This window comes from Pan paniscus, chromosome 11 (assembly GCF_029289425.2).
Source record: "Pan paniscus chromosome 11, NHGRI_mPanPan1-v2.0_pri, whole genome shotgun sequence".
Classification (NCBI taxonomy): domain Eukaryota; kingdom Metazoa; phylum Chordata; class Mammalia; order Primates; family Hominidae; genus Pan; species Pan paniscus.
The window spans coordinates 124,461,355-124,604,133 of record NC_073260.2 but is presented as its reverse complement, the minus strand read 5'-3'; the positions used below and the strand labels follow the sequence as shown (position 1 = coordinate 124,604,133).

Here is a 142,779-nt window from a genome sequence, read left to right as displayed (position 1 = left end):
ATTTTTTGAGACGGAATCTCTTTCTTCCGCCCAGGCTGGAGTGCAGTGGTGCGATCTTGGCTCGCTGCAACCTCCGTCTCCTGGGTTCAAGGGATTTCTGGCTAATTTTTGTATTTTTAGTAGAAACAGGGTTTCACCATGTTGGCCAGGCTGGTCTCGAACTCCTGACCTCAAATGATCCATCCACCTTGGCCTCCCAAAATGCGGGGATTACAGGCGTGAGCCACCGCTCTTGGCCAGCCCTCAATAAATATTTATTTTCTAGGTGAAATGGGGAATCTAACTATGCTACATGGTAATGAGGCAGCTGACTTTCTTGGAAGCAGAAGACCTAATTCTAGATGTGGTGACATAAAAGCAATAAAGGAAGGACCTCTATAAATCACTCGTGGAGCTGAGCCTCAGCTCTCAAAGTGTTAGATTAGAACTAGGGATGGCAAAATCCTGTTACAGGCACAACAACTCACCTCCTCCCTTCCATGCCCACTAGACTCTCTAATGAAGCGTGGCTGTCTCTCTCTGGAAAAAACTACAGAATTCTTCCCACCCAGTGCTCCTAGCAGCCACAACCAAAGGGTCAGAGGTGACCCTTACAATGAACCCAATTTGCCATCCCTCAATTAGATGTTTAAGATTCCTTTCCACTTTAATATCCTGTGGTGCAAATCTAAGCAAGCCTGCTTGTTTGGCCACATGGAGGTACATGTTCCTGCAAAATCAACCCCAAGAAATCCTATTGCTCACAGGTAAGCAGGTAACCCCTGCTTCCATAGCAGAGGCAGTCACTAGTAGTACTTGCTTCAATTGGGACAAATATTTTTCATCCGGAAACTAATTCAAGTCTACCTTTTTCAGACTCCTTCGAAGGCTGCTAGAATTGGTCCCTTGAGTAAGCTGAGTGTTGTGGTGCCCCTCAGTTCCCATGCCATAGAAGCTCGAACCTCATTCATTAATACACTAGCCCTAAGGCTTGAAACCAGTCTGGCCTGGCTTGGAGCCTTTAGATCACTCTCTAGCTTCTGGCCAATAAGAATGAGCTTCTAGGCCAGGCATGGCGGCTCACGCCTGTAATCCCAGCACTTTGGGAGGCCGAGGCAAGTGGATCACTTGCATCCAGGAGTTCAAGACCAGTCTAGGCGACATAGTGAAACCCCATCTCTACAAAAAAATACAAAAAATTCACCGGGCGTGGTGGCACGGGCCTGTAGTCTCAACTATTCAGGAGGCTGAAGTGGGAGGATCGCTTGTGTGGGGAGGTCAAGGCTGCAATAAGCTGTGATGACACCACTGTACTCCAGCCTGCATGACAGACTAAGGCTGGAGTGCAGTCTCCAAAAACAAAACAAAACAAAACAAGACAAAACCAAAAACCTGCAGCCTGCACCACTCCTACTGGTAGGCTTGCTCTGATATCAGCACTTCAAGCAGGTGATAACACTATGAGGTTTATTTTTAATTGCTAGGTGTGGTGGTTGTATTTCCTCAGAGTAAAAATGCACTTCCTTCCTCCCTTTGAAGTGAGATGTGGACCTGTGATTTGATCTGGCCAAGAAAGTGTGACCGAAAATGACCTGGACACTTCCAATGGGAGCTTTAAAAGCCAGTGCACAATTTATCACTGATCCTTGTTCTGCTTCAGTCATCGTAGAAGCCCAGGTCAGGATGGAACTCCCACCAGCCTGGATTGCTGATTAAGGATGCTCCATGTTAGAGCAAAAATATAAGTTGTTTTAAACCACAGAAATTTGGAGGTGGTTTCTTATTGCAACATAACTAGTCTCTATTGACTGATATTCCATGGTGTAAGATTACTCATGGGATTTTTCTAGCTCAGAGTTTCTCAATTTTGGTAGGATTGACGTTTGGGGTTAGTTATTGCTTTCTTGTGGGGACCATCCTGTGCATTGCAGGATGTTAAGTGGCCTCCCTAGCCTTTACCCACTAGACACCAGCAGCACCCCATCCCAAGTTGTGACCATCAAAAATCCCTCAACAGTATGATTCTACTTATTTGAGGTACCTAGAGTAGTCAAAATCATGGAGACAGAAAGTCAAATGATGGTTGTCAGGGGCTGGGAGAAGAGGGAAATGGCGAGTTAGTGTTTAATGGGTACAGAGTTGCAGTTTTGCAAAATGAAAAGAGTTCTATGGATGGATGATGGTGATGGTTGCACATCAGTGTGAAGGTGCTTAGTGCCACTGAACTATACACATGAAAATGGTTCAAATGGCTAATTTTATGTTTGTGCTTTGCCACAATTTTTGAAAATGGAAAAAAAAATGTCTCCAGACATTGCCAATGTCCCCTGGAAAGCAAAATCGCCCCTGGTTGAGAACTAGTGTTCTAGCGGTAGTGCAACACATTCAATTGTAAAATATGTGTAAAAACGTGGGCTTAGGGCTCAGCCCTGCTTTTTGCCATTGAGGGTTAGAATCTCATCTCTCCTAAAATATTTTTTATCCACTCAGATTTTAGGCCAGGATCAACAGGACAATTGAACGGTTTGATCTAGAAAAAGCCCCTGTCTATGGACCCAAAGCTGGTGTGATATGAATACACTCTGTAAAAACTCTTACACTGTTTTAAGCTTTACATCTGATAAACAGAGCACAGTAGAGACTCCACTTGGGATAATTTTTCCTGAAACCTACTTGTTTTTCATGCTGTTTCTGCAGTTAAGGTGCCTGGTCTTGAAATGTGTTGAAGCAAAAGAATGGGAAGAGCCAAGGGACACATCAGGGAGTTTCCAAATGACAGAACTGCAAACCTGCAGGGCAGTCCTCTGCTGAGGAAGAGGTAGCTTACACTCTGAATGCATCTTGAGGAGTATTCTCCATACCTGAGGAATAAATTAAGGCTAACAAGGGGGCCTAAATGGTGATTGGCTCTGCTCTTGACCAATTGAATTCCATGCTCGGGCTGAGGCAGCAGAGGGCTTCTTACACCCACCTCCACCACCATCACCCTGCCTAAGTCATCTCAGAGAATCCTCTATCTCAGTATTGGGCCTACATTCTTATGCTTCAGCCCTTTTCCATAATGACCCCTCCAGATTGCCACACTCTAGAACCACTACAGAGGGTGGCGTTACTGCTGTATGGACACTTCATCTCAAAGTGAGGGGCCAGCTCACGTGATTTGCAGGGTTCCTTTCTCTGGCCTTCTAAAACATTCTCCAGGTTGAGGCTGAAACTGCTCCCCCAAAGCCCCATAATAGGCATGAACAGATTATCCTCCTCTTCTTGGTTCTCATGGCTAGAATCCTTAACCAATCCTCTCCCCACAAAGTAGGGTTGATTTCACAAGCTGTTATTTCAGCTGCTCGTTCTGCCATCTGCTCTTGAGTTGCTTGGTGAACACCACCAGCGGGCTTGGAGCTGCACTGTCACGCTTCACCCCAATCAGCTTCTGGCCCCCCACACTCAAACACATCTGCATCGGCACACCCCTCCCACGCCCCAGTTCTGCCCACAGTGGATCCATCCATCTGCGCTCCAGGCCCCAGCCCCTTGGGAGCTTGAGCTATCAATTACTTGCACTTAGTTCAGAATCTTTAGCCACTCCATGTTCATGGTTATTTCATTTATTCAATGTAGTAACATGTTTAAACCTCTCCCGTCCTGGAAAAAAAAAAAAAGTCCTACGTTTAACCCTATCTCCCTCTTTAGCTTAAAGTCATCTGTAATCTTCCTTGCCATTTATTTACTCCATGGCCCAGGTTGAACAGTATCCACACACCCCCAAAAATTCATGTTCTCCCTAGGAATCTTAGAATGTGACTTTATTTGGAAATAGGGTTGTTGCAGATGTAATTAGTTAGGAGTGGACCCTTAATCCACTATGACTGGTGTCGGTGTCCTTAGAAGAAGAACAGAGGGAACGCAGAGGCACACACAGAGAGGAGGCCATGTGATGATGGGGGCGGAAACTGGGGTGATGCATCTACAAGCCAAGGAATGTCAGGGCTTGCAGGAAACCCCAGAAGCGAATGGAAAGGCATGGAGCAGATTCTTCCTAGCATCTTCAGAGAGAGCATGGTGCTGCCAACACCTCATTTTGAACTTCTAGCTTCCAAAACTGTGAGAGAAAAAATTTCTGTTGTTTTAACAAGACACCCAGTTTCTGGTATTTTGTGACAGCAGACCTAGAAACTGAATATACCCTTTAAACCACCACCGTCTTCCTTTTGGTTCCAAGATTCTTTCGTGTATGACCTGCGAGAGCCAAATCCAGTCTTTATTTGGCCTCTCTGGAGCACGTGCAACTCATTTATTCCTTATTGATGCTTCTCCCCCACATCCTTCTCGGCCTCCTTCATTGCTTCCTAATCTCACAGCCAGCTACCGCATACTGGAGTCCCTGGGTTCATCACCACCTTTTCCCACTCTGTTCATGCTCCACTGCAATCTCATCCAAATACCAGCTCTCCTCCCACCCCCATGCTGATGATTCCCCAAGCCCTCTGGCCTAAGCCTCTCTCCTGAGATCTACTTTGAGTTCCCCACTGGCTCCTGGACATTTCCACCTAGAACTTGTACAAGCACTTCAAAAACTACATGGCTAAAATGGAAGTCATGGTCTAGAAGCCTCCTTCCCAAATAAACCTGCTTTTCCTCCTGTAACCTGCATGTCAATGAGAGGCTTCACGTTCACACAGGGGCATAAGCCAGACACCTGGCATCTTCTTGGGCTTCTCCTCTGCACCCTTGGCCGTGGTCACTGAAGCCAAAGGATTCTGCCCATAAGGGTTTGGGGAATGTATCCTCTGCATCCCTGCTGCAGCTGCTTCAGCTCAGCCTCTTACCACCTCTTGTGGCTAGCAGAGACCTCCACTACACCAGACTTTCATGCTGCTCTGGGAGCACTTTCTTATACCACCTTGTTTTAAGCCATTCCCCTGCTTTGAATGCTTCAGGGTTTCCTGGCCACCTGCAGGATGCTGTCCTTAGCATTCCTCCACTTGGAATAACAACGCCTCGTAGCATCTGGCTTTCAGGAGTTTAGAGTGGAGGGGCTCTGCATTCAACTCCAGGACCTACCACATACTTGGTGCGTGGCCCTGGACAACATAATTACTCTCTCTGTGCCTCAGATTCCTCACCTGAAAATGGGGATAATAATAGTACCTACCTCATAGGGTTGTTGTAAAGATTAAATGAGTGAATATGTTCAGAGTACCCGGAACTGTGTCCAGCATGTCGTAAGTGGGCACTAAATATTAACTGCTATTGCTGTTAAGTATTACCTTTCCCCACTCATTTCTGTACAGCTTCCCATGTGCGTTGTTTTCCAGCCGATCAGAACACTCTTCCATCTTAGAAGAAAAAAAAAGAAGCCCCACCTGTGTTCCCCTGGCTCTTGGCCTTGACACACACTGTCTGGAACACCTTTCCCACCACCTCTCCTCCCATGCTCCCTATGAACATACTTTGATTCATCTTTTCTAACCTAAGTACCCTCCCCTGTAGTCAAGCATGCTCTTCATTGAGCCTTCGTAAGGCCCTTGTGCTCACCTCTATTGCAGCACAGATCACACTGCATTATAAAGGACCATCTCCTGTCTCTCTGTCCATCTTTCAGAGTTTGCTGTATTGAACTTAGTGATGTCAGCACGTGGCACTCAGCTAGACAAAGAAAGCAGGCTCAATAAAGGCTGGTAGAATTAAGTAAAGAATTGTATAAAGGCATTAAATAAAGATGGGGTACAAATATGTCCCAGGCTGCCTGGGATAGTCCTGGTTTAGGCCATAGTCCTGATATAATTACTAACAACACCTTCTTTCACTGTCAAAAATAACTCCTTTGGACAATACATTATAAGGTCACTCTAGGTATTAGAGCTGTGATTCTCACCCCATCAGGCCCAATTTTCTCTTTGCTTAACAGCTATTTTAGAATACCCTATGCACTATCTTCAAATGGGATTGATAGGCAATAGAAACTGCCAATAACAGAATTTCAAAAAAACCAATGTAATACCCTAAATACAATGCTAAATGGAAAATGAAGGAGATTTTTTAAAAAGTAGCTTAAACTAAAATTATGTGTGCAGTATGTGGATGTGTAAATGCTTAGGTCTTACACTTCTGGCCAAGATGGAGTAACAGAGACCAAAATTACTTTCTGACCTAAAACAACAAAAATATTGGACAAAATATATGAAACTATGGCCCTCAAGCAACAAAGGGAATCAATCACTGGAATCAAGCATCAAAAGGCAGTGATCCTCAAGAAATGAGAAACGAATGAGGCTAGCCCCACAACTGACTTCCCAAACACCTTAGAAAACTTTCCAGGCCACAGCACAGGAAGAAAGAATGCAGATGGAGCTCAGAGATCTTCCTGAGTTGAGAGGACAGAACTATGAGTCTGGGAAGGCCAATGTGGCTAGAATTCATAGGGCAGAATATTGAGGAGGAGAGGGCTGTACAGAGACAGAGCTCTGGAAATCTGAAGATAATACTTACCCTCCTTGACTGTTTAACAGAGTAGTGATCAGAGTATGCAGGTATGAAAATCACCTGAGAGGGTGGACCCAGGGGCTCGTACCTGCAATCCCAGCACTTTGGGAGGGTGAGGTGGGTGGATAACGAGGTCAAGAGACAGAGACCATCCTGGCAAACATGGTGAAACCCCATCTCTACTAAAAATACAAAAATTAGCTGGGTGTGGTGACACACACCTCTAGTCCCAGCTACACAGGAGGATGAGGCAGGAGGATCTCTTGAACCTGGGAGGCAGTGGTTGCAGTCACCCGAGATCCAGCAAAGCATGGGCAACAGAGCAAGACTCAGTCTCAAAAAAAAAAAGAAAGAAAAAAGAAAACTGCATGAGAATGGAAAAAGAATCATCCACAAAGAGAGCCAGCCCCTATTCCCGCATGGCTCTTGGGACCCCGATCGCAAGGTGGGGAGGCACCTCGCGAGGCATGGTCTCAGAGCCAGCCCCTCTTCCCCACTGGCTCTTAGGACCCCCATCGCAGTGGGGGGAGGAACCCAAGTGAGGCGGGGTCTCAGAGCCAGCCCCTCTTCCCCCACTGGCCCTTAGGAACCCCATCGCAGGGGGGGGAGGCAGCCCCAGCGAGGCGGGGTCTCAGAGCCAGCCCCTCTTCCCCCACTGGCCTTTAGGACCCCCGTCGCAGGGAGAGGAGGCACCCCTCACGAGGCGGGGACTGAGAGCCAGCCCCTCTAAGCCTTCTGGCTCTTAGGACCCCCATCGCGGGGGGGGAGGCACCCCCCGCGAGGCGGGGTCTCAGAGCCAGCCCCTCTTCTGCTCCTGGCTCTAAGGACCCCCATCACAGGGGGGGGAGGCACCCCCCGCGAGGCGGGTACAGAGAGCCAGCCCCTCTTCCCCCACTGGAACTTAGGACCCCCATCGCAGGGGGGGGAGGCACCCCCAGCGAGGCGGGGTCTCAGAGCCAGCCCCTCTTCCCCCACTGGCCTTTAGGAACCCCGTCGCAGGGAGAGGAGGCACCCCTCACGAGGCGGGGACTGAGAGCCAGCCCCTCTAAGCCTTCTGGCTCTTAGGACCCCCATCGCGGGGGGGGAGGCACCCCCCGCGAGGCGGGTACAGAGAGCCAGCCCCTCTTCTGCTCCTGGCTCTAAGGACCCCCATCACAGGGGGGGGAGGCACCCCCCGCGAGGCGGGTACAGAGAGCCAGCCCCTCTTCTGCTCCTGGCTCTAAGGACCCCCATCACAAGGGGGGGAGGCACCCCCCGCGAGGCGGGTACAGAGAGCCAGCCCCTCTTCCCCCACTGGCTCTTAGGAACCCCATCGCAGGGGGGGGAGGCACCCCCCGCGAGGCGGGGTCTCAGAGCCAGCCCCTCTTCCCCCACTGGCCCTTAGGACCCCCATCGCAGGGGTGGAGGCACCCCCCGCGAGGCGGGGTCTCAGAGCCAGCCCCTCTTCCCCCACTGGCTCTTAGGACCCCCATCGAAGGGGGGGGAGGCACCCCCAGCGAGGCGGGGTCTCAGAGCCAGCCCCTCTTCCCCCACTGGCTCTTAGGAACCCCTTCGCGGGGGGGGAGGCACCCCCCACGAGGCGGGGTCTCAGAGCCAGCCCCTCTTCCCCCACTGGCTCTTAGGAACCCCATCGCAGGGGGGGGAGGCACCCCCGCGAGGCGGGGTCTCAGAGCCAGCCCCTCTTCCCCCACTGGCTCTTAGGAACCCCATCGCAGGGGGGGGAGGCACCCCCCGCGAGGCGGGGTCTCAGAGCCAGCCCCTCTTCCCCCACTGGCTCTTAGGACCCCCATCGCAGTGGGGGGATGCACCCCTGGCGAGGCGCGGACTTAGAGCCAGCCGCTCTTCCCCCCCTGGCTCTTGGGACCCCCATCGCAGGGGGGGAGGCACCCCCTCGTGGCGGGGACTGAGAGCCAGCCCCTCTTCCCTCCATTTCTCTTAGGACCCCCATCGCAGCGGGAGAGGCAACCCCCGCGAGGCGGGGACTGAGAGCCAGCCGCTCTTTCCCCCCTGGCTCTTAGGACCCCCATCGCAGGGAGGGGAGGCACCCCCCGCGAGGCGGTGACTGAGAGCCAGCCCTTCTTCCTCGCCCAACTCTGAGGATCCCCATCACACGGGGGAGGCACACCCCGCGAGGCGGGGACTGAGAGCCAGTCCCTCTTCCCCCCCTGGCTTATGACCCCCATCGAGGATTCTAAGATCCTTAGGACTGACCTGGAGGGCTGTGGGTATTAGGTGTCCAAGAAGAAAACTCAGATCTGCCGACGACCGCAGGTAGCTTACTTGGGATTTACTATTCGACAGGTGTCCGAAAGCAGCCCGGGATCCGAAAGAAAGCAGGTCATTTGCAATCTTCCGGAGCCTAAGGGCAGAAGGCTGGTGAGAGAATTCCTAGGAGCTGTGGGGTTTTGTAGACTGCGGAGCCCAACTTTGCAGTATTAGCCACGCCTTTGTATGACGTCACAAAGGGGGCGGGGACCGGCAACATTTGGAATGGGGATTCCAACAACAGCAAGTCTTTCATGACTTAAAGGAAAAACTTCTGAAAGCCCCAGCCCAGGGGCTAGCGGATCTCACAAAGCCTTTTCCCCTGTATGCGTCAGAGAAAAGATGGCAGCTGGACTTTAAACCCAAACTGTGGGGCCCTGGCTGAGGCCGGTGGCCTACCTCTCTAAACAGCTAGACAGGGTTTCTAAAGGATGGCCCCCCTGTTTGAGGGCCTTGGCAGCAACTGCCCTGCTAGTACAAGAAGCAAATCAGCTGACTCTTGGGTAAAACCAGAACATAAAGGCCCCCCAAGCTGTGGTGACTGAAAGCCAGCCCCTCTTCCCCTCCTGGCTCTTAGGACCCCCATCGCAGGAAGGGGAGGCACTCCCCGCGAGGCGGGGACTGAGAGCCAGCCCCTCTTCCCCCACTGGCTCTTAGGACCCCCGTCGCAGGGGGAGGAGGCACCCCCAGCGAGGCGGGGTCTCAGAGCCAGCCCCTCTTCCCCCACTGGCCCTTAGGACCCCCATCGCAGTGGGGGGAGGCACCCCAGCGAGGGGTGGTCTCAGAGCCAGCCCCTCTTCCCCCACTGGCCTTTAGGACCCCCGTCGCAGGGAGAGGAGGCACCCCCCACGAGGCGGGGACTGAGAGCCAGCCCCTCTAAGCCTTCTGGCTCTTAGGACCCCCATCGCGGGGGGGGAGGCACCCCCCGCGAGGCGGGTACAGAGAGCCAGCCCCTCTTCTGCTCCTGGCTCTAAGGACCCCCATCACAGGGGGGGGAGGCACCCCCCGCGAGGCGGGTACAGAGAGCCAGCCCCTCTTCCCCCACTGGCCCTTAGGAACCCCATCGCAGGGGGGGAGGCACCCCCCGCGAGGCGGAGTCTCAGAGCCAGCCCCTCTTCCCCCACTGGCCCTTAGGACCCCCATCGTAGGGGGGGAGGCACCCCCCGCGAGGCGGGGTCTCAGAGCCAGCCCCTCTTCCCCCACTGGCTCTTAGGAACCCCTTCGCAGGGGGGGGAGGCACCCCCCGCGAGGCGGGGTCTCAGAGCCAGCCCCTCTTCCCCCACTGGCTCTTAGGAACCCCATCGCAGGGGGGGGAGGCACCCCCCGCGAGGCGGGGTCTCAGAGCCAGCCCCTCTTCCCCCACTGGCTCTTAGGAACCCCATCGCAGGGGGGGGAGGCACCCCCCGCGAGGCGGGGTCTCAGAGCCAGCCCCTCTTCCCCCACTGGCCCTTAGGACCCCCATCGCAGGGGTGGAGGCACCCCCCGCGAGGCGGGGTCTCAGAGCCAGCCCCTCTTCCCCCACTGGCTCTTAGGACCCCCATCGAAGGGGGGGGAGGCACCCCCAGCGAGGCGGGGTCTCAGAGCCAGCCCCTCTTCCCCCACTGGCTCTTAGGAACCCCTTCGCGGGGGGGGAGGCACCCCCCACGAGGCGGGGTCTCAGAGCCAGCCCCTCTTCCCCCACTGGCTCTTAGGAACCCCATCGCAGGGGGGGGAGGCACCCCCCGCGAGGCGGGGTCTCAGAGCCAGCCCCTCTTCCCCCACTGGCTCTTAGGAACCCCATCGCAGGGGGGGGAGGCACCCCCCGCGAGGCGGGGTCTCAGAGCCAGCCCCTCTTCCCCCACTGGCTCTTAGGACCCCCATCGCAGTGGGGGGAGGCACCCCCGCGAGGCGGGGACTGAGAGCCAGCCCCTCTTCCCCCGCTGGCTCTGAGGATCCTCCGTGGACTCACAGCCTCTTTACCATATTGTGACTAATATCATCTCCCCCTCTGGAGATTACGAACTCTTTCACAGACGGGTGTACACCCTCGGTGTACAGAGGGTGTACACCCGTCTGTATTGGGAGTAATATCATCCTCTTCCTCCCTGAATATGAAGAACAGTATCACAGGGGTGTTTCTACTCCCTGCGATATCGCGTGTCATATCCTCCTCTCCCACGTTGCAATTAGAAGGAATATCAGTGGGGGCGTGTCCACCTGTAGGGAAAAGAAAGAGAGATCAGACTGTCACTGTGTCCATGTAGAAAGGAAAGACCTAAGAGACTCCATTTTGAAAAAGACCTGTCCTTTAAACAATTGCTTTGCTGAGATGTTGTTAATTTGTAGCTTTGCCCTAGCCGCTTGGCCCCAGCCACTTTGACCCAACCTGGAGCTCACAAAAACATGTGTTGTATAAAATCAAAGTTCAAGGGATGCAGGGCTGTGCAGGACGTGCCTTGTTAACGAAATGTTTACCAGCAGTATACTTGGTAAAAGTCATCGCCAGTCTCTAGTCTCAATAAACCGGGGACACAATGCACTGTGGAAAGCCGCAGGGACCTCTGCCCTTGAAAGCAGGGTATTGTCCAAGCTCTCTCCCCATCTGATAGTCTGAAATATAGCCTCATGGGATGAGAAAGACCTGACTGTCCCCCAGCCCGACACCCGTAATGGGTCTGTGCTGAGGTGGATTAGTAAAAGAGGAAAGCCTCTTGCAGCTGAGTTGGAGGAAGGCCACTATCTCCTGCTTGCCCCTGGGAACTGAATGTCTCGGTGTAAAACCCGATTGTACATTCGTTCAACTCTGAGATAGGAGAAAAGCTGCCCTGTGGCGGGAGGCGAGACATGTTTGCAGTAACACTGCCTTGTTCTTCTTTACTCCACTGAGATGTTTGGGTGCAGAGAAACAAATCTGGCTTACGTGCACGTCCAGTCATAGTACCTTCCCTTGAACCTAATTATGACATAGATTCCTTTGCTCACGTGTCTTCTGCTGACTCTCTCCTTATCATCACCCTGCTCTCCTACTACATTCCTTTCTGCTAAAATCATGAAAATCATAATCAGTAACAACTGAGGGAACTCAGAGGCTGGTGCCGGTGCAGGTCCTTGGTGTGCTGAGCGCCGGTCCCCTGGACCCACTGTTGTATCTTTACACTTTGTCTCTGTGTCTTATTTCTTTTCTCAGTCTCTCGTCCCACCCAACTAGAAATACTCACAGGTGTGGAGGGGCAGTCCACCACTTCATCCACCTTCTGTCATATTGAAAGTAACATCATCTTCTTCCCTCCAGGATCGTGGGAATAATATCCCTGGGGGGTTTCCACTTTCTGCCATGTATGTAGTCATATCACCCCCTCCGCCGTGGAATATCATTAAGGAACATCTCACACGGGGCTGTATACTTCCTCCGATATTGGGAGTGACATCAACCTCTCGGTCTCTGAATATGAGGAAGAAAATCACAGGGCGGGTGTACACCTCGTGCTCTACGATGGGGAGTCATATCTGTCTGTTATGGGGAGTAATATCATCCTCTCCCTTTCAGGATACTAATAACAGTTTAACAGGCTGGGTGAACACAGCCTGCGATGCTGAAATTATTATCATCCTCTCCCCCTCTTCCTCCCCTGGCTCTTAGGATGCCCATCTCAGCGGAGCGAGCCACCCCCCGCGAGGCGGGGACTGAGCCAGCCCCTGTTCCCCCCCTGGCCCCTAGGATCCGTATCGCGAGGGGGGGAGGCACCCCCCGCGCGGCGGGGACTGGGAGCCAACCCCTCTTCCCTGCCTGGCTCTTAGGACCCCCATCGCAGGGTAGCAAGGCACGCCCCGCGAGGCGGGGACTGAGAGTCAGCCCTTCTTCCCCCCCTGGCTCTTAGGAACCCCATCGCAGTGGGGGGATGCACCCTTGGCGAGGCGCGGACTTAGAGCCAGCCGCTCTGCTCCCCCTGGCTCTTGGGACCCCCATCGCAGGGGGGGAGGCACCCCCTCGTGGCGGGGACTGAGAGCCAGCCCCTCTTCCCTCCATTTCTCTTAGGACCCCCATCGCAGGGGGGGAGGCACCCCCCGCGAGGCGGGGACTGAGAGCCAGCCGCTCTTTCCCCCCCCGGCTTATGACCCCCATCGAGGATTCTAAGATCCTTAGGACTGACCTGGAGGGCTGTGGGTATTAGGTGGCCAAGAAGAAAACTCAGATCTGCCGACGACCGCAGGTAGCTTACTTGGGATTTACTATTCGACAGGTGTCCGAAAGCAGCCCGGGATCCGAAAGAAAGCAGGTCATTTGCAATCTTCCGGAGCCTAAGGGCAGAAGGCTGGTGAGAGAATTCCTAGGAGCTGTGGGGTTTTGTAGACTGCGGAGCCCAACTTTGCAGTCTTAGCCACGCCTTTGTATGACGTCACAAAGGGGGGCGGGGACCGGCAACTTTTGGAATGGGGATTCCAACAACAGCAAGTCTTTCATGACTTAAAGGAAAAACTTCTGAAAGCCCCAGCCCAGGGGCTAGCGGATCTCACAAAGCCTTTTCCACTGTATGCGTCAGAGAAAAGATGGCAGCTGGACTTTAAACCCAAACTGTGGGGCCCTGGCTGAGGCCGGTGGCCTACCTCTCTAAACAGCTAGACAGGGTTTCTAAAGGATGGCCCCCCTGTTTGAGGGCCTTGGCAGCAACTGCCCTGCTAGTACAAGAAGCAAATCAGCTGACTCTTGGGTAAAACCAGAACATAAAGGCCCCCCAAGCTGTGGTGACTGAAAGCCAGCCCCTCTTCCCCACCTGGCTCTTAGGACCCCCATCGCAGGAAGGGGAGGCACTCCCCGCGAGGCGGGGACTGAGAGCCAGCCCCTCTTCCCCCCCTGGCTCTTAGGACCCCCGTCGCAGGGGGAGGAGGCACCCCCAGCGAGGCGGGGTCTCAGAGCCAGCCCCTCTTCAACCACTGGCCCTTAGGACCCCCATCGCAGTGGGGGGAGGCACCCCCCACGAGGCGGGGACTCAGAGCCAGCCCCTCTAAGCCTTCTGGCTCTTCGGAGCCCCATCGAGGGGGGGGAGGCACCCCCCGCGAGGCGGGTACAGAGAGCCAGGCCCTCTTCTGCTCCTGGCTCTAAGGACCCCCATCACAGGGGGGTGAGGCACCCCCCGCGAGGCGGGTACAGAGAGCCAGCCCCTCTTCCCCACTGGCCCTTAGGACCCCCATCGCAGGGGGGGGAGGCAACCCCCGCGAGGCGGGGTCTCAGAGCCAGCCCCTCTTCCCCCACTGGCCCTTAGGACCCCCATCGCAGGGGGGGGAGGCACCCCCCGTGAGGCGGGGTCTCACAGCCAGCCCCTCTTCCCCCGCTGGCCCTTAGGACCCCCGTCGCAGGGGGGGGAGGCACCCCCCGTGAGGCGGGGTCTCAGAGCCAGCCCCTCTTCCCCCACTGGCCCTTAGGACCCCCGTCGCAGGGGGGGGAGGCACCCCCCGCGAGGCGGGGTCTCAGAGCCAGCCCCTCTTCCCCCGCTGGCTCTTAGGACCCCCGTCGCAGGGGGGGAGGCACCCCCCGCGAGGCGGGGTCTCAGAGCCAGCCCCTCTTCCCCCACTGGCCCTTAGGACCCCCATCGCAGGGGGGGGAGGCACCCCCCGCGAGGCGGGGTCTCAGAGCCAGCCCCTCTTCCCCCACTGGCTCTTAGGACCCCCATCGCAGTGGGGGGAAGCACCCCCGCGAGGCGGGGACTGAGAGCCAGCCCCTCTTCCCCCGCTGGCTCTGAGGATCCTCCGTGGACTCACAGCCTCTTTACCATATTGTGACTAATATCATCTCCCCCTCTGGAGATTAAGAACTCTTTCACAGACGGGTGTACACCCTCGGTGTACAGAGGGTGTACACCCGTCTGTATTGGGAGTAATATCATCCTCTTCCTCCCTGAATATGAAGAACAGTATCACAGGGGTGTTTCTACTCCCTGCGATATCGCGTGTCATATCCTCCTCTCCCACGTTGCAATTAGAAGGAATATCAGTGGGGGCGTGTCCACCTGTAGGGAAAAGAAAGAGAGATCAGACTGTCACTGTGTCCATGTAGAAAGGAAAGACATAAGAGACTCCATTTTGAAAAAGACCTGTCCTTTAAACAATTGCTTTGCTGAGATGTTGTTAATTTGTAGCTTTGCCCTAGCCGCTTGGCCCCAGCCACTTTGACCCAACCTGGAGCTCACAAAAACATGTGTTGTATAAAATCAAAGTTCAAGGGATGTAGGGCTGTGCAGGACGTGCCTTGTTAACGAAATGTTTACCAGCAGTATACTTGGTAAAAGTCATCGCCATTCTCTAGTCTCAATAAACCGGGGACACAATGCACTGTGGAAAGCCGCAGGGACCTCTGCCCTTGAAAGCAGGGTATGGTCCAAGCTCTCTCCCCATCTGATAGTCTGAAATATAGCCTCATGGGATGAGAAAGACCTGACCGTCCCCCAGCCCCACACCCGTAATGGGTCCGTGCTGAGGTGGATTAGTGAAAGAGGAAAGCCTCTTGCAGCTGAGATGGAGGAAGGCCACTATCTCCTGCTTGCCCCTGGGAACTGAATGTCTCGGTGTAAAACCCGATTGTACATTCGTTCAACTCTGAGATAGGAGAAAAGCTGCCCTGTGGCGGGAGGCGAGACATGTTTGCAGTAACACTGCCTTGTTCTTCTTTACTCCACTGAGATGTTTGGGTGCAGAGAAACAAATCTGGCTTACGTGCACGTCCAGTCACAGTACCTTCCCTTGAACCTAATTATGACATGGATTCTTTTGCTCACATGTCTTCTGCTGACTCTCTCCTTATCATCACCCTGCTCTCCTACTACATTCCTTTCTGCTAAAATCATGAAAATCATAATCAATAACAACTGAGGGAACTCAGAGGCTGGTGCCGGTGCAGGTCCTTGGTGTGCTGAGCGCCGGTCCCCTGGACCCACTGTTGTATCTTTACACTTTGTCTCTGTGTCTTATTTCTTTTCTCAGTCTCTCGTCCCACCCAACTAGAAATACTCACAGGTGTGGAGGGGCAGTCCACCACTTCATCCACCTTCTGTCATATTGAAAGTAACATCATCTTCTTCCCTCCAGGATCGTGGGAATAATATCCCTGGGGGGTTTCCACTTTCTGCCATGTATGTAGTCATATCACCCCCTCCGCCGTGGAATATCATTAAGGAACATCTCACACGGGGCTGTATACTTCCTCCGATATTGGGAGTGACATCAACCTCTCGGTCTCTGAATATGAGGAAGAAAATCACAGGGCGGGTGTACACCTCGTGCTCTACGATGGGGAGTCATATCTGTCTGTTATGGGGAGTAATATCATCCTCTCCCTTTCAGGATACTAATAACAGTTTAACAGGCTGGGTGAACACAGCCTGCGATGCTGAAATTATTATCATCCTCTCCCCCTCTTCCTCCCCTGGCTCTTAGGATGCCCATCTCAGCGGAGCGAGCCACCCCCCGCGAGGCGGGGACTGAGCCAGCCCCTGTTCCCCCCCTGGCCCTTAGGATCCGTATCGCGAGGGGGGGAGGCACCCCCCGCGCGGCGGGGACTGAGAGCCAGCCCCTCTTCCCCCCACGGCTCTTAGGACCCCCATCGCTGTGGGGGGGAGGCACCCCCCGCGCGGCGGGGACTGGGAGCCAACCCCTCTTCCCTGCCTGGCTCTTAGGACCCCCATCGCAGGGTAGCAAGGCACGCCCCGCGAGGCGGGGACTGAGAGTCAGCCCTTCTTCCCCCCCTGGCTCTTAGGAACCCCATCGCAGTGGGGGGATGCACCCTTGGCGAGGCGCGGACTTAGAGCCAGCCGCTCTGCCCCCCCGGCTCTTGGGACCCCCATCGCAGGGGGGGAGGCACCCCCTCGTGGCGGAGACTGAGAGCCAGCCCCTCTTCCCTCCATTTCTCTTAGGACCCCCATCGCAGGGGGGGAGGCACCCCCCGCGAGGCGGGGACTGAGAGCCAGCCGCTCTTTCCCCCCTGGCTCTTAGGACCCCCATCGCAGGGAGGGGAGGCACCCCCCGCGAGGCGGTGACTGACAGCCAGCCCTTCTTCCTCGCCCAACTCTCAGGATCCCCATCACACGGGGGAGGCACACCCCGTGAGGCGGGGACTGAGAGCCAGTCCCTCTTCCCCCACTGGCTTATGACCCCCATCGAGGATTCTAAGATCCTTAGGACTGACCTGGAGGGATGTGGGTATTAGGTGTCCAAGAAGAAAACTCAGATCTGCTGACGACCGCAGGTAGCTTACTTGGGATTTACTATTCGACAGGTGTCCGAAAGCAGCCCGGGATCCGAAAGAAAGCAGGTCATTTGCAATCTTCCGGAGCCTAAGGGCAGAAGGCTGGTGAGAGAATTCCTAGGAGCTGTGGGGTTTTGTAGACTGCGGAGCCCAACTTTGCAGTCTTAGCCACGCCTTTGTATGACGTCACAAAGGGGGGCGGGGACCGGCAACTTTTGGAATGGGGATTCCAACAACAGCAAGTCTTTCATGACTTAAAGGAAAAACTTCTGAAAGCCCCAGCCCAGGGGCTAGTGGATCTCACAAAGCCTTTTCCACTGTATGCGTCAGAGAAAAGATGGCAGCTGGACTTTAAACCCACACTGTGGGGCCCTGGCTGAGGCCGGTGGCCTACCTCTCTAAACAGCTAGACAGGGTTTCTAAAGGATGGCCCCCCTGTTTGAGGGCCTTGGCAGCAACTGCCCTGCTAGTACAAGAAGCAAATCAGCTGACTCTTGGGTAAAACCAGAACATAAAGGCCCCCCAAGCTGTGGTGACTGAAAGCCAGCCCCTCTTCCCCACCTGGCTCTTAGGACCCCCATCGCAGGAAGGGGAGGCACTCCCCGCGAGGCGGGGACTGAGAGCCAGCCCCTCTTCCCCCCCTGGCTCTTAGGACCCCCGTCGCAGGGGGAGGAGGCACCCCCAGCGAGGCGGGATCTCAGAGCCAGCCCCTCTTCAACCACTGGCCCTTAGGACCCCCATCGCAGTGGGGGGAGGCACCCCAGCGAGGCGTGGTCTCAGAGCCAGACCCTCTTCCCCCACTGGCCTTTAGGAACCCCGTCGCAGGGAGAGGAGGCACCCCCCACGAGGCGGGGACTCAGAGCCAGCCCCTCTAAGCCTTCTGGCTCTTCGGACCCCCATCGCGGGGGGGGAGGCACCCCCCGCGAGGCGGGTACAGAGAGCCAGCCCCTCTTCCCCACTGGCCCTTAGGACCCCCATCGCAGGGGGGGGAGGCAACCCCCACGAGGCGGGGTCTCAGAGCCAGCCCCTCTTCCCCCACTGGCCCTTAGGACCCCCATCGCAGGGGGGGAGGCACCCCCCGTGAGGCGGGGTCTCAGAGCCAGCCCCTCTTCCCCCACTGGCCCTTAGGACCCCCGTCGCAGGGCGGGGAGGCACCCCCCGTGAGGCGGGGTCTCAGAGCCAGCCCCTCTTCCCCCGCTGGCCCTTAGGACCCCCGTCGCAGGGGGGGGAGGCACCCCCCGCGAGGCGGGGCCTCAGAGCCAGCCCCTCTTCCCCCGCTGGCTCTTAGGACCCCCGTCGCAGGGGGGGGAGGCACCCCCCGCGAGGCGGGGTCTCAGAGCCAGCCCCTCTTCCCCCGCTGGCTCTTAGGACCCCCGTCGCAGGGGGGGGAGGCACCCCCCGTGAGGCGGGGTCTCAGAGCCAGCCCCTCTTCCCCCACTGGCCCTTAGGACCCCCATCGCAGGGGGGGGAGGCACCCCCCGCGAGGCGGGGTCTCAGAGCCAGCCCCTCTTCCCCCACTGGCTCTTAGGACCCCCATCGCAGTGGGGGGAGGCACCCCCGCGAGGCGGGGACTGAGAGCCAGCCCCTCTTCCCCCGCTGGCTCTGAGGATCCTCCGTGGACTCACAGCCTCTTTACCATATTGTGAGTAATATCATCTCCCCCTCTGGAGATTAAGAACTCTTTCACAGACGGGTGTACACCCTCGGTGTACAGAGGGTGTACACCCGTCTGTATTGGGAGTAATATCATCCTCTTCCTCCCTGAATATGAAGAACAGTATCACAGGGGTGTTTCTACTCCCTGCGATATCGCGTGTCATATCCTCCTCTCCCACGTTGCAATTAGAAGGAATATCAGTGGGGGCGTGTCCACCTGTAGGGAAAAGAAAGAGAGATCAGACTGTCACTGTGTCCATGTAGAAAGGAAAGACATAAGAGACTCCATTTTGAAAAAGACCTGTCCTTTAAACAATTGCTTTGCTGAGATGTTGTTAATTTGTAGCTTTGCCCTAGCCGCTTGGCCCCAGCCACTTTGACCCAACCTGGAGCTCACAAAAACATGTGTTGTATAAAATCAAAGTTCAAGGGATGTAGGGCTGTGCAGGACGTGCCTTGTTAACGAAATGTTTACCAGCAGTACACTTGGTAAAAGTCATCGCCATTCTCTAGTCTCAATAAACCGGGGACACAATGCACTGTGGAAAGCCGCAGGGACCTCTGCCCTTGAAAGCAGGGTATGGTCCAAGCTCTCTCCCCATCTGATAGTCTGAAATATAGCCTCATGGGATGAGAAAGACCTGACTGTCCCCCAGCCCGACACCCGTAATGGGTCTGTGCTGAGGTGGATTAGTAAAAGAGGAAAGCCTCTTGCAGCTGAGATGGAGGAAGGCCACTGTCTCCTGCTTGCCCCTGGGAACTGAATGTCTCGGTGTACAACCCGATTGTACATTCGTTCAACTCTGAGATAGGAGAAAAGCTGCCCTGTGGCGGGAGGCCAGACATGTTTGCAGTAACACTGCCTTGTTCTTCTTTACTCCACTGAGATGTTTGGGTGCAGAGAAACAAATCTGGCTTACGTGCACGTCCAGTCATAGTACCTTCCCTTGAACCTAATTATGACATGGATTCTTTTGCTCACATGTCTTCTGCTGACTCTCTCCTTATCATCACCCTGCTCTCCTACTACATTCCTTTCTGCTAAAATCATGAAAATCATAATCAGTAAAAACTGAGGGAACTCAGAGGCTGGTGCCGGTGCAGGTCCTTGGTGTGCTGAGCGCCGGTCCCCTGGACCCACTGTTGTATCTTTACACTTTCTCTCTGTGTCTTATTTCTTTTCTCAGTCTCTCGTCCCACCCAACTAGAAATACTCACAGGTGTGGAGGGGCAGTCCACCACTTCATCCACCTTCTGTCATATTGAAAGTAACATCATCTTCTTCCCTCCAGGATCGTGGGAATAATATCCCTGGGGGGTTTCCACTTTCTGCCATGTATGTAGTCATATCACCCCCTCCGCCGTGGAATATCATTAAGGAACATCTCACATGGGGCTGTATACTTCCTCCGATATTGGGAGTGACATCAACCTCTCGGTCTCTGAATATGAGGAAGAAAATCACAGGGCGGGTGTACACCTCGTGCTCTACGATGGGGAGTCATATCTGTCTGTTATGGGGAGTAATATCATCCTCTCCCTTTCAGGATACTAATAACAATTTAACAGGCTGGGTGAACACAGCCTGCGATGCTGAAATTATCATCCTCTCCCCCTCTTTCTCCCCTGGCTCTTAGGATGCCCATCTCAGCGGAGCGAGCCACCCCCCGCGAGGCGGGGACTGAGCCAGCCCCTCTTCCCCCCTGGCTCTTAGGACCCCCATCGCAGTGGGGGGATGCACCCCTGGCGAGGCGCGGACTTAGAGCCAGCCGCTCTTCCCCCCCTGGCTCTTGGGACCCCCATCGCAGGGGGGGAGGCACCCCCTCGTGGCGGGGACTGAGAGCCAGCCCCTCTTCCCTCCATTTCTCTTAGGACCCCCATCGCAGGGGGGGAGGCACCCCCCGCGAGGCGGGGACTGAGGGCCAGCCGCTCTTTCCCCCCTGGCTCTTAGGACCCCCATCGCAGGGAGAGGAGGCACCCCCCGCGAGGCGGTGACTGAGAGCCAGCCCTTCTTCCTCGCCCAACTCTGAGGATCCCCATCACACGGGGGAGGCACACCCCGCGAGGCGGGGACTGAGAGCCAGTCCCTCTTGCCCCCCTGGCTTATGACCCCCATCGAGGATTCTAAGACCCTTAGGACCGACCTGGAGGGCTGTGGGTATTAGGTGTCCAAGAAGAAAACTCAGATCTGCCGACGACCGCAGGTAGCTTACTTGGGATTTACTATTCGACAGGTGTCCGAAAGCAGCCCGGGATCCGAAAGAAAGCAGGTCATTTGCAATCTTCCGGAGCCTAAGGGCAGAAGGCTGGTGAGAGAATTCCTAGGAGCTGTGGGGTTTTGTAGACTGCGGAGCCCAACTTTGCAGTATTAGCCACGCCTTTGTATGACGTCACAAAGGGGGCGGGGACCGGGAACATTTGGAATGGGGATTCCAACAACAGCAAGTCTTTCATGACTTAAAGGAAAAACTTCTGAAAGCCCCAGCCCAGGGGCTAGCGGATCTCACAAAGCCTTTTCCACTGTATGCGTCAGAGAAAAGATGGCAGCTGGACTTTAAACCCAAACTGTGGGGCCATGGCTGAGGCCGGTGGCCTACCTCTCTAAACAGCTAGACAGGGTTTCTAAAGGATGGCCCCCCTGTTTGAGGGCCTTGGCAGCAACTGCCCTGCTAGTACAAGAAGCAAATCAGCTGACTCTTGGGAAAAACCAGAACATAAAGGCCCCCCAAGCTGTGGTGACTGAAAGCCAGCCCCTCTTCCCCTCCTGGCTCTTAGGACCCCCATCGCAGGAAGGGGAGGCACTCCCCGAGAGGCGGGCACTGAGAGCCAGCCCCTCACCCCCCCTGGCTCTTAGGACCCACATCGCAGGGGGAGGAGGCACCTCCAGTGAGGCGGGGTCTCAGAGCCAGCCCCTGTTCCCCCACTGGCCCTTAGGACCCCCATCGCAGGGGGGGAGGCACCCCCCACGAGGCGGAGACTGAGAGCCAGCCCCTCTAAGCCTTCTGGCTCTTAGGACCCCCATCACGGGGGGGGGAGGCACCCCCCGCGAGGCGGGTACAGAGAGCCAGCCCCTCTAAGCCTTCTGGCTCTTAGGACCCCCATCACGGGGGGGGGGAGGCACCCCCCGCGAGGCGGGTACAGAGAGCCAGCCCCTCTAAGCCTTCTGGCTCTTAGGACCCCCATCACGGGCGGGGGAGGCACCCCCCGCGAGGCGGGTATAGAGAGCCAGCCCCTCTAAGACTTCTGGCTCTTAGGACCCCCATCACGGGGGGGGAGGCACCCCCCGCGAGGCGGGTATAGAGAGCCAGCCCCTCTTCTGCTCCTGGCTCTTAGGACCCCCATCACAGAGGGGGAGGCACCCCCCAAGCGGGTACAGAGAGCAAGCCCCTCTACCTCCACTGGCCCTTAGGAACCCCATCACAGGGGGGGAGGCACCCCCCGAGAAGCGGGCACTGAGACCCAGCCCCTCATCCCCCCCTGGCTCTTAGGACCCACATCGCAGGGGGAGGAGGCACCTCCAGTGAGGCGGGGTCTCAGAGCCAGCCCCTCTTCCCCCACTGGCCCTTAGGAACCCCATCGCAGGGGGGGAGGCACCCCCCACGAGGCGGAGACTGAGAGCCAGCCCCTCTAAGCCTTCTGGCTCTTAGGACCCCCATCACGGGGGGTGGAGGCACCCCCCGCGAGGCGGGTACAGAGAGCCAGCCCCTCTAAGCCTTCTGGCTCTTAGGACCCCCATCACGGGGGGGGGAGGCACCCCCCGCGAGGCGGGTATAGAGAGCCAGCCCCTCTTCTGCTCCTGGCTCTTAGGACCCCCATCACAGGGGGGGAGGCACCCCCCGCAAGGCGGGTACAGAGAGCCAGCCCCTCTTCCCCCACTGGCCCTTAGGAACCCCATCACAGGGGGGGAGGCACCCCCCGTGAGGCGGGTTCTCAGAGCAAGCCCCTCTTCCCCCACTGGCCCTTAGGACCCCCATCGCATGGGGGGGAGGCACCCCACACGAGGCGGGGTCTCAGAGCCAGCCCCTCTTCCCCCACTGGCCCTTAGGACCCCCATCGCAGGGGGGGAGGCACCCCCAGCGAGGCGGGGTCTCAGAGCCAGCCCCTCTTCCCCCACTGGCTCTTAGGACCCCCATCGCAGTGGGGGGAGGCACCCCCAGCGAGGCGGGGTCTCAGAGCCAGCCCCTCTTCCCCCGCTGGCTCTGAGGATCCTCCGTGGACTCACAGCCTCTTTACCATATTGTGAGTAATATCATCTCCCCCTCTGGAGATTACGAACTCTTTCACAGACGGGTGTACACCCTCGGTGTACAGAGGGTGTACACTCGTCTGTATTGGGAGTAATATCATCCTCTTCCTCCCTGAATATGAAGAACAGTGTCACAGGGGTGTTTCTGCTCCCTGCGATATCCCGTCTCATATCCTCCTCTCCCACGTTGCAATTAGAAGGAATATCAGTGGGGGCGTGTCCACCTGTAGGGAAAAGAGAGAGAGATCAGACTGTCACTGTGTCCATGTAGAAAGGAAAGACATAAGAGACTCCATTTTGAAAAAGACCTGTCCTTTAAACAATTGCTTTGCTGAGATGTTGTTAATTTGTAGCTTTGCCCTAGCCGCTTGGCCCCAGCCACTTTGACCCAACCTGGAGCTCACAAAAACATGTGTTGTATAAAATCAAAGTTTAAGGGATGTAGGGCTGTGCAGGACGTGCCTTGTTAACAAAATGTTTACCAGCAGTATACTTGGTAAAAGTCATCGCCATTCTCTAGTCTCAATAAACCGGGGACACAATGCACTGTGGAAAGCCGCAGGGACCTCTGCCCTTGAAAGCAGGGTATTGTCCAAGCTTTCTCCCCATGTGATAGTCTGAAATATAGCCTCATGGGATGAGAAAGACCTGACCGTCCCCCAGCCCGACACCCGTAATGGGTCCGTGCTGAGGTGGATTAGTGAAAGAGGAAAGCCTCTTGCAGCTGAGATGGAGGAAGGCCACTATCTCCTGCTTGCCCCTGGGAACTGAATGTCTCGGTGTAAAACCCGATTGTACATTCGTTCAACTCTGAGATAGGAGAAAAGCTGCCCTGTGGCGGGAGGCGAGACATGTTTGCAGTAACACTGCCTTGTTCTTCTTTACTCCACTGAGATGTTTGGGTGCAGAGAAACAAATCTGGCTTACGTGCACGTCCAGTCATAGTACCTTCCCTTGAACCTAATTATGACATGGATTCTTTTGCTCACATGTCTTCTGCTGACTCTCTCCTTATCATCACCCTGCTCTCCTACTACATTCCTTTCTGCTAAAATCATGAAAATCATAATCAGTAAAAACTGAGGGAACTCAGAGGCTGGTGCCGGTGCAGGTCCTTGGTGTGCTGAGCGCCGGTCCCCTGGACCCACTGTTGTATCTTTACACTTTCTCTCTGTGTCTTATTTCTTTTCTCAGTCTCTCGTCCCACCCAACTAGAAATACTCACAGGTGTGGAGGGGCAGTCCACCACTTCATCCACCTTCTGTCATATTGAAAGTAACATCATCTTCTTCCCTCCAGGATCGTGGGAATAATATCCCTGGGGGGTTTCCACTTTCTGCCATGTATGTAGTCATATCACCCCCTCCGCCGTGGAATATCATTAAGGAACATCTCACACGGGGCTGTATACTTCCTCCGATATTGGGAGTGACATCAACCTCTCGGTCTCTGAATATGAGGAAGAAAATCACAGGGCGGGTGTACACCTCGTGCTCTACGATGGGGAGTCATATCTGTCTGTTATGGGGAGTAATATCATCCTCTCCCTTTCAGGATACTAATAACAATTTAACAGGCTGGGTGAACACAGCCTGCGATGCTGAAATTATCATCCTCTCCCCCTCTTTCTCCCCTGGCTCTTAGGATGCCCATCTCAGCGGAGCGAGCCACCCCCCGCGAGGCGGGGACTGAGCCAGCCCCTCTTCCCCCCTGGCTCTTAGGACCCCCATCGCAGTGGGGGGATGCACCCCTGGCGAGGCGCGGACTTAGAGCCAGCCGCTCTTCCCCCCCTGGCTCTTGGGACCCCCATCGCAGGGGGGGAGGCACCCCCTCGTGGCGGGGACTGAGAGCCAGCCCCTCTTCCCTCCATTTCTCTTAGGACCCCCATCGCAGGGGGGGAGGCACCCCCCGCGAGGCGGGGACTGAGGGCCAGCCGCTCTTTCCCCCCTGGCTCTTAGGACCCCCATCGCAGGGAGAGGAGGCACCCCCCGCGAGGCGGTGACTGAGAGCCAGCCCTTCTTCCTCGCCCAACTCTGAGGATCCCCATCACACGGGGGAGGCACACCCCGCGAGGCGGGGACTGAGAGCCAGTCCCTCTTGCCCCCCTGGCTTATGACCCCCATCGAGGATTCTAAGACCCTTAGGACCGACCTGGAGGGCTGTGGGTATTAGGTGTCCAAGAAGAAAACTCAGATCTGCCGACGACCGCAGGTAGCTTACTTGGGATTTACTATTCAACAGGTGTCCGAAAGCAGCCCGGGATCCGAAAGAAAGCAGGTCATTTGCAATCTTCCGGAGCCTAAGGGCAGAAGGCTGGTGAGAGAATTCCTAGGAGCTGTGGGGTTTTGTAGACTGCGGAGCCCAACTTTGCAGTATTAGCCACGCCTTTGTATGACGTCACAAAGGGGGCGGGGACCGGGAACATTTGGAATGGGGATTCCAACAACAGCAAGTCTTTCATGACTTAAAGGAAAAACTTCTGAAAGCCCCAGCCCAGGGGCTAGCGGATCTCACAAAGCCTTTTCCACTGTATGCGTCAGAGAAAAGATGGCAGCTGGACTTTAAACCCAAACTGTGGGGCCCTGGCTGAGGCCGGTGGCCTACCTCTCTAAACAGCTAGACAGGGTTTCTAAAGGATGGCCCCCCTGTTTGAGGGCCTTGGCAGCAACTGCCCTGCTAGTACAAGAAGCAAATCAGCTGACTCTTGGGAAAAACCAGAACATAAAGGCCCCCCAAGCTGTGGTGACTGAAAGCCAGCCCCTCTTCCCCTCCTGGCTCTTAGGACCCCCATCGCAGGAAGGGGAGGCACTCCCCGAGAGGCGGGCACTGACAGCCAGCCCCTCATCCCCCCCTGGCTCTTAGGACCCACATCGCAGGGGGAGGAGGCACCTCCAGTGAGGCGGGGTCTCAGAGCCAGCCCCTGTTCCCCCACTGGCCCTTAGGACCCCCATCGCAGGGGGGGAGGCACCCCCCACGAGGCGGAGACTGAGAGCCAGCCCCTCTAAGCCTTCTGGCTCTTAGGACCCCCATCACGGGGGGGGAGGCACCCCCCGCGAGGCGGGTACAGAGAGCCAGCCCCTCTAAGCCTTCTGGCTCTTAGGACCCCCATCACGGGGGGGGAGGCACCCCCCGCGAGGCGGGTACAGAGAGCCAGCCCCTCTAAGCCTTCTGGCTCTTAGGACCCCCATCACGGGCGGGGGAGGCACCCCCCGCGAGGCGGGTAGAGAGAGCCAGCCCCTCTAAGCCTTCTGGCTCTTAGGACCCCCATCACGGGGGGGGAGGCACCCCCCGCGAGGCGGGTACAGAGAGCCAGCCCCTCTAAGCCTTCTGGCTCTTAGGACCCCCATCACGGGGGGGGGAGGCACCCCCCACGAGGCGGGTACAGAGAGCCAGCCCCTCTAAGCCTTCTGGCTCTTAGGACCCCCATCACGGGGGGGGAGGCACCCCCCGCGAGGCGGGTATAGAGAGCCAGCCCCTCTTCTGCTCCTGGCTCTTAGGACCCCCATCACAGAGGGGGAGGCACCCCCCAAGCGGGTACAGAGAGCAAGCCCCTCTACCTCCACTGGCCCTTAGGAACCCCATCACAGGGGGGGAGGCACCCCCCGAGAGGCGGGCACTGAGACCCAGCCCCTCATCCCCCCCTGGCTCTTAGGACCCACATCGCAGGGGGAGGAGGCACCTCCAGTGAGGCGGGGTCTCAGAGCCAGCCCCTCTTCCCCCACTGGCCCTTAGGAACCCCATCGCAGGGGGGGAGGCACCCCCCACGAGGCGGAGACTGAGAGCCAGCCCCTCTAAGCCTTCTGGCTCTTAGGACCCCCATCACGGGGGGTGGAGGCACCCCCCGCGAGGCGGGTACAGAGAGCCAGCCCCTCTAAGCCTTCTGGCTCTTAGGACCCCCATCACGGGGGGGGGAGGCACCCCCCGCGAGGCGGGTATAGAGAGCCAGCCCCTCTTCTGCTCCTGGCTCTTAGGACCCCCATCACAGGGGGGGAGGCACCCCCCGCAAGGCGGGTACAGAGAGCCAGCCCCTCTTCCCCCACTGGCCCTTAGGAACCCCATCACAGGGGGGGAGGCACCCCCCGTGAGGCGGGTTCTCAGAGCAAGCCCCTCTTCCCCCACTGGCCCTTAGGACCCCCATCGCATGGGGGGGAGGCACCCCACACGAGGCGGGGTCTCAGAGCCAGCCCCTCTTCCCCCACTGGCCCTTAGGACCCCCATCGCAGGGGGGGAGGCACCCCCAGCGAGGCGGGGTCTCAGAGCCAGCCCCTCTTCCCCCACTGGCTCTTAGGACCCCCATCGCAGTGGGGGGAGGCACCCCCAGCGAGGCGGGGTCTCAGAGCCAGCCCCTCTTCCCCCGCTGGCTCTGAGGATCCTCCGTGGACTCACAGCCTCTTTACCATATTGTGAGTAATATCATCTCCCCCTCTGGAGATTACGAACTCTTTCACAGACGGGTGTACACCCTCGGTGTACAGAGGGTGTACACTCGTCTGTATTGGGAGTAATATCATCCTCTTCCTCCCTGAATATGAAGAACAGTGTCACAGGGGTGTTTCTGCTCCCTGCGATATCGCGTGTCATATCCTCCTCTCCCACGTTGCAATTAGAAGGAATATCAGTGGGGGCGTGTCCACCTGTAGGGAAAAGAGAGAGAGATCAGACTGTCACTGTGTCCATGTAGAAAGGAAAGACATAAGAGACTCCATTTTGAAAAAGACCTGTCCTTTAAACAATTGCTTTGCTGAGATGTTGTTAATTTGTAGCTTTGCCCTAGCCGCTTGGCCCCAGCCACTTTGACCCAACCTGGAGCTCACAAAAACATGTGTTGTATAAAATCAAAGTTTAAGGGATGTAGGGCTGTGCAGGACGTGCCTTGTTAACAAAATGTTTACCAGCAGTATACTTGGTAAAAGTCATCGCCATTCTCTAGTCTCAATAAACCGGGGACACAATGCACTGTGGAAAGCCGCAGGGACCTCTGCCCTTGAAAGCAGGGTATTGTCCAAGCTTTCTCCCCATGTGATAGTCTGAAATATAGCCTCATGGGATGAGAAAGACCTGACCGTCCCCCAGCCCGACACCCGTAATGGGTCCGTGCTGAGGTGGATTAGTGAAAGAGGAAAGCCTCTTGCAGCTGAGATGGAGGAAGGCCACTATCTCCTGCTTGCCCCTGGGAACTGAATGTCTCGGTGTAAAACCCGATTGTACATTCGTTCAACTCTGAGATAGGAGAAAAGCTGCCCTGTGGCGGGAGGCGAGACATGTTTGCAGTAACACTGCCTTGTTCTTCTTTACTCCACTGAGATGTTTGGGTGCAGAGAAACAAATCTGGCTTACGTGCACGTCCAGTCACAGTACCTTCCCTTGAACCTAATTATGACATGGATTCTTTTGCTCACATGTCTTCTGCTGACTCTCTCCTTATCATCACCCTGCTCTCCGACTACATTCCTTTCTGCTAAAATCATGAAAATCATAATCAGTAAAAACTGAGGGAACTCAGAGGCTGGTGCCGGTGCAGGTCCTTGGTGTGCTGAGCGCCGGTCCCCTGGACCCACTGTTGTATCTTTACACTTTCTCTCTGTGTCTTATTTCTTTTCTCAGTCTCTCGTCCCACCCAACTAGAAATACTCACAGGTGTGGAGGGGCAGTCCACCACTTCATCCACCTTCTGTCATATTGAAAGTAACATCATCTTCTTCCCTCCAGGATCGTGGGAATAATATCCCTGGGGGGTTTCCACTTTCTGCCATGTATGTAGTCATATCACCCCCTCCGCCGTGGAATATCATTAAGGAACATCTCACACGGGGCTGTATACTTCCTCCGATATTGGGAGTGACATCAACCTCTCGGTCTCTGAATATGAGGAAGAAAATCACAGGGCGGGTGTACACCTCGTGCTCTACGATGGGGAGTCATATCTGTCTGTTATGGGGAGTAATATCATCCTCTCCCTTTCAGGATACTAATAACAATTTAACAGGCTGGGTGAACACAGCCTGCGATGCTGAAATTATCATCCTCTCCCCCTCTTTCTCCCCTGGCTCTTAGGATGCCCATCTCAGCGGAGCGAGCCACCCCCCGCGAGGTGGGGACTGAGCCAGCCCCTCTTCCCCCCTGGCTCTTAGGACCCCCATCGCAGTGGGGGGATGCACCCCTGGCGAGGCGCGGACTTAGAGCCAGCCGCTCTTCCCCCCCTGGCTCTTGGGACCCCCATCGCAGGGGGGGAGGCACCCCCTCGTGGCGGGGACTGAGAGCCAGCCCCTCTTCCCTCCATTTCTCTTAGGACCCCCATCGCAGGAGGGGAGGCACCCCCCGCGAGGCGGGGACTGAGGGCCAGCCGCTCTTTCCCCCCTGGCTCTTAGGACCCCCATCGCAGGGAGGGGAGGCACCCCCCGCAAGGCGGTGACTGAGAGCCAGCCCTTCTTCCTCGCCCAACTCTGAGGATCCCCATCACACGGGGGAGGCACACCCCGCGAGGCGGGGACTGAGAGCCAGTCCCTCTTGCCCCCCTGGCTTATGACCCCCATCGAGGATTCTAAGACCCTTAGGACCGACCTGGAGGGCTGTGGGTATTAGGTGTCCAAGAAGAAAACTCAGATCTGCCGACGACCGCAGGTAGCTTACTTGGGATTTACTATTCGACAGGTGTCCGAAAGCAGCCCGGGATCCGAAAGAAAGCAGGTCATTTGCAATCTTCCGGAGCCTAAGGGCAGAAGGCTGGTGAGAGAATTCCTAGGAGCTGTGGGGTTTTGTAGACTGCGGAGCCCAACTTTGCAGTATTAGCCACGCCTTTGTATGACGTCACAAAGGGGGCGGGGACCGGGAACATTTGGAATGGGGATTCCAACAACAGCAAGTCTTTCATGACTTAAAGGAAAAACTTCTGAAAGCCCCAGCCCAGGGGCTAGCGGATCTCACAAAGCCTTTTCCACTGTATGCGTCAGAGAAAAGATGGCAGCTGGACTTTAAACCCAAACTGTGGGGCCATGGCTGAGGCCGGTGGCCTACCTCTCTAAACAGCTAGACAGGGTTTCTAAAGGATGGCCCCCCTGTTTGAGGGCCTTGGCAGCAACTGCCCTGCTAGTACAAGAAGCAAATCAGCTGACTCTTGGGAAAAACCAGAACATAAAGGCCCCCCAAGCTGTGGTGACTGAAAGCCAGCCCCTCTTCCCCTCCTGGCTCTTAGGACCCCCATCGCAGGAAGGGGAGGCACTCCCCGAGAGGCGGGCACTGAGAGCCAGCCCCTCATCCCCCCCTGGCTCTTAGGACCCACATCGCAGGGGGAGGAGGCACCTCCAGTGAGGCGGGGTCTCAGAGCCAGCCCCTGTTCCCCCACTGGCCCTTAGGACCCCCATCGCAGGGGGGGAGGCACCCCCCACGAGGCGGAGACTGAGAGCCAGCCCCTCTAAGCCTTCTGGCTCTTAGGACCCCCATCACTGGGGGGGGAGGCACCCCCCGCGAGGCGGGTACAGAGAGCCAGCCCCTCTAAGCCTTCTGGCTCTTAGGACCCCCATCACGGGGGGGGGGAGGCACCCCCCGCGAGGCGGGTACAGAGAGCCAGCCCCTCTAAGCCTTCTGGCTCTTAGGACCCCCATCACGGCGGGGGGAGGCACCCCCCGCGAGGCGGGTAGAGAGAGCCAGCCCCTCTAAGCCTTCTGGCTCTTAGGACCCCCATCACGGGGGTGGGAGGCACCTCCCGCGAGGCGGGTACAGAGAGCCAGCCCCTCTAAGCCTTCTGGCTCTTAGGACCCCCATCACGGGGTGGGGAGGCACCCCCCGCGATGCGGGTACAAAGAGCCAGCCCCTCTAAGCCTTCTGGCTCTTAGGACCCCCATCACGGGGCAGAGGCACCCCCTGCAAGGCGGGTACAGAGAGCCAGCCCCTCTTCCCCCACTGGCCCTTAGGAACCCCATCACAGGGGGGGAGGCACCCCCCGTGAGGCAGGTTCTCAGAGCCAGCCCCTCTTCCCCCACTGGCCCTTAGGACCCCCATCGCAGGGGGGGGAGGCACCCCCCATGAGGCGGGGTCTCAGAGCCAGCCCCTCTTCCCCCACTGGCCCTTAGGACCCCCATCGCAGGGGGGGGAGGCACCCCCAGCGAGGCGGGGTCTCAGAGCCAGCCCCGCTTCCCCCACTGGCCTTTAGGACCCCCATCGCAGTGGGGGGAGGCACCCCCAGCGAGGCGGGGTCTCAGAGCCAGCCCCTCTTCCCCCGCTGGCTCTGAGGATCCTCCGTGGACTCACAGCCTCTTTACCATATTGTGAGTAATATCATCTCCCCCTCTGGAGATTACGAACTCTTTCACAGACGGGTGTACACCCTCTGTGTACAGAGGGTGTACACCCGTCTGTATTGGGAGTAATATCATCCTCTTCCTCCCTGAATATGAAGAACAGTATCACAGGGGTGTTTCTGCTCCCTGCGATATCGCGTGTCATATCCTCCTCTCCCACGTTGCAATTAGAAGGAATATCAGTGGGGGCGTGTCCACCTGTAGGGAAAAGAGAGAGAGATCAGACTGTCACTGTGTCCATGTAGAAAGGAAAGACATAAGAGACTCCATTTTGAAAAAGACCTGTCCTTTAAACAATTGCTTTGCTGAGATGTTGTTAATTTGTAGCTTTGCCCTAGCCGCTTGGCCCCAGCCACTTTGACCCAACCTGGAGCTCACAAAAACATGTGTTGTATAAAATCAAAGTTTAAGGGATGTAGGGCTGTGCAGGACGTGCCTTGTTAACAAAATGTTTACCAGCAGTATACTTGGTAAAAGTCATCGCCATTCTCTAGTCTCAATAAACCGGGGACACAATGCACTGTGGAAAGCCACAGGGACCTCTGCCCTTGAAAGCAGGGTATGGTCCAAGCTCTCTCCCCATCTGATAGTCTGAAATATAGCCTCATGGGATGTGAAAGACCTGACCGTCCCCCAGCCCGACACCCATAATGGGTCTGTGCTGAGGTGGATTAGTAAAAGAGGAAAGCCTCTTGCAGCTGAGATGGAGGAAGGCCACTGTCTCCTGCTTGCCCCTGGGAACTGAATGTCTCGGTGTAAAACCCGATTGTACATTCGTTCAACTCTGAGATAGGAGAAAAGCTGCCCTGTGGCGGGAGGCGAGACATGTTTGCAGTAACACTGCCTTGTTCTTCTTTACTCCACTGAGATGTTTGGGTGCAGAGAAACAAATCTGGCTTACGTGCACGTCCAGTCATAGTACCTTCCCTTGAACCTAATTATGACATGGATTCTTTTGCTCACATGTCTTCTGCTGACTCTCTCCTTATCATCACCCTGCTCTCCTACTACATTCCTTTCTGCTAAAATCATGAAAATCATAATCAATAACAACTGAGGGAACTCAGAGGCTGGTGCCGGTGCAGGTCCTTGGTGTGCTGAGCGCCGGTCCCCTGGACCCACTGTTGTATCTTTACACTTTGTCTCTGTGTCTTATTTCTTTTCTCAGTCTCTCGTCCCACCCAACTAGAAATACTCACAGGTGTGGAGGGGCAGTCCACCACTTCATCCACCTTCTGTCATATTGAAAGTAACATCATCTTCTTCCCTCCAGGATCGTGGGAATAATATCCCTGGGGGGTTTCCACTTTCTGCCATGTATGTAGTCATATCACCCCCTCCGCCGTGGAATATCATTAAGGAACATCTCACACGGGGGTGTATACTTCCTCCGATATTGGGAGTGACATCAACCTCTCGGTCTCTGAATATGAGGAAGAAAATCACAGGGCGGGTGTACACCTCGTGCTCTACGATGGGGAGTCATATCTGTCTGTTATGGGGAGTAATATCATCCTCTCCCTTTCAGGATACTAATATCAGTTTAACAGGCTGGGTGAACACAGCCTGCGATGCTGAAATTATCATCATCCTCTCCCCCTCTTCCTCCCCTGGCTCTTAGGATGCCCATCTCAGCGGAGCGAGCCACCCCCCGCGAGGCGGGGACTGAGCCAACCCCTGTTCCCCCCCGGCTCTTAGGATCCGTATCGCGAGGGGGGGGAGGCTCCCCGGACTGAAAGCCAGCCCCTCTTCCCCCCATGGCTCTTAGGACCCCCATCGCTGTGGGGGGGAGGCACCCCCGGCGCGGCGGGGACTGGGAGCCAACTCCTCTTCCCTGCCTGGCTCTTAAGACCCCCATCGCAGGGTAGCATGGCTCTCCCCGCGAGGCGGGGACTGAGATCCAGACCCTCTTACCCCCGAGACTCTTAGGACCCCCATCGCAGGATGGGGAGGCACCCCCTGCGAGGCGGGGACTGAGGGCCAGCCGCTCTTTCCCCCCTGGCTCTTAGGACCCCCATCGCAGGGAGGGGAGGCACCCCCCGCGAGGCGGTGACTGAGATCCAGACCCTCTTACCCCGGAGACTCTTAGGACCCCCATCGCAGGAGGGGGAGGCACCCCCCGCGAGGCGTGTACTGAGAGCCAGCCGCTCTTTTGCCCCTGGCTCTCAGGACCCCCATCGCAGGAGGGCGAGGCACCCCCCGCGAGGAGGGGACTGAGAGCCAGCCGCTCTTTCCCCCCTGGCTCTTAGGAGCCCCATCGCAGGGAGGGGAGGCACCCCCCGCAAGCGGGGGACTGAGAAACAGCCCCTCTTCCTCCTGGGCCCTTAGGACCCCCATCGCAGGGGGAGGAGGCACCCCCGGCGAGGCGGGGACTGAGAGCCAACCCCTCTTCCCCCTCTGGCTGTGAGGACCCCCATCGCAGGGGGGAAGGCACCCCCCGCGAGGCGGGGACTGAGAGCCAGCCCCTCTAAGCCTTCTGGCTCTTAGGACCCCCATCACAGGGCAGGGAGGCACCCCGCGCGAGGCGGGTACAGAAAGCCAGCCCCTCTTCCGCTCCTGGCTCTTAGGACCCCCATCGAAAGGGGGGGAGGCACCCCCCGCGAGGCGGGGACTGAGAGCCAGCCCCTCTTCCCCCCCGGCTCTTAGGACCCCCATCGCAGGGGGAGGAGGCACCCCCAGCGAGGCGGGGTCTCAGAGCCAGCCCCTCTTCCCCCACTGGCCCTTAGGTCCCCCATCGCAGTGGGGGGAGGCACCCCCAGTGAGGCGTGGTCTCAGAGCCAGCCCCTCTTCCCCCACTGGCCCTTAGGTCCCCCGTCGCAGGGGGAGGAGGCACCCCCCGCGAGGCGGTGACTGAGAGCCAGCCCTTCTTCCTCGCCCAACTCTGAGGATCCCCATCACACGGGGGAGGCACACCCTGCGAGGCGGGGACTGAGAGCCAGTCCCTCTTCCTCCCGTGGCTTAGGACCCCCATCGCGGATTCTAAGATCCTTAGGACCGACCTGGAGGGCTGTGGCTATTAGCTGTCCAAGAAGAAAACTCAGATCTGCCGACGACCGCAGGTAGCTTATTTGGGATTTACTATTCGACAGGTGTGCGAAAGCAGCCCGGGATCCGAAAGAAAGCAGGTCATTTGCAATCTTCCGGAGCCTAAGGGCAGAAGGCTGGTGAGAGAATTCCTAGGAGCTGTGGGGTTTTGTAGACTGCGGAGCCCAACTTTGCAGTATTAGCCATGCCTTTGTATGATGTCACAAAGGGGGCGGGGACCGGGAACTTTTGGAATGGGGATTCCAACAACAGCAAGTCTTTCATGACTTAAAGGAAAAACTTCTGAAAGCCCCAGCCGACGGGGTACCCGATCTCACAAAGCCTTTTCCACTGTATGCGTCAGAGAAAAGATGGCAGCTGGACTTTAAACCCAAACTGTGGGGCCCTGGCTGAGACCGGTGGCCTACCTCTCTAAACAGCTAGACAGGGTTTCTAAAGGATGGCCCCCCTTTTTGAGGGCCTTCGCAGCAACTGCCCTGCTAGAACCAGATGCAAATAAGCTTACTCTTGGGCAAAACCAGAACAGAAAGGCCCCCCATGCTGTGGTGACTGAGAGCCAGCCCCGCTTCCCCCCCTGGCTCTTAGGACCCCCATCGCAAGGGTGCGAGGCACTCCCCGCGAGGCGGGGACAGAGAGCCAGCCCCACTTCCCCCCCTTGCTCTTAGGACCCCCATCGCAGCGGGGGGAAGGACCACCCGTGAGGCAGGGACTGAGAGCCAGCCCCTCTTCACCCCCTGGCTTTTAGGACCCCCATTGCAGCACGGGGAGGCATCCCCCGCCAGCCGGGGACTGAGAGCCAGCCCCTCTTCCCCCCCTGGCTATTAGGACACCTATCGCAGGGGGGGAGAGGCACCCCTGGCGAGGTGGGGACTGAGAGCCAGCCCCTCTTCCCTTCCTTGCTCTAAGGACCCCCATCGCAGGGGAGGTAGCCACCCCCCGCGAGGCGGGGAATGAGAGCCTGCCCCTCTTACCCCCCTGGCTCTTTGGATCCCCATCGCCTGGGGGGAAGGCACCCCCGCGAGGCTGGGACTGAGAACCAGCCCCTCATCCCCCACTGGCTCTTAGGACCCCATCCCGGAGCGGGGAGGCACCCCCGCGAGACAGGGACTGACAGCCAGCTCCTTTCCCCCCCTGGCTCTTAGGACCCCCATCGCAGGGGGAGGAGGCACCCCCCACAAGGCGGGGACTGAGAGGCAGCCCCTCTTCCCCCGTGGCTCTTAGGACCCCCATCGCCGGGACCCCCCTTGATGCAGGGTGTAAGAGCCAGCCCCTCTTCCCCCCCTGGCTCTTAGGACCCCCATCGCAGCGGGGGGAAGGACCACCCGCAAGGCAGTGACTGAGAGCCAGCCCCTCATCCCCCACTGGCTCTTAGGACCCCCATCGCAAGGGGGTGAGACACCCCCCACGATGCGGGGAGTAATTGCCAGCCCCTCTTCCCTCCCTGGTTTTTAGGATCCGCGGTGGACTCACAGCCTGTTTACGGTATTCGGAGTGATATCATCTCCCCCTCTGGAAATTATAAACTATTTCACAGATGGGGGTACACCCTCGGTGTGCAGAGGGTGTACAGCCGTCTGTTTTGGGAGTAATATCATTGTCTTCCTCCCTGAATATTAAGAACAGTATCATAGCTGTGTTTCTACTGCAGGTGTGATTGGGCGTCACATCCTCCTCTCCCACACTGAAATTAGAACCGATATCAGTGGGGGCGTGCACATTTTCTGTGATATTTAAAGTGACATCATCCTCTTCCCTCCAGGATCATGAGAACAATATCCCTGGGGGGGTACACTTTCTGCGATATTGGGAGTAATATCTCCCCCTCCGCCTTGGAATATTATTAAGGACCATCTCACACGGGGGTGTACACTTCCTGCCATATTGGGAGTAATATCGACCTCTCGGCCTCTGAATATTAGGAACAATATCACAGGGTGGGTGTACACCTCCTGCTCTGTTATGGGGAGTAATATCTATCTATTACGGGGAGTAATATCATCCTCTCCCTTTCAGGATGTTAATAACAATATCACAGGGTGGGTGATCACAGCCTGCGATACTGGAATTATTATCATCCTCTCCCCCTCGGGATACCAGGAACAATGTCACAGAAGAGGTGTACACTCCCTGCGATTTTGGAAGTAATATCCTACGCTTCTTCCGTGAATATTAGGAGCAATATCACCGGGTGGCTGTACATTCATTGCTATGTTGGGAGTCATGTCATACTCTACTCCCTGGATATTAGGATCAGTGTCACAGGGTGAGTGTACACCTACTGAGATATTAAAACTAATATCATGCTCTCCATCCCTGGATATTAGGAACAATATCTCGGGTAGGTGTACACCCCCTGCGGTATTAGGAGAAATAATATGATTAATTATTAAGCATCAATCTTAATAATATTAATTGTTAAACATCAGTCTTAATAATTATCAATGGTAATATTAATTAATAGTATAACGTTATTAATCATTAATGATTATTTTAAATGTACGATTGCATGATTAAAATTATCTGTATTAATGTCATTTTTCAATATTAGTTATTAATCTTAATATTGTTTTATTACCAACATCACTTATGACTGATTTATGTAACATTGATTAATATCATTATTTTATTATTAATAGTGATATTGTTATTATTAATAGTAATTGTTAATATTTTTAATCCGTATTAACTTTTACTATCTCTATTGCAATAATTAATATCGATGATTACTATTAATTAATATATTTATTAATATTAATAATTAATATAACTGTTCCCGATATCTGTGGGGGAGAGGATATTACTCCCGATGTCGCTGAAAGTGTACACCCCTCTATGATGTTTCTCCTAATTGCCAGGGCGTAGAGGATGACATGATTGAAAATATCGCTGCGGGTGTACCTCCGTTCAGTCATCTTGTTCCTAATGTCCTGGGTGGGAGCGGATGATATGACTCCCAATATCGCAGGGGGCGTAGACCTCCCCCGTGATACTGTCCCTAACGTCCAAAGGTGGAGAGGATGATATTTCTTCCAATTTCGCAGGGGGTGTACACCACCCCTATGATATTGATCCTAATATCCAGGGGGCGAGAGGATGATCTTAGTCTCACTATTGCAGGAGGTGTACACTCCCTAGGGATATTGTTCCTAATATTCAGGGATGGAGAGGAAGATCTCACTCCCAATATAGCAGGGAGTGGACACCCCTTCTGTGACATTGTTCCTAATAGCCAGCGGGGCAGAGGAAGATATTACCCCCAATATCGCAGGGGGTGTGCGCCCCCTTGTGACATTGTTCCTTATATCCTGGGAGGGAGAGGATGATACTGGTGGCAACGTCGCAGCGGCTGTACGCACCCACTGTGATATTGTTTCTTATATTCAGGGGGAGAAGATGATATGACTCCCAATATCGCAGGGGTTGTGCACACCTCCTGCGACATTGTTCCTAATAACCCGAAGGGGAGAGCCAAATATTACTGTCAATATCGCAGGGGGTGTACACCTCTTTGGTAATATTGTTCTTAATATCCATGATGGGAGAGGATGATATTACTCCCAATATCGTAACAAGTGTACAGCCGCCTGTGATATAGTTCCTAATATCTAGGTGGAGAGAGGATGATATTACTGCCCACATCGCATGAGCTGTAAAACCCCTTCCATATTTTGCCTACAATCCCGAGGGGAGAGGATGATACTACTCCCAATATCGAAGAAGGTGTACACCCCCCTGGGACATTATTCCCAATATCCACGTTGGGAGATGATGACATTATGCCCAGTATCGCAGGGAATGTACACCCACCCGGGGATATTGTTCCTTATATAGAGAGGGGGAGGGGATGATATTACTCCCAATATCGCAGGGGCTGTACACCCCTCCTGTGATATTGTTCTTAATATCCTAGGAAAGAGAGGGTGATACTACACCCAATATCTCAGGGGGTGTACACCCACCTCCTTCAGATATTGTTCTTAATGTACTCCACCTCCCCCGACCAGGGATATTGTTCCTCATATCCAGGGGAAGAGAGGCTAACATTATGCCCAATATCGCAGGGGGTGTACACACCCTCTGTGATGTTGTTCCTGGTATCCAAAGGTAGAGACGATGATATTACTGGCCATATCGCAGAGGGTGTACGCCCTTCTGTGATATTGTTTTTGATATTCAATGGGGGGAGAGGATTACATTAATCCCAACATGGCAGAAGGTGTAGAGACCCCGTGATATAGTTCCTAACGTACAGGGAGAAGAGAATAACATTACTCTCAATATCGCAGGGAGCGTAACCCCCACGCCCCCCGTATATTGTTCCTAATATGCAGCGGGGTAGAGGCTGATATTACTCCCAATATCGCAGAAGGTGCACACACACCTGTGATATACTTCCTAATATCCAGCGGGAAAAGGCTGATATTACTCTGGATCTCGCAGTGGGTGTACACCCCCAAGCCCCCCGGGGTATTGTTCCTAATATCTAGGTGGGAAGACGGTGATATTGCTGACAATATCGAAGGGGTGTACAACTCTTCTGTGATGTGGCTCCTGATATCCAGGGGGTGAGTGGATGATATTACTCTCAATAAAGTAGGAACTGTACACCACCCTGTGATTTTGTCCTCAATAACCACATGGGGAGAGGTGATATTACTCCCAATATTAGAAGGGGTGTACACCTCGTCTGTGATATTTTTTCTTGTATCCAGGAAAGGACAAGATGATATTACGACCAGTATCGAAGACATGTACAGCCCCATGGGATATTGTTCTAAATATACAGCTTGAAAAAGGATCCGATGACTCCCAATATAAGAAGGGGTGCACACCCCGCCTGTGATATGAATCGTAAAATCTAGAAGAAGAGTGAATGACATTGCTTTCAAAAACACACGGGGTGTACACCCCGTCTCTGATGTTGTTCCTATCATGTAAAGGAAGAGATGATGATATTACTCCCAATACCGCAGAAGGTATATACCCCCTGTGATACTGTGCGTCACAACTAGTGGGGGAGAGCATGATATTACTTCAAATATGACAGCGGCTTTACACCCCATCTGTGACATTACTCCTAATTTCCAGTAGCAAAAGTAGGATGTGCCTCCGAATAGGCCTGTGATATTTCCCCGACTATTTAGGGAAACACAGGATGATATGACCCCAAATCCCGCAAAAAGTGTACACCCAGTGTGTGATATGGTCCGTACATGCGGAGGTGCAGAGGATATTAGTTTTCATATCGCAGGCTGTGTACACACACTCTGTGAAGTTGTTCCTAATAGCAGGAAAAAAGAGAATGCTCACAATGGACACAGGTCACATCGCAGGGGGTGAGGCACCTCCCGCGGTATGGGGAGTAAGGGCCACCCCCTTTCCCCCCCAGCTATTTATTATGATCCACATTGCAGGGGTGTGAGGCACCCCCTGAGATATGGGGAGTAAGAGCCACCCCCTTTCCCCCCCCCCGGCTATTTATTACGATCCACATGTCAGGGGGGTGAGGCACCCTCCGCGATATGGGGAGTAACAGCCACCCCTTCTCCCCCCCCTCGCTATTATGATCCACCTCGCAGTGGGGTGAGGCACCCCCCGCGATATGGGGAGTAAGAGCCACCTCCTCTCCCCCCCGAGTTATTACGATCCACGGTGGACTCACAGCCTGTTTACTATATTGGGGGTAATATCTCCCCCTCTGGAAATTATGTGCTGTTTGACAGATGGGTGTACACCCTCGGTGTGCAGAGGTTGTACACCCGTCTGTATTGGGAGTAATATCCTCTTCCACCCTGAATATTAAGAACCGTATCACAGCTGTGTTTCTACTCCCTGTGATATTGGGTGTCATATCCTCCTCTCCCACACTGAAATTAGAAACAATATCAGTGAGGGCGTGTACACCTTCTGTCATATTTAAACTAATATCATCCTCTTCTCTCCAGGATCATGGGAACAACATCCCTGGGGGGGTGTACACTTTCTGCGATAAATGTAGTAATATCAACCCCTCTGCCTTGGAATATTATTAAACCATCTCACACGGGGGTGTACACTTCCTGCGATATTGAGAGTAATATCGACCTCTCTGCCTCTGAATATTAGGAACAGTATCACACGGTGGGTGTACACCTCCTGCTCTGTTATGGGGAGTAATATCTATCTATTACGGGGAGTAATATCATCCTCTCCCTTTCAGGATATTTATAACAATATCACAGGGTGAGTGAACACAGCCTGCGATACTTTAATTATCATCATCCTCTCCCCCGCGGGATACCAGGAACAATGTCACAGAAGAGGTGTACACTCCCTGCGATATTGGGAGTAATATCCTACGCTTCTTCCGTGAATATTAGGAGCAATATCACCGGGTGGCTGTACATTCATTGCTATGTTGGGAGTCATGTCATACTCTACTCCCTGGATATTAGGATCAGTGTCACAGGGTGAGTGTACACCTACTGAGATATTAAAACTAATATCATGCTCTCCATCCCTGGACATTAGGAACAATATCTCGGGTAGGTGTACACCCCCTGCGGTATTAGGAGAAATAATACGATTAATTATTAAGCATCAATCTTAATAATATTATTGTTAAACATGTCTTAATAATTATCAATGGTAATATTAATTAATAGTATAACGTTATTAATCATTAATGATTATTTTAAATATGTTTATGCATGATTAAAATTAATTATTAGTATTGTCATTTTTCAATATTAGTTATTAATCTTAATTGTTTTATTACCAACATCACGTATTGATTTAATTAAGTAACATTAATTACCGATATCATTATGTTATTATTGTGAGGTTGCTATTAATTATTAATAGTAACCATTAATATTTTTAATCCGTATTAACTTTTACTATCTTTAAAGTAATTATTTATATCGATGATTTCTATTAATTGTTATATTTATGAATATTAATACTTAATATAATTGTTCCCGATATCCGAGGGGTAGAGGATGTTACTCCCAATATCACAGAAAGTGTACACCCCTCTATGATGTTATTCCTAATTGCCAGGGAGTAGAGGATGACATTATGAAAAATATCGCAGTGGGTATACATCCCTTCGGTCATCTTTTTTCCTAATATCCTGGGTGGGAGAGGATGATATGACTCCCAATATCGCAGGGGGCGTAGACTTCCCCCGTGATATTGTCCCTATCATCCAAAGGTGGAGAGGATGATATTTCTTCCAGTTTCGCAGGGGATGTACACCACCCCTGTGATACTGATCCTAATATCCAGGGGGCGAGAGGATGATGTTAGTCTCAATATTGCAGGAGGTGTACACTCCCTAGGGATATTGTTCCTAATATCCGGGGACAGAGAGGATGATCTCACTCCCAATATAGCAGGGAGTGGACACCCCTTCTGTGACACTGTTCCTAATAGCCAGCGGGGGAGGGGAAGATATTACCCCCAATATCGCAGGGGGTGTACACCCCTTGTGACATTGTTCCTTATATCCTGTGAGGGAGAGGATGATACCCGTGGCAATGTCGCAGCGGCTGTACACACCCACTGTGATATTGTTCCGAATATCTCGAGGGGGAGAAAATGATATTACTCCCAATATCCCAGGGGGTGTACATCCTCCTGTGACATTGTTCCTTATATTCAGGGGGAGAAGACGATATTACTCCCAATATCACAGGGGTTGTACACACCTCCTGCGATATTGTTCCTAATATCCCGAAGGGGAGAGCCAAATATTACTGTCAGTATCGCAGGGGGTGTACACCTCCTTTGGAATATTGTTCTTAATATCCATGATGGGAGAGGATGATATTACTCCCAATATCGTAACAAGTGTACAGCCGCCTGTGATATAGTTCCTAATATCTAGGTGGAGAGAGGATGATATTACTGCCCATATCGCATGAGTTGTAAAACCCCTTCCATATTTTGCCTACAATCCCGAGGGGAGAGGACGATACTACTCCCAATATCGAAGAAGGTGTACACCCCCCTGTGACATTATTCCCAATATCCACGTTGGGAGATGATGACATTACGCCCAATATCGCAGGGGATGTACACCCACCCCGGGATATTGTTCCTTATATCGAGAGGGGGGTAGGGTGATATTATTCACAATATCGCAGGGGCTGTACACCCCTCCTGTGATATTGTTCTTAATATCCTAGGAAAGAGAGGATGATACTACACCCAATATCTCACGGGGTGTACACCCACCTCCTTCAGATATTGTTCTTAATGTACTCCACCTCCCCCGACCAGGGATATTGTTCCTCATATCCAGGGGAAGAGAGGCTAACATTATGCCCAATATCGCAGGGGGTGTACACACCCTCTGTGATGTTGTTCCTAGTATCCAAAGGTAGAGACGATGATATTACTGGCCATATCGCAGGGGGTGTACACCCCTCTTGTGATACTGTTCTTAATATTTAGAGAGGGAGACAATGATAGCACTGTCCATATTGCTGGGGTCACAACACCCCCGTGACGTTGTTTTTAATATTCAGTTTGGGAGAGGATGATAATAATTTCAATATAACAGGGGACACCCCCCGCCCCGTGATGTTGTCCCTAACGTCCAAGGGAAGATAAATGATATGACTCACAATATGTCAAGGGGTGTACATCCCCTGTATAATATTCTTCCTAATATCCAGGGGGGATTAGAATGATATTACTCCCAATATCACAGGGGGTGTACGTGACCCCTTTTATATTGTTTCTAATAACTAGGGAGGGAGAGGATGATATTACTCCCAATATTGTAGGGGTGTACACCCCTCCCGTGACATTGTTTTTAATATTTAGGTAGGGAGTGGATGATATTACTCTCAATATCTCAGAGGGTTTACACTCTTCCTGGGATACGGTTTCTAATATTAAGTGGGAGAGAGGATGATATTATTCCCATTATCGCAGGGGGTGTACATGTCCTGTTATTTTGTTCCTAATATCCAGGTTGGGAGAGGATGATATTACTGCCTATATCGTAGGAGTTGTACACCCCATCAGTGATATTATTCCTCATATTCAGGGGAAAAGAGAATGACATTACTCCCAATAGCGCAGGAGGTGTACACACCCCTTTTGATATTGTTCCTAATACGCAGTGGAGGAGACGATGATATTACGGCCATATCGCGAGGGGTGTACACCTCCTCTGTGATATTGTTTTTCATATCCAGGGGTTAGAGGATGACGTTACTCCCATGATCGTAGTGGGTGTACACCAATTCTGTGGTATTGTTCTTAATATCCAGGGAGGGAGAGGATGATATTACTGTCACTATCGCAAGGGGTAGACACTCCTTCTTTGATATGGTTCCTAATATCCAGGGGGGAGAGTATATTAATCCCAAAATCGCTGTGGGTATACACCCCTTTTTGATATTGTTCGTAGTATGCCGGGGGAGAGTCTATGATATTACTGCCCATATCACAGGGTGTGTACACCAGAACTGCTATATTGTTTCTTATTTCCAGCAATGAAGAAGTTGATATTACTCCCAAAATGGAATGGGCTGTAAACCCCCCATAAGATATTGTTCCTAATATCCAGGGGGAAAAGGATGATATTACTTTCAATGTTGCAGCAGGTGTATAATCTGCCTGTTATATTGTTCCTAATATCTGGGGTGGGGGCGGCGGGGTGAGAACGATATTACTCGCAATATCTCAGAGGGTGTACACTGCCCCTGTGATATTGTTCTAAATATCCACTGGGGTAGAAAATTATATTATTCCCAATATCGCAGGTGGTGTAAATGCCCCCCGATATTTTTTCTAATATCCAGGTGAGGTAGGATGATATTACTCCCAATATCACAAGCGGTGTACACACCTTTGATATTTTTCCTACTATTTACTTGTGGAGAGGATGATATTACTCCCAGTATCGAAAGAAGTGTCCAAGCCCCCTGTGATATTGTTCCTAATATCCAGATTAAAAGAGGATGACATTACCCCCAATATCACAGGGGGTTGGCTGTACACTCCGCCTGTGATATTATTTCTAATATCCAGGGGAAGAGAGAATAATATTACTCCCAATATCGCAGGGGCTGTACACACCTTGTGATATCGTTCCTAATATCAATGAGGGGAGGAGATGATATTACCACAAATATCAGAAGAGGTTTACACCTTTCCTGTGATATTGTTCCTAATCTCCATTTTGGGAGAGGATGATATTACTCCCAATATCTGCTGGGGGTATACACCCCTTCTGTGATATTGTTCCTAATATCCAAGTTGGGAGAGGATGATCTTACTCCCAATATCGCTGGGGGTATACACCCCTTCTGTGATATTGTTCCTAACATCCACAGGGGAAGAGATTAATATTACTCCCAATATCCCAGGGGGTACACGTCCCCACTGTTATATTGTACCTAATATCAAGGGGTGGAGAAAATGATATTACTCCCAATAGCGCCGTGTGTATACACCCCTCCTGTGATATTGTCCCTAGTATCCAGGGGCTAAAAATAGATATTACTCCCAATATCCAGGGGATAGAAGTTGATATTAAACCGAATATCACAGTGGGTGTACACAACTCCTATCATATTGTTCCAAATATCCAGGCAGAGAGAGGATAATATTACTCAAAACATTCCTGGGGGTGTACACAGCCCTCTGTGATATTGTTTCTAATATACAGAAAGGGAGAGGATGATATTACTCTCAATAAACAGAAGGGTACAATTCCCATGTCATGTTGTTCTGAATATCTAGGGTGAGAGAGGATGATATTACTCCCAACATTGCAAAAGTTGTAAACACCTTCTGTGATATTGTTCCTAATATCCGGGGGAAAGAGGATGATGTTACTCCCAGGATCGCAGGGGGGTGTACACCCCCCTGTGATATTGTTTCTAACATCCAGAGGGGGAGAAGTTGATATTACTTCACACATTGCCGGGGGTGTACACCCCACCTGTGATACTGTACTTAATATTTAGCAGGAGAGAGGGGGGTGATATTACCAATAACGTAGGGGAAAGTCAACCCCCTCTCCCCCGCTGGATATTACGAGCCATATGACAGGGAGGTGTCCACCCCCCACCATATGGAGAGTAATATCACCCTGCTCTCCCCCCACCTCCAGCTTCTTTCTGCTAAGGTCCCCTTGCCCCTCCAGGTGGCTTTCTTGGGCAGGGCATAAAAGAAATTACGTGGTTTTCTTGCTCAGATTTGTTCGCAAGTCCACGAGAAATACTCAAGGAGTCTTGCAAAAATCCGGTGTTACAGCAGCTAAGTCAGCCAGCTAGCCGTGCCCTACAGTTGAGATGGCATGTCATGATTCCCCTCTCTTTTACTTGCTGACTCCTCCTCAGCCTTCCGGACTCTGCTTAGGTGCCTCTTCCTCCAGGTTGTCCGCTCCCGTCCCCACCCTTCCTTACCTGCTCTCCTAATACCATGGGCTGATCCAGCGCAGCATTTGTCACACATCTTACAGCTGCCTGCCTCCAGTCTGTATCCGGACTCCACAACCTGAAGGTAAGGGCTGCATCTGCCTTGATCATCATTGTATCCCTTGCTCCTACAACAGCACCTAACACAGAGTAATTCCTCAGTCAACATTTTCTGGATGGGTGAACAAAAAATAAATCTACACATCAAGTGAAAATTAGGCTGAGCAGAAATGAAGCAAGTGATAAAGTACAAGAGAAGCTTCTACCTGTTATTCTAGGCATGCTAATTCTAATTTTAGAATTGCTGTGGTTACTTCATGTTACTCTGCCAGGCTTCAGTGTTAGGCAAGGGCAATTCTCTGTGTAAGCAGGGATAGCTTTCCTCAAAGGTCCTGTTGGTCCTGGGAAGTGATGGTACATGTGACTCATCCCTCAAACCAGAAGGCTAAGCTAAACTAGCAGGAGAGCTGCAGCAGGAACCTTCTGGCAGGAAAGAAACAGCATGCTCTGTGTACCACCCCTGTGTGACCAGAAATAAAGGATGCCCACCATGTGAAGACTGACCAGGACGCAGAGAGAAGGACGTCAGGCAAGATCCCGCCCGTGCTTCGGAACATAACATGTCTATTAGCATCATTAAGTACTAGCTGACATGCATAGAGCATTGAGTATGTGCCAGGCACTGTGCTAAGCACTTCACATTCACTATTTCATGGAATCCCCACCATGGCCCTATAAGGCGAAACTTATAAATATCACCATTAGATAGATGGGGAAATTGAGGCTTGGAGAGGTTAAGTTGTTTGCCTGAGGTCACAAAGCTGGTAAGCAGCAGAGCTGGAATCCAAACCAACAGAAATTCCATCTAGATACCCAACTCCTCACTGCCGTCTATCCTTGGAAACTAGACTAGTCTCCAAGGAAACATGAATCTACATTTTCTTTCAACTAATAAGAGCTCTTTCCTTACGGTAATTATTTAAATAGTTTTAATAAAAATTTAAAATCTATTTCAAGATTAAAGTTTCAAAGCCATCAAACATCAAATATATATGAAAATACATTTGTATACATTATAAACAGATATATGACGTGACATGAAGTGCTGGATCCAGTGCATCAGAAAATACACGCAAATATAAAATACCCGACAGCATTATGTAAAACATCAGCTGCTTGCCAAATCGGCATTAAATACTTAAGCACTGTGACCTGTTGCTTAAAGTATTACAAATCCAGCCTTATCTAAAAATCTCTATTTGTCCTAGGAAACTAATACTTTTTAAAAACAATAATTTGGTAATTTTAATAATATTTAGATCTATCTAAACTTAAAGCCTATATATTTACCACCCTTTTACATGCTTACCAGTATTACAGACACAATAAATTTTATCAGGTATGTTTGATAATGTGCTAGGAATTGTTTGAAATATAAAGAAGAATAAGATTTCGTTTTCACCATCTCAGAGATTCCAGATAGTGGTGGACACAGAAACCCGTGAAAATAACTGCAGGATGAAATAGATGAAATTATAGAAGCCCTATGTACCATGGAAAAATGGACATGGACATGGAAATTTTATTTCATATGCATACTCGTTAAAGAAAGAAGAAGCCTAAAAAAAGTTAGCTACCTTTGGTTTTTATTACTTATGTCTTACACTCAAGTGAACTTTTTTCTGTCTAATCTAATATCATTCAAATCCTGAGTCCTTTTAATTAAGTTATCCTAAAATGAATTTTCATGAACACAGAATTTGTGCTATTACTCTATCTGCACCTCATGGATATTACCACATTTTAGATTTTATGTTTTAAAACACAAAACAATATAAAACCTAAAGTTTTAACATAAAATGTCTTTGGATCTTCAACTAAAATACTAAAGATATAAAAAACTTTATTCTCCTCAAGATAAAACTAGATTTAAAATTGTCAATGAAATAGTTGATTGATCATTTATATTTCTATAAATATATGGAAAATAATCTATTTTTTAATTGTAAGACATTACAATTTTAGATTGTATTTGCATTTAGGAAAATTTCACATAATCTTTACCAGATCCATGCTTACTCTGATAAAAATTTGTTTTTTCAATAGTTGATTCTTCAAAATATCTTGACTAATCCTTCTCCCTCTACAAACAATATTATTATTTGCCAATATTCAAAAGTCTGAATAAACGACCTTATCCCTGGGAATATCTTGCCAAAAAACTATTACCTGCAGCTACAAAGTCCAGAATGTCAACTTCTTCAGAACAAACAGTTCAGCTTCTCCCATAAAAAATGCAAGGGAAACAAAAAAAAGAGGATTGAGGAAATCTAAAAGAGATATAATAGCCCATATCAACCAAACACAATACGTAACCCTTATTAGCATTCTAATTCAAACCGATCAACTAAACAAAAAGTTTTTAGACAATTGAAGATATTTAAATATTGCCTGGATAAACCGATGCTATTAATGGATTATTTAGGTGTGATAATGGTATTGTGGTTACATTGATGGGAATCTTCTTTTTTATAAATGGGGTCTTGCTATGTTGCTCAGGGTGGTCTTGAACTCCTGGCCTAAAGTGATCCTCCAACCTCTGCCTCCCAAAGAGCTGGGATTACAGGGAGGAGCCACTGCACCCAGTCTCATTGATGGAATTATTATCTTTTAGAGAAATATTCAAAAATACAATACAATGATAGACTATCTGGGATTTGATTCAAAATAATTCAGCGGGGAGGGGACTGTCAGCAGATAAAGAAGACACAAGGTTGGCCCAGAGGAGAAGTACATACAGGTTAATTATACTAATCTCTTTATAAACATTGTTTGAAATATGACATAATGTATCCTATACAACTGATACCTTGAGTAACACAATAATAGTCCCCTTAATTTTAGGAACTACTGGTCATAAATATGCCCTTACATATAGACATCTCCTCTATACATAGCAAAATCACATTATTTGACAAAAAGGAAATCTCTTAGGCTACGTTTAATCTTATTGTTCTCTTTGCCTGGATTTGGGAATAGAAACTGCTTCACTGGCTAAGTAAATCATAACTGTCCCAAAATATTCTTAATTACTGATTTCAATAAACATATCCCTTCGTTCTAAGAACAATTAAGAAAATGAAGTTTATGTTCAGGTAAACCTGACAATGTTAAGGTAGTTGAGTAACAGGGAAGAAATGATTAACTGAATTTCATACTGGATTCTCAAATCCTTTTTCTTTTTCTACTCTAATGTTTCCTTTGGATGGGGCGAATTCTAGTATTGTTAGCGATCACCTATGTAACTTTTTTGCAGGTGGTGTATATGGAATCAATGAATGCTTAAAACCAATTAAAAATAATTTCAGTGATTACATGAAAACGCAGCTAGAAAAACTAAAGTATTTTTGTAGAGATTACGAGAAGGTTACATTAACAATCAGAATAAGGTTACTATTTAGACTGTAATCGGGTGTCAATGTGGAAAGAAATTTCTGAGCGTTTTTCCGGAAGGCTGGGGAGGAATGAGAATCATGACTCTCCACACTTCCAATAAAACGTGGTGAAGCACTGGTGCAAACTCTCAGAAGCCACCATTTGCTAAATCTCCCCGCCAGCCTTGTCAGTCCTTACCGCCGTTGGATTCCATTATTTTTCTCGTGGTTTCTGCTGTTTCTCTCAATTGTCTAACGACCGTTATTAAGTAAAAATGAATGAAACGGGGCCGTGTGATCTAGGCAGCCTGGAGATGAGATTTTGGAATCATAAGCTACCTTCCAATGTATAAACAGACTTTATTCATTCTGGATACTCAATGTACACAGAATCGGCACTGTAGGATGTGACTGCCCTGCCAGAAGTCATCTGCTCGGGACTTGCTGGCAACCGACAGTCCCCTCTGCTTGCAACCCTCGGCCAGCCGCCGGGGACCCCTAGTCCACCGGTTCCTGGACGTTCTCTCTACTCTCCAGCGGCCACCGCCTCCACTCCCACCCCGATAGTCCCGAGCCTGCCGGCCCGAGGGTTCGCAGAGGGCCAGTCGTTGCGACAGCCCCGCGTCCCGGCCCCCTCGTCTCTTGGACCTTTCCCCCAGGCCAGCGCAGCCCGCGTCCCGGGCAAGGTTCACGCTACCAGGATCCAGTGCGGGGCGACGAAGTGGAGAGCTGCAGCGAGACTCCGAAGAGAGATTCCGGCTTCGCGGGGCGGCGCGGAGCCCGGAGCCGCCCACCTCCGCCGCCCGGGGAAGGCGGCTGGGATTAGAAGGTGGCTTCGGGCCCGCAGGGAGTCCGGGGGAGGGATTCCCGGTACCGCCGGCACCGACGTCGAGGGGTGCCTGGGTTCTTGGGGACCACGAGAGGAAAAAGAACGAAAATCACACCAGGGAGGAAGGACGCGCGGAACGCCCCCCTGTGAAGCAGGTGCTCTGGTCAGGCGTGGGCCGGAGCGCGGTCTGGGGGAGTCTGGCGGCGCCGTTGCCCGCACTCGGCAGAGGCTGGCAAGAAACGCACAGCCCAGGGCGTGGGGCGGGGAACTGACCGCGCGACAAGAAAACGCACAGCCCAGGGCGTGGGGCGGGGAACGGACCGCGCGACAAGAAAACGCACAGCCCAGGGCGTGGGGCGGGGAACGGACCGCGCGACAAGAAAACGCACAGCCCAGGGCGTGGGGCGGGGAACTGACCGCGCGACAAGAACACGCACAGCCCAGGGCGTGGGGCGGGGAACTGACCGCGCGAGTCTTTCGGCGCGTCTGGGTCTCGGGGAGAGAAAAGCGCTTCCTGGCACCGGGGGCGGTGGCACAGAGGCCAGGAGGAAGAAATCCGGGCCCTGGCCCAGGTCAGGCTTCCACCCCTGTGACCCGCAAGAGGCCCAGGCAGGAAAGGTGGCGCGCGCGAGTGGAGTTAGTGGTTCAGAAAGCAAACCTGGCCAGGTGCTACTGCCTGAGGGTCGTCGGGCGAGTTTCTTAATTTCTCCGAGTTCCTTATTTCTAGTCTGGAAAACGGAGAATTCCATAGTGTCTTCTTCAGTGAGTGCTGGGAGTGCTGAAGGAGGATCCGGTGCCTGGCAGACCAGGAGCAGGGGGGAAACAGTTGGCCGATACTGTTACTATTATCAGCGTTATTGGCGGGCAGGACAGTGTGTGTGTGGGGGGGTCGGGGGTAAGGGGCCTCCCCGCGCCTCCCAGCCCTTCGCGCTCGGCTCCAGCTCTTTGGCTTCCTTCCCTGGGCAGCTCTAGGCTTAGCTCTCAGCCATTTCTCAAGAAGACGATCCCGAGGGTCGAAGACCACCCCTGACCCTTGACCATGGACTCTTCGTGTAACTTGGAAGAGCCGTGATTTTAAAACCCAGCCTCAGGGTTACGGAAGCCCGAGATCTGGGAGGCGTCCGGGACCTCCCTCCCAGAACCGCAGGGACCCGGCCTGGGATCCAGAGTGTGGCCTCTCGCTCTGTGCAGTCAGGAAGGCGGCCAGGTCTGGTCACCGCGCCAAGCACTACGCACCTCTGGGACGCGTCGTTGCGGGGCGGTGGGGGGGCTGGGGCGCCTCCACGACGCCTGGTCTGCCCGGCAAGTGCTTGGTGTCGTTGGTGGGTTCGTAGCTGCGACACGTAAACGTCCGTTCCGCGAGCCGGGCAAGGCAACCCCTGCGGGTCGCACCCGAAGGCCGGACCTCTCCAAGCCGCCTGGGTGCTTCCAAACAGGTGGACCCGAAGCTCCTGTTTGATCGGAGAATAACGTTTAATTTACTCCGCCACTGAATTGATGGTTTAAATATTCATCTTTGGATATGGTTTAACATTAGGCAAAAATTAGGAGCTTGGAGGCAGTTCCGGGAAGGGGTCTGACCCTCAGTCACCCATGTTCGTAGCTGTGTTGGTCTGCCCTCGGGCAAGAGAAGGAAGATAATTGGGAGGGTGCCAAGAAAGCCTAGAGAAAGTCCCTTCTGGGTTCAGCGGCCGGTTGTAGCCGCTCTCCCAGGACGTTTGTTGACAATAAATGAAGGAAGGTCGGCCTGGAGACGTTTTCGCACAACGGACAGAGGGGAGTTGGAACGTAAACCAGCGAGAACCTGGCATGAAATAGGACCCCTCTATTCTCAGTTTGTTTCCAAACTCTTAGACTGCCCCAGCCCTGCCGGATTTGCTAAAAGTGGTCTATTTTGGACGCTGGTGGTGCTATGGGGCTGACGGCTACCCATGCAAAGAAGAGGGAAGAATTGGAAGCTGGGGTCTGGGCAGCTACCAAAGGTGGGGCTTGGGAACTTTTCAGAACGTCCTCAGAACCGCAGGAGCCAAGAGGAAATCTCCCGTAGGGGATCTCAGGTAGGGCATGCCAAGAAATTCCAAGAGACGGGATGGAGAAGAGAAGCGGGAGAAAAATCGGCCAATTAGACTACTGTAAAAATGTGTGTCTCCATGTTTGTCCTCCCTCCTGAAATAAGAAATTCATAGCTGGGGGTGGGGAGTAGATGGGGGCTGGGGGAAAAACTTTCTCACATTCACAGAGCAGCTTCCCTCAAAGCGGCACGGAATCGGGAACCCCACTCAGGACAGGGGAAAACGGCCAAGTTCCTAGAAATTTGTTTTCTTTGTGGGGAGCAATTCATGATGGGCGTTCTTGTCTGGTTTCCCCCCACTCCGTCCCCTGACGCCGAGTAACACTTAAACCTTTCTAGTTGCAAAGTCTTTTCAGAGTTTTTTTTTTTTTAAGAAATAAGTTTTGAAAATTCTAGTGTTTAAAATATATATATATATATATTTATAGCCTTTTATTTTCCCTGAGTACATGTTGGCCACTACATTCCAAATTGATCTCAAATGGTTTTCCAGCTTGTTGGGGGGTGATGAAAAATAAATGGAGAATATATTTACATGCCCTCCTATTCTTTTCTTTTAGAAGTCTCATAAATAGTAAATTTCCTATTTTAAAAGCCAGGACATTTTCAACCTCAAATATTTGGAATTTTTAAAGGCCATATTAAAATGGATTACTTCTGCTATCTATAATAAATATGAATTGTGAAAATAAATTGTTTGAGGGAAAATAATGTAGGTTTTAAAAAGTTCCATTTAGAAAGGGAAGAATGAGACGTAATAGAAAATAAACGATGTAGTGTAGTGACTTAGCATTTTATTTCGTCTATATAACTAGGCTTAATTTTAACACCTTAATTTTAACATTAAAGATGGCACGTCAGACACACAGATAAGAAATCAATGTTCTGAAATTAATATCCTACTTACATTAAACATCCCTATCAGGAAGACACAGAGAGTAGAAGCATTTTGCACTAGACTTAGGAATAATACTTCCAGTTCCAAGGAAGTGAAGAAGGGGGAACATGTTTGGCATCGGAGGCTGTGTTTTTGTTTGCTTGCTTGTTTTTCTTTTAATGCCAGAACAAAATACCCCACTCACGTTCATAGTACCCCAGGAAATGTGCAAATCGGGAAAGCCATAGAAGCCACAACCGAAGGCAAGAAAAGATGACTTGACGCCCTGCGAAGGTTACGTTCAGGTGGTTTTTAGAGGAACGTAATCCAGCTGTTTCTTTCTAACCATTTTGCAGCGAACAGAAGTTCGTGTTTGCTCTCCAGCGGGATTCAGATGCACACGCCCAGTATGGGCCGCGCAAGGTGGAGTGAGCAGCTGCGGGTCGCTCCCCACTCCCACCTGGCTCTAGGAGGGCCCTGCGGAGTTGGCCAGGGAACTGGGCGTGGGCGATACTAAAAAAACTGGTGAGGTCCCCTCTCCGCCCAAAGGGGCAGCCAGCGATGTCAGCCTAGAGCCCTCTGCCACTGCCTGATACCTCAGCAGCGCCGACGCGGCCGACAGGTGCCCGCCCAGCACCGCGCCCTTGGTGGGAGCGCAGCCGTTGGCGCAGTCCTCCTCCTGATGCTGCTGCTATTGCTGCAAAATTGTCCGAGCAGCGGCGGCGGCGGACACTTGCAGCAAAGGGGCAGCGGTTTGGGGATGCAACAGGCTTGATGGTCGCTGGAGCAGGTGGCAGTAGCTCCACGCGGTCGGGGACAAACTCTGCGCAGCCCCTGTACCCACTCCCCTGACCCCTTGCATAATACTCTCAATGCTGAAAGAGATGCATCCGCCTCCCGGTGGCGACGCCAGACCCTTGCCCTCCTCCCAAGGCTGAGGACCAAGTGAGGGCTGCAGCACGGGAAGGGTGCCGGGGTCGCCAGGTCCGCGCCTTCTGCTTTATTCGGTGCCCCGGCATAGACGGGGGCCGAGAGCAGTAGGTAGCGAAGAGGATGCGGGTGCAGCAGAGCGTAAGGGCGTCTCCCGGGGGCGGTGTTGGGGTAGGCCCCCGGGACTGGCTGCGGCGGGGCAGGGGCCCCAAGCAGAGGGCCTGGGCGGGGGTTGTACAGGGCGGCGTGTGCAGCAGATAGAGGGAAGGGGTGGGGCAGGTGGGCTCCCGGGGTCAGTTGGTGGCGCTTGAAACGCTTCCTACGCCGGAGAAAGCTGCCATTGTCGAACATGTCCTGCGAGGCGGGGTCCAGGCTCCAGTAGTTGCCCTTGCCTGGGTGGCCCGGCTCGCGGGGGATCTTAACGAAGCAGTCGTTCAGCGAGAGGTTGTGGCGGATGCTCTTCTGCCAGGCGGGGAACTTGCGGCGGTAGTAGGGGAAGCGGCCGCTAATGAAGGCGCAGATGCCGCTGAGCGTGAGGCGCTTGTGCGGGTTTTGCAGGATGGCCATGGTGATGAGCGCGATGTACGCGTAGGGAGGCTTTGCCGGCTGCCGGGCATCTTCAGAGGCCGCCGCAGACCTTGGGGGTGCCCTGAACTTGGTGCCAAACTCTGAGGGGTCGCTCGGGCCGCCGCCGCCCTCGATGTGCTCTCGGGGAAGCGCAACCCCGCCCCACCGGGCCACCTGCAGCCCCGGCTGGAGCCACTGCTCTAGGAACTGCTGGCTCGCCTCCTCCTCCTCGTCTTCCACCTCGTCTTCATCTTCCTCCTCTCCCAGGACATCGATTTTACCGTCTCCCCCATCGGAGTCCCGGAGGCTGCGCTGCGGTGTGGCAAGTTCATGGAGGAGCAGGTGCTTCAGTCGCAGGGGATGACACACTTCCATGGCCCCCCATGCCAGAAGAGTTTGTAGTCTCCTCTCATCACCTTGAAGAGTACTGGTCAATTATTTTGTAGAATGTCCTTCAAATTGGGTTTGTCTGCTGTTTTCTCCTGATTCAGCTTAGGGAAAACCACCACAGATGATGTGCCACTCACACAGCACCACATCACAGGTACCTGCTGCCAATATGATGCCACCTTTGAGTTCTTGGTTGGGGCTGTGTCTGCCAGGTTTCTCCACTGTAAAGTATTGTTCCCTTTGTAATGAATAGCTATTTGGGGGGAGACTTGGCAGATATTCTATTTCTCCTAATTCTTTCACCTGTTAGATTTCACCTTGCTGCATCTGTCAAGGGACTGTGCTTATAACAATTATCATGGTGATTTTCTATTTCCCTTATTCCTTCTACATTTATTAACTGGAATTTTACAAGGAAGAACTGTTCCTTATCCCTCACTTATGCATTCATTTATGTATTGATATCAGCCTAAATGGATGGCTATTTCTTTTCTTTTTTAGGTTGTAATCCATTACTACTGTTGTCTATCCTGTGGCTCGAACTGCTCCAGCTTTGGCCAATGCAGCACTTTTTGACGGACATCTACCCTTCTGATATCTGACAGGCTGCCATCACTCACCTTTCGTTTGCCCTACCCCAACCCTGGAACAAACCCCTTCCCTGAGGAGCCCTTAGGATCCACCATCTCAGGCTGGCTCTGGTCACTGATGCAGGTGTCACTGCTCTAAGGCCCTCTGTCGACAGACTTAGAAAACAGATGTGTTACACTAACTCACACATGCATAGACCCACATTTCTCTCTCTCTGAAAAAACCAACAGCCCTAGTTCATGCTGACACCTCCAACCCTGATCCAGAACCACAGGATAACTCTAGCACCATCCTTCCTTATTTGTAACTTCTTCCTAGAATACGTACAGTTTTGAGATTGCTAACCCATGCCCCTATGAGAAACAAGTGCACTAACCAGAGGTTTTATCTTTAGCCTTACAGCATCCTGTCAAAACACTGTTTTCCAAAGTTACTGATAGGTCAGCTAATTCTACATCCATTTCACTATGGTTATGGCAGCATTCCCTAACCGTTTTGGCACCAAGGACCAATTTCTTAGAAGACAGTTTTTCCACAGACTGGGGCGAGGAGGGGGGATGGTTTCAGGATGAAACTGTGCCACCTCAGATCATCACTCTAACATCATAGTTAGAGTCTCAAAAGGAGTGAGTGAGCAACCTAGATCATTCACATGCACAGTTCACAACAGGGTTCATGCTCCTATGAGAATCTAATGCTGCTGCTGACCTGAGAGGAGGCAGAGCTCAGGCAGTAATGCTTGCCTGCCCTCTGCTCACCTCCTGCTCTGTGGCCCAGGTCCTAACAGGCTATGGACAGGTACCGATCCGTGGCCTAGGGGTTGGGGACCCCGGATTATGGGATAAGTTTGTAATACCATTTGATTCATCTGTCACAGTTTGTATCACTTGGGCACTCCCCCCAGTAACACACACACAAACATCTTTGTTGATTTTAGTGAAATTTTGTGGTGCACAGTTCCATGGGTTTTGACAGGTGCACAGTCAAATCTAACACAGTCCCATCACTCCCCAAACTGCCTCTCACTCTCTTTGTAATCAACTCCTTTTCCCCAACTCTTAACCCCTGGCAACCACTGATTTGTTCTTCTTCCTTATGGTTGTGCTTTTTCTAGAGCATCCTTTAAATAGAATCATACAATATGGAGGCCTTTTAGGTTTGGTTTCTTTCACTAAACAAAATGAATTTAAGATTCATCCATGTTGTGGGAATTAATAATTTGTTCCTTTTGACTTTTGAGTGGTATTCTGCTGTAGAGATGTTACCACAATTTGTTTATTCATTCACCAGTTGAAGGATATCTGATTTTGAGTGTTGGCAATTACTGAATAAAACTCTATTAACAGTCACATGCAGGTTTTGTGTGAGCATGAATTTTCACTTACCTTGGGTAAACACCTAGGAGTGAGACTGCCAGGTCCTAAGGCAGTGTAACACAGTAAGAAGCTGCCACACTGTTTTCCAGAGTGGCTGTGCCATTCTGCATTCCCAGTAGCAGGGTTGGAGAGCATATTCCTGCCAGCACTTGGCACTGTCCTTGCCAGCACTGGGATGCTTCGTGATTGTTCTTTCATCTTAGCTACTGATGTAGGCCTGTGCTGGTACCTTATGAAGAAGGTGCACAGCCTTCCAAATCACCTAGGCCCACTGTGGCAGTCTCATTCCCCAGAACATACTGTTATATCTCTAGCTGGTCAGCTGCTTGCCCCAAATGGTACTGTGGCCTTAGGCTAGGTGCAGTGTTTACCTTCCGGATTGCTTGCATTTGTTTCCCTAACAATAAATTATGTTGGGCATCACATGCTTATTTTTCTCTGCTTATTTGCATGGGCTTCTCTGCAATCCATGCAAGTTGTTTGGTGAAGTACAGGTTCACCAAAACTATTCCCCAATTTTTTACTGGGTTGTTTTCTTATTGTTGAGTTTTAAGTGTTCTTTATTATTCTGGATACTAACCCTTTGTCAGATATGTGACTTACAAATGTGTTCTCTGAGAGTAGAATTTTAAAATTTTGATAAAATGCAAATTATAGATTTTTTTCTTTTATGGATTGTGCTTTTGGTATCATATCTAAAAACTCTGCCCAAGATCATGCAGACTTTCCTTTGGGTTTCTTCCATAAGTTCTACAGTTTTACATTCTACATTTAGGTATATGATCCATTTTGAGTTCATTTTTGTATAAAATGTGAGCTGTACAGGTTATTTATTTATTTATTTTTGCATATACACTCTAGTTTTCTAGTCCATTTGTTGACAAGATTACACTTTCTCCATGGAATATATTAAGAGGTGCCTTTACACCACTGTCAAAAATAAACCAACCATATCTGTATGGACTTATCTGGGGTCCTCTGTTCTGTTCCACTGACCTGTGTATCTATCTTTTCACCAATACCACATACCACTCTCTTGATTGTGGTGATTTTACATTTTATAGTAAATCTTGTTCTTTTTCCTTTTTCAGATGGAGTTTTGCTCTTGTTGCCCAGGCTGGAGTGCAATGACAGGATCTCTGCTCACCGCAACCTCCACCTCCCAGGTTCAAGTGATTCTCCTGACTCAGCTTCCTGAGTAGCTGGGATTACAGGCACCTGTCACCATGCCCGGCTAATTTTTTTTTTTTTTTTTTTTTTTTTTTTTTTTTGTATTTTTAGTAGAGACAGGTTTTCACCATGTTGGCCGGGCTGGTCTTGAACTCCTGACCTCAGGTGATCTGCCCGCCTTGGCCTCCCAAAGTGTTGGGATTACAGGCCTGAGCCACCACGCCCAGCCGTTGCTCTGCCTTTCTAATGATGACTTTAGGTATCAGTTTTTAATATAAAGTTTATCTTTTTTTTCTTTCACAGCTTGTGGTTTTTGTGTGGTAAGCAATCTGCCTACTTTACATTGTGAAAATATTGTTTTCTTCTTAAAACTTTACAGTTTTAGCCTTTTACAGTTCATTCTACAATCCATCTAAAATTAATGCTATGTCCACAGTAAGAGTGAGTAGCAGAGTTTCATTTTTCCTTGCATGTTTATCCAGTTGAAAAAATCTTTCCCTTCCCAATTGAACTATGTTGGTTGAAAAAACTTTGATTTCTCCTGTTGTTGCACTGTGCATCCTAGTGTTTTGTAAATTAACTATTCTTATCTTCTTAGTTTTTTATAAGTGTAAACAGGGGAAATATAATTATAATTTCTTTTAAAAGAGCTCTCTTACTTAATAAAGAAACAGGCTGGGCATGGTGGCTCACGCATGTAATCCCAGCACTTTGGGAGGCTGAGGCGGGTGCATCACCTGAGGTCAGGAGATCAAGACCATTCTGGTCAATATGCCAAAACCCTGTTTCTACTAAAAATACAAAAATTAGCCAGGTGTGGTGGTGGGTGCCTGTAGTCCCAGCTGCTCAGGAGGCTGAGGCAGGAGAATTGCTTGAACCCAGGAGGCACAGGTTGCAGTGAGCCGAGATCACGCCACTGCACTCCAGCCTGGGTGACAGAGCAAGACTCCATCTTGAAAAAAAAAAAAAAAAAGAACAAACGAACGAACAAAAGAAAGGACAGGAAAGGGAAAGGAAAAGAAATAAAATGTCTAATGTTTTTTGCCCACCAAACTAGTTAAAGTAATTACAAAGACAAGGCTGCTGTAAACACCTTGTGCACTGTCCCCAAAACGCAGATGGCATGGGAGCAGACAGCACCTTTAGATGAAGACACACATGCAGCCTACACAAGGCACACAGATGCATTTCAGCCATTATTCCCTCATGATGAAACCCTCCCCTTGTGCAGTGTGTAACCTGAACTGACACACACACATCTTGGGTGAAGTGTGAAGTAATGGGAATCTGTGTACACTACTATTCAGAGTATAAACTGGTGCAAAATTACAGAAGGTAATGTGGCAATACTACAATTTTAAATATATAATTCTATTAGGAACTTAGATTTCATAAATATTCACACAAGTATGCAAAGAGATATTCACAGATGACCCATGCTATACTACCAGAAATAATGAAAAGTGGGAAATAGCCAAAATGATGTCAGTGGAAGCTTGGACAAATAAGTTATGGTATACCTAAACAATGAAATGCCATCATTAAAATGAATGAGGAACTCAATGCACACTGACATGGAACAACTTCCAGGAAATACAAGTGGAGGAAAAGGATGAACATGCAATGCATTAGGAGAACATGCTGACACCACCTCACTGGAAAGGGAAAGAGGTGCATGACCTGTGACACTGTGGTTCTGTTCCTAGGCACAGACCCAAGGACCCTGTGCAAGGCAATGCAGATTTAGATGCTATTTCAGTTAATGGAACTCTACCTTCCAGCTGCTCAGGCCAAAGTCTTAGTCTCACCCCTCGACCCTCTTACTGCACCATACACATTCCATGTGTCAGTTCCACCTGCAGAATACACCCAGGATTTGAGCCCTTCCTCATCCACCACCTCCTTTCTCTCCAAGCCATGATCATTTCCCATGGGGGTTAACCCAAGCCTCTTAAGAACTGGTCCACTTGCTTCTGTCCTGCCTCTTGGAAGTCTGTTCTTAACACAGTAGCCAGAATAATCCTGTTAAAGCATAGGCCTGAACAAATCACTCCTCTGCTCAAAACCCTGACTCCCTACTTCACTCAGAAAAGCCCAAGTCCTTACTATGACAACAGGTACTTCACAGCTGGGACCCAGTCAGGCTGGGATCTTGTCTCCTACCGGCCCCGCTTCTGGGCTCCCCTTATCCATGCTGGAACCCTGCTGTCCCTGAATATGCCAGATGATGTACTCCTGCCTTGAGGTCTTTGCACTTTTTCTTTCCCTGCCGGGGAGGCCCTGCCCTCAGACATCCATTCATCCTGCTCTCATTGCCTAAGGTTTGCTTCCACAGATGGCTTCTTAGAGGCCACTCTCTGTAGATCTTCCTCTAACACCACCCATCCTTAGCATTTCTTATCTCCCACATACTATCACAATTACTACACTGCGGAACTCATCTTGTCCACTGCCTATCTGTTTCACCAGAATGCAAGCTCCATCAGACATGGGTTTTCATGTTTCATTTATTGCTGTATCCTGACACCATAGCACATAGTAAATCCTTAATATATTGTGGACTAAACAGGTGTAACAGTATGTGTAATAAGACGAGAGACATCTCTAAGTCTGGCTCCTGGGTAGATTTTATCTACCCAACAAAGGAGTAGAGGTAGGACTCCGGCCCATGCCATTTCCAAGGAAACCCTTTCTGGAGGGGTGGGGAAAGCTGTGTCCTTCCCATCAAGAGCAAAGAAAAGCCACTACCACTTATGTAGGAAAAATCCCTATGACTCTACCCCTGGGGGTAATCAACAGGCAAAGGGCAACACACTTACTGTTCCCTGTGAGATAATTAACAAAAATAAGCCTCTGTTCAGAATATCTCAGGTGTTCTGGACAAAAAATAAAGATTCAGGATAAAGTTAATGAAGATGAAAATTTTAAATCAACTTAAGGTTCTGAGAAAAAGTCTGATGGCTCTGGATTTCCTGGTGACACAAGAGATCCGGTTGTTTTGAAAAGATGGAGAAGGAGTATGTAGGGAGCCAAACATCAGAGGAGAGTGAAGGAGTTTGAAATATTGATAACACAAAGAGGAGTAGAGCAGGCCAACCAAGCAAACACAGTGGGGCTGTGGGCCGCATGGGGGCCCTACAGGCACATAGCAGATGACCAAGAAACATCAGTTTACAGAATGAGTGGAAGAATAAATGAGTGAGCAAGTGAAAAGAGCAAATAAATGAGTGGGTGAACAAGGAGGAGCAAGCAATGGGAGAATAAATTCAGAAGAAAGCAAGTGAGTGAATTGATGATGTCCCCACTGTGTTCCCTGGTGTGAATCTTCTTTCTTATATTTCTTAGCTGCTCATGTGTTGGTTCATTTAGGGTTGGGAATATGCCATTTGAGTGTGTTTTTTAAAAAAAGACTGGGATGGAGTTTAGGGTAACGGCAAGAGTGTTACTGAAACAATGGATCATGGAATATAAGCTGGACAAAAGGAGACATGATAAAAAGAAGGTTGATAGGATAGAAAAAATAAGGCAACGGTTGAGGTGGTAGTCAGGAAATCTGGAAGGTGAGAAGATTATGCTTAAGGACTGGGATGCCCGAATTCATGAGTCTGGACCATGGGAGTTGGTGGCTGAGACAGAGAAGAGAAGAGGAGAGGAGAGAAGGAGATCCTAGGAACAAAGAGGACAGTACTAAGGCCAGAGGCTGTGAGTCCCACAGGTGGACACTGAAACCACCAGGCAACAGCAGGGACTGGGGTGGAGAAAATGACCACGATTCTTTGCAGACTCTGACATCTGGTGAGCATGACTATGCAGGAGGTGACTGTGCAGAAAAGGATCTGAGCTAGAAAAGGGGAACTTCACCCTTCATGTTCTATGCTTCAGGACTGCATGAATTTTCTGTTGTTTTTCATTTACAAAGAGCACACGTTGCTTTATAATTGACAAAACCCACAAATTTGGGGAAGAGATAATATTAAAGTCAGAGAAAAGAGTTTACAATCCAGAGAAAATCATTAATTTAAGAAGCACTAACAAATACTGCTTGAAACAGTGCTGAGTCCGACACTGAAATTAATTTTCTTTTTCTTTCCAGTCACTAAAGAAAGGGTATCAGGAAGGCCATCTGGATTTTTGCTGAAACCTGTAACAATACTCTAAAGATCCTAAGGGGAAAATGCCAATGTGCTAACAAGGATATTTACTTAAATGGATACAGGATGTCTCCTCTCCAAGGTACAGTGGCTTTCGAGCCCAGTACACACTTCAAGGGCTAGAAGGATCCCCTGAATTCTCTATCCCTCATGGTAACCAGAGACTATGTTCACATTCTCATAAGGGAACCAAAAATGTAGCTTCTTCTATCTTGTTTCCTTGGGGGATGCACAATTTAAAAATGCTTTTTATAGAATTCCATTATCTTGGGATATCCTGGGAACTACTAGAGTTGAAGATAATTTTGGTAGAACCTTAAAATACGATGGCCCCCATTGCTAAGCCCACTGAGAACCAAATTACCAAAGTAAGTGTTAAGACATTCAAATTTGAATAGAAAATATAATGTTTTATGAGGTATAAAAAAATGCAATAAAAAAGATTTAGAAAATTCAATGCAAAGAACCCAGAAGCATCTCTGCCAAGACTGAGCTGAATGCGTTGTTTGACTACACACTCCCTTGTCAAATGTCAACTTCATAAAAGACAAGGAACAACTTCTTATATATCCTCAACAGTGCCTATACTTATACTGAAATAACTATAGGCAATTACAGTGCCCATAATAACACTGAAATCCGATGGAAAAAGTTAGAAATTCTTAAAGATATATAGTATCTAGACACTCTTCTTCAATATCTTTCCTTTATAGGAATCACACAATTTCTGTCGTCAAACATAAAACTGAGTGGCAGAAACACTATGCTGGACAGAAGACCCAGCCAGATTATTTACTTACACCATTTCCCCAGCTGAACCCTCAGAGTCCTTCTCAGGGCCACCCTTTTGGCTAGTCCAATCAATCTGTGACTCAGTCTTTTACTGATCCTGACCCTCTGTCCAGCTGTGCAGACATCACCATAGGCAGCACTCAACATTTCTCACCTGTCTACTGAAACCCTTAACTGGCTGTCCTCTCTTCAATCTGGACCCCAGCTGATCTACCTTCTATTCTGAATCAACAGCCTAATAAAAGGCTTCCTTAGGTCAGGGTTAAGATGAATCCTCTGTCCATCAAACTATGTTTAAACCTCAGTAATATCATGAATGTTGCTTGAAAGAGCAGCTTAATCAAGGATTCAGAGTATGAACTGGCTGGCTTCCCCCAGATCAACCACGTTGAATTGCTTAATTTCTTCCCTATGTTCTCTAAACTTTGAATACTAAAATGAGTTGAAAAGTAAGCAGAAGGATACTAAAGGCCTATTTTCCCGCACGTTCACAAAAAAGAAAATTAACAAAGTTACGTAGAATCTTGATTACCTAAATTATTTTTACTATAGTTCTTTTTCTAAGCTTTGAAAGCCCACCTTAAATCAAAGAATTAGGGGTACTGTGTTTCTCAAAGACATGTGGGGGAAAGAGAAGGCCATTTATATAGTGATTTTAAATGGTGATTACATATGGTCTTATCTTTTTAAAATCAATTTTAGGTTCAAAGTTAAGTGGTTTTTCCTTCCAGAGAAAGGATATATTAAACATCTGCTGCAGTTTCAGGTCACCAACAGCCTCTACCCACAGGTTTGGATTTGCATTTTTGTAGGAACGGACAGAAGTCCGAGGAAGATGAACGAAAGATGAACGAAATGGCAGAGTAGGAAGCCGGGGCAGTCCCAGTACTGCAAAGCAACTAGGTGGGGTAAAAGGTGGTGCTGACTGGTTCTCGCTCACTGTGCCCCACAGAAGGTAGCCAGGGTTGCTGTCATAAAACCTTTTTGTGCAGGGATGCTTGTGTTAGCAGCCATTGATTCAAAGGGGCGGATCTGTAGGTAAGTTTGGGGGAAGGGGAAAGGGAGACAGAAGGGTAGCCAGTTATGCAAAGAAAACATATCTCGACTGTATTCTCTAATTTTATGTGTGCAGTGCAAAAAAAACCAATTCTCAGACATTTAAAATGTGTTTGAGATGATGGGAAAAAGAATACATGAGGGAAAAAAACAAATTCCCACAAATTCCTCACCGCAGATGCAGCAGTAACACTGTACTTCAAGCATTACAGCTTTTTTTAAATTGACATTCTGTAATATATCTCCCCATCCTAAAATCCACATTTAATAGTGGCTATTGGGAGTAAATGTGAGACACCTAACATTTCTAGATACAGCCAACCAACTTTAAATTTTAAAAAAATTGCCATAATAGTAAAAATGACCTAGAGAATTCATAACTGTATAACATTATGCAATACCAACAGCATAATTACAAGCTTTAAATAAGTTTTACAGCTATCAACATTAAATACATCTTAGTGTGGCAGAGAACTGCTACAATATAAGTTTAACAAATATTATGTATTATCCTCACTGTAACTAAAATAGAAAATTAATTTCTGCTTCAAATACTGCAAAAACCAGTCTCTGGTCTAAAGTTACTAAACTTCTGTCAGAAAAACATATGGCCCATCAAGCACACAGTTGATAATTACACAAATGTAAAATAATATACAATAAATGACTAGACCCATGACATTCTAGAGGAGGCTATCTCAAGACCTTCCTAGCCCTCCAAATTCTCAAACACCACTGTGGTAGACACTGTAGTCATCATACGATAGCCACCTACCCTGGTTCTGTGCTCATGCAGTCTCTGGTTTTTATCTGGACACACGGCTGGGCCACAACCCCCAGCCTCCCTTGCACTAGTGCTCTAGCCAACAAGGTGTGGGCAACGTGATGCATGTAACTTTTGGGCTGTGCCACTGAAACACAGGTTGTATCCCACCAACCCCACCTACCCTTCGGCCTGAGTGCAAATGTGGCAGGTAATACACCGTTTTGGACCATGCAGGTAAGGCTGCACTCTCGGGATGGCAGAGCAACAAGACAGACTGTGCTTGGCCCCTTGACAATGTTACAAGCAAAGTCATCATGCCAACTCAGGCTTTCAAGGGAGAAAAACTGATTTGTCTTGTGTAAGCCACTATTATTACATTTCTGATACATGCCACCAAAACTGTGTATTTTAATTTCCTCAGGTTCCTCAGCTATAATGTGGGATTAATAATAATACCTCTCTCCCAATTATTGTGAGGATTAAATGTTTTAAATTAAAAAAAAAGAAAAAAGCATCTGTGTATGAATATTAGGCAATCTACTAGCCTCATTTTTTAGCTAAATAACTTGTTTCTTCACACCAGCCTTCTGGGTGGGCAAGTCTCAAAAGTTATGGAGCTTTGCAGGGACTTGAAAAATAGGTAAGGCCATACATGCTAAACTGGCAAATGGCATGGTTCTGCTCAGCTGTAACTTACATGCTGTGACTGATGTTACAATGGTTATTCTCTCTTTCAAGTTTCTGACTACAAGATTCACAACTCTTCCAGCCATCTTCTGTCTTAATCCAACTCCATCCAGGAGATCTCCAGTCCTGACCCAAAAATGGCATAGTTCTCCTATGAAAAAGTTAATTTATGTTAAAAAGTATATATAATTCATAAAAGTTTCTTTTCACTTAGAACATTTATTCATTAATTTTAAAGATTAAAGTTCTTAACATTTAAATGTCTGCTCATTAATTAAATGTTGGCTGGACATTGGTGACAGTGACAATAACACAGTACTTTGATTGTACTAAAGTGATAAAATGGGGTAAGTAAACGTAGTTTTACTGGCCTAATACTGCATATCCCACGAAAGGTTTACCAGAGGTGACATTCAAGCTCATACCTGAAAAACAAGCAGGGGTCAGGGAGTGTGGAATAGGGAATATTATCCCAAACAAGTATTCTCTCTTTACCAGAAGTTAGGAGCAACCAAAAATGAAATGTATTCATGTTCAACAACTCTAAGTAGTTCAGTTTGGTTGAAGCTTAGAATAGATGAGAGGGAGTGGGCCAGAATTAAGGATGGAGAAGTCATTTAAGGCTGGATCAAGTCAGAGGAGTTGGATGCTATTCTGAGGGCAATGAGGGGCCAAAAAAGGGAAGTAAGCAGGTAAGTGATTCAATTAGATTTGTGGTTTACAAAGAACTCAGTATCACACTGGGAGAAGGTATGGGGTGAGGATCACCTGCAGGAAAGTAGTTGGGACTGGAGGCTTCTGAATGTTGATCTTTAAAAGGTGAGAGTGTACAGTGGCAAAAGAAACAGAAGAGCAGAGACTACAGAAACATTTAGGAAACAGAGTCAAACAGTACTTGAAGACTGGCTGGAAACATGAGGAGGAAATCAAGGAAGTTATCTAGATTTTGTTTTGTAGCCCCTGGTTCTGGGATAAGACATACAGAAGGAACAGCAGGGTTTTATTAGGAAAGGAGAGATAAGGGATATTAATTTCAGCTTTGGACATGCCTGTTCAGTTTGAAATACTAGACTCCAGGTATAAAAATTATGACTTAAAAAATGATGCAACTTCATGATTAACTTCATGAAGCTCACAATTTGATAAGAGTGAGACTTCAAATGCTAGTTCTTCCCATTAACTTGATTTCTGCTCCTCTTGATCAGTGATTTTCAACTACTGCTGTGCATTAACATCACAGGAAGGTTTTTAAACATTCAAGTGCTTAGTCCCATTTTAGTTCAGTTAAATATGAATATTTGGGGGTGAAGGCTAAGTTTAAATAGTTTTTAAAGGTCCACAGGTGATTCTCATACACAGTGAGACTGTGCATGAGGCTAAAAACCACCTCAGATGTTCACACTGCTGATTCAAAATGTCACATCCCAGAAAGGCTCCCTGACTCCCTGTCCAAACAGTGCCGTTATGCTGCCTCAACCCCATCCCTACCAGTCTAAGCCATTATCTAGTGCCTTCATAGTTGTAAGGGCTGTCTGAAATGATTAGCGTGTTTATCATCTGTTTTCCTCCAAGAAAATGCAATGTCTTGTTCAGGTCCGTATTCCATTACCTTGAACAATGCCAGGAAAACAACAGGAGCTCTATAAGTATTTATTTACTGAATGAATAAATATATAGATCCATGGTTCAGAAGAGAGTTGGACTAGAGAGAAAGAGGAAAATCATGAGCATTTAGATACTAATCAAGACCACACAAATAATATCACAGAATATGTCGAGAGGGAAATCAAGAGAGCCAAGAAAAAAACCCTAAGAAACATCACCATTTAAGGGACCAGCAGATATAAGCCAAGAAGAAAAACTGAAAAGGAAGAGCCAAAAAGGTAGAGGGAGAAGTAGGAAGTCAGGAGAAAAATGTATTTCAAGAAAGAAATGATCGACAGAGACGAAAATGTTATAAAAACGCCAAGCATGGCAAGAGTTGAAAATATACGTTGAATTTAGCTACAGAAAGACAGCTGAATTACTCAAGCAAAAGTGGTTTCTGTAATGTGTTACTTTAATTTCACGTCCCGAACAGACTTGAGTATTTTATAATGTAGAATATTTATATCGTAGAGAATAATGTAGAATATTTACATCATGGAGAATAAATGAGAGATGAACATCTCCAAACACCACCTCCCAACTATATTTAGTATAATTAACAAAAAACAAGTTATTAAATGGGCACTTATACAATCCTAGAAGATACAGGAAAAAAAAGGAAGGAAATTACATAGACTTCAACAATATTCCTGGATCAACCACAAATGCTTAACTCTTGACTGGTGTAGGAAATGTATGATGAAGTAATTATTCTTTACACGAAGAAAATCTCAAACCTTGCTAAACTGACTTATAGTCAGAACATGTCTTTTTCAGTCACATAATGATTAATTTAAATTCTTGCTTTAGAAAATACTTTATTCCTTAAATTTCAGCACAATTTTGATAAACTTTGTCTCACAGAACTGCTTCACAACTACTGAACATCTTAAAATGCAAAACTCAATGCCCATGTTCAGTCGATCTAGAGTTATCTAAAACTGTCTCTAATAGCATAGAGCTGATTTTATGATTTTCAAGAACATTCCCACCAAAGGCAGAAAAGACCATGAAGTAGCAGATGACTGTTTAAGTGGCACCTTGAGTCTCATAAAACACATTCAACAGAAAATGGCTGCTAGGAACATCTCTGATAATTATCAAATTATCTCTCAATATCAACTTGAAACTGTGGATTCAGAAATATATATTTTTAAAAAAAATCAAGTGGATAATCCTGAAAAATACTGCTAACAGATTTTGTTACTGCTAACAAATACAGGATTACTTCAACGACAAACATTTGAGCACCAACTACATGTTATTATGCTAGGTGTTCCTGCCCTCAAAAGTGTGCAATTTAGCTAAGGAACTAAAAAAGAACAATAGCAAAACACACACAAATTCCATACAAGTGTACTATAATAAAGTGTGTTTACATGTAGATATGTGAGTGTGCATGTATACATACATACACATATGTCCACAATCTTGTAACTTGTGGTAAAGAGAGAATAAAGTTAATTTGAGCAGAAAGCAAATCAGCTGGGAAAGCTCTGACGAGAAACTAGGACTTGATCTTGGCCCTAAAGCATGGTTAGATCTTAAATGAATGGAGAGGCAAGGCAAAAAATATCAATCATGGGAATGGTGGGTGCATAAGTATAAAGGTCAAAATGTGTGCCACAGTTTGAGAAAAATAAGCAGAAAAGATTGGATAAAATGGAGAAAGTTTATCAGAGGCCTGGTACATAAGCTGGAAAAGTGACTAGAAGCCAGGTCATAGAAGAATATCAAAGAATATCAAAGGTGTTTAGACTTTATTCTGTCAGTAATTAAACGTTTTTCAGCAACAGATCAGTGTGAGCAGTGGTGTTTTGAGAATAATAATTTTCTAGGGCTTGTAGGATAGATCAAATGAAAAACATGGAGACAGAAAAAAACAACTAGGCAATAAATATCTTGCCAACAGAACCTTATCTGGATGACTGTCCTATGTACATCCCGGTATCCTCAGCTGACAAAATATTTTAAAACGTGATGACACACAAATATTGTACTTACCTATTTAGACACTATGCCCACTCATCATTTAATACACTTATCTTCTAGTTTCACAAACAATCTTTATAACATTTACATAAAGAGCCTGCCTACTGTTTCCATTAATATAACCAATTCTTTTACAACTACCTAAACTCTACAGTTAATTCATTTTGGCAACTCAGTGAGAAATGAATAGTTTGGTCTGAATTTCTCAGCTGCTAAGTTTGATTTTTTTAAGGGTTGAAAGGAGTGAAATGCAGCCATGGAAATAAAAAAATAGTCCATGCCCAAAGGCTTATTTTCAACACAGAGGAAAAGATTTGTTTCTCTGAAGATGTGTGTGCTTCACAGATTTGTTATGGTATGCTCTTTGGATCACAATGAAGTTTTTCTTAAAGCATAATCTATACAGCTCATGAACTAAAGCACAAACTCTGGATGCAGATGAAAAACAACAACAAAAACAAAAAAAGACAAGTTGCAATGTAAAAGGTCTGGGGTCTGGATCTCAAGTTTTCAAAAATACTCCCAAACTGAGGCTTCTGAGTTTGTAAATCAGAAAACAATGCTACTAAAGTTTTATAGAATGATGACAACCCACGGCTTTTAATGAGAATGTATTCGTTCAGCCAAAAAAATGTGAATTGTTAGAGCTTTGTATGCTTATTTTAATTAAAATTACCTTTATTTTGGGATTTGCAAATACAAAAAAAACTAGAAATTACTCCTGAAAATTATTAAACTTTTAAGAGCAAGCACTCAAAGGGTGTAGCTTGTATAATTTGCAAATTTTAAGCACATTTTATGCCAACTTATTTCAGACAGCCTACAATGATTAACTATTTTAAATCTTCCCTTAATTTCTATTTCATGTGGTAGGACATGTGGGTGGGGTACTTCAGTAGAAAAGGACTTCATGAAGTTCATTTGCTGGTGGAAACTCTTGGCATGAGAGACTCAGAACAAAAAAAAAAAAGTCTTTCCTTCAACAAGCATATTTTTTCTTTACAATAATAATGGCAAACATTTATTAGAGCTTACTATAGGCTATGCATTACTCTAAACAATCTACATATGTTGTCTCATTTAATCCTCATGCTGCCCTCCAAGATAGAAAACATTATTCTTGTTTTACAAGTTTCATTATCTATTTTATAGATGAAGACACTGAGGCAAAAGTTCAGTGGAGCTGGGATTCAAAATGATGGAGTCTCACTCCGGGATCCATGCTCCTAACCACTATGTTTATAATAGCAGTTCCTGAAAACCCTATTAAAACAGATGCCATTAAATTATAAGCCTTTTAACTTTTTTTTTTACCGTCTATTACAGATCACTAATATGATTTCAAGTAATGATGAATCTAAATATAAAGGCACTAAAACAAGGAAAACAAGACAGGAAAGAAAACTCTAATCCATTTTAAAAGACCACATGTGTTTCCCTGTTTGTTTTGCTTAAAAGTGTGGACAAATTTGATCCAGAAAGGACATTTAAAAAAATGGCACACTGAGGGCTGAGAGTCAGAAATAAGATTTACTGTAAGGACTTGCAGATAATCACAGATTCCTCATGGGAAAGGTAAACATGTAAAGACGAGGAGAAAACAGAATATGAAAGAGTAAACATCTTTTTTGATTAGGGCCGGATGGTAAGGATTTGGAGGCAGCAAGAGACAGCTTCATAAGGGAAGAAATGGTTCTCTAGATTCTTTAGTCTTTCACAATGAGTTTGAATAGACCCAAGGACAGAGGTGGAATCTAATTGAGAAAAAGGTCAAATTGAGCTTACTGTGAGGAGAAGGATGCAAAATTAGTGTCTGCTGCAAGAAAAATAAGCATGGAAAGAAATTAAGGGAGGAGACAGAGACAGAGCCAGAGCCACAGACCAGGAGTAGGAAAAAAAGGTAAGCAGCAGACGGGGCAGAGTGGCCTGGAGGAATGAGGGATCACACCTAGCAGGTGTCCACCGGCGAAGAGGCAAGGGCCGAGCCCGGAGGGCAAACGCCGGCAGGAGTCGTCCCCGAAACACCTTGCCCAGCGAGGCGGACACAAGCTCGGGCCTGCAAGACGGCCCAGGAGGGTGGGGGCGGGAAGGGGTCGCAGAAGGTGGGCAGGGGAAGCGGCTGAGGACACGCGATGCACCTGTGGGCGGCCCCCGTTCCCATCTGACTCGCCCGTAGCTCCCTGAATGAACCCTCCACACCCGCCGGCCGTCCCCAGACCCCACCTGACGCGCCCGCGGCCCATCGTCCCTACCTGACGCGCCCGCGGACCCAGACCTCAGCAGACGCGCACGCGGCAATCCCGTCCCCATCTGACGCGCCCGCGACAACCCCGTCCCCACCTGACGCGCCCGAGACCCCCGGTCCCCACCTGACCCTCCCACAGGCCCCGTCCCCACCTGACGCGCCCGCGACCCCATGTCTTCCCCTGACGCGCCCGCCGTCCCCGGTCTTCACCTGACTCGCCCGTGGCCCATCGTCCCCAACTGACGCGCCCGCGATCCCCAATCTTCACCTAAGGCGCCCGCGGCGCCCAGTCTTCACCTGACGCGCCCGCGGCACCCTGTACTACCTAGCGCGCCTGCAGCCCCCAGTCTTCACCTGACGCGCCCGCGTCCCCCAGTGCCCAACGGGCGCGCCTGCCACCTGGGCCGGCACCTGACGGCGACCAGGCGATTATTGCCGGAAGTGGGCCACCGCCTCTCGGCGCGCCTCAGGGAAGCCCCGCCCCTGGCCATGCTGATTGGCCGGCGCGGATTCGCGTGGCAGTGTTGCTGCCCGGTCCTGACGCCCGCAGCGTGCGCCTGCGTAGTAGGCACTGCCCCGCCGTCCGCGCGCGCCCAGAGTGCCGGGCGCGGGGGCGCGGGGGCGCGGGGGCGCGGGGGCGCGGGGGCGCGGGGGCGCGGGGGCGCGGGGGCGCGGGGGCGCGGGGGCGCGGGGGCGCGGGGGCGCGGGGGCGCGGGGGCGCGGGGGCGCGGGGGCGCGGTCAGTGCCCGAGATCCCTGCGATCGCTGGGAGATGACGGTGAAGACCTGAGATTTAGGCCTGCGCGGCGGGTGACGACGCCGGTCCGGGTCTTCACGGGAGGACGCTGGCCGGGGCCTTCAGGTGTTCTCGTGGCCTGAGGACGCGCGTCCCTGAGAATGTGCGTGCCCGCCCCGCGCGGGTCCCACAGGAGCCTGGGCAGCCCCCCCCCCGCATTTCCACCCTGCGGCCGTATTTCCACCCGCTGGGCGCCAAACCCGGAATGCCTGCACTCTAGGGCATCACTGCGCGCTGACACTCAGCATTCAGGCACAAGCACGTTCTCTTTATAAACAGTTTCGAATCTTGTCGGATCTTTCTAGAAGGTTGAAATGCCCTGGAGGAGCAGCGTGAATAGTTTTTTCCAATTAGGAAAAAAGAATGTGGGGCGGCTGGAGGGAGAGAGGCAGGCCGAGAAGGCCAGGTGCGTCCAGGAGCCGCAGCCCCCGTGCCTCAGTTTCCTCCTAGAAACATGGAGGTGGCGGTGCACGCTACAGGATTTCTGTAAGAACAAATGAGTTAACGTGTGCAAAACATTTAAAACAGTGTCTGGTGTGTAGCAAGCAAATATGAGTATTAGTCTTTTCCTTGTTAAAATGTGTGCATCTACATTTGGTGCACATTACAGGAAGTGTATAGTATGGATTCATATTTTGGAAAAGTAATTTTAGAAGTTATTTCTGATGTGCTTATTGTAATAGTGTTTCTTGACCACATGCTTTTAGATAATGTGAAGGCAATGAAGTAGGCAATATTGCTTGCACATCCCCAATTTAAACACCTGTCTGTCCCTCCTTCCCTCTCTCCTTTCTTTTCTTCCTTTCCCTCTCTCTTTATTCCTTCCTTCATTCCCTTCAAGGTTGCGGATTATTCCATTATATAAATGTATCAATTTATTAGAATAGTTTCTATGATGTCTATGATGGGCTTTAGATTGTTTGCAATAGTTTGCCATTATAAATAATGCCCAGTAGCGCTGTGGTTTGATTTAACTTGTGAAGGTATATTTCCAAATAAATCGCTATGATTGGATTGTTGTGTAAACCAAAAAGTGTCTGAGGCAGATCACAACTGATATAGAGGTTTATTTTGCCAAAATTGTGGATTTGCCTGGGGAAAAAGAAACACAGGTTACAGTAGGATTTTTGGCCTGTACTTTTTTCCAAATATTTAAGGGAAAAGCGCCGGTAGGAGGGGAAAGAGGGGAGAGTAGGCTATGAGGCAAGTGGTCACATTTTTGTGAGGCTCTGATTAGAGTACAGCAAATCTACATTTCACATGTGAAAAGAAAGGTATGGGGGAGGGTTATACATCTGTCTCATACTCAGTAGATCTACATTTCACATAAGATAAAGTAAGCTTTTGGGAACAAAAAGAAGGCTGTGTGTGTGTGTGTGTGTGTGTGTGTGTGTGTTGCCAATATTAACTTTTCCCTTTGGCATAGTAAGTTTGGAGGCCTGAGATTTTATTTTTCTTTCACTGATGTGTCAAGATTAACTGCATATGGAATACTAGTAGAAATTGCCAAGCCAAGACCGCACCACCACAATAGGGGACATAGTAATATTAAATTTAGCCCAATTGGCCAGCATCCACACAATTCCTAGTGAAAGAATTCCTGGCTGGATGGTAAAGAGGTAAACTAACTGCAGAAACTCACAAAGTAACAAAAGAAGTCCACAGAATAAGAGCAGGAATTCAGAGAGTAACCACAGAGAGATCCACAGAGTAACAGCAGGAATTCACAGAGTAACAGCAGAACCCACAGTGTAACGTCAGAACCCACAGAGTAACACAAGAGCCCAGAGAGTAACAGCAGGACACACAGAGAAATAGCAGGAACCCACAGAGTAACATCAGAGTCCATAGAGTAATATCAGAACCCACAGAGTAAAAACAGGACCCACAGTGTAACATCAGAGCCCACAGAGTAACAGCAGGAATTCACAGAGTAACATCAGAACCCATAGTGTAATAGCAGAGCCTACAGAGTAACAGCAGGAACCCACAGAGTAATAGCAGGAACTCAGAGTAACAGCAGAAACCTACAGAACAGGATCAGAAACCCATGGAGTAACAGCAGGAAGCCATGAAGCAGTTCTGTCCAACTTAGGTCAGCATATTCATGGTCTTGGGTCTTCTTTGTGTGTGCTTTCTACCAGGACTGGGCTTAGCTCTGTGCTTGTGAAGAGTAACCCACTCAATGCCCTCTGGAATTTCGCCACTGGAGGAGGAGAAAAACCCCAGAGGGGCGGGGAGAAACGTTTTTCAAAACACATGGTGCAGCTGGAGATCGTGGTGCAGTTGCCCGGGCAGAAGGCTCAGCAGGGGGAAGTAGTGACCAGGAGGGAGGTGCCTCCTTGACCACAGAGATTTTTTGGCAACCAACTTATTGAAAAATCATGTTTTAAAATTTTCTTTAAGTCAAACCCTACAGTATCTAAGGAGCTGGGGAAATTTAAGCCCATTGTTACAGCCACTGTCCAGTCAGAGCTCCTCCTGGCAGGAAGCTGGGAGAGTGCTGGTCACAGTGCACCAGGTGCCCCCTGCCTCACAGGGGCTTAGGGTGGTGGTGAGCACAGGGGCCCCACACTTCTCCAATGCACACCACACAGTCGTCTCCTCTGACCTTCCCAAATGCTGCACAGACAGGTGTATGTAGTTCCTAACTCTCAGGACAATGTAGACTTGGTATACCTTCGGGCACGGGGAATCCCATCCTTCTTCCTGTTCCTGCCGCTCTGAAGCATGTGGCATATGTTTAATGGGGTCTTTACACAATATGGGAAGACCACTTCTGCTTTCTATGCAGTGATAATACTGCAATAAGAAAAAATGAACCAAGCCACCAAAACAAAACAGTACCACCTGATGCGGAACTGGGAGGGAAACACAGCAGTGTCTCAGAGCTAATGCAGCAGCCAGGCACCACGACGGTGTCATGGGTACAAGGAGGAGGTGTCTCAGAGCTAATGCTATGTGCTGACAGCAACCAAGCACCACGACAGTGCCATGGGTACAAGGAGGAGGTGCCCGGTTTTCGGGAGATTGCCATCTGAACAGACCCAAGGTGGCAAATACACAGTGAGAAAATGGGGCCATGAGTGCTGTATTTACCTACAGAATGTTTAGGGGGACTGGGAGCAAAAACAATCCCCTCTTTCAGAAACCAATCCTGGAAGGTGCTGGAAGGTTGTACTAGCTGTGAAAATCAGATGCCAGCAGGCAGCTATCGTGAGGCCAAAGGCAGTACTCAGCTCAGGCAAGCCGGTTTGTTTATTTATGTCAAATTCCTCAGTCTTGGGTCTCCTTATCTTTTAAATAAGGAGTTAGAATAGAATTTGAGGGCTGTTCACTCAGGCATCCATGGTGGCTGCAGCATAAGGAGTGTGTGGTGTCAGGATGGGAAGGGCAACATGGAGACTGCATGGCCATTGACGTCTGAAAGTCTCTGGTTGCCAAAAAGAATCTATCTACAACAGCATTCATCCTGACAGCAGCCAACAGGCAGCCTAGACCTGGCATGCCACAGCTCCTCTAGGCTCTGAACCCCTCTCAGCTGAGCCTGGTAGATGCCAGCTGACCGGCTGCAGCCCCTGAGTAGAGGTTGGCTGTCCTAGCAATAGAGTAGGGCGGGGGCACAGCAGACATGGGACCATCATCTGGATTCCTAGACGTGCAACTTCAAGTGAGTACATAACCTCCTGAGCCCCACCTCTCACCTGAAAGCTGAGTTAGGTGCACACACAGGAAGGCAGAGATGGGTCCAGGGCTGGGCTTCTGGTTCCTCTACTCAAACTCTGCTGCTCCCTGCCCCTCTGCCATCCCTGCAAGCTCCTCACTGACCTCTTGTCTCAAGCGTTCTCTCTTCCTCCTGACCTCCTGGGGACTTCATAAACCCAGTATCTTTTTTAAAAAATCTATTATTTTAGGCTCAGGGCTACATGTACAGGTTTGCTATATAGGTAAACTCATGTCTTGGGGGTTTGTTGTACAGATTATTTCATCACCCAGGTATTAGCCTAGTACCCAATAGATATTCTTTCTGATCCTCTCCCTCCTCCCACCCTCCAGCCTCAAGTAGGCCCCAGTATGTGTTGTTCCCCTCTGTGTGTCCATGTGTTCTCATAATTCAGGATATGAGGATAATGGCCTCCAGTCCCATCTATGTTCCTGCAGAAAACAGGATCTCATTATTTTTTATGGCTGCATAGCATTCCATGGTGTATACGTACCACTTATTTTTTTTGTATCCAGTCTATCATTTTTGGGCAATAGATTGATTCCTTGCCTTTGCTATTATGAACAGAGTAGTGTGGGCTTATAGTCCCAGCTACTCAGGAGGCTGAGGTGGGAGGGTTGCTTGAGCCCATGAGGTGGAGGGTGAAGTGAGCTGCGGATTGCAATGAAAAAACACGTGCATGCATCTTTACCGTAGAACAATTTCTATTCCTCTGTGTATGTACCCGGTAATGGGATTGCTGAGTGGAATGGTAATTCTTTTAGCTCTTTGAGGAATCACGATACTGCTTTCCACAATGGTTGAACTAATTTACGCTCCTATCATCAGCGTATAAGTGTTCCCTTTTCTCTGCAACCTTGCCAGCATCTGTTATTATTTGACTTTTTAGTAATAGCTATTCCGACTGGTGTGAGATGGTATCTCATGATGGTTTCAATTTGCATTTCTCTAATGATCAGTGATATTGAGCTTTTTAAAATGTGCTTGTTAGCCACATGTATGTCTTCTTTTGAAAAGCGTATGTTCATGTCCTTTGCTCACTTTTTAATGGGGTTGTTTGTTTTTTTTCTTGTAAATTTAGTTCCCTAAGGATGCTGGATATTAGACCTTTGTCAGATACATACTTTGCAAATATTTTCTCCCATTCCATAGATGATCTGTTTTCTCTGCTGATAGTTTCTTTTGCTGTGCAGAAGCTCTTAACTTTAATCGGATCCCGTATGTCAATTTTTGCTTTTGTTGCTATTGCTTTTGGTGTGTTCTTCATGAAATATTTGCCCTTTCCAGTGTCCAGGATGGTATTGCCTAGGTTGTCTTCCAGGAAATCAGCACCTTATGACTTGTTTCAGTTATTTAAATCTTAGCCCAGCCCTGCTCTCTACTTAAAACAAAACAAAATGAAACAAACAAACAAACAAAAAACTCAGTTCCCCATGGAGACTGAAAGCCCTCTGAAGGCTGAGATGAAAGTCTTATACTTTTTGGAGCCTTGAGTGTCTACCTCTAACTGTGGAGAAGGAATGGAAAGAGAGGTGCAACACACGGGCTGCACATCTAGCTGGAAATGTGCAATCCAAAGGGCACGACTTTTGCTGAAACCCCGGGAGGGGGCCAAGGCCGCAAAGTCAGTCAGATGTGGTATCAGTGTTTGCCCATTGTGTTAATGATTATTTCCATGGTGACATGGCTTTTTTGTTTCTCTGTTGCCTTACATGAGATCCAAGCAATGAGATGCACACAGCCCAAGCAGGGATGGCAGAACTCAGACCCGGACCAAACTCCTGGCTGCAATTTGTTCATACAACAGGTGGTGTCTGTCTCTGTTGTCATTTGAGCCTGGAATTCCTACAGCCTTCTCCCTATGTCCACCAAATATGAGGCCACTAGTGGCTGGGTGTCCAGGCAGCAGGACCTCTTAGCACTGGCAGGGCTGGCCCTCAGACAGCCTCTGACTTCACTCACCCTGATCTCCTGTCCACCGTGACTGGAGGGGAGAGGCAGCTCTCTGGGGTCTCCTTCTAAGGGCACTAATCCCATTTACAAGAGCTCCCCTCCGTGACCTCATCACCTCCCAAAGACCCTGCCTCCTAACACCGTCACACGGGGATTAGGATTTCAGCACAGGAATCTTGTGGGGGAACCAAACATTCATACCCTGGCCATGGCCCAGGTAGCCAAGTGCATTATGTCCGGGGTGAGCTGAAAACCCAGCTCTTCTGAAGAGGGGCAGGAGTGTGAGGAAGCCCTTACTTGTAGCATTTGCTAATTTCTGTTATGTATAGACTCCAACCATGGCTAATTTCACACTGCCCATGAGACAACACTGAATGAGGAGCCAGGAAGGGGTGCACTTGGTCCACTCCCCCAAGCCGATTCCAGCCACCTCCAGCACCCCACTGGGCCTATGCTATTGTAAACTATGAGAGCTGTTGGTGTTTTCTGTTCGTTAATGAGTCTTAATTCTAGCACATCTTGAGAAGAATGTTTCTATGTGCCAGATTGTCCAGGAGTGGGAATTTTCCAAGTTTCCAGTTAGGGCCACTGGTTGTACAAATGATGACAACTTGCCACAGATGGTTGGTCACCAGGGTTTCAGCAAAGAAGCTAGTAAACTGAAGATAGTAAAAGTGCATGTTAAACAGCATGGGTTTTTCCAAGCAGTTTTGTCAGCAGAAGTTTATTCCTTTTTGATTGAATTTAAAAATACAGAAAAAATAGAAAGGCAATATTTTCTAATGCAACTGGTCATAGCAAATCATTACGGTGATATGCTGCATGTTCTGGAAAATTAATTTGGGTTATAGAAATAATATGATGAAATGGTTAATGGGCATTCTTCCAATAACTTCTGGGAGCAAAAGAAATTAAAGCCAATTTAACTAGCAGAAATCCTTACTAAGTTAGAAGAGAAAGTGGAATTGAATAAGTGAAGATGTCAACAAAAATGATTCTTATCTTTTGGAGAAAGTGCCTGATGCACACATGGAAAAGGTAAAATCAGAAGGTAGAAATTTAGCTTCTCTATTTAGGTGAGAACCTCCGCTCCACCGGGAGGGCTGAAGATGGCAAGATGGAAAGGGGGATGGATTCATGCCAGCTGGGGTCTAAGGGGGATGGATTCATGCCAGCTGGGGTCTGGATCTTCAGAACCAAGTTGGTGAAACAACTTGGCTTGAGGAATAAGTCTGTATAAAGGCCAAGGTTTATTTCGGTATATCCCAGGACCCAAGCTTGCCTGGACAGCCAAGTTCAGTGTCTCTGGCTAGTCGTAAATGAGGGAGGCACTTCCCAGCCTAGTAGCAGCCTCTTCTCTATTTGCTAGCCCACATTTTCCCCTTCCCAGATGTCTTTATCCACCTCCGTGGATAGGTGAAGCAAAGAATAGCAAAAATACCCACACTTCTGCCTGTTTTCCTAAAAATTCTCTATACTTTTACTCCAACATAACCAGGGCACTGATGGTGCAGTCCACATGTGCATAAGTTTGTTGTCTAAACTTCTAGGAGGGAGCCCTGCTGAGCAATTAGAACACAATGTAGGGTCTTCTAAAGATGACCTTAAAGGGATGAATAACAGTTAATACTAATGTCTCCACGTGAATCTAAGAGAATTATCAGTGAATTTACACAACAATTTCAAAAGGCAGAGACATTTGGGCACCAACATTGGGGTTTTTGTCTTCAATTAAACTCCAGATGAGCACTTCCTGGTGTCAGGAGTGGGCTCCATTTTCTAGTCCCACCAAAGCACTGGTGGGGATATTTCCTCCTGAGTCACCAGGTTCTTAATCCAATGCCCCTCCCTCTCATATGGGAAGGCGCTTCACATGTTCTGGGCCATGGTCAATACAGGGCTCCCTGTGTAGCTACCTAGGTGGGACTTGGCAATGTCTGGTGTCTTTCTGCTCTCTGATCCATGAGTAATGCATAGGCAGCTACTGATGAAAATTCCAAAGCTCATTGATGGGAGAAGAGCAACTAACGGGGCCACTAGGCGTGAGTGACTTGGTCAAGCTGCTCAAGTGGTGTTGCAAAGACTGAAGACATTAGCTTAATTTCTGTGCATTGATTCTGCTTCCTCATGTTGTACTGTTCCTGTTTGGGAAGAAAAAAAAGGAAAATTTACTCTTTCTTCCACTTTTCATTTCAGCTAAAAAAAAAATCCTACTTCTTTTCAGGGCAATGTGGATGCTGTAGTCAACTAGTGAGTGCAAAGTCATGCAGAAGGAAGTAGAGGAAAGAAACATAAGAATATTATTATTTTGAGATTTTTTTGCCCTACTGGGAGCAAATTACACTAATAGAAAAGATTCTGCTAACATTATGAGCCAGACAGCCTTAGAGGTCCATGACAAATGGCAGGTATTTTAAAGAAAGAGCCTGAGAAGAAAATAAATGACATACTTTGTGTAGATGTTTCTCCTTCCACTGAAGGACAACTGTACAGTCTACAATACTTGTTGAGCTATCAAACTTTAAAAGAGCACTTATAAGAAGGAAACACAGATTTACTGTGATTCTGGCTATGATGTGTGAAGTGCCTTCTGGTTTTACCTTTTATTATCCTGAGATGGAAGGAAAATTGCCCAGTAAGACAGTATCTGTGCAGTATCATACAAAAACTGTATCTTTTAAGTTGAAAAGTTGGCATGAGATGAGGCACTTCTCAACCTGAGGACACCTTGACCTGCAGGTGTCTTTTACAGTGTGAGTGGTTCCTCACCTTGTCAAGGCTTTGCTCAAAAGCCACTTCTTATTAGCTCTACCCTTACTATTTCAGTTAGAGCTGCCACTCCGCACACTCAGGGACCCCTCACATGGGCTTATTTCTCCACCTTTTAACATACTGTGTCTTCTACCTATTTATTCTCTCTGTCTCTACCTGCAGGACATAAGCTTCACCAGGGCAGAAATTTTTGTCTCTTTTGTCACTGCTGCATCCAAGGTCCAGGCACATAGCAGACACTAAACAAATACTTGGTGAATAAATGAATGAATGGACAAATTACAGAACACATTTCTCATATAAGCAGTCTTATCTGTGGATGTTATTGTTCTAGGCCAGAAGAGTCTATTCATTACACGGTGTAACTGAAAGAATGCACAAAGAAGGTTGGTAAATGGAGATGTGCAGATTCTGTTGCTGTTTTACTTACTAAAGTTTGACAGTCTCCTTGCTTGTTTAATACAGCTGTAGAACATTAAGATACTGATTTGCTACCATTGTCAGTACTTTGTATGAAGCTTTTCCTATATTAACTAGAGATTCAAAGCAGGGAAGATGACTAATAAGAGAAATGTGGTTATGAACAATATAAGAGGTTGCAGAAAATAAAAAGATACAGGAAAGGAACCTGAAGAAGAGGAAGCCTCACCCCACACATTTATAAAATAGATGGGTCAACTCAAAGGGAGCAAATAAAATATGTCAGCTTGCTATTGATTAAATAGGCTTTGACAAGCCCCTGGGAAGTGTATATAATGTGATTTCTATGAATGAGGAGGCCAAGAACCAAACTATGGAGGATAAAAATGCCTCTCTAAAATTATTGCTTAGAAAGCAGACAGATTTCTTAGTTGCACTCCTATATTAATTAGTATATTATTACATTATTAATTACTATCATTTTGCTGAAACAATATAGTAGGTGGCATATACTATATGCTTAAGATTTATTGCATCAATAAATGGATAAAGATAGAAAAAAACCCAGAAAGTTCAGACAAACATAAGGAAGACACATTTAGAAACCACTCATCATTCCACCACTCAGAAATATCCACTGTTCTTTTTAAGTGAAGCCCTATTTTTAAGCTTCAAATTGTTATAAGGGAAACCACCATCTGTGGAGCTGAAGCCATCATTTGCAGAACTCCAGCACGGCAGATGTGCTGGTGCTGTGTTCCTGTATTTCAGGGTCCTCTGCACCATGCTTCTCCACCTGTGGTCCCCAGCTGCTTGCACTAGAGTCACCTGCAGTATTGTACTATTTATGTCAAATATGGATGCTCAAGCCCCGTCGTGCCTACACAGATTTTCTGGGGTGGAGTCTGGGCATAAACAAGCAGCTTGTTGCCCTAATGCACAGCACCGCCTTCACCCTGGGTCTAGACACACGGCTCCCAAGTCTGCCAGGCTGTGCACCCAGGCTCACCTGCAGAGCTTGCTAAAGCTCTGGAATGTACCTCCACCAGGTGTCGTTCATTTTAATGGTGGTAAAACCTGTGCCCTCCATTATCAAACATCTTTCCAGCTGATCCTGGGTAGACAGGCTTGGAACCTTGCTACAGATCAGTGCATTCCTACCTGACTTTGAAACGCTCAAACTCTTTGTTCCAGTGACTGACTGGGCTTTCAGTTAACATGTAAAGCAAATAAAGTGTTATTGCTCTATTCAAATCAGAGAATCTGGGCAGACTCAGGCTCCCCAAATCTCCACACTAGTCCTGAGGGGCTCTGGGTGAGAGGCGGTCTTGATGGTGGCCTCACGTGGCTGGGCTGAACTGCAGCCTCTGAAGACAGCACCAAGTCATTTTCATGTATTTGACCTCCCACAGGGGACGTAACAGAGGGTCTGGGTGTGGTCAATATATCATAAACATTTGTGGAATGAATACAGCACAGGAGGAGGAAAGCGTAACGTACTCGGATGTCTGCCAACCTCCAGGCGTGGCCCAGCTGGATGCCAATATTCAATTCACCCTTTGCTCCTCCTGTGCTGAATGGCCAGGTACTGTGTGGCCCAGGCGGGTGCCGGTAAGAAGGACAAATGAAATGCTCCTGGCTCTACCATATAAACCCTGTGTGCCTGGAAAACATTGCTTGATGTCCTATTAAGAATGTTGGATTCCAAGAGCAAATAAGCATTTCCCGCAGATGCTATAAATAACAGAACGACCACAATTTCTGAGGTAAAACTAAATATTAACTATTTCTGTATGCTTGACCCAATGTCAGTTTCCAAGAGCACTTTTCATAGTGGGTACAGGGAAGTGATGAAAATATATTAGACAGCATTTTGGTTGAGAAAATAGGGGGTAGGAAGGATTCTTGGCAGAGCTGTGCCCAGAATTCCCTGTGGTCCTGCAGACGCTTGGGTCCTCATTGTGGTTTGCTGTGGCCTCAACATTCCTCTGGCCTTCTCCCAGGAGGAGGTGAGGGAGAGATCAGTGAAGTTGCAAGTACTTACACCACCCAAATTAAGACAGAGAACAGCAACCACGTGACATGTGTATCTGCCAAAGGGGATGGAAAGAGGTCTATGTTACATTGCTGATCCTCCTGTCCCTTCTCAGGGGTGTCAGTCAGAGTCCCACTAGAGAAGAAACAAAGAAACATTCAAGATGGGATCATTTAAGGAGTGTTTAATAAAAGGACAGTGTACAAAATTGTGAGGAGGGTTTAAGAAAACCACAAGGGGTGGTGCAGACACCAGGCTGGTAACAGTGAGGCCTGATCCCCAAGTTGGCACTTGGAGCAGAAACAATGCCAGGGAGACGTCACCAGGGCACAGGAGAGGCCATTGCACATACACAGGTGTGCAAGGCAAGACTCCCTGAGAACCCTCAACAGCAGGTTTATGAATATTACGGGACAATGGCTGCTTCTCCTTGAGGAGGAGTAGAGAAGCAAGCTTGCTTACTGTTTCTTTTTCTTTTCTTTTTTTTTTTTTTTTGAGACAGGGTTTTACTCCCGCGGCCCACATTGGAGTGGATCGGGGCAATCTCGGCTTACTGCAGCCTTCACCTCTCAGACTCAAGTGATTCTTCTGCCTCAGCCTCCCAAGTAGTCGGGACTGCAGGGATGCACCATCATGCCCAGCTAATTTTTGTAGTTTTTGTGTGGGAGGGCTCTCGCCACGTTGCCCAGGCAGGTCTCGAACTCCTAGGCTCAAGCAATCGGCCCGCCTCCGGCCTCCCAAAGTGCTGGGATTACAGGCGTGAGCCACGGCGCCGGCCTGTTTACTGTTTCTGTGCATGTGAACGTGCGTCCTTTCTGAACTCTCACGGGGTGATGGCTAAATGTGCCACTAAATGATTTAACCCAGGGTTTAGAAGCCAGCCCTCTGACACCTTAACATCAGAAAGGCAGTTCTCCTAGAGTCAGGCCTGAAACAAGCATTCTTCTTGGGAATCACCCGTTATTGCAGAGGGGCCTGTAGACAGGGAACTGTGGTGGTTGGAAGGTGTGCGCACGGCCCTATGATTTAGGACCAGAGTTTCCAGAGCCTGTGCCCTGTGCCATGACCTCACAAAGTGCTGCTGAGTTTGTATCTCCCCTTCCCCCTTGGGTGGGACTGGAAGGCCAGAGGGGGCTGGAGTTGGGGTTTGCTTTTCCCCAAGTAGGTTAGACTGATGAAAAACTTGGGTCTGTTAGACTCTGGTGAAATAATTCCCCCTAAAGCAGCCCTCATGAGAACAGGGTGTATTTCAAAATAATCCTTTTCCCCTGGCTGTAAGTAAAAGGGGATATTTCCTCCCTCCCTTTTTTTTTTTTTTTTTTTTTTGAGACAAGGTCACCCTCTGTCACCCAGGCTGGAGTGCAGTGGCGCGATCTTGGCTCACTGCAACCTCTGCCTTTGGGTTCAAGCGATTCTCCTGCCTCAGCCTCCTGAGTAGCTGGGACTATAGGCGCGCGCCACCACGCCCGGCTAATTTTTTGTATTTTAGTAGAGATGAGGTTTCACCATGTTGCCCAGGGTAGACTCAAACTCCTGAGCTCAGGCAATTGGCTCACCTCGGCCTCTCAAAGTGAGCTGGGATTACAGGCGTGAGCCACCGCGCCCGGCCGATTTTTCCTCTCTAATGTGGGAACCTGGTCGAGCTCTCAGAGGTAAAATTCACCAAGTGCAGGTCCCCCATGACTGGGTTCCCCTGGAGTTTTTCTCTCACTTGTCCAGGTGGCATCTCCAGAAATTCATGAGGGGCAGCTCAAGTCCCTGGCACTGGCCCCGCAGAGGTTCTGCTCCTGTCAGCTGAGGTTCTTGGAACCCGCTTGTCTGTGTCTCCAGATTTGGGGGCCGTGCTTTGCCTGGTGACTCAGTTCTCCGACGGGTGAAGAAGAGTTGTTGATTTTCAGTTTGTTCATCCTTTTCCTTCCGTGTGGATGGGAGCTGGACTGGACCCTGGAGCCCGGAGCCGAGAAGTCAGGAAGATGATTCCGCAAGTGCTCAGGTGTGTCTGTCGCCTGCACCCATGGTCCCTCCCCAAGAAAGCAGACCCGCGGCCCCTTCGAGTCCCTCCCTCCACGCTGCCCACCCTGCAGCAGGGCCTTCTTCATTCCCCTTCACCAGTGCTCACTGCAGGTAACAGAGGGGCTGGGTGTGGTCATTGTGCTGGACCCTGGAGCATCTGGGCATGCTCATGCTGATCTGGGCATACACCGCTGCAGTGTCCCTGAGAGAAGGAAAATAATCCAATAGAGACAAAATATATGTTTTTTTAAAAAAGAGGATCACGTGAAGGATGTTATCAGCAGCTTCTTAGCAGTGCTCATTTCACCTGCAGAAGCAGCTCTCTGTGTTTTGATTAATTCATTACTGGCTCTGAGATAAGGCTAGGACAGTCTGTATAGCCTGCTTAGAGATTAGGAAAAAACATTTCTTTTGCTGCAAACTCCTTCCTGCTAATCTTCCTTCTGATCTACCGTGGGCAGGGTGCACGGGTGGGAAATGCATGCAGCCATTCCACCCGTGAAGATGAACTAATAGAAATCCAGGCTTCTGAAGAAGGTGCCTCGGGGGCAACAACCCACCTTGCAGCAGGGTTCTTAGTGAATCCCACAACATACAACTGAATTGTGTAGCACAGATTTACAGGCACAATGAGGGTCAATGACAGGGAAGCATGTCGACACCAGCTTAAAAACAATCAGGGGTTTTTGCACAGCAGGACAACACCTGGCTGCTGGGGAGGCTCAGAGTTGGGGTGCTCAAGGGGGTATGGGGCCGTTCTAAATGAGCTCCCATCTTGGAGGCTGCTCTAGAAGCTAAGAACTTGCAGACCTGACTAAGGGCTGTAAACCTCATTTTGGAGTGCAGAGTCCCAGGCTGTGGTCTTGGGACCCCTGGGAACATGTTGAGTTGTCATAAGGGCCCTTCAAGCAACTGTGGTCTGAGACTGACATGTCTCCAGGTGTGGTTTTGGGTCCACCAAGGTGCTTAGATGCTTTTGTGATGAATTAAATACAAATTCAGTAAAATGTTACTAAACAAAGTGCCTTTTTGTCCTTATGCCCTTTCCCAGTAAATATTCTGAGAACAATATCAAGTATGTGTTCGTGAGAAATTTTGAGATAAATGTGTTTCATGCTGGCAGAGTCAGGAGCCACAGCAAAAACAATGTGAAGATGCATTCCGCCAGCTCCTGGGCGGGGAGGTGGTATGGGAGTCGGGCTCTAGCCCACCTGACTTGGCAGCTGGCCCCCAGCAGCCCGCTCAGCCATCATGCCCCGCTGGGCACTGCCCCGTCATGGTCCTCAGTGTCTTCCCTTGGGACACTGGTGTCTTAGAGATGCTGGAGCACACATGGTGTTCACAGCCTCACATTTCAGGAATCAGAATGTATCTTAGTTACATGGCTTGTCATAGTTTAATTGGAAGTGTTTTTCCTCTCTCGGTTCCATGAACGCAATGGTGTGTCTACAGTCTAGAGCATCTTCGTGTGAGTGGAGCACAGTTGATGCTGCTGGAGTCACTGGAGTGCTGGAGCTCAAAGGGTGGCCCAGTCTCAAAGGGCGCACCAGACCCTGTCCTAGGTCCAGGGACAAATGCTCACAGCTCCCTCAGCCACCCCCACATTGCTACGAGAGAAGGACTGCCTTGTCCCTGTTTTACAAAAGAGGAAACTGAGGCACAGGTGGGTGAGGACTGGCCTGCAGGAGAGCCAGGCCTGCTCGCTGCACATCTGCACCGTGAGCCATCTCTACAGAGGGACAGACCGAAGCTGCCCAATTGACCCCCACACACAGTCAGCTGCCGGTCAGCTGCTGCACTGGTGATGTCACTGACAGGGAGAATCTGCTCCCACGGCTGCATCTCCTGCTGTCACCATCTCCTCTAAGCCTCCACTTCACTCAGCTGCATTTAATGGGGGACGTGTTCGTCTGTTCACAAACTCAACAAATGTCAAGTATTTCCTAAGCGTAGGCCCTGGGTTGAAGCCTCAGTGTGGGAATAAACAGGTTCGTGTCCCCATAGGGGTCGTGATCTAATGAGAAGAGAGACCAATCTCATCACTTGGCTAATAAATAACAGGTTCTGAGATAGCTGCTGAGAGCGACAAGTATGGGGGCTATGAGAGTCTGTAAACCCGCTCCGGAGCGACAATTATGGGGGCTATGAGAATCTGCAAACCTGCTCCAGATGGAGAGGCCTGGGCTTTTTGTTCACCTCAAGCGTTGCATGAACTCTGAGGTTGAGAGGCACTTGACAGAAATGGCCGTGCTTACAGGAGCAGGGCAGACAGTGGAGAGAAGCAGAGAATGCGACGATCTTTTCCGTGGGAGCCAGGCAGAAACCAGGGAGCAGAAACGAGATTCACAGCAGGCGGGAAGGCAGCGAACTGCTGCCTTCAGGCAGATGCCCATGGTGACAGCCAGGCAGAAACCAGGGAGCAGAAACAAGATTCACAGCAGGCGGGAAGGCGGCGAACTGCTGCCATCAGGCAGATGCCCATGGTGACAGCCAGGCAGAAACCAGGGAGCAGAAACGAGATTCACAGCAGGCGGGAAGGCGGGGAACTGCTGCCTTCAGGCAGATGCCCATGGTGACAGCCAGGCAGAAACCAGGGAGCAGAAATGAGATTCACAGCAGGCGGGAAGGCGGGGAACTGCTGCCTTCAGGCAGATGCCCATGGTGACAGCCAGGCAGAAACCAGGGAGCAGAAACGAGATTCACAGCAGGCGGGAAGGCGGCGAACTGCTGCCTTCAGGCAGATGCCCATGGTGACAGCCAGGCAGATGCTGGCACAGGACCCACGTGCCCACGGCGCCCTGCTGGGGCTGGTGGAGCAGCCACCCAGAGATGCACAAACCCTGATCCCCAGAGACTGAGTGTGTTGGGCATGGAGGAAAGGACACCCAGCTGCAGGTGGACTCAGGCTCCAAGCAGCGCCCTTGGGTGGGAGTTACCCAGGGTTACCCTTGGGGTCCTCATGTGGGAAGGACGAGGCCATCACTGCTGTGACCATGGAGGGGCCTAGCCAGGACCAAGGGCCTTGGAGCCTCTGGCAGCTGAAAGAGTGAGAAGCAGGTATATCAATTTTATATGATGCCACTTAATCTTTTTAGAAAGAATATACCTACATGAAGTAAGGAGAGAAAGGAGAAGGGGAATTCATGACCAACTCTGTGACCTGGTGGGGCCCAGGCCTCTGGTCCTCTCCCGACCCCGTGGGATGCAGCTGTGGTCGGTACAGCATCCTCTCTTCACAGTGACCATTAGGTAGCAATTTAGGAATTCTTGACCCCAGTGTGAGGTCCACTGCAGTAACAATACCAAATTGTCACGAACACACAAGCTGTCACTTTAAGAGGAGCAACAGTAAACTTGCTCAATGAAAGTGAACTTATTAAGTCATTGACCTCTGGAAAAGAATGATCCGGAGAGGGGTGTGTGTGTGGCTGATCTTCCCGGGCTTTGTGGCACATCACGGGGCCCTTAGGAGGGAGGGGTCAGAAACCTCAGAACAGTGTCTCCATTTCATCGGAATGGCATGAAATGATTCCAGTTAGAAAAGAACGCTGAAGGTCAAATATGATGCAAGGCACTGGATGTATTTGCTAATTAGCATGTTAAAGAATGAGTCAGCTACGGGAGCAGGAGTGATCGCTAACCCGTAATAATAATCTGACTCTAATTGGAGAGCCGCCCTTTGGAAGCAGAGCTTAGAGAAGCAATTTGCAGAACACATCAAAAGAGAGATTTAATCACATGTCTTTCTATTTGAAAATGTTAGCCTGTCGCTGTGTTGACATACAATCATTAGTCTACCAGGTGAAAGATAAGAAGCTCAGCCCGCCCACTAATTCTTTTCAAAACATATTTTCTCTGATTGCTTGTTTTCTAACCAGGACATTGACTGTGTATGTGGCAGTTATCTTCCTGCTGCTAAACCGTTAATTGTTTAAATGTCCTGAGGTGATAACACGGAAAATCAGATGACTGGGAGCGTCTCAACATAAATTATGCAGACAGATGGAAAACAGAGCCCACATTTTCAGCCTTGAAAGGCAGCTCAGTGCCAGGCGCAGGGCAGAGAGGAGATATGGTGTGACCCAAGCAGGCTCCCTAAGACCCCAGGGTCACAGGCCCCCCCACACCCAAGCTCTCTGTCCCTGGCGCATCTCATGTCCACAGACTCAGCAACGAGCTGGGCAGGGAAGGGAAAGAGCAGATGGACAGAAACAGGCCCAGCCAGGGCAGAGTCCTGCCGCCGATCCCTGCCAGGCCCAACCTTTGTGGGATTCCCAGGAGACCCCCTACCAGAGGTGAAGTTTGGGGCAAACCTGTGTGTCACTCTGCCTGAATGCCCCACCCCATTGACCTACTCTGTGGAGTACTTGTTGCCCCAAAGCCAGGTTCTGCCCCAGTGTTGGGTGCAGATGGGCACCGCAGCTGAGGGGCACTGGGAAGGAGGAATGGAGATGCGGGAGGCGAGAATGCACCTGAGTCCATAAACAGTTTCCATTGTTCATGATCAGGGTTTCGGCCTGTGATGAGGTGGACAGGAGCGAGAGGCTGCCTCCACCCGTTGGTGACCCAGGAAAGCTGAGAAGAGGAGAATGAAGTGAAAGAGGAGGGTAAGAGTGTTGAAGGTGTTCAGGGGAGCAAGCCCAGGTCGATGTGTTCTTTCCACAGCTCACTCCCTCGCCCTGCCTCCTGCCGGGCCTAGGGATGTAGCTGGTTCAGCAGAGCTGCCTCCTTCCCCAGAGGAATGACACCAGCCAGGAACCGCACAGGGCTACGCAGAGACACCAGGAAACAGAGGAACGGCACCAGCCAGGAACCGCACAGGGCTACGCAGAGACACCAGGAAACAGAGGAACGGCACCAGCCAGGAACCGCACAGGGCTACGCAGAGACACCAGGAAAAATCAAACACTTAGGCAGGAAAAAGACGTTAGGCAGATGGAAAGCATACACTGCCCATAAATATCAAGAACACAAAAATGCTGCCAATTATCACTGCTCTTATTCAGCAACACATTGAAATCCCAAGCCATTGCAATACAATTCAAAATTACAAACAAACAAACAAACAAAAAAACCCGAATAACTAGAAGAATAAAAAAGTAAAGCAAAAGATTGACTTTCTTGCGGACGCTATGATTCTATACATATAGAATTCAAGAGAATCTTTGAATAAATTACAGACATCAATACAAGAGTTCGGCAAGAGTGCAGAGAACAAGAGCTGTACTGGGAGTTCTTAGCATTTACTCTGGCAGTCACCAGATGGGGAATAGAACCCTAAATGTGGGCCATTCATGGCCACAGTAAAATCTATGACAGTCAGAGTTGAGCAAAATCCAAAAATATGTGCAAGACCTTCCTGGAGAGAACTACAAACATGTTATTGAAAGGCCCGAAGGAAGAATTTGAGGAGGAGAAGCACCAGTGTTTCGGACAGAAGTATTTGGATAACAGTAAATTCTCCAACATCTTAGCATTCAGTGAACATTCCATCAAGATTCATCAAAATATACGGGGACTTTAACAAACTGATTCCAGAGCACATATGGAAGAATATATGTGAATAAATATCTTCAGAAATGCTCACAGATGACATGGTGTAGTGCCTGTAATTGGTTTTAAAAGAGTCTGGGGGAGGAGGAGAGGCTGGTGGGGGAGCAGAGGCAATGAAATTGGGCCTGATTTGGTGATTTTTTGATGCTGAGGACAGACACATAGGAGCTCACTCTCCTATCCCATCTACTTTTGTTTTTTAACATTTTTAAAAATAACATAACGTTTAAAAGGTTTGAGGAGAAAAAACAGTTAAAACATTTTTTTTGGAAAAAAAAAAGCCAAATTGGAAGAGAAAGCAAATACATACAAAGGTATGGTAATGAAAACAGTGTGGCGTTAATAGGTTGGCAGAAAAGTGCAGAGCTCAGAGACAGACACTCGTGGGAGTCTGTGACCCGATGGAGACAGCTTCCTAAGTTTGGGAACAAGGCACTCAGCACACAGCCCAGGGACTGGGCTTTCATCTGGGGAACAGGGTTCCTGCCTCATTCCACCCTCAAAAGGATACTTTAGATAAATAGAAGCCTAGGTGTGAACAGCCAAAAACTAGTAGAATGAAATAGACCAGATGGATTTTGGGATAACCAGCACTGTGAGAAGAGGAAGGAGCAGAGTCATCAATGCAGGTCAGTGCCCATCATGTCAGTAACATGCTCAAAAGACAGGTTTACGTCACGGATAAATGCAAATATACGGATATGTGAAACTTAAAAAACAGTCATATAAAAATACAAACCAAATACCTCAAACTGGCTGCCCCGGGTGGGAGAGGCTGCAACTGTGTTGCTGTAAGGATCCTTCTACCTTGCCAGAGTCCTTTCCAAAGGACTAGAAACCAACGTGGCAAAATATTTTGTTAATTCTGGTTGTGGGAATATGACTGTTTTATAAAATTATTTGTACTTTTTTTTGTCTTTAAAATGTTTCAAGACTGGGCGCAGTGGCTCACACCTGTAATCCCAGCACTCTGGAAGGCTGAGGCAGGTGGATCACAAGGTCAGGAGATCGAGATCATCCTGGCTAACATGGTGAAACCCCATCTCTACTAAAAATACAAATGATTAGCTGGACGTGGTGGCACACACCTGTAGCCCCAGCTACTCAAGAGGCAGAGGTGGGAGAATCACCTGAACCTGGAAGGCGGAGGTTGCAGTGAGCCGAGATTGTGCCACTACGCTCCAGCCTGGTGACAGACTGAGACTCCATCTCAAAAAACAAACAAACAAACAAAAATCAAAACTGAAAAGGGCAAAGAAGGAAGAAATCCAAAGAAACAACAAAATCGCTCCAAAGTAAGAGTCCAGTTAAGCCCTTCTAGGGAAAAGAACTGAAGGGTGTAAGGGCCCAGGGGCAGGTTGTGGAGTGAGGGAAGAATGAGCTATGATGGCTCAGGAAATAAATGCAAGAGGAAAACCTTCCAGATGTAAACATGTTAGCTGACAGAGAAGCCCAAAGAAGTAGAATAAATTGACGGGAAACAGCCCTTGACGCGTGGAACAGATCTGAGGAAGTCACACAGGATGACACGAAAAATAGCAATGTGACTGCAGTGACCTCAGAGAAGATGGTAGCTGTGGAGACGACGGGAAATAGCATGGGTGCAGTTGGTACTCTTAAAGAAGACTGAAGAAATAAAGAAAATCAAAGAGCTGAGAACACAAAGCGTCTTTTAAAAAATGAAACATTTGTACCTGTTTATCTTCTGTTCCAAGAAAAAAAGTGATAAAGATCGATATCGTAAAATACCTTGACTTGTAACCAGACCTCAAGGACAAAGGCATCTTTTGGTAGCTCGAGGAAAAGAAAATCTATAAAGGCAGGAGAGGTATGGGCCCTGAAAAAGCTTTCTCTTCAGAAAACTCCAACTTAATGTTTCAACTTCATAACATTTACATTCTCTTTATTTATAATGCTCACATTGGTTGAGTCTTAGTTTCTCTGTTGAAGTGAAATTTTTTTTTTTTTTTTGAGACGGAGTTTCGCTCGTTGCCCAGGCTGGAGTGCAATGGCTTGATCTCAGCTCACCGCAACTTCTGCCTCTCGGGTTCAAGCGATTCTCCTGCTTCAGCCTCCCGAGTAGCTGGGACTACAGGCATGGGCCACCATGCCCGGCTAATTTTGTATTTTTAGTAGAGACGGGGTTTCTCCATGTTGGTCAGGCTGGTCTCAAACTCCCGCCCTCAGGTGATCCGCCTGTCTTGGCCTCCCAAAGTGCTAGGATTACAGGTGTGAGCCACTGCGCCCAGCCTGTTGAAGTAAATTTTAACTTTGCCACCCTTTTTCTTGGCTTATTTCTTTGGTTGATTTTTGTCGTTATTGTTTGGATGGATTTTCCTTGAGTTTTTGATGACTTGAGAAAGATTGTCAGTTGCCTTTTTACTTAAAGGAAAATGTGGCTAGCTGGAAGAGGACCACATCCGCTTCCCTCGGGACCTCACGGAAGTGGACGTCTCAGGCTTCAGGGAGGCTGAGTCCGAGGCTGGCCCGGCTCTCCTCCACACCCCTGTGCTTATTCTTTCTCAAAGGACGTTGATACGTTTGCTTTTCTGCTAAGTTTCACTTTCAGTGTTCTGTTTCAAATGCAAGAATCTGTGTTTATGGTAGATAAACACGTACCATAGGTGGATCATTGGAACCGCAACCTGAACCCAGCATGTGCCATTTTAAAACGTCTTCAATATTTGATAAAATTAACTATGCTTGCGGCCCAATAAACAGTTCTTGAAATTTGAATGCATTTTTATTTAATAACTCACAAGATAAAACTTTCTATAAGCATCAGCCTCATGAATATATTTCCTATGGAAGAGTCTACAGAATTGTTTGGTTTTAATTAGAGAGTTATTTAAAAAACAACAATAGGGGCTGCTTTTGACTTTCAGCAGAACAAGATGATCTTTACCTGAAAACAAGATAAAAATTCCAAAGTCAGGGATATTGTGATTTACAACAGTGATTTGTGTAATCATTTGAGAGCATGCCTAACAGTCTCAGTTAACCCTTCCAGGCCCCCAGAGAAGCTCCCTCCTATACCTCAGCGCTGCTTCCCGGCTGTGGGAGGCTTCCTGGCAATGTCCCCAGGGATCGCTCTCACCAGCCACATGCAGATTCTGCAGGCTGGAAGCACAGCCCCATGCCAAAGGGGATGTCAGGAACACACGCGTGAACACACACTTGATCGGTGAGAAGAAGACCTGAAGGGCTGGGGGGAGCCGTTGTATTTAAAATGCAGGATGCCGCCTGGCTGGGTCATAGGTGAGGGAGGGCGCACCTGACGCCATGTGCTTCTTGGCTGCTGCTCGTGTGGCTTGTGTGCATGAGTGTGAGCGCGAGTGTGCATGTGTGTCTGAGAGTGTCAGTGAGAGTGTATGTGCATGTGTGGGACAGCCTGTGAATGCCTGTGAGTGTGTGCATGTGTGAAGCTCTCTGCATGCAACTGTATGTATGCAAATGTGTGTGCATATGTGTGTACTTGTAAGTATGCATGCATTGTGTGTATGCATGTGTGGGTGTGTTTCAGCATGTGTGTCAGTGTGTGTATGGGTGAATATGGGTGTGTGTGCATGTGTGTGTGAACATGTGTGTGTATGCGTGTGAGTGTGAATGCATGTGTGATGTGCATTGTGAGTGTGAACATTGTGCGTGTGTGAACATTGTGCGTGAGTGTGAATGTGTATATGCGTGTGAGTGTGCATGCATGTGTGTGAGTGTGCATGTGTGTGAGTGTGCATGAGTATGTTTGTGTTTCTCTGTGTGGAAAGGGTAGGGTGTCAATGTGTTCCCCGCAAATCCGTCCACAGCAGTGCTTTGCTCACAGGTGTTTAACTACACTTGTGCCCCCCGTCCCCACCTAGATTTTCATCTTAGGAGGCCAGGGCAGGGCCTTTTCTGTGTTAAACTCTCCCAGAGGCTGGGCTCAAAGAGCAAGGGCCTGGGTTAAACAGCGCTGTGCACAGCTGGGGACCTGCCCTGGCCTCTGGGCTCTGGGAAGAGTGGGGTTTTCAGGGTGGAGGCTCCAGCAGCGGTGTCCTGATCCTGCCCACTGTGCAGGAAGTGGCTCACAGCAATGCTGTGGGTGTCCTCAGGACCTGCCTGTGGGCCATGAGGCTGGGTCCAGGCCGGGGTTTGTGTAGACGGTGTGCCTCAGGGTAGGGGCTGGGCTATGCGGCCTCCATGTGTGGGTCCTCAGGGCTGCCCAGGAGGTGCTCATTGTTGGTGTCCTCCAAGCTGAGCCTTGGGAGGGGCGGCAGCTCAGGGAGAAAAATTGTTCTGAGATGACTAATTACAGAAAACTGGCTGGCACAACATCCAGTTCCTGAAGACCCTGTAGGAAAGCAAAATATTTCACTCCAAACTATTTTTTTGACCTATGTTGATACGGCCCTGCAAAGCCATCTTTTGTGGGGGAAATTTGCATCTGTAGAGAATCTCCATTAATGCAGCCAGGCCTTCCTTTCTAGGCCTTTCCCGGATCTAAGGGAGATTAAATGAGAGTCTGACACTTTCAAAGTCTGAAAAGAGACATTCACCTTCTATTCTCTCTGAAGACTGCGACCTGGGAGGCTTCATCTGCATAACAAGAACTGTGGTCTCCACAACCCCCTTATCTTAACCCAAGCCTTTCTTTCTAGTGACTTCAAGTCTTTAAAAAATGTTTAGCTCCGCCGGGCGCGGTGGCTCACGCCTGTAATCCCAGCACTTTGGGAGGCCGAGGCGGGCAGATCACGAGGTCAGGAGATCGAGACCATCCTGGCTAACACGGTGAAACCCCGTCTCTACTAAAAAATACAAAAAATTAGCCGGGCGTGGTAGCGGGCGCCTGTAGTCCCAGCTACTCGGGAGGCTGAGGCAGGAGAATGGTGTGAACCCGGGAGGCGGAGCTTGCAGTGAGCCGAGATCGCACCACTGCACTCCAGCCTGGGCAACAGAGTGAGACTCCATCTCAAAAAAAAAAAAAAAATGTTTAGCTCTTTCACCCAATTGTCAATCAGAAAATCTTTGAATCCACCTGTGACCTGTAAGAACCCCAAGTTGGAGATGTCCCACCTCTTTAGGCAGAACCAATTTACACCTTCCACGTATTGATCTATGTCTTTGCCTGTAACGTCTGTCTCCCTAAAATGTATAAAACCGAGCGGTGACCCAACTCCCTGGGCACACTTTCTCAGGACCTCTTGAGACTGTTCCCAGGGCCATGGTCACTCATATTGGCTCAGAAGACACCTCTTTAAATATTTTACAGAGTTTGGGGGGTTTTTTGGTCAACAATAGTATCAATTTGTGAACAGAAAATAAATTTGGGGGCCGGAAGATCACTAAGCTAAAGGGAAAAGTCAAGTTGGGAATTGCTCAGAGCAAACCTGCCTCCCACTCTAGACAATGTCATCTTTCTGCTCACTGAGACAAAAGCATATCTGATTGCTTCCTTTGCAAAGGCTCATCAGAAACTCAAAAGAATACAACCATTTGTCTCTTACGTTCCTGTGACCTGGAAGCCCCCTCCCTGCTTCGAGTTGTCCCCACCTTTCTGGATGGATCCAATGTACATCTTACATATATGAATTGATGTCTCCTGTCTCCCTAAAATGTACAAAACCAAGCTGTGCCCCGACCACCTTGTGCACACGTTGTCAGGACCTCCTGATGCTGGGTCACAGGCACGTGTCCTCAATCTCGGCAAAATCAACTTTCTAAATGGACTGAGACCTGTCTCAGACATTCGAGGTTCACAAATTGCAAGATACTATTTCCTAGAAGATGTTTAGTGAAATAAATATTGACCATTCCTGATATTTTTACTTTATCATTGTGAATCTACTTATTCTGAAATATAGTAAAACATTTTACTACATTTTCCAATCAATAAATTATCTGGTGCACATTGCCTTAGGACATCATATGAGGCTGAATGTGTTAGAAAAATCATAACTGAAAAATTTAAGAAATGAGGCCAGGTGCAGTGGCTCACACCTGTGTAATCCCAGCACTTTGGGAGGCCAAGGTGGGTGGATCATCTGAGGTCAGGAGTTTGAGATGAGCATGGTGAAACCCTGTCTCTACTAAAATTACAAAATAAAAATTAGTTGGGTGTGGTGGTGCATGCCTGTAATCTCAGCTACTCAGGAGGCTGGGGCAGGAGAATTGCTTGAACCCAGGAGGCAGAGGTTGCAGAATCGCACCATTGCACTACAGCCTGGGTGACAGAGTGAGACTCCATCACACACAGTGGAGTGATCTCGGGTCACTACAACCTCCACCTCCCAGCCGCCTGCCTTGGCGTCCCAAAGTGCCGAGACTGCAGCCTCTGCCGGGCCGCCAACCCGTCTGGGAAGTGAGGAGCCCCTCTGCCTGGCCGCTGTGCAATCTTCCAAGTGTGAAGTGACAGCCTTTCTGCAGGTGTACCCAACAGCTCCAAAGAGACAGTGACCATCGAGAACGGGCCATGATGACGATGGCAGTTTTGTCAAAAACAAAAGGGGGAAATGTGGGGAAAAGAAAGAGAGATCAGATTGTTGCTGTGCCTGTGTAGAAAGAAGTAGACATAGGAGACTCCATTTTGTTCTGTACTAAGAAAAATTCTTCTGCCTTGGGATGCTGTTGATCTATGACCTTATCCCCAACCTGGTGCTCTCTGAAACATGTGCTGTGTCCACTCAGAGTTAAATGGATTAAGGGCGGTGCAAGATGTGCTTTGTTAAACAGATGCTTGAAGGCAGCATGCTCGTTAAGAGTCATCACCACTCCCTAATCTCAAGTACCCAGGGACACAAACACTGCGAAAGGCCGCAGGGTCCTCTGCCTAGGAAAACCAGAGACCTCTGTTCACTTGTTTGTCTGCTGACCTTCTCTCCACTATTATCCTATGACCCTGCCACATCCCCCTCTGCGAGAAACACCCAAGAATTATCAATAAATACTAAAAAATAAAAAATAAAAAAATGAGCCATGCACCCTGGTACTGCACCCCCCATCTGGGTGCCTCTGGGGAGGGTCCTCGTGGCACCCTGGTACTGCACCACCCACCTGGGTGTGTCTGGGGAGGGTCCTTGTGGCACCCTGGTACTGCACCACCCACCTGGGTGTGTCTGGGGAGGGTCCTCGTGGCACCCTCATACTGCACCCCCCACCTTGGTGTGTCTGGGGAGGGTCCTCCTGTTTCTTGTTAATGCACATCATACCCTTCATCCCAGGTAAGAAAAGGAAGATGGGGATGCTGAGAGGAGCCCTCTTCTTTTGTTTTACTATGTTTTCAACTCAAATATTCAAGGCCACTGAGACACAGGATCCATTTCCACGCCTAATCTTCCTTCACCAGTCTCTTGTTAAAGCATCTAAGAAGAGCAGGCCTCCCTTCATGCCATGGAGATCGGGAAATGACGGGCTCACAGGCAATTTGGGTGCACAGAAGAATCTGTCAGCCTCAAACACATCTCCTGGGGTCTTTTTTAAATTATGTTTGGCAGGCTTGATTTTGCCCCGCCTTCCTGTGCAGCTTTACTGCAAGGCTATTAACATTTAAATGAAGCACCCAGGTGAGGGTGTTAATTGTTGAGATTCTAGTAGCTGATCTCCTGTCTGGGATTCTTTGAACTTGTTAATCATTGAAATGAGTCCATTTGGGGCTACTGAGAGGTCGCAGGCCTGACACCAACTCTCTGCTCTGACACAGGTTTGGGATGTGATGGAGAACGAGCTGCACAAGTCTCTGGGCTCCTGTAAAAGGATTGGTTGCAGAAATGTCCTCAGAGTTGTTGGGAGGATTCAATAGAAGATGCATGCAAAGCACCTGGCTGAATGCCCAGAGCCCTGCAGACACTCAGGAATGAGTAACCATGCAGATTTTCTACACCTTTAGACCAGATATTCTAAGAAACTTCCTGCTATAGATTAACTAGATCCTGATTGTGTTTTTCATTTCCAGGCTTAGAAGAAATAAAGGAAATATCCCAGGAGCAAAAACAAAACACACACATGCTCCTCTCAAGAGTCACTGGCATCCCAGCTGAAAAGTCAGCTCTACACCTGTGGGACCTATGGGCCTGTTTCTGAGCTCTGTTCTGTCTCTTTGGTCCGAGTGTCTATCTGAGGCCAATACCACAGTACCAAATGCGGTTGCTTTAGAGGAAGTCTTGAAATCAGATGAGGTAAGCCTTCCAGTTTTGTTCAGCCTGTTGGCTATTTTCTATGAATTTAAGAAGCAGCTGAAAATTGATGTTAATTACAAAACAAAAAACCTACTGAGATTTTATTGGGATTGCTTTCAACAGATTAATTTAAGGAGAGAGACACCATCCAAATATCCAGTCATCTGGTCCATGAACATGGTTTTCCTCTCTGTTTATTTAGGTCTTTTAAAACTTATCTTAGCAATATTTTCTAGTTTTCATTTTACAAGTCTTAAAAATATTTATCAAATATTTCTCAAAATGTTCCATATTTTGATGACTTTATAAATGATATTTAAATGTAAATTCCCAATTGTTCATTGCAAGTTTATAGAAACAGTTGTTCTGCGTATCCTCAGCCTTGGTAACTTCCCTCTTAGTTCTAGGCATTTTTTTGTGTCAATGAAGAGTCAAATTCTGTAAAGTATTTGGAGAGATTTATTCTGAGCCAAAAGAGAGTGGCCAATGTCCTGTGACGCAGCCTCAGGAGATGCCAAGAACATGTGCCTCAGGTGGTCGGGGGCAGCTCGGTTTTCTACCTTTTAGGGAGACATGAGGCATCAATCAAACACATGTAAGATGTACGTTGGTTTCATCTCGAAGGGTGGGACAACTCTAAGTAGGGGACTTCCAGGTCATTTAAGATTTAAAGATTTTCTGATTGGCAATTGGTTATTATCAATAGAAGGGAGTGTCTGGGTTATGATAGGGGATTGTAGAGACCAAGGTTTTATCATGCAAATGAAGCCTCCAGGTATAGACTGTAAATGTTTCTTCTCAGACTTAAGAGATCTGTGTTGATATTAATGCTAGTCAGCTTTTCCTGAATTCCAAATGGGAGAGGGAATAACGAGGCTCGTCGACCCCATTCCCATCATGGGCTGAGCTGTTTTTTCAGGTTAACTGTGGAATGCCCTCGGCCAAGGGGAGGGGTCTGTTTAGATTGTTGGGGGGCTTAGAATTTATTTTTGGTTTACATGTTATGCAGAATTTTCTACAGATGATGATGCCCTCTGTGAGTAATGATAATCTCACTCTTTTCTTTCCAAACGTGATGTGTTTTTTGCTTGTCTGAGTAAGCCGACTAGGATTCCTGGCACCATCGTGAATGGCTCTGGTGAGCACAGGCAGCCCTCTGCTGCTTCCGATCTTAGGTGGGAAACTGTCATATTTCACCACTAATAAAATTTTAAAAGACAATTCTGGCAAAGATCAGAAATGGCAAAGACAGTGGAGGGTGACAGAGGGGTTTGCCTGCAACAGTTCATGTTTTTTATTTTGTTAAAAGACAGTTACAATTATTACAGAATATTATCGGGTAGAAAACAAATGGTATTTGTCTTACATTATTCTTTCTACTTTGCTTTTTGTTTTTAAAAAATATACCAGAGAAATGAAAATAAAGTCAGCCTCTATAAAATTATGAAGAAGAAAGGCAGTATCATAATGATTATGCAGGAACCAAGGACTGGCCTGGAAGATGGGCCCCCAAGCTCACAGGGACACCAGCAGGCACTGCTTCTAGACATGGAGCCTCAGTTCCAGAATGTCCCGTGACATGACCAGGAGTAGGGAACCAGCCCTCCCGACCTCCATGTCTTATTTGCCAGGCAGGGGTAACTGCAGGCTGGCCCTGACCAGGATGACCACTGGCTCCCACTGTGCATGCATTTCGTGCGTGGCCTGCACTGGACATCGGCTCACCCACGTGCTGGGGTGTCCAGGGTCCAGGGGAAGCTCCAGGACACATTTGAGGATCAGGAGAGCAACCTGCATAGTGCAGGACTCTTGTCAGGGAGACCACGACCCGGGAGCCTTTCCTAGAAGACACAGAGTCCCCACAAATACCTGTGACAAGGGTCTCATCACAGCACTGTCTGAGAGTGCTTGGAGAGAGGGAACCTGCCTGCAGCTGTTCCCAGAGCAGTGGGGCGGGGGACACTCCCCTACTGAAGAAGGCATTTCCTTTTGGCGCCTCCAGTTCCTCCTGCCAGGACGTCAGCACCCAGGCTCTGATGTGGGCTGCTGGAGGCCACTGGCCGCAGCACTGCAGTGTGGACTCGGGGCCACGGCACTGCAATGCTGCCCTGGATTGAATGGGGCGGGGGCTATAGATGTATAATACGAGTTGGATTTTAGAGACTTGGTATGTGGCATAGAGTCTCAAATGTCCAAAGATGTGTCGCATTGATTTCAGGGTGAGTGGATAGTTGTTCTGATATACTGAGTTCAGTAAAATACATCGGCAGCAGGAATTTTACCGGTTACTGTTTCGTTTTTGTAAATATGGCTACCACAAAATGTAAGGGCACGCAGGTTCACGCCCTCACCCAGCACTGGCCTCCCCTTCCCAGACAATCAGCCGCATCTTCGCCCGCCAGCATGGCCCCTTGTTCTCAGGGCTCCTGCCCTCATGCTCCTGTGTCCTCCAGTCCCCCTGCCCTCTAGGAAGCCTCGTGGCCGATGGGGCTTTGCTCAACCTGGTCTCGCGCTCACCTCCACCTTTGGCTCTAAGGCTTGTCATCCCTAAATGAGTGCCACCGTCACGGAAGCTTCAGGTCCACAGAGCTGGATGCCCCGGCCAGGCCTGCCAGCCTCATTCCTCGTCCAGAGCACAGTAGCTCCTGCAGGTTCCCCTCCTATTTGACCAAAATAACCCTCCCGATCCCCTAAATTTAAAACTTCAGTGTGGACCCTGCCTGGGGTTCCGGGACCCCAGCCCCTCTGCTTCGCTCTCCACAGCGTTTATCACTCGATCCGTACCAGGCTCCTTACCCGTTTCTCCTATTTCTCTCTCCCTTTAGGAGGGCAAGACTATTGTTCACTGCTATTTCCCCACAGCTAGAACGGTGCTTAGAGATACGCAGGTGTGCACACCCAGGTGCACACACACAGGAATGCACACAGATACACATATACTCACAAATACACACACATCTTGTATGTGTGAAAATAAGTAAATCAAACATCTTCATATTGTTTGAGTACTTTAATATTTTAGCTCTTTAAAAGATTCCACGTTTACATGGTAGTGTTTCCTGTTCAGCATTTTTCCCTTGATCACTCTGTCCTATTCGAAAATATTCTAAAACAATTTCTGAAGCCAAACCATCGAACTCTTCAAGACTAGGTCTCTAAGCAAATATGCCAAACAGACCCGATTCAAAGTCAGGCAAACCACAAGGCTGTCAGCCCAGCATGTTCCGTTGAAAGGCGAGTCTGAAGCAACGTCTCAGACCCCTGAGGTGGGCTCCATCCCAGCAGCTCCCCTGGGTCTGTGCAGGGCCCCCTACGCCTCCGAGTCGGAGCCAGCTCTCAACTGGCCAAAAAGAAGATGTGATGACTGTGAGAGCCTCTCCAGGTCCTTCGGGTCGGACCTGTCACCTAATGGGGTGAATTACGGCTGAATAGGTGAGGACTGTTTAACTGCCTTCAGGCATCTTTCAGATTGTGTGGTTAGCTAAGCCAGCTGCTGCAAGAAATGGAAACAAACTCATTCCGGGGTTGCCTCTGGAAGACACAGGTGCCCACGGCCCTCCAGTCCCCCTGAATCCTCATCTTAAAATAAAATAGGTTGGCCCTTTTTCATTACTAAACTTATTCAAATAAAGGTGTCCAGCTTGCACGGAATTACCCTCCATTTTCCATTTTTATGCACTAAATGCATATGCATATTTCTAGACTATTAGTTTCTTCATTTTTTCTTTACAAAAGAGGACTCTTTCTGCTTTTATTAATTTTGACTATCTTCTCTAATATACTGTAAGATTTAATGCATGTTATTTTCTAATTGCTGTATTTAATCCTGGATTAAAGTAACCTCAAAAAATAATCATCAAGAAGAGATGGAAAGAAAAGAGGGGAATGAGAAAAAAAATGAACTTTACCTTTCAACAAATTTATAAAAAGATGTGTTTTTTATTCTTTACAAAAACTAAATTATTGTTCATAGGCTGAAGGCTGTTGAATTATGAGAAAGCGTCATTTGAAGAGATGGATGCCTCTGACCCCGCCAGGCTCTGCAGACCTGGAGGCGGCTCCAGATCTGGGGTGTGCGGCAGCATTGTGTGTCCAACAGGTGATTAACTCTGCTGGTGATATGTGTTTTTAGATATGTGTGTCTTTTCTATGAGAGTAAATCATAAAGCCCACAGGATGTGCGAGCAGCCATTCTCGCTGGCCAGGCGGTGTTAGCGCTTGCAACGCACATAGATTATATCCAGGAGGATGCAGTCAATACTTTCTGGGTCCTTTTTAGGTTTTGGGGGCTTTGCAACACGCTTTACACTGCCCCTCATAAACCCGTCCTAACTGTGCGTTCCAGAAAATGTGCAGTTTCTTAAGTTTAGGAAATTTTTTTACCGCTTTTATTTTGAATGCTTGGATTCTTAACTTCTGGTCCCAGTGCAGGTTCATAAACAGACATGGGGACAGATGTCTGCCTGGCCAGAGCTTAGTTCTGAGGGACACGCTTCGGCCATCCGGAGAGAGGGCCTGCTCCCCAGGCTGAGGAGACAACGGCCACACCGGGGAGCACCATTCCCAGTCAGGGCCTAAAGGGTGGAGCCTGGGAAGAGGGGGCTTGCTCCTCCGCCTGCTCCTGGCAGCACACCCCAGGTCCCCCCGTTACCAAGGGAATGGTGCTAAGCAGGGCAGGTCCCAGGGCGCCATGGAGAGAAGCATGTCAGCCGCAAAGCCCTTGGGCGACCAGGCCCAGAGCCGCCCACTTGGGACAAGCCGCCAGGAGCAAGGGCACAGCTTTCTTCTGGGTCTCGCAGGCCCCTGGCTCTGCACAAATGGTGGGAGGGACCGATCCTACCCTGGAACCGTAGAACCTCGTCCAGCTCTGAGTCAGGAGCCATGGGGGCCATGGCCTCCCGGGCCTGCTGACCTGAGTAAGGGTCCCAGCACCGCTTCCAAGGCCGGGACAAACACCTGCTCCTAGTGGGTCCCGCGTTGTTCCCGCTTGTTTTCTAAGAGATGCGGTCAGCCCTTCGGAAGCCCTCCGACCCCGCCCAACCCCCACACTTCTCCGGCCGCTGCTCCTCTTCCCCCATTCAAGCCAGTCTGGCCTCCGGCTCTGTTCAGAGCAAGCCCAGCCTCCTTGTCATGGACTGGAAGGACCCCTGGCTCCAGGCTCCCGTCCTGCTCACACCCAGGAGTGTGGGCCATGCACTCCCGGAACCTAACTGTGGGTCAATGCTGGCCCTGGCTCCAGGCTCCCGTCCTGCTCACACCCAGGAGTGTGGGCTGTGCACTCCCGGAACCTAACTGGGGCTGGAGCTCGTCCTTGTCTCCTCTGACATCAGCTGGACGCACCATTTCTCTCCAAACCACAAACTCCCCTGAGCTGCCCTTTCTCTGGGAATGCATAGCTGTCGGGATCCCCACGGGCTATCACCTGCCAGGTTGAGGTCTGGCAGGAGTCTTCCTACCTCATGACAAAGCTTCAACCCTCTCCAGCCAGGAGACACTTAACTCTGCTCATTGCCCCTTTGAAGCTTGTGATGTGAACAGACCCACATCCAGTACCATCTCTGCATCAAAAAGCTTTGGTTACGAGTGAGGGAAATCAGCCAAAACGCACTTATGCAAAAAAGGGACAAAATGAACTCTCATTAACTGGACAGTTCAAAAAGGGGAGGCTTCAGGCATGGCTCGATCCAGAGGTCAAACTCCTGCTGGTTGCTCTTGGTCTCCATCTTACTCTCAGTTGGTGTTCAGGGTCATGCATGTTGCCTCCACATTTTGGCAAACATGTACTCTGGGCCCTGGGGGCTGAAGTCATCCACAGCTCTAGTGACTGCACACCTCAGTGACCTCTGCTTCCTCTGAGGTGAGCCTGGCAGGAGCACGTCCACAGGCAGTCACCAGGAATGAAGCCATTCAGGACTGTCACAGAGCCACATCAAGTGTCCAAGCCAAAAAGTCAAAGTGTAAAAAGGAAGAGGGAGCCCCCTCCACCCCTGCCTGAGGTGTTTAAACATGGCGAGCATGGATAACTAAATGCCATTCAATCAAACCTTACTTTCTATTCCTTCTCTGTCATCGAGGGGCGCAGCTCTGAGGGTAGAACATTTAGCATCTCATTAACAATGGCCGTGTGCTGCTGAAAATCCGAGTGGGAAGCCAAAGTTTGCAGAGAAGCTTCGTGTGTGCTCCAGCCCATCGAGTGCTTGTTTACGGAGCAGGTGACAGGATTGAGGCTTCACCCGCTGCCTCCACATGTACAGCCATCGTGCAGGGCTCCTGCCTCGTTCAAAGGCATTACGTTATCTCTCAAGGGAAAGTCATACTTTTAAAATACAAAATTCTCTTTTATGCAGCAAAATTGCTGTCATACATATTTCAATGGAAAATTAAGCGTTGTAATAAAATATAACAAGGATGATAAAGGCATGTAGTATTTTATGCCATCGAATGCCATTATACCATCCCATACAATAAATTGGTACTGCTCTAAGTAACCTTCAAAACAATTTAGTGCCTCCGCACACACGTCAGAAGGAAGGGGCCTGGAAGGACAAGTTTTGAAGTGTAGGCCGGTGTTGTGATTGCTGGTTGGTTTGGCCTCTCGGCTCCAGAGCAGGTGGGGAATCCCCGGGGCGCTCGCGCACAGGACCTGGGGAGGCCACCACGGGCTTTACAAAAACGCAGTCCTGCTGGAGACGCCTCTCCTGGGGCTATTCCTTTCCGTTTTTAGGTGGCTTCCTCCCATCGGTGCTGCACGCAGCGGTTTTTCTGAAGCAGCTGCTGGTTCTCACCGGCGTCTTCCACCCCCGCTGCCTGAGCGCCGTCTTTCCACCTTGTGCATTCTGTGCGCTGCGGCACGTCCCGGCGCGTCCTGAGGCCTAAGCCCAGTTCGCAGGGAGCCACGGATCAAGGTGTCCTGAGCACACGCCAGGACTCGGGAAATCACGAACAGCTCCCAATCCACTGATGACACCCACAGAACTCCAGTTTAAAAAAAAAAAACTGTGAAGGATAATATAAAAAATAAGTGTACCGTCTGCTTTATGATAGTAAACGAAAATTTCCCAAAAGCTTTCACCTGAAACTATCAATGACTTGGAAACCTCATAAAGAAGCAAGTGACCCGGGAGACTGAAGCGAGATCACGGAGGCTGGCCCTGGGCCGGCCCTGCTGCCGGCTCCCTGAGGCCTGGAGGGATGGAGCCTGGGAGAGGAACCCCGTCCAGGACAAAGCCTGGGGGCTTCACTTTGTGCATCTACCTGATGGCACCAGGGCGGCGGCTGGGACAGCGTTTCTGGGTGCGGCTGGGAGGGTGTTTCCGGACGCGGTGACCCCCGTGTGCTGGGCGTCATCCAATCCTCTGACGGCCTGAAGGGGCCGCGGTGGAGGAAGGAGGAATGGCTCCTGCTCGCCTGCCTTCCTTCCTGCTTGCTCCAGGACGCCTCATCTCACCGTCTCTGGACCAAGGTCTGGAATTTACACCAACCTCCCTCAGAGTCGGGTTGACTGACACCGCAGGCTTTCCTGGGTCCCAGATGGCAGATCCCAAGACCTCTCAGCGCCTGTCACCGCGAGAGCCAGCTCCTCACAATAAATACGTAAACCCATGTATGGGTGGGGCAGAGAGACCCTAAGCATTTCCACACCTGCCTTGAGTGTGTCTGCATCGTCGTTTTGTGATATACATTTCGCCTGCAGTAAGTGCAAAGGCCGCCATTCCTGAGACGCAGGCCTGGGCAAAACCCGGGACTCCTAGGTGCCCCGACGCCCCTCCCCAGACAATGCTCCCTCCCACCCACGAGGTTTCCTGGGAGCAGCCGTCGAAAGAAGAAAAAAACAGTCCCGATGGGGGCTGAGGGCAGAGGAGGCCCAGCTGGCCGTCCTCCAGATTCCCATGCTGCCAACAGCTGCCCTCCGGACGGACAGCTCTGCCAGGGACGGTGCCCAGACAGAGGGCAGCGCGTCTTTCTGGGACTGAACCGACGCCAAGCGTGCGTGTCACTGAGCCCATGTAACAGACAGCGGCAGGCGAGATACAGGCGTGCACCCCGGAGAGGACAGGCTGAGGACCCTCAACAGAGACAGGAAAACCTGCCCGTCACTGAGAAATGGTTGGAAAAGTAAGCTCTTTGTGATGTGACACGCGCTGTCCTTGCTTGAGAGATTGGCGCTGCATTTGGGGGCCCCCAAAAGGTGAACAGAGTATGTGACGTATCTGGCACAAGACGTGAGCCCACTCGCATTTCGCTGGGGGAATTGAACTTTGTAATTTTGTTTTCCCACTGGGATTCCTGCCGTCAACACCTTTGCGGGGGGAGAGTGTCTCCATCACCTGCCTCACAACACGCACCCCTTTGTGTGTCTGTTGTTGTCATTGTTGTTTTGTTTTGTTGCTGTTGTTGTTGTTTATGAGATGGAGTCTCGCTCTGTCCCCCAGGCTGGAGTGCAGTGGCATGATCGCGGCTCACTGCAACCTCCGCCTCCCGGGTTCACGCCATTCTCCTGCCTTAGCCTTCCGAGTAGCTGGGACTACAGGCGCCCACCACGACGCCCGGCTAATTTTTTGTATTTTTAGTGAAGACGGGGTTTCACCGTGTTAGTCAGGCTGGTCTGGATCTCCTGACCTCGTGATCTGCCCGCCTCGGCCTCCCACAGTGCTGGGATTCCAGGCCTGAGTCACCACGCCCGGCCGCGTGTCTGTTTCTTCTGTCTGCTGGTTTGCTGGTTCTCCCTTTTGCTGCTGGTTTGTTTTTGTCCCATGAGGGTTTAAAGGGCTGCCTTTGGGGGCTAAGTGTCCTAAGAGCAAAAGCTCTAACGCCCACGCTGCTCTCTGAAGCCCCTGCCAAGAACAGCCAGGTCTCAGCTGTCAGATGTTTTCCAGCTGTTACTCGGTTTGAATCTGACACCAGCCCCGGCTTCACTCCGGGAGGCATCTGCCCAGACACCAGAGGAGGTGCGAAGTTCCGGGGAAGCAGCTGGGCCCGGCCCTGACTGGTGGGTTCCGTGCATCCCACCCTCCTCATTGGATGAGTTTTCACTCACTGAATTCGCGCCAGCATCCTCAGCACAGGCAGGCGTGGCTGAGTTCAGTCCCTTCATGATCAACTTTGCATGTCTAAGTTTCTGGAACAAAGGGCGTGGCATCGATGGGCGATTTCTGTGGCCCTCCAGGGGCAGCTCCCCAGCAAAGCGCCCAGCACCCACATCACAACAGGCTGCGCAGGCCACAGCGCCCGCGCCTCTGCAGCTGGAAGCCCCCAGCCAGGGGTCACATCAAGCTCCTCGAAGGAGTCCCCAGCACCTGTTCATTGCAACCTGAGCCGAGCTCCAGAAGGCACCCTCACCCTCTCCACCTGAAGCAGGTGACGTGTTTGCAGGAAACGAGCCCGCGGGTCTCAGCTGCCTGGTTTTCCTCTCGGGCCACGCTCCTGCCACCCTGTGTTCTTCCCCAGCAAGAGAGAAGAGCGGGGGGCGGGGAAAGAGAAATGCCTCCAAGGCCAAGCAAGGCCAAGCTGAAGAACCAAGTGCCCCGAGGGAGCCAGCCAGGGCTGCAGAAATGGCTCTGCCCACCCCATAGGCCCCGAGGAGCTCGCCGGACAGCGGCTTAGGGGCTCAGGCAGCCCCAGAACAGTGGATGCCTCATTCATTCCGAGACCCACTGCCTTGCACCCCGAAACGTGGCCCTGGCTCCCTTGTGTAAACCCCATCCTCAAGCACACAGCAGGGCCATCTACGGAGACCTGGAGCCAGGCCAGGACAGGCACAGCCCAGAGACCCAGGCTCCACGCGTCCCAGGGAGAGCTGACCCAGAGCCGGGCTCCCACTGCTCGGTGAAATCCGGAGGAGGGCTCCAGAAAAGGCTGCTGCTGTCGACACTTTCCCTTTGTCACGGACATTCTTTTTTTGTTTGTTTGTTTGTTTGTTTGAGATGGAGTCTGTCACCCAGGCTGGAGTACAGTGCTGCAATCTCATCTCACTGCAACCTCCACCTCCCGGGTTCAAGCGATTCTCCTGCCTCAGCCTCCAAAGTAGCTAGGATTACAGGCACCCACCACCAATCCCGGCTAATTTTTGTATTTTTAGTAGAGACAGGGTTTCACCATGTTGGCCAGGCTGGTCTCTTAACTCCTGAGCTCAAGTGATCTGCCAGCCTTGACCTCCCAAAGTGCTGGGATTACAGGCATGAGCCACCACGCCCGGCCTTGGACATTCTTGATGGCTGTAGATTGATATTCTAAGACTGCTGGTGTCCCGTAGATGCACGAGTCCAAAATAATTGGAAAGTAAACATTTCAGTCAGCCTCACTTTAGCATATTACATCAAATAGCAGAGCTGAAGTTTTTCAGTGTAACCTGCCACATTTAACCCCACTGCTGGGTTTATATATTTCAAACCAAAAGGTACCCAATAACCAGGTGTCGAGAGAGGCCAACTGAGCTGGGCACGCTGGCTCACACCTGTAGTCCCAGCACTTTGGGAGGCTGAGCCAGGAAGATTGCTTAAGCCCAGGAGCTCAAGACCAGCCTGGGCAACATAATAAGACCCAATCTCTACAAGATATACAAAAATTAGCCGGGCATGGTGGTGCACACCTATAGTCCCAGCTACTCAGGAAGCTGAGGTGGGACAATCACTTGAGTCCAGGAGGTCAAGGCTGCAGTGAGGGGAGATCGCACCACTGCACTGCAGCCTGGGCGATGGGAATGAGACCCTGTCTCAAAAACAAGGGATGGACTCACCTGGCACAGAAGCCACAGCCCCATCCAAGAAACACTCACCTCGCTGGTGGGACTGCGGATCACCCACACTAACACACAGAGAGTTAGAAGTGCATCATTGCTTAGATTTTAAAATGACTAAAAGCCCAAAATGGAATTTGCCCTCCATTTCTACTTCTGCCAACCCAGGAGACTGCTCCAGAAGGTGGAGCCAGTAGAGCGTTTAGGAGCTGGCCGGGAGCCACCTGAGGCCTGAGTCTCAGAGGGCAGCCTCCGCCACCCCCCACACGCCAGGAAGGCGGGGACCACGACGCTCCAGGCTGAGCCAGCTCCTCTGCCATCCGGGTGCTGGAGCACAAACTCATCAACGGGAATGGCATAAGGTGGCTGAGCTCTTCTCCACTTTTTATTTTCCAGAACATGAATAAAAGCCTCACTCTTAAGAATCCTGGAAGAGTAGCATACGATTCAGACGGGATAAAGATGTTTTGGGAGAAAAAAATCGAGCATCACGCAAGACACCTGCAGAACGAGGACATGAGGGTTCGCAGAAGCGCTCTGAACAAGTGAGTCGGGGTGTGCAGTGCATCGGGGACCCCTATGCCTGAGCCGCGCTCGCCACCCAGGGGCACAGCCCCGCCACCAGTGTGCCCTGACACAGCCCTGGCCCTCAGCCCACCATGAAACCCCTCAGCTCCAGGCCTGTGAAAGGAGTCAATCCAGGAGTAAACTGACAGCCATTCACTCACCTTAGTGATCACGCTCGGAACAGTAGGTGGGAAATGACAAGACACCACGTTGCTAACTGTGAGACCAGGAGCCCAGATCAAACATCACTATCCAGGCAACACCACACCCCAATGCCCACGGACAATTCACCCACACCCCAACACCCACACCCACACCCCCTTCACCCACTCCCCAACACCCACACCCCCTTCACCCACACCCCAACACCTACACCCCTTCACCCACATCCCAACACCCACACCCACACCCCCTTCACCCACACCCCCTTCACCCACACCCCAACACCCACACCCCCTTCACCCACACCCCAACACCCACACCCCAACACCCACAACCCCTTCACCCACACCCCAACACCCACACCCCCTTCACCCACACCCCAACACCCACACCCCCTTCACCCACACCCCCTTCACCCACACCCCAACACCCACACCCCCTTCACCCACACCCCTTCACCCACACCCCAACACCCACACCCCAACACCCACACCCCCTTCACCCACACCCCAACACCCACACCCCCTTCACCCACACCCCAACACACACACCCCCTTCACCCACACCCCAACACCCACACCCCCTTCACCCACACCACAACACACACACCCCCTTCACCCACACCCCAACACCCACACCCCCTTCACCCACATCTCAACACCCACATCCCCTTCATCCACACCCCAACACCCACACCCCCTTCACCCACACCCCAACACCCACACCCCCTTCACCCACACCCCAACACCCACACCCCCTTCACCCACACCCCAACACCCACATCCCCTTCATCCACACCCCAACACCCACACCCCCTTCACCCACACCCCTTCACCCACACCCCAACACCCACACCCCCTTCACCCACACCCCAACACACACACCCCTTCACCCACATCCCAACACCCACACCCACACCCCAACACCCACATCCCAACACCCACACCCACACCCCCTTCACCCACACCCCCTTCACCCACACCCCAACACCCACACCCCCTTCACCCACACCCCTTCACCCACACCCCAACACCCACACCTCAACACACACACCCCCTTCACCCACACCCCAACACCCACACCCCCTTCACCCACACCCCAACACCCACACCCCCTTCACCCACACCCCAACACCCACACCCCCTTCACCCACACCCCAACACACACACCCCCTTCACCCACACGCCAACACACACACCCCCTTCACCCACATCCCAACACCCACACCCCCTTCACCCGCACCCCAACACCCACACCCCCTTCACCCGCACCCCAACACCCACACCCCCTTCACCCGCACCCCAACACCCACACCCCCTTCACCCGCACCCCAACACACACACCCCCTTCACTCGCACCCCAACACCCACACCCCCTTCACCCGCACCCCAACACACACACCCCCTTCACCCGCACCCCAACACATACACCCCCTTCACCCACACCCGAACACCCACACCCCCTTCATCCACACCGCAACACCCACACCCCAACACACACACCCCCTTCACCCACACCCCAACACACACACCCCAACACCCACACCCCAACACACACACCCCCTTCACCCACACCCCAACACACACACCCCAACACCCACACCCCAACACCCACACCCCCTTCACCCGCACCCCAACACCCACACCCCCTTCACCCACACCCCAACACCCACACCCCCTTCACCCGCACCCCAACATACACACCCCCTTCACCCACACCCCAACACACACACCCCCTTCACCCACACCCCAACACCCACACCCCCTTCACCCACACCCCAACACCCACACCCCCTTCACCCACATCCCAACACCCACACCCCCTTCACCCGCACCTCAACACCCACACCCCCTTCACCCGCACCCCAACACCCACACCCCCTTCACCCGCACCGCAACACCCACACCCCCTTCACCCGCACCCCAACACCCACACCCCCTTCACCCGCACCCCAACACACACACCCCCTTCACCCGCACCCCAACACACACACCCCCTTCATCCGCACCCCAACACCCACACCCCCTTCATCCACACCCCAACACCCACACCCCAACACACACACCCCCTTCACCCACACCCCAACACACACACCCCAACACCCACACCCCAACACACACACCCCAACACCCACATCCCAACACACACACCCCCTTCACCCACACCCCAACACACACACCCCCTTCACCAACACCCCAACACCCACACCCCCTTCACCCGCACCTCAACACCCATACCCCCTTCACCCGCACCCCAACACCCAAACCCCCTTCACCCACACCCCAACACCCACACCCCCTTCACCCACACCCCAACACCCACACCCCCTTCACCCGCACCCCAACACACACACCCCCTTCACCCACACCCCAACACACACACCCCCTTCACCCACACCCCAACACCCACATCCCAAAACCCACTTCCCTTCACCCAATCCTTTCACCCACATCTCAACACCCACATCCCCTTCACCCACACCCCAACACACACACCCCTTCACCCACACCCCAACACACACACCCCTTCACCCACACTCCAACCCACACACCCCCTTCACCCACATCCCAACACCCACACCCCCTTCACCCGCACCCCAACACCCACACCCCCTTCACCCGCACCCCAACACCCACACCCCCTTCACCCGCACCCCAACACACACACCCCCTTCACTCGCACCCCGACACCCACACCCCCTTCACCCGCACCCCAACACACACACCCCCTTCACCCGCACCCCAACACACACACCCCCTTCACCCGCACCCCAACACCCACACCCCCTTCATCCACACCCCAACACCCACACCCCCTTCATCCACACCCCAACACCCACACCCCAACACACACACCCCCTTCACCCACACCCCAACACACACACCCCAACACCCACACCCCAACACACACACCCCAACACCCACATCCCAACACACACACCCCCTTCACCCACACCCCAACACACACACCCCCTTCACCCACACCCCAACACCCACACCCCCTTCACCCACACCTCAACACCCACACCCCCTTCACCCGCACCCCAACACCCACACCCCCTTCACCCACACCCCAACACCCACACCCCCTTCACCCGCACCCCAACACACACACCCCCTTCACCCACACCCCAACACACACACCCCCTTCACCCACACCCCAACACCCACATCCCAAAACCCACTTCCCTTCACCCAATCCTTTCACCCACATCTCAACACCCACATCCCCTTCATCCACACCCCAACACACACACGCCTTCACCCACACCCCAACACACACACCCCTTCACCCACACCCCAACACACACACCCCTTCACCCACACCCCAACACACACACCCCTTCACCCACACTCCAACCCACACACCCCCTTCACCCACATCCCAACACCCACACCCCCTTCACCCGCACCCCAACACCCACACCCCCTTCACCCGCACCCCAACACCCACACCCCCTTCACCCGCACCACAACACACACACCCCCTTCACCCACACCCCAACACACACACCCCCTTCACCCACACCCCAACACCCACACCCCCTTCATCCACACCCCAACACCCACACCCCAACACACACACCCCCTTCACCCACACCCCAACACACACACCCCAACACACACACCCCAACACCCACACCCCAACACACACACCCCCTTCACCCACACCCCAACACACACACCCCCTTCACCCACACCCCAACACCCACACCCCCTTCACCCGCACCTCAACACCCACACCCCCTTCACCCGCACCCCAACACCCACACCCCCTTCACCCGCACCCCAACACACACACCCCCTTCACCCGCACCCCAACACACACACCCCCTTCACCCACACCCCAACACACACACCCCCTTCACCCACACCCCAACACACACACCCCCTTCACCCACACCCCAACCCACACACCCCCTTCACCCACACCCCAACACACACACCCCTTCACCCACACTCCAACCCACACACCCCCTTCACCCACACCCCAACACCCACACCCCCTTCATCCACACCCCAACACCCACACCCCCTTCATCCACACCCCAACACACACACCCCTTCACCCACACCCCAACCCACACACCCCCTTCACCCACACCCCAACACACACACCCCTTCACCCACACTCCAACCCACACACCCCCTTCACCCACACCCCAACACCCACACCCCCTTCACCCACACCCCAACACACACACCCCTTCACCCACACCCCAACCCACACACCCCCTTCACCCACACCCCAACACACACACCCCTTCACCCGCACCCCAACACACACACCCCCTTCACCCACACCCCAACACACACACCCCTTCACCCACACTCCAACCCACACACCCCCTTCACCCGCACCCCAACACCCACACCCCCTTCACCCACACCCCAACACCCACACCCCCTTCATCCACACCCCAACACCCACACCCCAACACACACACCCCCTTCACCCACACCCCAACACACACACCCCAACACCCACACCCCAACACACACACCCCAACACCCACACCCCAACACACACACCCCCTTCACCCACACCCCAACACACACACCCCCTTCACCCACACCCCAACACCCACACCCCCTTCACCCGCACCTCAACACCCACACCCCCTTCACCCGCACCCCAACACCCACACCCCCTTCACCCGCACCCCAACACACACACCCCCTTCACCCACACCCCAACACACACACCCCCTTCACCCACACCCCAACACACACACCCCTTCACCCACACCCCAACACACACACCCCTTCACCCACACCCCAACCCACACACCCCCTTCACCCACACCCCAACCCACACACCCCCTTCACCCACACCCCAACACACACACCCCTTCACCCACACTCCAACCCACACACCCCCTTCACCCACACCCCAACACCCACATCCCCTTCATCCACACCCCAACACACACACCCCTTCACCCACACCCCAACACACACACCCCTTCACCCACACCCCAACACACACACCCCTTCACCCACACCCCAACCCACACACCCCCTTCACCCACACCCCAACACACACACCCCCTTCACCCACACCCCAACACCCACACCCCCTTCATCCACACCCCAACACCCATACCCCAACACACACACCCCCTTCACCCACACCCCAACACACACACCCCCTTCACCCACACCCCAACACACACACCCCAACACCCACACCCCAACACACACACCCCAACACCCACACCCCAACACACACACCCCTTCACCCGCACCCCAACACCCACACCCCCTTCACCCGCACCTCAACACCCACACCCCCTTCACCCGCACCCCAACACCCACACCCCCTTCACCCGCACCCCAACACACACACCCCCTTCACCCACACCCCAACACACACACCCCCTTCACCCACACCCCAACACACACACCCCTTCACCCACACCCCAACACACACACCCCTTCACCCACACCCCAACCCACACACCCCCTTCACCCACACCCCAACACACACACCCCTTCACCCACACTCCAACCCACACACCCCCTTCACCCACACCCCAACACCCACACCCCCTTCACCCGCACCCCAACACCCACACCCCAACACACACACCCCCTTCACCCACACCCCAACACCCACACCCCCTTCACCCACACCCCAACACCCACACCCACACCCCCTTCACCCGCACCTCAACACCCACACCCCCTTCACCCGCACCTCAACACCCACACCCCCTTCACCCGCACCGCAACACCCACACCCCCTTCACCCGCACCCCAACACACACACCCCCTTCACCCGCACCCCAACACCCACACCCCCTTCACCCGCACCCCAACACACACACCCCCTTCACCCACACCCCAACACCCACACCCCTTCACCCACACCCCAACACCCACACCCCCTTCACCCGCACCCCAACACACACACCCACACCCCCTTCACCCGCACCTCAACACCCACACCCCCTTCACGCGCACCTCAACACCCACACCCCCTTCACCCGCACCTCAACACCCACACCCCCTTCACCCGCACCCCAACACCCACACCCCCTTCACCCGCACCCCAACACACACACCCCCTTCACCCACACCCCAACACCCACACCCCCTTCACCCACACCCCAACACCCACACCCCCTTCACCCACACCCCAACACACACACCCCCTTCACCCACACTCCAACCCACACACCCCCTTCACCCACACCCCCTTCCCCCGCCATCTCCCTGACACTCCGTCCAGGATCACAGGAACTTTTCCAGGAGGAAATGTCTTTCTCTGGCTTGTTTTTCTGAGGTCACTGCCCTTGAGTGACGTATCTGTACTTGTGCCCTTCCCCCTCCTAGCAGACTTGCTCAGGAAGGCAGATACCAAGCCAGCACGCCTTTCTCTCCTAGGGCCAAGGCCAGGGGTCTATGGGTGCTCAGTGGGTGACCCTGAGCCGACCCAGGGTGTAGCCACTGCTCAGGGACAGCTGGGTGGGGAGCAGAGCTCCTCATTTGCCGCAAGACACTGGCCGGCACACAGCAGGAGCTTCCAGAGGCTCCAGGCAGCCCTCGGTGCTCAGGCCCCGAGCAAGAGAGCCGTGGTACCCCTTCAGCAGCCCGAGGCGGTCCCACAGAGCCTGGGGGTGCCCCTCCCCACTCACCAGCTACCCAACTACAGACATGGACCCAGCACAGAGCCCAGCACCACGCAGGCACTCGGCAGACGATGGTGAAGGAGAGGCCCCCCCAACCACCGAGTGCTTGCCCCACAGGCCCTGCCTCATCCCCGCCCTGTGCTTCCCGGACGTGTGCCTGTGTGTGCCTACGTGTGCCTCCACGTGCCTCTGCGTGTGCCTGCATGTGCCATGTGCCCTGGTGTCCTCTGGCCATTGCCTGGGTGCAGGTCCCAGGAGTGGGCTCAGGCCCCGGGACTGTGTGTCCACGCTGCCTCCTCTGGCCCCTGAGGTGGAGGTTGGTGTCCAAGGCAGGCACCAGCGTTCTCTCAGGGGCCTCCAGTTGCACAACCCCTCTCCATCCACCCACACAGCCCGGTTCTACCCAGGCCACGAGGCCAACCACTGCTTTTAAGGAGGTCACTCTTAGGGTTCCCTTTAGAGAGTAGCCTAACTTTCCTCCCCGCATGAAGCCCAGAGAGCTGAGAGGGTCCCGTGTGCTGGTGTGAGCCCAAGGGCCAGGCCCACCCCAGGAAGCCGCCATGAGAGAGGAGCTGGCCCATGTGGGAGACCGGCCATTCGCAGCCCCTGGCTCGGGACCCCACGGTCCCCTGTAGAAGGACAGGGGCCGCTGCTTCCACCACCATGGGGCTGGCTGTCCTGGCAGCCTCTCTGGGATGGGCGGCCGGCTGTGAGGGCCGAGGACTCCAGGCCCGGAGGCGCCAAGTCTGTGGGACCGCAGCAGCTGCTGACATCCTGCCCAGCTGACCCCCTCATGCATGGAGCTGCCCTGGGCCCCACCAGTCAGCAGCCATGGCCTGGCAAGGGTGAACATAGCTGTTGCTTGGGGACCATCACCGTGGGGCCCAGCCGTCCGGGGTACACTGCCTGCCACTCAGCAGCACCATCGTCATCTGGGTCCTGAGCATCTGGGACAAGTGTCCTCATGGACACAGCTCACCCTTGGCTGGAGCCGGGCACCCACCCCACTCTCCAACTTCTAAAGCCAAAAGCACTTGAGGCTGAAGGAAGCGGCAGCTGCGGGCAGGTGGGGATCTGCCCAGGTCTCGGGGAGCCTGGACCACTCTGACCAGGCCATTCCTGCCGCCAGGTCCGCCCGTGCGTGGGGCTGAGATCACAACATAGCACCGTCCACTGTGGCCAGGCTGGGCAGGTGAGGCGGGCAGGCAAGCGAGAAGGAAGTGGGCACCCACAGGCAGCCAGGCAGGGTGCAGGGAGGCAGGCGGGCCCTAGGCAGCCACAGAGGCCGCCCTGTCCTGCGAGGGCACCTGCCTCTCCGTGAGCAGAGCAGAGACAGAGGCTGCAAGAGCTCAAGCTCAGGCACAGTCTCTCTGGGGCTCAGAAGCTTCCAGAACTGGGGGCCCAGGCTGCTTCCCAGGGAAGGCATTTTTCCTCTCCTGTGAGGAGGGTCCTGAGTGAGACGCGCCCCACCCCCCCCAACCACTGGGCAGCAGCCTGAGCCAAGGCCGGCCACGAGATCCCAGGGCCCTGGGAGACCCAGCAAGGTCACAGCTGCCGGCTGGCCAGGGACGCAGTGACACCCCCACCCCCGGCAGGGAGTGTCATACTCCTGCTCTCACAGGTGCCCAGGTGCTGAGAGACACGGGCTTGGCCGTCACTCAGTCCCGAGAGTTTGACTCACAATGCCGAAATTATCGCCCTGCCCCAGGCTCCGCGTGGGATGGGCTGAGCAGCTGGAGGGGAGGAACAAGATGCTGCAGGGCCCAGGGAGATGCCCAGACAGGGTCCCAGAGGCCACTGAGTCCCTCCACACCAAGGACAAGAAGGCGGCCTGAGGGCCCACGAGCTCCAGACTCTGCATGAGCTTCCGGAGGGTCATGGAGAAGGAACACCACGCGTGGGGTCCAAGCATCCACGCCAGAGTTCACAGGATCTTCATCATGGAAATGGCCCGCACCTCGCTGACCCCGTAATAATCCCACCTCGGGGTCCACGCTGCAGCAGAGTCCCAGGGTTCTCTAGCGCATCTCTGGTGCCCAATAAAACCTAAGTCAATTGGATTGAATGTTTCGTGCTAAATTTCCTTCCTGTCTTTAAGGTTTCTACGTAGTAAACACTTGCCATGATGTTACCGACTTGCAACAAGCCATGTAAAGAAACTGCTGCATCTCAAGGACTCTTCAGCTGCCTGACCACCTCCGATTTGCAGATTTAAATGCAATTTTATTTCACCTTTGATCAAAATATGTACATAAGTTTCAACTTCAGGACATTCCTTATACTGCATAAAGCTTTGTCCTTTTCCAAAATTCCTTTAATTATTTCATATTTAGTACCTGAAACATCTCAGAAAATTAAATATCCTCATTTTTACACTTGAAAAAGTTCAGGTTTAGAAAGGGCAGCATCTCCCAAGGCCACGAGGGCTATTGGAGCCGAGATTCACCTCCTGATGCTCAGCATGAGCCCTGGGAGCCCCACTGCAAGCTGCAACCACGCTGGACAGGTCAGAGGGAGGGAGAGGGGCCGCCACACTGCCCAGAGGCCAGACGGTCAAGAACCTGGGGCGGTCTCCTGGACAGAGGACGGTGCTCTCGGCTGCAGCCAAGGCCGGTTCTGACACCTGTACCCGCACCCCACACCTTGTATGCGCTCTTTTATAGCCGCAGGGATCAGCCCTCAGGAACACAGAAGCGCTGGGGCCTCAGCTGGCTGGGGCTGCTGTGGAATCTCACATCATCTCCCCCGTCGTAGATGTTGATGCAGTTCGGTTCTGTTTTGTTTGGACCTTCTGGTCAAGTTGTCAAAGACAAGGAAATTAGCCCCAGCTTTGCAGGTCATGGGTAACCCAACAAAGCACTAACGAGAGGATCGCGTAGCCAGGTCCCTGCTGTGCCACGTGCAGACTCCACGCAGGCCCACGCCATCTCGAGTGCGCATTTCTGGGGCTGACCATGAACTACTGCACAGACAGCACGTGCAGAAAGAAGGATCGGAACCTGACACAAAGCCCGGGTGCCTGGATGCCTGGTCTGCCAGTCAGTGGGCAGAAGCGCAGCCAGGGCCCTCGCAACGCTGGCCATGGAGATGTCCAGGGCTGGGGTCACAGGTCAGCACTGGGCCCCACCCTCACCGCTAGTGACTCAGGGATTTGCAGGGAGTGAGGGAGGCGATTAACAGCCCTGAAGATAGTTCATGAACAGAAACCACTCGCTAATCTTTGCAAAGCCCCAGGCTGCAGAGGAGTGATTTTATCTGATGATATCCTCAGAACACTATTACTGTCAACACCGTAATAAACTGAGGTGTCAGACTGGACTTTTGGGGAGATGGAAGAGCATATTCATGCTGCAATCTTCATCACAGTTTGGCCCTGCAGAACCTTCCAGAACAGCCACCCCCTCCTGCTTGCCTCATGACCCAATTACTCTCCAACGATGCAGTCACCTTCCCATTGACAGCAGAGGTCCCGGCCACAGGGGCAGCGGGCAGTCTGCCAGCCACATCTTCACTCTGTTTTGTCATTAATCCTCAGGGAAAGCTGGGCCCAGCTCCCAAGGCTGGAAGGCGCCCAGTGCAGAAAAGAGACAGGGAGAGAAGGAGACCAGGGAGGGTAGGAGAGGGGCAAGGGGAAGAGGGATGGCTGGGCCGGCTTTCCAGGAGAGGAGAGGGACGCCAGCCCCCAGGGCTCTGAGCCCGGAGTCCCTTCTCACACCTGGCCCCTTTGCAATTCACCTGGTGTACGGAGGGCATTTCTGAAATCTTTGCTCCAGGAGCTGAATTTCAGTGGAATACCCATTGTTTGTATGAGGCACAGACCGGAGGGGACCTTGGTTGAATACCCAGTAATTGCAGGCACTCCCATGATCCACCTGCGAGGCTCGTCAGTTTTCTAAAACAGACACCATTGCTCAAGCCTGTTTACTTTTAAAGCACACAATAATGCTCGCTTGCTAGTTTGTTTTTGTCCTGCTAAATCTTTGAAAGGCTTTCCATAACTTCTGTCAAATGTTGCCAAATTCAACGCAGTTGGCGTTTAAATATAACTTTGGAATCATGCACTGTTCCTTTTTCATAACTGACTGCGACTGGGTTGGGAAGGGAGGAGGGTGCACTCCCGGCCGAGCTGCTTGGGGCTCCGGGGCTGGGCCACATCCTTTGCTGCTGGTGCCTCAGGTCTAGAATCGGGCCCCAGGATTCCTCATCCAAACAAGCTCTGAGACTCAGAATATTCCCAGTTTTAGAGAAGTGCTACAGTGCAGATCCCAGAAGTCTCCTAACACCTGTCACCAAGCATTTTAATGTTTCTGCGGTAAGACTCAGACACGCTCACGCTCAGTTACGCGCGTGAAGACCTGGGCAGACTCAGTCATCTCAGACCAGGTCCTGCTGCCCAGCAACTCCCAGAGAGCTTCCCGTGCTCCAGAACTGCCGGACTTGGGAGCGGCGGGCGAGGGGCTGAGGGAGGAGCTGCTGGTGTGGGCGTGAGGCCGCCAGGCTCCGCCTGTGCCCGCCACAGTGCTTGGCGTTCGTGAGGTGAGGCCCAGGCAGTGGGCCATGGTGCTTCCTGGCCTGGCCTGGGCACCGCAGCTCCTCCCTGCGGAGGCCGGTCTGATGCCGGGGTCTGAGCTCCAGTCACGGAGGTGCCATCAGGAAGGCAGAAACCGAGGCCACAGAACCAATTAAACCAGGAGGACATCGTGGATGTATTTGCTACATGCTGTTTCCTTTTTCTCTAGTGCACATCTTTTTAAAATAAGAGCCTTTCCCTACAGAGCCAAAATCGAATTATCATACTTAACAAAACATATATGCTTCATATCAGCCAATATCTAGTACATTTTCCAGTTTCTCCAGTTGTCCACAATTTCCTCTGAAGGCAGGTTTGTCTAAGGAAGATCAGACATGGAACCAGTTCTGCCACCTGCCTCGCCGAGGAGGCCAGGTGTCCGGGAAAGGTCCCCGCCGGGCCTGTCGGTGCCGCCACCTGCCTCGCCGCTGAGAAGGCTGGGTGTCCGGGAAAGGTTCTCGCCGGGCCTGTCGGTTCCGCCACCTGCCTCGCCACCGAGAAGGCCGGGTGTCCGGGAAAGGTCCCCGCGGGGACTGTCGGTGCTGTCCTGGGGGTTTCTTCCTCATCCCCCCTCATTCCTTAGAAATGGAAATCAGCTCCACAGGTTGCCGGATTCACGGTGAACATTTCGGCTGGGACGTATCCAGGGAATGTGAAGCTCCTGCACTTCTCACCAGGAGATATGCTCCCTGGGTGACCCTCACTGGGAGGCTGAGGCTGATGCCCACACGAGGGGAGGCTCACAGCCTTCCCTGCCACCGATACCAGACAAGGGTCCTGTCCCCAGCAGCTGCTCACCTCACTGGTCTAAACACTCATGGGCTAACCTTGTCCTAGTCCATGATTTCAGTGGTGTTTGGAAAAGATGATTTTTCTAACTCAGTCACTCATTCACATTTATGGGCCGGCATTCCTTTTTGTTGTTGTTTTTTTGAGACCGAGTCTCATTCTGTCGCCCAGGCTGGAGTGCAATGGTGCGATCTCGGCTCACTGCAACCTCTGCCTTCTGAGTTCGAGCAATTCTCCTGCCTCAGCCTCCCAAGTAGCTGGGATTACAGGCGTGGGCCACCACACCTGTCTAAAGTTTGTATTTTTAGTAGAGATGGGGTTTCGCCATGTTGCCAGTCTGGTCTCGAACCCCTGACCTCAGCTGATCCACCCACCTCGGCCTCCCTAACACTGTAATCCAAAGTGCTAGGATTATAGGCATGAGACACCATGCCCGGCCCAACATTCCTTTTTAAAGGTCTTTCCTCATACCTAGTGCCATTTGGTTATACTGGCATCCTCTTTCTAGCACAAAACAAGATAATGTTCGATTTTTCCCTCTGGCTGCCAATATTCAAAATAAAGAGTTGGTTTGAGATCTGCCTGAGATGAGTTTTTCAGGCTTTCTCTTTTCTTAGAGTGTCATTGTGGATTCATGGATGTAAATGGATTAGATGTATCCCAGTTAACTATGGGCCTCATTCTTTTGGATGCTCAGGTTGTCCCAGATTTCACCAATGCCACCTCTTTCAAACTGGCTCCTTGTCTTCTCGACAGGCCCCATTCGTCCTGGAGAGCTCCCTCACTTTCAGGCACAATGAAACGTTCTGGGACCCTTGTGCACGTTGGCTGTCCCCAACCAGACACCTGCCATTTCTCTATTAGAAACCAGGGTTTGTCTTGATTGTCACAATGTAACATTAAAATTGCCTGTTCTTGAAATACTGGAAATAAGGGGGAAGCTGCAAATAACCCTATCCCTATTAAAGAAATTAAAGTTGTACATAAAAACCTTCCCACAAAGAAAACCCCAAGACTACAGTAGCAGGAAAGAAAGATTCAGTAGGTACTTATGACAAAATTCTTAGCAAACCAGAAATAATGGGGACTTTCCACAACCTGATTAAATACATTTATAGAAAACTAACAACTAAAACTAAACTAAAAGTGACCCATACTTAGGGCCACTTTTGACACTTCTGTTCCATACTGTACTGGGGGTCCCAGCCAATGCAATAAGGCAAGAAAAGGAAACAGAGGGCATAAAAATCAGAAAGAAAGATGGGGGGAGGGAGGGGAAAAAGAGAGGAAGAAAGCCATTATTTGCAAGCATGATTATGTGTTGAGAAAACCCTATGTAATCTACAAAACAAACTACTGAAAATGATTCAGTGAATCTAGTCAGGTTGCAGGATATCTGATCAAGTACAAAATTCAATTATCTTCCTATATTTCTATGAACAATTTAAAAATGAAACTGTTAAACAATTCCATATGCAATGGCATAAAAAGGCACCAGACCTGAAGAACAGAAGTAACGGAGCCCCAGCTAGACAGCAGCTGATGCCCCCCGAGAGGTCGCATGCAGCCATCCCCGGGCAGCTGTCCTGGGTGCCCACCCCCCACTCACCAAGAGCCCTGAAAATCAAGGGTCTGAGCCCAGGGGAGCAGACCCAGCTCATGACAACGAATGTACAAGGCCAAATGGAAGGCACCTGCTGCTTCTTGCCTCCCAGCCTGACAGACACTTACACGTGGTGGGGCCAGTGAGAGGGAGGATGGGAGGAAAGAGGCAGGGAGTGAGGGGTAGTGAAGGGAAGGGAGGGAGGAAGCAGGTTGGCAGGGGAGGGGGAGCCAGTGAGAGGGAGGATGGGAGGAAGCAGGTGGGGGGACAGTGAGAGGGAGGATGGGAGGAAGCAGGTGGGGTGGGAGGGGCAGTGAGTGGGAGGATGGGAGGAAGCAGGCAGGGTGGGGGGGCAGCAAGAGGGAGAATGGGAGGAAGCAGGTGGGGGGTGCCAGTGAGAGGGAGGATGGGAGGAAGCAGGTGGGGGGACAGTGAGAGGGAGGATGGGAGGAAGCAGGTGGGGTGGGGGGGCAGTAAAAGGGAGGATGGGAGGAAGCAGGCACAGGGAGGGGGGCGGGACAGTGAGAGGGAGGATGGGAGGAAGCAGGCAGGGTGGGGGGGCAGCAAGAGGGAGGATGGGAGGAAGCAGGTGGGGTGGGAGGGGCAGTGAGTGGGAGGATGGGAGGAAGCAGGTGGGGTGGGGGGGCAGTAAAAGGGAGGATGGGAGGAAGCAGGCACAGGGAGGGGGGCGGGACAGTGAGAGGGAGGATGGGAGGAAGCAGGCAGGGTGGGGGGGCAGCAAGAGGGAGAATGGGAGGAAGCAGGTGGGGGGTGCCAGTGAGAGGGAGGATGGGAGGAAGCAGGTGGGGTGGGGGGGCAGTAAAAGGGAGGATGGGAGGAAGCAGGTGGGGGGACAGTGAGAGGGAGGATGGGAGGAAGCAGGTGGGGTGGGGGGGCAGTAAAAGGGAGGATGGGAGGAAGCAGGCACAGGGAGGGGGGCGGGACAGTGAGAGGGAGGATGGGAGGAAGCAGGCAGGGTGGGGGGGCAGCAAGAGGGAGAATGGGAGGAAGCAGGTGGGGGGTGCCAGTGAGAGGGAGGATGGGAGGAAGCAGGCGGCGGGGGGGGGCAGTGAGGGGGAGGGAGGGAGGAAGTCCACCCCACCCTCCAGCCTGACCTGAGCTGTGGCTGCCTCTGAGAGGGCAGAAGGGCCGGCCTGCAGGCGATACGCCCCCTGACGCCCACTGAGTGAGACCGAGGGCACCCCCACCTGAATCCCCTCTATGAAGCTTACTGAGCTTCAAGGAGCATTGGAGCTGGGGGAATGGTGGCCCCAAAAGACATGTCCCCCGAGAACGTGTGAGTGACCTCATGGAGAAAGGGTCTTTACTGATGTAATTAAGTTTAGGTTCTCCAGATAGAATCATGGTGGATTAGAGCGGTCCCTGCATCCATCCAATGACAGGTGCCGTTATAAAGGAGAGAACGCAGGGAGACGGATGCCGCGTGAAGAAGAACGGAGCCAGAGTGACGCATCCACAAGCAGAGGAGCACGAAGATGCAGCGAGCCCCAGCACGGCGGAGAGAGGCAGGAAACACATCCCCCTCGGAGCCACCCCCGCCTCCCCCTCAGAGCCCCCCTACATCCCCCTCAGAGCCCCCCTACATCCCCCTCAGAGCTCCTGCCTCCCCCTCAGAACCCCGCCCTCCCCGTCAGAGCCCTCGCCTCCCCCTCAGAGCCCCCCACATGCCCCTCAGAGGCCCCGCCACCCCCTCAGAGCCCCCACATCCCCCTCAGAGCCACTGCATCCCCCTCAGAGCCTCCGGAGGGAACCGACCCCATCACCACTTTGTTTCAGACTTCAGGTCTCCAGAACCGTGAGACAGTATCCGCTGTTTTGAGCCATCCGGTTTGTGGTACCTTGTTAACCTTCTTCTACAACCCTAAAAAGCAAATACCAGCATGCACTATTTTAGATTTTAAAACCAGGATTATAAAAGAACCACAGAAACACAGGGAAAGGCGCGATTATCCAGTTTTCTCGGGCAGTCGCTCTGAAGAGGAAACGTTGGAGTGGAATTTGCACAACAGAAGTGGGTTACTGAAGGGCATTGAGGCAGCCTCCTTGTGGGGCACGGGTGGTCGGGTGGGTGGGGGTGAGGGGCAAATGGCAGAGAGAGAGAGAGAGAGAGAGGTGGGCCCTGCCTGCATCCTTCACTTCCGGGGTTTGCCTTGGCCAAACAGCTAGTTCTAGCCAAGAAACGTGGGCAGGGGTGACGCGGTCCACTCCTGGCCCTGGCTCATAAGACCCTCGCCAACAGCCTCCTCACTTTCCTCCCCGGCCGTGTACTGAACGGAGAGGACGCCAAACCAGAGGACGGCAGCGCCACAGGTGGAAGGGGCTGCTGGATCCCTGAGTGACAGTGTAGAGCCGAGCTCCCTGAGGACTTGCATCACAGCACAGCAGTGCTAAGATATGAGGTGTGCCTCACGGATGCACCTGCTGTGTGCATGGGCCTGGACAGCATCCTACAGAGATCACGAAGCCTCAAAAATGTCCTCACTGGGGCCACAAAGAGATCAACACTGGGCCTCAGGAAGAGCGGTGGTGCAGGTGCGGGGGATGCGTTGCTGTGGGCACAGATCTGCCGCACCGGGAAGGGCAGGGAGGCCACTGAAGCAGCCCAGGCAGGTCTGGATCCCGAGAAGCAGCCTCCTGTCAGGGGCTGTGGAGACCGGAGGAGGCTCCCTGATGCCTCCTCTTTGAAAGACGCTCTGCACCCATGTATTTGTGCTCAATAAGACCCATTTGTTGCACGCAAGCTGGCACAGCTCATAATTCAGGGGCAAAGGAATTGGAAGGACATTTCAGAAAATCTGTAAACAAAAGCAATTATTCTTTTGTGCAGTGGAAAGAAAACACAACCAGCCATTTTTCCTCATTCTCTGCAGTGTCCGTGAGTGTGGCAGCCAAGCCTCAAATGTACTTGCTTCTCAGATTCAGCTCAACCCCCTCCATCAACACAACCACCACAAAACTTGGTATTTTTCCCCTACAAACTTTGCCCAATTTTCCCTTTTCCATCTGAAAAACAAGACTCCAGGCCACGTTCACTATGAGATTACTTAATGACTCTCTGTTGGCCCCGAGGTCTGCCACCTGCCCCCACTGCACTCCCCAAGGAGGAGGCCTGATAAACTCATTCATAGCGAGGCAGAGGACACGGTGATGCAGAAGAACATAAAAGCTGACGCTGGGGCTTTGCCAGGTCCCTGGAGACTGAGGCTACAGGGCGAATGTGCAGTGAAGGGCTCTGGGGTTCCAAAAGCTGTGGGGGGCTTCTGTGGCACAGCCCCTGTGGAGACTCAGGCACCTTCCTGGAGGCAGACCCAGAGCAAAGCTCTGCCTTAATCCTCCAAGATCTTTCTGAGGCCAACTCCAGTTCAACAAGGGACCTGACTTCTAGTTCACGGGGTTGTCCTGAGTGTTACAGAGAACGCGCATGTGAAAGAGAGGTGGAGTGCACACGTGCAACCAGCATGCCCTGCACCCCGCAGCAGCCAGGTCTGTGCAGAGAAGCCTGGAGGACAACGTGGCTGGCATGGGCTGCTCCCAAGATGATAGACAGATGGACTGGAGCCAGGACCCTCACAGAGTATTTAGGGGGGTGGTGGCTGCATGGACAGCAGCTCTTCCAATACAACTCGGAGGCTTCATTTCTGCCTCACATGCGGTTTTGTTGCATCTCTCTGAAGGTCCTCTCATTAAAGACCAGCACCCGTGCAACCCGTCCACAGCCTGCAGCCCTGCACAGAGGCTCAGACTCCTCGAAACCCCGGATGCTCCCCACCACCCGAGCTCCCACCTGCTGCTGTGAGCAGTTAAACCACTCAAACTTCATTTACAGGATTATCCAGCTGAACACCCAGGCTGTACTGCTCAAGGGCTGCAGCCTTGAAAGACACACTCAAAATTACAGCCTCAGAAAGCACGCATTGCAGGGAAAGGCACTCGATAGAACGTGCTGAGTGGTGCAGTCCACCCTGGGGCCCCCAGAGGAGTCTGCATTTCTCTCCCCGTGAGCTCTTTAATGGTGCACGCACAGCAACGCCTCACCCACGCAGCACAGAGGGGCTAATTGATTAGCTGTCTCTGCAGCACATGCTGCTGGCGCCATGGCTCACAGCAATTCCACGTTTACACTCGCAGCCTGTTTCTCTGCTGTCGGAGCTCTGGTGGGCTGCAGGCTTCACTGCCACAACATGCAGGACCCGGTGCCCACCTGCCACCTCCCTGCCTGGGGTGCCTCTGGGCTGCTAGGCTGGTAAGAGGTCACCCCTGCCGTGACAGGGTAGCCAGTGCTGGACCTGCGTTCCTCCAGCAAATGGCTGTGAAACTGGACAAATACGGGGCCACTGTGATGGAGCCAACTGTGAGCCATGCTTCCCACCCTCCCCCTCCCACTCTGCCACCGTAGGAGGCAGAGCTCGGGGAAACAAGGGCGCAGTGAGAGGAGGGCATAGCACCAGGGCTGGGGTTGGCCTGGGACAACAGAGAAGGAGCTGTGTGGGGGCTGGACAGGGGAGATAGGGAGGAAAATGACCATGGCTCACAGCGGCCTCGACCTCCTGGGCTCCAGGGATCCCCCTGCCTCAGCCTCCCGAGCAGCTGAAACTACAGGTGCACACCACCATGCCCGGCTAGTTTCCTTTCTTTTTAATAGACGAGGTATCACTGTGTTTCCGAAAGCAGTCTCGAACTCCTAAGTTCATGCAATCCTCCTGCCTCTGCCTCCTAAAATTTGGGCATCACAAACATGAGCCACCACACCCAACTGACAGTTAATTTCTTAAAAAATTAACTTTAATTTATTCAAAAGATCGTCTAAAGCAAAAGTAGCATTGTGTTACGGAGTTTGTAATGTAGGTAGAGGTTAAACATATGGCAACTGTAACAGGAAGAACAGGGTTAGAGGAATTACACCGTTACAAGTTTCCCACATTTTGTGTGACGTGAATAGGCTGATAAATTAAGCATTCATTTTGTTGTCTTTAGGATAACTACTAAAAATGGTAATACCAAGAGGCACAGCTAAAAGGCCAACAGAGGTGTAAAACGAAGTACTAAAAAATTTCAATTAACCCAAAAAAGGCAGGAATGGAGGAACAAAGGAACGAAAAAATGACAAATAAAAAACAAATGACAAGATAAGACACTTAGAAAACAAGTAGCAAGGTGGGGGATCTACAGCAACCTCATCAATCATTACTGGAATTGCAAATGGAGAAACTCCATGTGCAAAGCAGGGATTGTCACCAAGACCCAACTCCATCTACGGACACCCACTTAAGATACAAAGACAGGTTGGGTGTCTAAAGGATAGAAAAAGATCCACAGTGGTCCAGAAGTGGTCCCAGCATTGTGGTAGGCACAAGAGTGAGGATCACTTGAGTCTAAGAGTTTGACCTGTAATCCAAGCACTTTGGGAGGCTGAGGCAGGCAGATCACCTGAGGTCAAGAGTTCCAGACCAGCCTGGCCAACACGGTGAAACCCTGTCTCTACTAAAAATACGAAAAAAACTAGCCAGGCATGGTGGTATGTGCCTGTAATCCCAGCTACTGGAGAGGCTGAGGCAGGAGAATTGCCTGAACCCAGGAGGCAGAGGTTGCAGCGAGCCAAGATCGCACCACTGCACTCCAGCCTGGGCAACAAGAGTGAAACTCCGTCTCAAAAAAAAAAAAAGGAGTTTGAAAAATACAAAAAAAAATTAGCCTGGTGTGGTGGTGCATGCCTGTGGTCTCAGCTACTCTGGAGGCTGAGGTGGAAGGATCACTTGAGCCCAGGAGGTCGAGGCTGTGGTGAGCCAAGATGGCACCACTGCACTCCAGCCCGGGCAACAGAGTGAGACCCTGACTCAAAAAAAAAAAAGGAAAAAAGTGGCCGGGCACGGTGGCTCATGCCTGTAATCCCAGCACTTTGGGAGGCCAAGGTGGGCAGGATCACAACGTCAGGATATAAAGACCATCCTGGCTAACACGGTGAAACCCCGTCTCTACTAAAAAAAAATACAAAAAAATTAGCCAGGCGTGGTGGCGGGTGCCTGTGGTCCCAGCTACTCGGGAGGCTAAGGCAGGAGAATGGCGTGAACCCGAGAGGCGGAGCTTGCAGCGAGCCAAGATCGCGCCACTGCACTCCAGCTTGGGCAATGGAGCAAGACTCTGTCTCAAAAAGAAAAAAGAATAGAAAAAGGAAAAGATACACAGCGCCAATTCTGTGCATAAGAAAATAGCCCTGGAACACTCACATTAGACCAGGTAGCACCCCTGAAGATAAAGAGTGACATTCCATGATGACACCATGGTCAGCCACTGTCAGGATCACAGAAAAATCCTAAATGCCTAAAAAGATAATAACAGTTTCAAAAAACACGAAGTAAAAACGGACGGAACTGAAAGAATAGAGAAATTCACTGTCCTAGTTGGAGATGTAACAGCTCTCTCGGGACTGCAAGCACAGCAGGTGGGACAGGAAGGATTCGCCGGTTTAAAGAGCACTGTCAACCAGCTGCACCTCATTAACTCTTGGCGAGCATCCCACCCCACAGCTGCAGAACACAAGTAATTTTTGAGTGTACACGGAGCATTTACGAAGATAGGGCTTATGTTAAACAGTAAGAATAAGTCTCTGTAATTTTAAAAAGTGAGATCCTGCAGTTTGTTCCTTGATCAAAATGGAATTAAATCAGTAATAGCAAGATCCCTTTTAGTCTCTCCACGTATTTGGAAAGTGGGCAATACTCTTCTAAATATGCTTCTCAGAATAGGGGGTTTAAAAAATAAATACATACATAAAGAGATTCTCCTAAATAAAGCATGGGTCAAAGAAGAAATCCAAAGAAAATTAGCACTTATTTCAAATATCCATCAAAATATTACACAAAAATTGTAGCATAGTCTTAGAGGAAGATTTGTGACTTTAAATACTGACGACATTTCAACAAAGAAGGTACACAGTGATCAATACACTCATGAAAGGGTGTTCAACTCACCCGTCACAAGGAAATGCAAACTAACGCCTCACTGAGATCTGCCAAACTTCTGGTGCCGACTGTGACCTGGCCGCGCCTGCGGGGGGCAGAGGAGAGAAGGAGACTGGGGGTGAGGTCCGCGTGTCCCAGGCAGGGGGACAGAGGCCAGAAGAAAGTGGCTGCGGGTGACATCCACATGTCCCAGCCAGGGACGGAGAGGAGGGGGAACCGGACAGCAGCATCTGCTTCCAGCCACGTCACGTGTTTGGAGAGGCGGTGTCACCTCAATGTGAGGAATGGCCACTCAGGACACGTCTGGACTTCCTCCCTGACCCAACTCTCACCAGGGATCAGAATCCCGGCCCCGGGGACCCTCGACCCATAAACATCTTGGGCCTACAGCACCACCAAGCACGCCACAGCCTTGGCCTGGGGCTGCCTCAGAGACACCGCACGGAGGGCTTCTCACTTCCCCAGCCAGGAGCCACCCACGCTGCACCCAGGGAGGCCCCAGTTGCATCTGTCCCACCTTTCAGACCAAGCCAGCCAGAGGCGCCCAGAAAGACTATGCCAGGCCTCAGCTGTGTTGAAACCCAGGTTGGGGACAGTGGCAGGACCTGTGCCAGCGTCTGCCCTTGCTCCTGGCTGGATTCAGTTACTTGGCTGGGCCCCAGTGAAGGCGCAGAGGGCACCACCACCTGCACAGGAAGGGAAGGAAGCCCACAGCAGAGCCAGCACACGTGTGGCCACGCCCCGGCCCAGCCCCCCTTCACACGTGGCCACACCCCCTGCCCAGCCCTCTCACATGTGGCCACACCTCCGATCAGCCCCCTTCCGCACGTGGTCACGCCCCCTGTTCAGCCTCCTCGCACATGACCACGCCCCCGTCCAGCCCCCGCGCACAGGGCCACTCCTCTAGCCCAGCCCCTCACACGCGTGACCACGCCCCTTCTCAGTCTCCTCGCTCGTGGCCACGGCCCCCTCGCGCGTGGCCACACCCCTGTCCAGCCCCACACACACACACGCTGGGCCACGCCCCTACCCAGCCCCCTCACACGTATGGGCACGCCCCTGCTCCGCGCCCTCACACGCATGGCCACCCCCCGTCCAGTCCCTTAACGCGTGCTGCCCCCTGTGCCCACCTACAGCGGCCTCCTCCGCACCAGGGCTGACCCAGTGTGGGGTCCAGGTGGGCTCTGGTAGGCCCCCGGGCAGAGCTGTGCCCCGCGTCACTGAGGATGCACAGAGAAAAAGGAAGGGGCGGAGGAAGCCGAAACCCGACCAGCGCTGCCTGGGCGTGGCAAGCCCGCTAGTTTTCCCGCCCGCTCATCTGCTTTCCCTCCCTCCATAATACGTGTGGCACCTGGAGTGTGTGAATTTCATGATTTTCTTTTAGGAGAAACATAACGCAGTCCTCTGTCCCGCCCCTCCTGCCGGGAATGGTCATGGGGGCGTAGTTAACCCCATGCGTGCGGAGGTACACCTTGGAGCCCAGCGCCGACACACGTCAGGAGAGTGTTAGCCACTGCTGAATGACTCCTGTTGTGTGCAAAATTGTTTTGACTTTTAAAGACTACACACAACCCATTCTGCCATTATTTAGGGTGAATTATACTGCTGGGTCACAAGAAGAAGACGTGGCTCCTCTTGATGCTGAGGGAGGCCTGGAAGTCATTGCTGGGAGCTTGGGAAGAGGGCTCCCCGAGGCAGAGCCTCCCAGGGGACAGAGGCGGCCCAGCGATGACCTGGGAGGTGGGCACAGGTGTGCGGGGCCCCTCGGGGCCCACCATAAGGCCCCACAGCAGGTCCTAACCTCCCCCATGTGTCCTAAGGCAGTTCCATTTGCATTGGCAATGGTCATTTCACTACTTCTGACCTGGAAGCGAGGTATATGTTTGGGGGTGACACGAGGCTCCCAAAGGGGTGCTATAGGGCGCCTTTTCTTATTTTATAAAACTTACATCGAAATGAGCCGCACCCTGAGGGGCAGCCCACCTGCTCACCCCTGGAGGGACTCTCCCAGGTCTGAGGGTCTTCCCCAGATGCTTCACCCGGGCTCCTCCAAGTGTGGGGTGGCCTTCAGTCTGCTGCGAAGAGGATGTGGGGTGTCTGGCAGCCACTCTGCTCTGGATTTGTGGGAACCTCTGCTGCCTCCCTGGTGCCCCTTGATTGGCGCTGGGTCTAGGAACCCCCTCTGGGTTGGAACTGGACTTTGAAAAGGTCATTTTCTGCCTGCACCCACCAAGGCCACCTGGGGCTGTGGAGCCAGGAAACCCCTGTCACTCTCCTCAGATGCTGGCCCGAGGGCACCCTCAGTCTCCCTGAGTCCAAATCACCTTTTCTTCCCAAATGACCCAGCAGCCTAGGCCAGCCCCAGCTGGAAAGACTGCTCCCCTCTCCCCTCCGCTCTGCTCCCCTGCCCTCTCTTCCCCTCCCCTCCCTTCCTTTCTTCTGCTGGCGGAAGTCCTGTGCCAATCCCACATCCACATCCGTCACTGCACTCCTGGATCACACCTGGACAGACACAGAACTAGTCCTGGGAGTGATCCCAGGGCCAGGACCCTAGTAATGAGTTATCTAAATGTCTCTGGGTGTCTGGAATTGGTTCTCTGCTCCAACTAGCTTTAAAGGCATTCACGCTCTGTTCCCAGGGGTACCAGGGTGCTAGCTGCCCACAGGAGTAGCATACAGGCACTCAGATTGCCACCTGCAGACATCTGTAATCAAATGGCCATAGGATGCCTGGCCCTGGGCATCAAGGGAAAAATTTAGGGGTGTAGCTGGGTGGGCGGATGCTTCTAAGTGTGCTGGAGAACTTGGGGAAAAAGAGAAAGGCCTCCAATTTAGCCCCCAAAGTCCCAGGCAAACAGGGACACTTGCCATAACAGGTGGAGACATTCCCCAAAGGCTGGGAGGCAGAGTGGAGGCATCGCCAGGACCCCAGCTCTCTGCTGCCTCTCCTGTACAGAGGTACAAAGTCCCAGGCCCCAGAAGGAAAGGGAAGGAGATCCCCGAACCTCTGCTCCAGCTAGGACCTCACTGAGGCCCAGGTGGTGTGACCCTCCACCTGCCAGCCAGCCCGGGGCCCGGATCACAGCGTGGCCACTCCTCCTGGGGACTTCCCTGGCCTCCCGCTCCCCTCGCCAAAGCTGCGGGTGAAGCAGCTCTAGCCCACCCTAGCTAGCCATTGTCCAAGGCCAAGGCCCGCCTGTCCACCTGAATACCCAGGGTCCAGGGTAACCAACCTGATCCTAACCCAACCCTGCAACAGGTAGCTACATAAATCAGCACAGACCCTACCCCACCCCCAGACACTTAGAGAGGCATTCGCTTTATCCACCACAGGGTGATGGGAGCTGCTGTCAGAGTTCTCGCCAGACCCTCCCAGGGAACCCCAAGCCTGTGCTCAGCCTCACATGCTCTGGGTGGACTTGATTTCAGCGGGAACCACATCTGACCCTGGATGAGCTGACCCCCATCACTAGGAAATGTACCTTAGCTCCCATTTTTACTAGTGAATGTAACAATTAATTAAATAAATACAATTACTAATGAAACCAATGGTAACAATGCTGATGATGGGTAGTTTTAACAACTCATCTGATTAAGCCGAGAAGCAGTTCAACAGCAATGAGGGCAAGGGAGCGGCCCCAGAGATCCATGCCCTCCCAGGCCTCCCTCGACAACAAGGTCTGCTCTTCCCCCACAGCGGCCACACGGGGGCGCCGCAGGACAGCGCGGAGTGGGCCGGGAGAGGCAGGGGAGCGAGGAGAGGGATGGGGGTGGGGGGGCGGCCAGGAGAGGGAGGGGAGCGAGGAGAGGGATGGGGTGGGGGGGCGGCCAGGAGAGGGAGGGGAGCGAGGAGAGGGATGGGGGTGGGGAGGCCGGGAGAGGGAGGGGAGCGAGGAGAGGGATGGGGTGGGGGGGCGGCCAGGAGAGGGAGGGGAGCGAGGAGAGGGATGGGGTGGGGGGGCGGCCAGGAGAGGGAGGGGAGCGAGGAGAGGGATGGGGGTGGGGAGGCCGGGAGAGGGAGGGGAGCGAGGAGAGGGATGGGGTGGGGGGGCGGCCAGGAGAGGGAGGGGAGCGAGGAGAGGGATGGGGTGGGGGGGCGGCCAGGAGAGGGAGGGGAGCGAGGAGAGGGATGGGGTGGGGGGGCGGCCAGGAGAGGGAGGGGAGCGAGGAGAGGGATGGGGTTGGGGGGCGGCCAGGAGAGGGAGGGGAGCAGAGAGAGGGACAGGTTGGGGGGGCTGGAAGGGGGAAGGGGGAAAGAGGAAGGGGAGGGGAGGGGAAGAGAGAAAGAGGGGCGCTGGACAGGTACACGAGGAGGGGAGAGGGACGGGAAGGGGGCTGGGAGGACCGAGAAAGGAGGGTCGGGGGAGGGGTAGGAAAGAAGGACCAGGAAGGGGGTGGGAAGGGGGTGGGGAGTGAGGAGCATGGGGGGTGGGGGGCGAAGGGTGGGGTACGGGCCCTGGGGAGGTCGGGGAGGGGGGTAGGGGGCAGTTGAGGTCAAGCAGGCCAGGGAGCTGAGCGGTGGCCAGGGAGCTGAGTGGTGGCCGGGGAGCTGGGGGATCCCGGGTGCCTTTGGAAGCCCTGAGGGTGTTCTTCCAGGATGGGCGGGAACCTGCAAACTTCAGGGCCCCCTGGCAGGGTGCGGAAGGACCCCGAGGGCAGGAGTGTCTGGGCAGCCCTGAGGCAGACAAAAGGAAGCCCCTTGGGAGAGGTGGGGGTCTCCCACCGTTGCTGAGGCTGCCCCCCCTGCCCCCACGGCCTGCAGGGAAGGGGGTCCCAGGTGACAGTCGTGTCCTGTGTCCTGACAGGGTCAGATGCTGGGAGCTGCCCGATGGCAGGGGTGGGCTGGGAGCCATCCTGAAGTCTGAGCTGGGTGGGTTGTAGCGAAGGTGCCAGCCTTCCCTTCTTCCTCTTCGGTGGCCACATTTTAGTAGCCATGCGACCAAGCAAGGTCACTGCAGGGTGGCCCCTCTTGTGTTCATATGGGGACACCTGTGCACAGGCTCCTGGGGTGGGTGGCACTGAGGGCAGGGGCGTGGATCCAGAACACAGAGCCTCCCTGCGACCTCCCTTCCCTGGGCCCCAGAACTCACCCACCCTCTGGGCCCCAGCAAGCTCCCAGCCAGAGGTGGCCTGGCAGGCGATGGGAGAAGGGCAAGGTCAGGGCCTTGTGCCCCCTGCCTGGGGCCTCAGGTGCTCCTGTGATTCCCCCACCCACAGCGCCTGAGACCACCGCCCCATAGTGCTGGGCAGAAGGGGTGGGGAGGGGCACCTGCTGTCGGCCTGAGGCGGCCAGGCTGCCCACCCAGGAGGCCCCCAGAGCCCCTGCCCCACTAGAGGAAAGCAGATTCCCCAAACCCATCCCAGGACGAGGCAGGCTTGGGCCCTCTGAGTCGGCGTGTGGGGCTCCTGCCACCCTGCAGTTGCGCCCCCGGGGCCCTGGATTCCAGTTTCTCCTGGGACCCTCGTCCCTGCAGTTGGCCCCTGAGGCCCTGGATTGGGGTTTCTCCTGGGACCCCCGTCCCTGCATTTCGGCCCCTGGGACCCTGGATTCCAGTTTCTCCTGGGACCCTCGTCCCTGCAGTTGGGACCCTGAGACCTGGATTGAGGTTTCTCCTGGGATCCTCGTCCCTGCAGTTGGGCCCCTGAGACCTGGATTGGGGTTTCCCCTGGGACCCTCGTCCCTGCAGTTGGGCCCCTGAGACCTGGATTGAGGTTTCCCCTGGGATCCTCGTCCCTGCCGTTGGGCCCCTGAGACCTGGATTGGGGTTTCCCCTGGGATCCTCGTCCCTGCAGTTGGGCCCCTGAGGCCCTGGATTGGGGTTTCTCCTGGGACCCTCGTCCCTGAAGTTGGCCCCTGAGACCTGGATTCAGGTTTTCCCTGTGTGGGCAGCAAGCCACCCAGGCACCGAGGCAAGACACCAAGGACATGAGCTGTTCCAGTATAATAAAATATAAAACAAGAATAGTTATACCAGATATAGATCTTAGATATGATTATATATGAATATCATTAATCATTAGCTGCTAGTAATTACTCTTTATTCCAATATTATAATAATCCTCGCTCTACAATCATAACCTAGGAAAAACCAGGCCATACAGAGATAGGAGCTGAGGGGACATAGTGAGGAGTGACCAGAAGACAAGAGTGCGAGCCTTCTGTTATGCCCAGACAGGGCCACCAGGGGGCTCCTTGGTCTAGCGGTGACGCCAGCGTCTGGGAAGACGCCCGTTACCTAGCGGACCGTGGTCTAGCGGTAGCGAAAAGTGTCAAGAAACAACACCCGCTACTTAGCAGACCGGAAAAGGGAGTCTCCCTTTCCCCGGGGGAGTTTAGAGAAGACTCTGCTCCTCCACCTCTTGTGGAGGACCTGACATCAATCAGGCTCGCCCGCAGTTATCCGGAGGCCTAACCGTCTCCCTGTGATGCTGTGCTTCAGTGGTCACGCTCCCAGTCCGCCTTCATGTTCCATCCTGTACACCTGGCTCTGCCTTCTAGATAGCAGTAGTCAAATTGGTGAAAGTACTAAAAGTCTCTGATATGCAGAAATAATGGCGTGAGCTGTCTTTCTCTTTGTCTCCTCTCTCTCTCTGCCTCGGCTGCCAGTCAGGGAAGGGCCCCCTGTCCAGTGGACACGTGACCCACATGACCTTACCTATCATTGGAGATGACTCACACTCTTTACCCTGCCCCTTTTGCCTTGTATCCAATAAATAACAGCGCAGCCAGACATTAGGGGCCACTACCGGTCTCCGCACATTGGTGGTAGTGGTCCGCAGGGCCCAGCTCTCTTTTCTTTTATCTCTTTGTCTTGTGTCTTTATTTCTACACTTTCTCGTCGCCACACACAGGGAGAAGCCCACCGACCCTGTGGGGCTGGTACCTGCACCCCTGGGACCCTCGTCCCTGCAGTTGGGCCCCCGAGGCCTGGATTCTGGTTTCTCCTGGACCCTCATCCCTGCAGTTGGGCCCCCGAGGCCTGGATTCTGGTTTCTCCTGGACCCTTGTCCCTGCAGTTGGCCCCCGAGGTCCTGGATTGGGGTTTCCCCTGGGACCCTCGTCCCTGCAGTTGGGCCCTGAGACCTGGATTGGGGTTTCTCCTGGGACCCCCGTCCCTGCATTTTGGCCCCTGAGACCTGGATTGGGGTTTCTCCTGGGACCCCCGTCCCTGCATTTCGGCCCCTGAGACCTGGATTGGGGTTTCTCCTGGGACCCCTGTCCCTGCAGTTGGCCCCCGAGGCCCTGGATTGGGGTTTCTCCTGGGACCCCTGTCCCTGCAGTTGGGCCCTGAGACCTGGATTGGGGTTTCTCCTGGACCCTCATCCGTGTCACCTGCAGGCTGGCTGCTGTCTCCAGCCTCTGTGCAGGGTGGAGCCTCCTAGGGCCGCTGGGGTCTCCATCGGTGCCCGGTAAGCAGAGGGTGCCAGGTTGGGACAAGAGGTTCTGCTGCTTCCCCTTGAAGCCCCCGCACCACCTGCATCCGAGCCCACCACAGCTGTGTGGGAGAACGCCCCCCCTGCCATTCCTCCCCCGCACACCCCAGGGGTCCAGGCCAGCCTGGCAGGCAGAATCTCTGGGCTGGCCCCCCTCCCCACCAGGGGCCCTGGACACAGTTTCCCCTTTCTACAGGGCAGGGCTTCCCCAGTCACAGACCCCAGGGTCTCCCCAGGCAGTTCCCAACCTTCCAGGACCCTCAGGGCTGACCCTGCCTGAGAGGCCGGACAGTCGGACCCAGACACTGCCACTGTCAGGCCCCCACCTGGCTGGGACAGCTGGAAATCCCAACACCCCCGCCCCTAGGAAATGGAAACTGGACTCTTTTAAAATGAAAATCCAGTGTGTGGCTTTGAGTAACAGGAGAGTTTTCTGTCATCTGCAATGGATAGAATTTCTCAAACCCAGACAGGCTCAGAGCCCCACCGTGGCCTCCCACCCTCTGGATGAGAGGTGCCAAGATCCCTCCAGAGGCTACACTGAGGCTGGAGGGAAGAGGGAGGGCGTGACAAGCCAGTCTCAGTGGGGGCTTGAGTCTTTCCTGGAGAGAGGTAAGTGGCCTCTTCCACAAGACCCCTGGGTCCACACAGGAGGGAGGTTAATTTGCACCTGACACGGAGCCGGAGCCAAAGCTTCCTCTCCTATCCCAGGAGCCACACATGGCCAGGAATTCGGAATCCCCAAGAGGGAGCTCTCCCCAGGGGAAGAAGTGGTGGGCGTGAGGGGCTCCTGCAGGGTGGAGGGACAGAAGGACCAGCCCAGGTTTCTCTCACCTGGAAACCTCCCCTGGGTGGAGGGCTGCGTGGCTGGCTTTGCTTGGTTTTATTGGAGTTACACACATAGGAAGAGGCTGGAGCACACAGGCACAGCTCAGGGCAGACCCACAAAACCAGGGGCAAGAGACAGGAGGGGCTGAGCTGCTGGCGGGGGCGGGGTCTCAGAGGCAGGGCGGGGTCTCAGAGGTGAGGCGGGGTCTCGGAGGCGTGAGGCGGGGTCTCGGAGGCGTGAGGCGGGGTCTCGGAGGCGGGGGGCGGGGTCTCGGAGAAGTCACCTTTACACATCTGTTTCTCACACTGAAATCAACATGCTTTTGAGTCAGTATTTAGGACTGAGTGAGGCTGTTGGCTGGAGTTAATCTGACACCAGATGCATTTATCCCTCTTTAGGACTGTAACGAATTCCTTTCCGCTCTGTTCGCCCATACTCACTAGTTGGCATCACAGGTGTCATCTTTGAAAAAGAAAAACATCTCATCCCTTGGTTTCCTGACAACCACCCCCACCCCCTGCCTTGGCTCTTTTTCATGGAATTTGCACCAAACAGCACAGAGAAAAACGTCTCTCTAACGTCTATGATTTATCCTTGCTTACACAAGATCACTCCAGCCTATGAAAAAGTATTTTTAAAAAATATGAAAAGTTACCCCAGTCTTGGATTACAGAGTTTCAGATAAAAATGAAAACATAGTAAAATTGCTTATCAGAGAGTTTCCTGTTCTTATTCGCCCTTACTCCTTTCGCAGATGTGAGTCATAAATCCACAACCAAATCCTCCCTCCTTCGAGGTCAACTCCTACTAACACCCATGAGGAGGGAATTTGGCTCATATAATAACACTTAATTAAAATGTATAATGTCCACATGTACATGAGAGATAAAAAGAATGCTTCTTCGGGTATGTTTCCAGCCCAATCTTTCAAAATACGTGAAGTATTTCTTAATCTGCTATACCCTATAAATGATAAATATAAGATACTAAGATTTAAAATACTTTCAATAACACTTTCCTAGGCCTCCAGATGAGCACTACATAAGTTTATAATCAAATGTTTAAAATAGCTACCATGTATTATGTGTTTATAATGTGCCAGGCACTGGAGTAATGTGTTTTCACATTTTAATCCTCATAAGCTAAAGACATAGATTTTTTATCTTCGTTTTAAAGTTGAAAGACCTAAGGCTCAGAGATAAATTTTTTTAAAAATCTTTAATCCCTTTATACAAGATTAGCTCATTCTCACAAGCCAAAAATAAAACCCAAAACTCCCATATCTCCCCATATAAAAAAATACTCTTTAACTTCTTTCTCCCTCCAGAACCCCTCCTCCCTCTCCTTTCTATCTTCAGCCAACATCTGGAAGGTTCTGTCTACATTCACTCCTCCATGTTAACGCCTCCCTCTTCCCCTCCTTTCCTTGCAACCTGGTTGCCTCTCACAGCAGTGAAACAGAAAGCTGTTTCCTCAGCCCATAACCAACTGTAACTTTGAATCACTGTGCACCCTTGGCCGCGGCCGCCTCCTCCTTCAATTTAACTCCCTGCCTTGATCTGCCATCTCTGGCATGCTCTACTTACATTCACTCCTCCTCTTCATGTGTCTCTGGGCTGCTTTGCCAACTCTTCTTCCTCTGCTGCCCTCATACATCCAGGCAGAGGAGCACAGCTTCTGCCTTGGCCTCCTGCCTTAGTTCTAACTGGTGTCCCCTGAGCATCTCAAGCCCCCAGACTGCAGCCTGTGTCCTGGGGTTAATTCCCTTCCCCACCTATGGAGGCTTAGCTCCTGCCCACCAGTGGGGTTATCACAAGTGCCTGCCTTTTCCTCACACTCTGCCTCTTACAGGGTTTCCGTAGGCTGGCCATTTGTGAGTTGTGTGACCCTGGACCTCAGTGTCCTCCCATAGAAAACAAGGAGCATGAACTAGATTTATCTCTAGTGTCCTTTCTAGGTGTTTCTTTCTTTATTTATTTTTAAACAAGATCTCACTCTCTCACCCAGGCTGGAGTGCAATGGCACTAACATGGCTCACTGCAGCCTCAACCTCCTGGGCTCAAATGATTCTCCTGCCTCAGCCTCCCAAGTAGCTGGGACCACCACTCCCAGCTAATTTTTTTATTCTTTGTAGACATGGGGTTGCAATGTTTCCCAGGCTAGTCTCGAACTCCTGGGCTCCTAAGAATTTTAACATTTGAGTTTTCTTCCAACAAAGAGGTGGAGGAAAATATAACTTTATATAAACATGTATAAACCCTGCTTCCCACTTTAATTAAGCCATAAATTCCTGCGGCAGCTAGGGATGTGAAGAGGCAAGTGAGAAGAGGAAATGTGCATAAGACTCCCAGCAGCTTGGAAGTAAACAGGGAGGACTGAAGTGACCCTGTTGCTCCGAAGGTGGCTGTTCATTAGCCTCCTTCTGTCCTTAGACCCAGCTGGAGCATTGCATGCACTGGCTCCCAGGTTGCAGGGGATGTCAGCAGCTCCAGCTCATCCAATTGAAGGAGGCCATGTGGCTTTCCCTGGACTTTCTGCTTGAACAGTGAATCCCTGTAGGGCCTGGATCCATTGCCCTCTTCTCCTCCCACCCCACCCAAGCACTCTTCTTCATGAGTTTGCTTTCTCCTATCTTTTTTCCTCCACTTTTCCTTCAAAAATTGTTGATTAAGCACCTGCTATGGGCCAGACATTTTTCTAGAGTAACACCTCAATGAGCAGACAGGTTCTTGTTCTCATAGATCTTCCATTTTAGAGAGAAAGCTGAACGATAAACAAATAATACAGCAGGTGGTGAGAGGTGCTATAAAGAAGGATAAGCAGGGTACGTGGGTGAGAAAATGTGCTACTTTGTCCTCTAGAGGCCAGGGAAAGCCTCTCTGTTTAGGTGATATTTGACAGAGATTTGAAGACACTGAAGGAGTGAGCCATTTGGATCTCTAGGGAAAGAGCATTCTTCCCCAGACAGAGAACAGCAAGTGCAAAGGCCATGATGAAGAAGGGAGCTTGGCCAGAGTGAGGGACACAAACGGCAGCCTACGGTGCATGCATGTCTTAAGAGATGAGGTTCCTGGTGCCCTTTGACTGCCTCAGAGATCCCGTGCTCACAACACACAGCCCCAATCATCCTAAAATACATCTATGCTATAGAAACTTGTCCCAAAATATCCTTGCATAATGATTTACCTTCTGGTATCCCACCCATGAAAGCAGAAATTTCCTGCTTTCTCCTAATAATTACTAATAATTCTCCTAATAATTACTAATCTGTCTCCTCCCCCAAAATGTAAGGCCAAGAAGAGCAGGGACTTGGCCTATTCATTCACTGCTCTATGTTCGGCTCGTATTTCAGTGCTAAAAACCAAGTGGGCCCTCAATAAATATTTTTGTGAATTTATTTATTTATTTATTTTATTTTTTGAGACGGAATCTCTTTCTTCCACCCAGGCTGGAGTGCAGTGGTGCGATCTTGGCTCGCTGCAACCTCCGTCTCCTGGGTTCAAGGGATTTCTGGCTAATTTTTGTATTTTTAGTAGAAACAGGGTTTCACCATGTTGGCCAGGCTGGTCTCGAACTCCTGACCTCAAATGATCCATCCACCTTGGCCTCCCAAAATGCGGGGATTACAGGCGTGAGCCACCGCACTTGGCCAGCCCTCAATAAATATTTATTTTCTAGGTGAAATGGGGAATCTAACTATGCTACATGGTAATGAGGCAGCTGACTTTCTTGGAAGCAGAAGACCTAATTCTAGATGTGGTGACATAAAAGCAATAAAGGAAGGACCTCTATAAATCACTCGTGGAGCTGAGCCTCAGCTCTCAAAGTGTTAGATTAGAACTAGGGATGGCAAAATCCTGTTACAGGCACAACAACTCACCCCC

At 51.3% G+C, this 142,779-nt stretch overlaps 2 protein-coding genes, 4 long non-coding RNA genes and 1 pseudogene across 17 annotated transcripts; 1 reads left to right on the top strand and 6 right to left on the bottom strand.

Moving 5' to 3' along the window:
* Window positions 1-3,767: 3,767 nt before the first annotated feature.
* Window positions 3,768-9,344, bottom strand: LOC129393121 (uncharacterized). Of its 2 annotated transcripts, XR_010109075.1 has the most exons (5): window positions 8,674-9,344; window positions 6,684-6,796; window positions 5,515-5,625; window positions 5,247-5,315; window positions 3,768-4,078 (listed from the first exon to the last, which is right to left on the bottom strand). It is a non-coding gene; the product is annotated as an uncharacterized LOC129393121 (long non-coding RNA). The 2 variants fall into 2 exon arrangements; XR_008619827.2 differs by lacking the exon at window positions 8,674-9,344 and having other exon boundaries at window positions 6,684-7,152.
* Window positions 9,345-10,517: 1,173 nt separating this feature from the next.
* On the bottom strand, window positions 10,518-14,096 carry LOC129393118 (uncharacterized). Its single transcript, XR_008619825.2, has 3 exons — window positions 12,858-14,096; window positions 11,925-12,148; window positions 10,518-10,923 (listed from the first exon to the last, which is right to left on the bottom strand). It is a non-coding gene; the product is annotated as an uncharacterized LOC129393118 (long non-coding RNA).
* Window positions 14,097-14,331: 235 nt separating this feature from the next.
* Window positions 14,332-18,189, bottom strand: LOC129393117 (uncharacterized). Its single transcript, XR_008619824.2, has 3 exons — window positions 16,883-18,189; window positions 15,713-15,936; window positions 14,332-14,711 (listed from the first exon to the last, which is right to left on the bottom strand). It is a non-coding gene; the product is annotated as an uncharacterized LOC129393117 (long non-coding RNA).
* Window positions 18,190-18,373: 184 nt separating this feature from the next.
* Window positions 18,374-44,152, bottom strand: LOC129398686 (collagen, type I, alpha 1a-like; annotated as a pseudogene).
* A 1,632-nt stretch (window positions 44,153-45,784) lies between these two features.
* FOXD4 (forkhead box D4) lies at window positions 45,785-72,501 on the bottom strand. 9 transcript variants are annotated; one of them, XR_010109074.1, is made up of 4 exons: window positions 71,391-71,656; window positions 65,307-65,447; window positions 51,109-51,323; window positions 45,785-50,669 (listed from the first exon to the last, which is right to left on the bottom strand). XR_010109074.1 is itself a non-coding variant. In XM_063594054.1 (3 exons), the coding sequence occupies exon 3, from the start codon at window positions 54,690-54,692 to the stop codon at window positions 53,418-53,420; it is 1,275 nt and encodes a 424-aa protein (XP_063450124.1). In that variant the 5' UTR covers window positions 54,693-54,928; window positions 65,307-65,447; window positions 71,966-72,501; the 3' UTR covers window positions 52,721-53,417. The 9 variants fall into 9 exon arrangements, 8 of the variants coding, with proteins under 8 accessions (XP_063450124.1, XP_054948210.1, XP_054948212.1 ...); XM_063594054.1 differs by lacking the exons at window positions 45,785-50,669; window positions 51,109-51,323; window positions 71,391-71,656 and adding exons at window positions 52,721-54,928; window positions 71,966-72,501; XM_055092235.1 differs by lacking the exons at window positions 45,785-50,669; window positions 51,109-51,323 and adding an exon at window positions 52,721-54,928 and having other exon boundaries at window positions 71,535-71,663.
* A 6,146-nt stretch (window positions 72,502-78,647) lies between these two features.
* LOC117979515 (uncharacterized) lies at window positions 78,648-132,049 on the bottom strand. 3 transcript variants are annotated; one of them, XR_008619819.2, is made up of 3 exons: window positions 131,763-132,049; window positions 130,642-130,717; window positions 78,648-79,793 (listed from the first exon to the last, which is right to left on the bottom strand). It is a non-coding gene; the product is annotated as an uncharacterized LOC117979515 (long non-coding RNA). The 3 variants fall into 3 exon arrangements; XR_008619821.2 differs by lacking the exon at window positions 78,648-79,793 and adding an exon at window positions 82,134-85,094; XR_008619820.2 differs by lacking the exon at window positions 78,648-79,793 and adding an exon at window positions 90,785-93,350.
* On the top strand, window positions 94,784-118,717 carry LOC117979514 (protein FAM240C-like). Its single transcript, XM_034955599.4, has 3 exons — window positions 94,784-98,592; window positions 109,724-109,872; window positions 118,399-118,717. The coding sequence occupies exons 1-3, from the start codon at window positions 98,482-98,484 to the stop codon at window positions 118,523-118,525; spliced, it is 387 nt and encodes a 128-aa protein (XP_034811490.1). The 5' UTR covers window positions 94,784-98,481; the 3' UTR covers window positions 118,526-118,717.
* Window positions 132,050-142,779: the final 10,730 nt, after the last annotated feature.

Bases quoted from the DNA above. Each gene is read 5' to 3' on its own strand.
- FOXD4 (XM_055092232.1), bottom strand. From the start codon at position 65,382: ATGGCTGGAAGAGTTGTGAATCTTGTAGTCAGAAACTTGAAAGAGAGA. The intron at 54,734-65,306 runs GTAAGTTACAGC...GTACTCTTCAAG, and splicing joins TGTAACATCAGTCACAGCAT to GTGATGAGAGGAGACTACAA.
- LOC117979514 (XM_034955599.4), top strand. From the start codon at position 98,482: ATGGGCCTGTTTCTGAGCTCTGTTCTGTCTCTTTGGTCCGAGTGTCTA. The intron at 98,593-109,723 runs GTAAGCCTTCCA...TTTATTTTCCAG, and splicing joins AAGTCTTGAAATCAGATGAG to AACATGAATAAAAGCCTCAC. The intron at 109,873-118,398 runs GTGAGTCGGGGT...GCCCTGCCCCAG, and splicing joins CGCAGAAGCGCTCTGAACAA to GCTCCGCGTGGGATGGGCTG.